Source organism: Desmodus rotundus, chromosome Y (assembly GCF_022682495.2).
Source record: "Desmodus rotundus isolate HL8 chromosome Y, HLdesRot8A.1, whole genome shotgun sequence".
Lineage (NCBI taxonomy): Eukaryota > Metazoa > Chordata > Mammalia > Chiroptera > Phyllostomidae > Desmodus > Desmodus rotundus.
This window is the reverse complement of record NC_092332.1, coordinates 5,350,384-5,484,399: the sequence shown is the minus strand read 5'-3', so window position 1 is coordinate 5,484,399 and position 134,016 is coordinate 5,350,384. Positions and strand designations below refer to the sequence as shown.

Sequence of the window (134,016 nt, the reverse complement as noted above, 5' to 3'; positions counted from 1 at the left end):
CCCTGTGGTTGGGCTCTTCGATCCGCATGCAATGTGCAAATCACCCACAAATGCACTCTGTGCGGTGTTCGGATTCATTTGAGACGAGGAGCAAAGAAGCACATGGACTGCACATCTTAGAGCGTAGATTGCGCGCACAGCTTTCCGGGAATTCGAGACTCGGGCAATGTTTGAGTGATTCGGGGACGAGCCCGGCCATCAACATCCCCGCTGGGGATCTCTCCCCTACGTGGGAGTGAGGGTTAGTTACTCCGTCCACCCTGGGTGACACAGGGAAGCCCGAGGGTTTGGCGAGCTGGGCCAGGCAGGACGGGCCCCTCCCAGTCAGCGGCCGATGGCCCTGCGGGCTTTTGCTCCTGCACGCAGAAGGAATGCAATCCTGCCTACGATACGGGTTCTCTGGAGGGTGGTCCAGATGTTGCCCAGTCTGCAAGCCCCACGGCTGACCCCCACCCCTTACTTGCAGCCCAGCCGACCCCCCGGCACAGGTGCAACCCTCATAATGGCCATGTGATGACAGGTCCACCCATACCACCACCCTCACGGAAGGCCATCTCATTTTCCCACTGGCAGAATCAAGCCGAACATCCTGGGGTGGAGTGCACACAGCAGGCTACCCAGTGACACCGCAAGGTGTTTCAGCCTCTGTGCACTCTCCTTGCTTGAACGGCTGCACCTTCACTTGACAGGAACGTCAACTTTGGTTTCCGGGGTGTGCCCCACCGTTGCACATTCTGCTTCAGTGTGCAAGACCTCCGTGCGCTGACACGGATTTCCACGTCTCCCTTTGGTGTGACTGAGTGCTGCGTGGCGCTGCCCCGGGCACCTGCTTGCACACAGCAGGGCCTGAGCAGCCTCCCGGGCCGGCCACCACACACCTCACACTCCTACTCCTGCACCCTTCCCTGGAAACCTACCCCACAGCCTGGCGTTGGCTCTGCCCGTGAACTCCCTTGGTTCCCGTTACTCGCCCTGCCGCTCCCGGTAGCGGTGGAGCCCACCGGCCCCGGGCACCAGTCCCCTGCGACGAACGGGTTAGATGTCCGTGAGCAAGGGCAGATTTTCGAGAGCAGGGGCGCGTGAGAAATGCAGGGTAGCTGAAGAGAGGGGGACATACCGGTCACGAACCCCTTGCCTTCACTCCTGCTCTCAGAGGGCCAGCAGGCCTTAGTTTCTTTCAGCAACGCAGCCTGAAATGGGGACACCTGGGGCCCATCTTTCCCTTAGCGAAGCAGGGTAGAAAGAGTTGGCGACGCAGAGTTCCCAACGGCATTCCCACACCTGAACGGGTCACTGGGGCAGAGGGCCAGATGGGTGCTGTGTGAAACGCAGCAACCCCGTAAGAAGGAGCTGCCTTGCCTACTTAAGGCAGCGTGTTGCTGTAGCTCACTGGAATCCCCAGGTGGGGAGGGGACAGAGAGCCGGGCGCAAGGACAGACAGGGAGCGGGACTGAAAGAGGGAACAGGGAGAAGGTGACACATGGACAGAAAGACTGAATGCACCCTTTGCTTGGCTCTTTGCCCTCTTGAAGGGAGGCCAGAGTCTTCTTCTGGCACGGGCTTTCCCTCTGGCTGGCCCCGGCCCCTTGCAGGGGCTGTCCTCCCAGGAATAGCCTCTGCTCCCAGGACGCGCGTCCCTGTGCCTCTCTCCCTTGGTTTACCCAGGGACCCTGGGAAGGTGCCATGGAGAGGTGAAGAGGTAGTGAGCAGCTCTAGTTAGCACCTGCAGGAAACACACAGCAGACGGCCACGGCCAGGGAAGGGCCGCAAAAGGTCAGAGAGTGAACTTCGTGGGCACCGCCTTGATGCGAGAGAGGGTTAGCTGCGCAAGGGAGGGGGCTGACAGGCGGGACTAGGAGTGTGCCGCTCAGGGGAGCCTCGGTTGGAGGACCCCAGAGGAGGCGAGCAGGCTGGGCGTGGCTGACAGCCCGCTCCTTGATCCCTGGTCTTCCTCTCCACTAGGGGGCGACTGAAAGGTACAGGCGCGCGCGCGGGATCCCGCCAGAACCTGGGGTCGCCAGGGCCCCAGGAATGCTGACAGAGCAGGGATAAGGGCGGTGCCCCTTGGCAGCTGCCCGGCCGCCGAGCCCGCAGACATGGCGAGTCCTGCTGGGCACGCAATCGGCGGTGCATCGTGCGCTATGGGGGTGACCACAGCCCCTGCCAGGGCCCTCCAGGTGACAGGGCTGCCGGGGTGCCGAGGCAGTGCAGCACGAGGGGACCGTGGCGGCCGCCGGGGGTGGCGTTGGGGGCCAGGTGGCGGAGGGCTGGCCAAGGATCGCTACAAGGGAAGGGCGAATGCTATGCAGAAGCCCAGGCCCTCAGAGCCTGCTGGAGGGGGCGAGCCTGGCTGGGTGGAGGGTGGCGCTGCGGGCGGGGTTGGTGCTGGACATGCGGGGTCTCGTGCAGGTGCTGGAAGTGGGGGCAGGAGGCCAGAAGTCGGCTGCAGAAGAGGCCCCATTAAGGGCCGAGGAGAAGCCAGGTGGGAGCAGCGCGCGGCCGCCACTGGAGGTGCTGGAGGCCCTGCAGTGGCAGCTGAGCGCCGAGAGTGCCCGAGGCCGCAGGGACTACCTTGCTGTGAAGCTGGCCACGGCCCAGCGGCGGAAGCCCATTCTGGAGCGTAGGCGGAGCGTCATCCAGCGCATCCCCGGTTTCTGGGCCAAAGCCATATCCTTCCCCGTGCTGTGTGTGGTGGTGGTTGGCATGGTGGAGGAGGACGGCTGTGGTGAGAGGGCGAGGAGGAGGGTCCGGGCTTGTGAGGGGGTTGTGCGCGGAGGACAGAGCCTGGCACCTGCAGAGGCATAGGAAGACAGGGGAGAGGGGCCGTGGCGGGTGATGGGAGGCATGGAGAGGGAGGGCCGGGCAGGGAGGGAAGGGCTGTCTCTGGCCGTCAGAGCAGAAGGTGTGGGCACCAGCCACCATTCCCGCGCTGCAGATATCCGGGGCGCATTGCTACAACCCAAGAGCCCAGAGGAGAGCTTTGCCCAGGGGGCTCGGGGAAGGAGACACGTGGCCCGCGCCCACCTCCCTGATGCCTTCCTTCCCGTGTTCTTGTCAGACGGCAGGTCCCAAGAAGGTTTGGGGGCAGGCCACAGAGCCTGTTCCCACCCTCCTTCCCTAGGCACACCCAGGCGAGCCTCTCCGGGCACGTGCACACACACAGACGCGCAGACACACGCTTTTGGTGGCAAGCCGCCTGTTTGGGGGAGTTCCAAAGGGGAACGCTGCCTTCCTGCAGCGCAGGGGTGTCTGGAAACGACTGCGTGGTGACACGGTCTCTGCGGAACAGGCGCACTGCTTTCTCTGGGACCCCAAGGGACAGGGAAAGGGCACGGGCAGAGGACCTCAGCGCTGAGTCCTCTGCGCCAGCACAGCCTCCCGAAGGGCTGGTGTCTGGGAAGGAGTGGAGGGGGCGCCTGCCGTCGCAGTGCAGGCAGCCTCAGGAGAACATGAGCCCAGAGGTAGCAGACTGGGGAGCCAGTGTGAGTAAAGGCAGTCGGGGAGGGCACAGCAAGAGGGCACACGTGCGGAGTCCAGGTGGGAGGGCCTCGGCAGTCTCTGTTTCGGGTTCAGTCGAAATCCGTGGCTCTCAGCTGTGCGTGGCCTTGGCTCTGAAGGCTTCTTGACCAAAGAGCAGATTCAGAACCACCCCCAGATATCAGCCATCATCAGTGACCAAGACGAAGACATGCTTGAGTACTTGCTCACTGTGGAGGTCAGACTGGGGTGGCAGAGGGGCAGTCAGGTGTGGGGGGCCTGGGCTCCAGGCGGGAGTGGTCCGAGCACAGGGAGGAAGGGAGGGGGAGGCGGGTGCTTCCCGCCAGCAGGCAAAGTCAGGCAGCTGGGTCAGATGACACCTGCGCCCACCACGTCTCCACAGGTGCAGGAACTGGTTGGTCCGAAGCACCGCTGCAGGCTGAAGTTCTTCTTTCGGAGCAACCCCTACTTCCTGAATGAAGTGATCATCAAGGAGTACCATGTGAGCCTTGCAGGTGAGGTGGGGTTGCTGGACTCGGGTGTGGGAGGGCAAGGAGAAGGGGTGGGGTGGGAGACCGGTGTGGACACCGGGCAGTAGGAAAGCACACAGGCAGGTCCTTCGCTTCAGGCTATCGGGCCACTCGTTCCACTGCCGTCGACTGGTTCTGGGACTATGAACGCGGAGTTCCCAGCCGCAGGCAGGACACAAGCAGCGTCAACCTCTTCAACTGGCTGTCAGAGCACAGTCTTCCTGGCTCGGGCAAGATTGCTGAGGTGAGGCTGCACTGGCCATGGTCAGAAAGGGCGATGCTGGAGGCCCCGGGGTGTTTGGAGCTGTCAGGGACAGTGCTTGCAGGGGCTGTTTCATTTCAGCTCATAAGTGAGGACCTGTGGCCCAGTCCCCTGAGGCACTACCTCAGGGGTACAAAGGCCCCACTGGAGGGAGCTGCAAGAGGACCCGTTGCCGAGGAGCCCAGGGGCTAGGCGTTCCCAGGTCAGTCAGTGGTTGCACCCAGGAGACTCCTCTGAGAAACAGCAGGGAAAAGTCAAGCTCAGGACATCTGGACGTTCCCCAGGGCCCCACGTGGTCCGCGGGGATATTTCAAAGGGCAGGGGCCGGCCCCTGTGCCAAGGGAGTGCTTACCCAAAGCGGGATACTTTAACACGTTTCTGCGATTCCCTGTCTCTGGCAATTTGGGCGCCCCCCTACCGGGGCCCGGAAGCACTCAGTGGGCCGCCGTACCGCGCGCCCCCTCCCCAGCTCTCCACACAAACTTGTACGCAGCCATGCTGCACCTGCTCTGCAGCCTGTGGCCCGGGGTCCCTGTCTAAGCCCAGGGCTCCTTCAGCCGATCCCACCTACCTTCTGGTGGCCTCAGGCTCCAGGCAGCACGCTTTTCACGTCCTGGGGCCTCTCAGGGCACGGTGCAATGACTGGGGACACCATGGGTCACAGAGTGGCCCGAGACACCACCATTGGGTGGTGTGCCCCTGCCGCTGAGTGCGCGACTGGGCATTCTTGTTGGGGTGAGAGTCTCGGGGGGGCAGTCCAGAGCATGCGGTGAAGAGGGCAGACCATGCAACCGGCCAGGGAGGACACGGCCTGGGCGCGGTCTTCCCGCGCCAGTGATGGCCGAAGGATTCTGTGTGGTTTTCCCGCACAGGAACAAAGGCTGCCCCGGGGATCGCCTGTGGATGTGGACGCACAGACAGATGGCACCGTGTGCCTGAGTGACGGGGAAAGACACATAAAGGTCTCAGCAGTGCTTCCGCCTCTGTGTCTTTTGTAGCCGGGTCACGCGCCACTCTTAAGCACAAGGGCCGCGCCCCCATTCACACATCCAGTGCACGTGGAATCCTGCCCACGGTCCCATCTCTGACTGGAGGAGATGTGTGATGAGCAGGCCGGGCAGGGCCTGCAGACTCCCTTGCCCCATCACGGCCCCGTCCATGCCACCTTACGACTTCAGCAACCTGTTTCCTCACCCAAGCAGCTCCAGCTCAGGGTCATGAGCCAGAATCCAGATAGGGTCCTGTCAGTGTACTTTGGGCTTGTCCATCTGTATAGTTGCCGTGCTCCCAACACCTGCTGCTACGTAGTTCCTCGACTGAGGACGAAGTTTATGCAGCGGGTAGGCTGCATGTGTGCACTCAGGGACTCCCCAGGCGCCTTCCTTTGCCTCTGCTTGTAAATGGGCACTTGATGTGACAGAGAGTGTCGGGCTCCGGGCTCCGAGGTGCAGTCGCAGATAAGAGGATCTGCTTCAGTTCTGCCCGGAGGGGACGCTTTCGTGTTCCTGTAGGATGAGTGTCAGGAATCCATGCCCCAGGGCTGAGGGCGGAGGCAGCGCTGAAATGTTTGATCTGGAGGACCTCATGCAGCTGACTGAGGTGAGGTGAGGGAATGAAGTGTTGGTGGAAGGGGACATGGTGGCCTTGGAGTAGGGCTGTGGTTGTTCCCCGTAATGAAGGGGAGGGCGATGCCTGGAAGTGTAGCAGTGTGCAGATAGGGAGTTCCGGTGGGAGTAGGAGTAAGTCTACGGGGTAGGGGGTGGGAGGCGGGTAAGTGGTGCAGAAGGAGGATTCCGAGGACGAGCAGGGAGGCAAAGATGGAAGAGCGGGGTGAGGCCGTTGGGCAGAAGCCGAAGGCATGGAGGAGGAAGCGCTTGCGGAGGAGGCTTGTGGAGAAGGGCCTGTGAGAAGGAGGGAAGTGCACCTTGGGGGACTTGGTGCAGGAGGGGCTGGTAGTTGGGGAAGAGGTTGTGCCCGAGGTGACGGTGGTAAGGAAGGAGTTAGCACTGGATGTGTGGTTGGTTCATGTGGGGGAGGGTCTTTGGAAATGTGTCAGCAGAGGAACAGCTGGGGGGTGGGAGAGGAGATCTGGAGGTAGGGAGCGAGCAGGCAGGTGCTGGTAAAATAGCAATCAGTGTGGGAGGAGGAACAGAACGCCCAGGAGGGGAAACGAGAGAGAGAGGAGCTGTGGAAGCTTAGGGGTTGGGGGAAGAAGCGGGAATGCGGGTCCGGGTGTTACAGGAGCTGGTGTTGCGCGCGCAGAAGGAGGTGGTGGCGGAAGACCACCTGAAGACGATGAGGAGCCTGAGGTCCAAACACGGACCTTAGAGGGCTGAGCAGTGCGAGCAAGAGCAGCGACCAGAGCGTGGACAGGTGGAAGTGGCAACGTTGGTGCCGAAGTGGATGACTTCATGCGAGTGGGACAGTTTTGGCCTAGGGCGAAGTGCTGGTGGCAAGGAAGGATGTCTGGTGGAATCTGCAAGTGTGGAGGGAGGAGGTGGTGACTGAAGAGCAGTTGCTGGAGGAGGCGCAGCTTGTGCTGCAGTAGGGAGCCAAGAAGGAGTAGCAGTGAGAGAAGCGTAGGGCCTGCAAGTGGAAGCGGTGGTAGGGGGAGAGAGTTTTCAAGAGCTAGAAGTGAGAAGAAGGCAGGACGAGTAGAGGCTCACACTCTGTTTGTGGAAGGAGTGGGGTAACACGAAGTTCTGCTGAGGGAGAGCAGGGACGGGCAGAATCACCCTGAGGAGAGGCTGCAGGGGCAATTGGTTGCTGGGGGACAGCTGGTGCGGGAGAGCGGCGGGACCCACCGGGAGACCGGCGGGTGGAGGGTCCCGAGGGCGGGGCCCAGGCCAAAGCACATTGGCTAGGCCAGCACTCACCGAAACAGGAGCAGGCTGGGCCTTGACCCATGGGGCCCTGCACCTGGACGCCACTGGAGCCTCCAGGGGCGCTGCAGGCGGAGATGGAGCCCTTGAATGAGCGAGCCAGCAGGGCCTTCTCTGGGTTCGAGTGTGGGGCTTCTTAGAGGAGAAAGTCCCACCTGGAACTCAGAAGCAACGTCCATCAGCGCACGTGTGCATTCTGGGCCGAAGCGCAGTCCTCGGGGCCGCACCGCAGGGACTACAAGGTGCCAGAGCAGGGCCCGGAGTAAGGCATCAGCGGGCTTACTTTGCAAAGGATACGGGCATTTTCCAGAAGGGCTCCGGAGCTCCCACATGGTGCAGAAGAGCTCAGGGTGGGCACCACAGGCAGATGCAGAGCTTTGAGGGCATGCCTCATCTCCATGGAAACAGTGCAGTCCAGACCAGGACACACACCGAGGCTCGTACTGCACAGGTTCTTGTGTGAGTAAGGCTGCAGGAGGGCGCCTTGAGGTTCCACATGCTCAGTCAGAGGCAGGAGTGTGTGGCGTGATGAAGAGGAGGCTCGGCTGCCCATGGGGGCTCTGAGGGCCAGGAACCCCCCTCTCGGGAGCAACAGGAATGGAGCAAAGGAGAGCCACCGTAGGCTCCGTTGCCCTGTGAGGACAAGGCATGGGCCTAGGGGGAAAACGGAGGTGATGCGATGGCACTCTGTTCTCCAGAAACACTGCATTTCCTAGCCGCTCCCTGCTCAGGACCCTGCCTGCAGGCTCCTTGACCTAGAGCAGTTTGTCAAGCACTTAGAGCTGTCCGCCATGATCAGGGAGCGAGAAAAAGAACACGGGGAAACCTCATGATCGATCTGAAGGTGAGGCTGGGTAGAGCAAGGCGGGGCAGGGAGGGAGCTGGGGAGGATCAGCCGCCGTGCCCGGGAACAGGACATGGCACGCACCTGGAGTGAGATTCCTCCCTGGGCGCCCACTCTTCCCAGCAGGTGGATAAAGGCGGTGAGCGAGGCCAGACCCTGCTCTTGTTTGGCACTTGGTCCCACTTCCTCTGTGATGTGATTGTGAAGCCGTATGTCAGTAGGCTCCCTGACATCCTGATATTTGCAGGATCCCCGCATGGCTGGCAGAAGCCGGCGGGTTGAACTTGTTGCAGGCGGCCCTCTTTCCAGCTGCCTTTCTTCCTGACGGTCTAGGCTGTCCGTTTGCCGGGCCACTCGGTGGCGTGAGCATGACCAATGAGAGGCCTCCAGCCTCTCCGCTGGAGGCAGCGCTAGGACCCGCGCCAGCACCCAGCGGTGCTGGACCCACCGCTAGGGCAGCCCTAAGGACGTGCGGCCGTAGTCCTCACTGCTGTCGTTCCCCATCCCAGAGCTTGGCCGGGGGGAGGCGGCGGGGGGCGGGGGGCGGGGGTGGGGTGCTGGCGGGATTGCGGAGGTCAGGCCTCCCTGGCAATGCCGGGAAAATCCTTGGTGTGTGAGCCAGCAGTCTAGGATTTGGGTGAGAGCTCGGCCCCGGCCCCTCACCTTTTCTGTTTCTTCTGCAAGTGGGTCTGCCGTGGACTGTGGCCCAATCCTCTGCAGTCCTGTGTGAGGAAGCTGGCGGCAGGAGAAGCGCAGGAGAAAGGGCAGCTTGGCGAGGAGACCACCCTTGGCAGGGCACTCTGCGGAGGAGTGACCCACAGATGGGCCATTTCATTCTTCCCTGGACCCGTCGAGACAGGGAGGACTAAAGCCCAGGACCCCAGGTCTCCAGGCCATCAGGGTAAGACGGGAAGCCCGGAGCGGGCCTCCGTTCCATTGCAAACGGCAGCCTGCACCACTTCGTTGGTGCAGTAGAAAGCGGGTTCTGTCTGGCGAAGCCCGCCTTGGACGAAGGACCGTGCGTGCCCAGAGTATCTCCGCACTCATACTGCTGCGGTGACTCCGCTACCCTGACCTCCCATTCCAGGCCAACCACCCCACCCTGCGGCCCACCTTCCACCCCTTGATCGGTGGCCTGCACAATGCTCTTGCCACCTCCACTCCCACACATGTGTAGGAAGCATGAGAGGTTCCTCGAGTCCCTCCTGTGCCCCCTTCAGATCCTCACAGCCATCGCGGGCATGCTTCTGGGCCTCCTGCGCCCTCCACCACCACGGAACCCTGGTCATTGTGGAGGAAAGTGTTGAACACAAGGGTGCAGGGCATCGAAGAGGTCTGCGCTGCAGGTGCCATGCTCTCTCATTCCTAGAGGCTTGCACCTTTGTGAAAGACATTTCGCCCTCGGGGCTCCTGTTAGTTACACAGGGCACAGGCCAGGGTGAGGGACCCTGTGGTTGGGCTCTTCGATCCGCATGCAATGTGCAAATCACCCACAAATGCACTCTGTGCGGTGTTCGGATTCATTTGAGACGAGGAGCAAAGAAGCACATGGACTGCACATCTTAGAGCGTAGATTGCGCGCACAGCTTTCCGGGAATTCGAGACTCGGGCAATGTTTGAGTGATTCGGGGACGAGCCCGGCCATCAACATCCCCGCTGGGGATCTCTCCCCTACGTGGGAGTGAGGGTTAGTTACTCCGTCCACCCTGGGTGACACAGGGAAGCCCGAGGGTTTGGCGAGCTGGGCCAGGCAGGACGGGCCCCTCCCAGTCAGCGGCCGATGGCCCTGCGGGCTTTTGCTCCTGCACGCAGAAGGAATGCAATCCTGCCTACGATACGGGTTCTCTGGAGGGTGGTCCAGATGTTGCCCAGTCTGCAAGCCCCACGGCTGACCCCCACCCCTTACTTGCAGCCCAGCCGACCCCCCGGCACAGGTGCAACCCTCATAATGGCCATGTGATGACAGGTCCACCCATACCACCACCCTCACGGAAGGCCATCTCATTTTCCCACTGGCAGAATCAAGCCGAACATCCTGGGGTGGAGTGCACACAGCAGGCTACCCAGTGACACCGCAAGGTGTTTCAGCCTCTGTGCACTCTCCTTGCTTGAACGGCTGCACCTTCACTTGACAGGAACGTCAACTTTGGTTTCCGGGGTGTGCCCCACCGTTGCACATTCTGCTTCAGTGTGCAAGACCTCCGTGCGCTGACACGGATTTCCACGTCTCCCTTTGGTGTGACTGAGTGCTGCGTGGCGCTGCCCCGGGCACCTGCTTGCACACAGCAGGGCCTGAGCAGCCTCCCGGGCCGGCCACCACACACCTCACACTCCTACTCCTGCACCCTTCCCTGGAAACCTACCCCACAGCCTGGCGTTGGCTCTGCCCGTGAACTCCCTTGGTTCCCGTTACTCGCCCTGCCGCTCCCGGTAGCGGTGGAGCCCACCGGCCCCGGGCACCAGTCCCCTGCGACGAACGGGTTAGATGTCCGTGAGCAAGGGCAGATTTTCGAGAGCAGGGGCGCGTGAGAAATGCAGGGTAGCTGAAGAGAGGGGGACATACCGGTCACGAACCCCTTGCCTTCACTCCTGCTCTCAGAGGGCCAGCAGGCCTTAGTTTCTTTCAGCAACGCAGCCTGAAATGGGGACACCTGGGGCCCATCTTTCCCTTAGCGAAGCAGGGTAGAAAGAGTTGGCGACGCAGAGTTCCCAACGGCATTCCCACACCTGAACGGGTCACTGGGGCAGAGGGCCAGATGGGTGCTGTGTGAAACGCAGCAACCCCGTAAGAAGGAGCTGCCTTGCCTACTTAAGGCAGCGTGTTGCTGTAGCTCACTGGAATCCCCAGGTGGGGAGGGGACAGAGAGCCGGGCGCAAGGACAGACAGGGAGCGGGACTGAAAGAGGGAACAGGGAGAAGGTGACACATGGACAGAAAGACTGAATGCACCCTTTGCTTGGCTCTTTGCCCTCTTGAAGGGAGGCCAGAGTCTTCTTCTGGCACGGGCTTTCCCTCTGGCTGGCCCCGGCCCCTTGCAGGGGCTGTCCTCCCAGGAATAGCCTCTGCTCCCAGGACGCGCGTCCCTGTGCCTCTCTCCCTTGGTTTACCCAGGGACCCTGGGAAGGTGCCATGGAGAGGTGAAGAGGTAGTGAGCAGCTCTAGTTAGCACCTGCAGGAAACACACAGCAGACGGCCACGGCCAGGGAAGGGCCGCAAAAGGTCAGAGAGTGAACTTCGTGGGCACCGCCTTGATGCGAGAGAGGGTTAGCTGCGCAAGGGAGGGGGCTGACAGGCGGGACTAGGAGTGTGCCGCTCAGGGGAGCCTCGGTTGGAGGACCCCAGAGGAGGCGAGCAGGCTGGGCGTGGCTGACAGCCCGCTCCTTGATCCCTGGTCTTCCTCTCCACTAGGGGGCGACTGAAAGGTACAGGCGCGCGCGCGGGATCCCGCCAGAACCTGGGGTCGCCAGGGCCCCAGGAATGCTGACAGAGCAGGGATAAGGGCGGTGCCCCTTGGCAGCTGCCCGGCCGCCGAGCCCGCAGACATGGCGAGTCCTGCTGGGCACGCAATCGGCGGTGCATCGTGCGCTATGGGGGTGACCACAGCCCCTGCCAGGGCCCTCCAGGTGACAGGGCTGCCGGGGTGCCGAGGCAGTGCAGCACGAGGGGACCGTGGCGGCCGCCGGGGGTGGCGTTGGGGGCCAGGTGGCGGAGGGCTGGCCAAGGATCGCTACAAGGGAAGGGCGAATGCTATGCAGAAGCCCAGGCCCTCAGAGCCTGCTGGAGGGGGCGAGCCTGGCTGGGTGGAGGGTGGCGCTGCGGGCGGGGTTGGTGCTGGACATGCGGGGTCTCGTGCAGGTGCTGGAAGTGGGGGCAGGAGGCCAGAAGTCGGCTGCAGAAGAGGCCCCATTAAGGGCCGAGGAGAAGCCAGGTGGGAGCAGCGCGCGGCCGCCACTGGAGGTGCTGGAGGCCCTGCAGTGGCAGCTGAGCGCCGAGAGTGCCCGAGGCCGCAGGGACTACCTTGCTGTGAAGCTGGCCACGGCCCAGCGGCGGAAGCCCATTCTGGAGCGTAGGCGGAGCGTCATCCAGCGCATCCCCGGTTTCTGGGCCAAAGCCATATCCTTCCCCGTGCTGTGTGTGGTGGTGGTTGGCATGGTGGAGGAGGACGGCTGTGGTGAGAGGGCGAGGAGGAGGGTCCGGGCTTGTGAGGGGGTTGTGCGCGGAGGACAGAGCCTGGCACCTGCAGAGGCATAGGAAGACAGGGGAGAGGGGCCGTGGCGGGTGATGGGAGGCATGGAGAGGGAGGGCCGGGCAGGGAGGGAAGGGCTGTCTCTGGCCGTCAGAGCAGAAGGTGTGGGCACCAGCCACCATTCCCGCGCTGCAGATATCCGGGGCGCATTGCTACAACCCAAGAGCCCAGAGGAGAGCTTTGCCCAGGGGGCTCGGGGAAGGAGACACGTGGCCCGCGCCCACCTCCCTGATGCCTTCCTTCCCGTGTTCTTGTCAGACGGCAGGTCCCAAGAAGGTTTGGGGGCAGGCCACAGAGCCTGTTCCCACCCTCCTTCCCTAGGCACACCCAGGCGAGCCTCTCCGGGCACGTGCACACACACAGACGCGCAGACACACGCTTTTGGTGGCAAGCCGCCTGTTTGGGGGAGTTCCAAAGGGGAACGCTGCCTTCCTGCAGCGCAGGGGTGTCTGGAAACGACTGCGTGGTGACACGGTCTCTGCGGAACAGGCGCACTGCTTTCTCTGGGACCCCAAGGGACAGGGAAAGGGCACGGGCAGAGGACCTCAGCGCTGAGTCCTCTGCGCCAGCACAGCCTCCCGAAGGGCTGGTGTCTGGGAAGGAGTGGAGGGGGCGCCTGCCGTCGCAGTGCAGGCAGCCTCAGGAGAACATGAGCCCAGAGGTAGCAGACTGGGGAGCCAGTGTGAGTAAAGGCAGTCGGGGAGGGCACAGCAAGAGGGCACACGTGCGGAGTCCAGGTGGGAGGGCCTCGGCAGTCTCTGTTTCGGGTTCAGTCGAAATCCGTGGCTCTCAGCTGTGCGTGGCCTTGGCTCTGAAGGCTTCTTGACCAAAGAGCAGATTCAGAACCACCCCCAGATATCAGCCATCATCAGTGACCAAGACGAAGACATGCTTGAGTACTTGCTCACTGTGGAGGTCAGACTGGGGTGGCAGAGGGGCAGTCAGGTGTGGGGGGCCTGGGCTCCAGGCGGGAGTGGTCCGAGCACAGGGAGGAAGGGAGGGGGAGGCGGGTGCTTCCCGCCAGCAGGCAAAGTCAGGCAGCTGGGTCAGATGACACCTGCGCCCACCACGTCTCCACAGGTGCAGGAACTGGTTGGTCCGAAGCACCGCTGCAGGCTGAAGTTCTTCTTTCGGAGCAACCCCTACTTCCTGAATGAAGTGATCATCAAGGAGTACCATGTGAGCCTTGCAGGTGAGGTGGGGTTGCTGGACTCGGGTGTGGGAGGGCAAGGAGAAGGGGTGGGGTGGGAGACCGGTGTGGACACCGGGCAGTAGGAAAGCACACAGGCAGGTCCTTCGCTTCAGGCTATCGGGCCACTCGTTCCACTGCCGTCGACTGGTTCTGGGACTATGAACGCGGAGTTCCCAGCCGCAGGCAGGACACAAGCAGCGTCAACCTCTTCAACTGGCTGTCAGAGCACAGTCTTCCTGGCTCGGGCAAGATTGCTGAGGTGAGGCTGCACTGGCCATGGTCAGAAAGGGCGATGCTGGAGGCCCCGGGGTGTTTGGAGCTGTCAGGGACAGTGCTTGCAGGGGCTGTTTCATTTCAGCTCATAAGTGAGGACCTGTGGCCCAGTCCCCTGAGGCACTACCTCAGGGGTACAAAGGCCCCACTGGAGGGAGCTGCAAGAGGACCCGTTGCCGAGGAGCCCAGGGGCTAGGCGTTCCCAGGTCAGTCAGTGGTTGCACCCAGGAGACTCCTCTGAGAAACAGCAGGGAAAAGTCAAGCTCAGGACATCTGGACGTTCCCCAGGGCCCCACGTGGTCCGCGGGGATATTTCAAAGGGCAGGGGCCGGCCCCTGTGCCAAGGGAGTGCTTACCCAAAGCGGGATACTTTAACACGTTTCTGCGATTCCCTGTCTCTGGCAATTTGGGCGCCCCCCTACCGGGGCCCGGAAGCACTCAGTGGGCCGCCGTACCGCGCGCCCCCTCCCCAGCTCTCCACACAAACTTGTACGCAGCCATGCTGCACCTGCTCTGCAGCCTGTGGCCCGGGGTCCCTGTCTAAGCCCAGGGCTCCTTCAGCCGATCCCACCTACCTTCTGGTGGCCTCAGGCTCCAGGCAGCACGCTTTTCACGTCCTGGGGCCTCTCAGGGCACGGTGCAATGACTGGGGACACCATGGGTCACAGAGTGGCCCGAGACACCACCATTGGGTGGTGTGCCCCTGCCGCTGAGTGCGCGACTGGGCATTCTTGTTGGGGTGAGAGTCTCGGGGGGGCAGTCCAGAGCATGCGGTGAAGAGGGCAGACCATGCAACCGGCCAGGGAGGACACGGCCTGGGCGCGGTCTTCCCGCGCCAGTGATGGCCGAAGGATTCTGTGTGGTTTTCCCGCACAGGAACAAAGGCTGCCCCGGGGATCGCCTGTGGATGTGGACGCACAGACAGATGGCACCGTGTGCCTGAGTGACGGGGAAAGACACATAAAGGTCTCAGCAGTGCTTCCGCCTCTGTGTCTTTTGTAGCCGGGTCACGCGCCACTCTTAAGCACAAGGGCCGCGCCCCCATTCACACATCCAGTGCACGTGGAATCCTGCCCACGGTCCCATCTCTGACTGGAGGAGATGTGTGATGAGCAGGCCGGGCAGGGCCTGCAGACTCCCTTGCCCCATCACGGCCCCGTCCATGCCACCTTACGACTTCAGCAACCTGTTTCCTCACCCAAGCAGCTCCAGCTCAGGGTCATGAGCCAGAATCCAGATAGGGTCCTGTCAGTGTACTTTGGGCTTGTCCATCTGTATAGTTGCCGTGCTCCCAACACCTGCTGCTACGTAGTTCCTCGACTGAGGACGAAGTTTATGCAGCGGGTAGGCTGCATGTGTGCACTCAGGGACTCCCCAGGCGCCTTCCTTTGCCTCTGCTTGTAAATGGGCACTTGATGTGACAGAGAGTGTCGGGCTCCGGGCTCCGAGGTGCAGTCGCAGATAAGAGGATCTGCTTCAGTTCTGCCCGGAGGGGACGCTTTCGTGTTCCTGTAGGATGAGTGTCAGGAATCCATGCCCCAGGGCTGAGGGCGGAGGCAGCGCTGAAATGTTTGATCTGGAGGACCTCATGCAGCTGACTGAGGTGAGGTGAGGGAATGAAGTGTTGGTGGAAGGGGACATGGTGGCCTTGGAGTAGGGCTGTGGTTGTTCCCCGTAATGAAGGGGAGGGCGATGCCTGGAAGTGTAGCAGTGTGCAGATAGGGAGTTCCGGTGGGAGTAGGAGTAAGTCTACGGGGTAGGGGGTGGGAGGCGGGTAAGTGGTGCAGAAGGAGGATTCCGAGGACGAGCAGGGAGGCAAAGATGGAAGAGCGGGGTGAGGCCGTTGGGCAGAAGCCGAAGGCATGGAGGAGGAAGCGCTTGCGGAGGAGGCTTGTGGAGAAGGGCCTGTGAGAAGGAGGGAAGTGCACCTTGGGGGACTTGGTGCAGGAGGGGCTGGTAGTTGGGGAAGAGGTTGTGCCCGAGGTGACGGTGGTAAGGAAGGAGTTAGCACTGGATGTGTGGTTGGTTCATGTGGGGGAGGGTCTTTGGAAATGTGTCAGCAGAGGAACAGCTGGGGGGTGGGAGAGGAGATCTGGAGGTAGGGAGCGAGCAGGCAGGTGCTGGTAAAATAGCAATCAGTGTGGGAGGAGGAACAGAACGCCCAGGAGGGGAAACGAGAGAGAGAGGAGCTGTGGAAGCTTAGGGGTTGGGGGAAGAAGCGGGAATGCGGGTCCGGGTGTTACAGGAGCTGGTGTTGCGCGCGCAGAAGGAGGTGGTGGCGGAAGACCACCTGAAGACGATGAGGAGCCTGAGGTCCAAACACGGACCTTAGAGGGCTGAGCAGTGCGAGCAAGAGCAGCGACCAGAGCGTGGACAGGTGGAAGTGGCAACGTTGGTGCCGAAGTGGATGACTTCATGCGAGTGGGACAGTTTTGGCCTAGGGCGAAGTGCTGGTGGCAAGGAAGGATGTCTGGTGGAATCTGCAAGTGTGGAGGGAGGAGGTGGTGACTGAAGAGCAGTTGCTGGAGGAGGCGCAGCTTGTGCTGCAGTAGGGAGCCAAGAAGGAGTAGCAGTGAGAGAAGCGTAGGGCCTGCAAGTGGAAGCGGTGGTAGGGGGAGAGAGTTTTCAAGAGCTAGAAGTGAGAAGAAGGCAGGACGAGTAGAGGCTCACACTCTGTTTGTGGAAGGAGTGGGGTAACACGAAGTTCTGCTGAGGGAGAGCAGGGACGGGCAGAATCACCCTGAGGAGAGGCTGCAGGGGCAATTGGTTGCTGGGGGACAGCTGGTGCGGGAGAGCGGCGGGACCCACCGGGAGACCGGCGGGTGGAGGGTCCCGAGGGCGGGGCCCAGGCCAAAGCACATTGGCTAGGCCAGCACTCACCGAAACAGGAGCAGGCTGGGCCTTGACCCATGGGGCCCTGCACCTGGACGCCACTGGAGCCTCCAGGGGCGCTGCAGGCGGAGATGGAGCCCTTGAATGAGCGAGCCAGCAGGGCCTTCTCTGGGTTCGAGTGTGGGGCTTCTTAGAGGAGAAAGTCCCACCTGGAACTCAGAAGCAACGTCCATCAGCGCACGTGTGCATTCTGGGCCGAAGCGCAGTCCTCGGGGCCGCACCGCAGGGACTACAAGGTGCCAGAGCAGGGCCCGGAGTAAGGCATCAGCGGGCTTACTTTGCAAAGGATACGGGCATTTTCCAGAAGGGCTCCGGAGCTCCCACATGGTGCAGAAGAGCTCAGGGTGGGCACCACAGGCAGATGCAGAGCTTTGAGGGCATGCCTCATCTCCATGGAAACAGTGCAGTCCAGACCAGGACACACACCGAGGCTCGTACTGCACAGGTTCTTGTGTGAGTAAGGCTGCAGGAGGGCGCCTTGAGGTTCCACATGCTCAGTCAGAGGCAGGAGTGTGTGGCGTGATGAAGAGGAGGCTCGGCTGCCCATGGGGGCTCTGAGGGCCAGGAACCCCCCTCTCGGGAGCAACAGGAATGGAGCAAAGGAGAGCCACCGTAGGCTCCGTTGCCCTGTGAGGACAAGGCATGGGCCTAGGGGGAAAACGGAGGTGATGCGATGGCACTCTGTTCTCCAGAAACACTGCATTTCCTAGCCGCTCCCTGCTCAGGACCCTGCCTGCAGGCTCCTTGACCTAGAGCAGTTTGTCAAGCACTTAGAGCTGTCCGCCATGATCAGGGAGCGAGAAAAAGAACACGGGGAAACCTCATGATCGATCTGAAGGTGAGGCTGGGTAGAGCAAGGCGGGGCAGGGAGGGAGCTGGGGAGGATCAGCCGCCGTGCCCGGGAACAGGACATGGCACGCACCTGGAGTGAGATTCCTCCCTGGGCGCCCACTCTTCCCAGCAGGTGGATAAAGGCGGTGAGCGAGGCCAGACCCTGCTCTTGTTTGGCACTTGGTCCCACTTCCTCTGTGATGTGATTGTGAAGCCGTATGTCAGTAGGCTCCCTGACATCCTGATATTTGCAGGATCCCCGCATGGCTGGCAGAAGCCGGCGGGTTGAACTTGTTGCAGGCGGCCCTCTTTCCAGCTGCCTTTCTTCCTGACGGTCTAGGCTGTCCGTTTGCCGGGCCACTCGGTGGCGTGAGCATGACCAATGAGAGGCCTCCAGCCTCTCCGCTGGAGGCAGCGCTAGGACCCGCGCCAGCACCCAGCGGTGCTGGACCCACCGCTAGGGCAGCCCTAAGGACGTGCGGCCGTAGTCCTCACTGCTGTCGTTCCCCATCCCAGAGCTTGGCCGGGGGGAGGCGGCGGGGGGCGGGGGGGGGGGGTGGGGTGCTGGCGGGATTGCGGAGGTCAGGCCTCCCTGGCAATGCCGGGAAAATCCTTGGTGTGTGAGCCAGCAGTCTAGGATTTGGGTGAGAGCTCGGCCCCGGCCCCTCACCTTTTCTGTTTCTTCTGCAAGTGGGTCTGCCGTGGACTGTGGCCCAATCCTCTGCAGTCCTGTGTGAGGAAGCTGGCGGCAGGAGAAGCGCAGGAGAAAGGGCAGCTTGGCGAGGAGACCACCCTTGGCAGGGCACTCTGCGGAGGAGTGACCCACAGATGGGCCATTTCATTCTTCCCTGGACCCGTCGAGACAGGGAGGACTAAAGCCCAGGACCCCAGGTCTCCAGGCCATCAGGGTAAGACGGGAAGCCCGGAGCGGGCCTCCGTTCCATTGCAAACGGCAGCCTGCACCACTTCGTTGGTGCAGTAGAAAGCGGGTTCTGTCTGGCGAAGCCCGCCTTGGACGAAGGACCGTGCGTGCCCAGAGTATCTCCGCACTCATACTGCTGCGGTGACTCCGCTACCCTGACCTCCCATTCCAGGCCAACCACCCCACCCTGCGGCCCACCTTCCACCCCTTGATCGGTGGCCTGCACAATGCTCTTGCCACCTCCACTCCCACACATGTGTAGGAAGCATGAGAGGTTCCTCGAGTCCCTCCTGTGCCCCCTTCAGATCCTCACAGCCATCGCGGGCATGCTTCTGGGCCTCCTGCGCCCTCCACCACCACGGAACCCTGGTCATTGTGGAGGAAAGTGTTGAACACAAGGGTGCAGGGCATCGAAGAGGTCTGCGCTGCAGGTGCCATGCTCTCTCATTCCTAGAGGCTTGCACCTTTGTGAAAGACATTTCGCCCTCGGGGCTCCTGTTAGTTACACAGGGCACAGGCCAGGGTGAGGGACCCTGTGGTTGGGCTCTTCGATCCGCATGCAATGTGCAAATCACCCACAAATGCACTCTGTGCGGTGTTCGGATTCATTTGAGACGAGGAGCAAAGAAGCACATGGACTGCACATCTTAGAGCGTAGATTGCGCGCACAGCTTTCCGGGAATTCGAGACTCGGGCAATGTTTGAGTGATTCGGGGACGAGCCCGGCCATCAACATCCCCGCTGGGGATCTCTCCCCTACGTGGGAGTGAGGGTTAGTTACTCCGTCCACCCTGGGTGACACAGGGAAGCCCGAGGGTTTGGCGAGCTGGGCCAGGCAGGACGGGCCCCTCCCAGTCAGCGGCCGATGGCCCTGCGGGCTTTTGCTCCTGCACGCAGAAGGAATGCAATCCTGCCTACGATACGGGTTCTCTGGAGGGTGGTCCAGATGTTGCCCAGTCTGCAAGCCCCACGGCTGACCCCCACCCCTTACTTGCAGCCCAGCCGACCCCCCGGCACAGGTGCAACCCTCATAATGGCCATGTGATGACAGGTCCACCCATACCACCACCCTCACGGAAGGCCATCTCATTTTCCCACTGGCAGAATCAAGCCGAACATCCTGGGGTGGAGTGCACACAGCAGGCTACCCAGTGACACCGCAAGGTGTTTCAGCCTCTGTGCACTCTCCTTGCTTGAACGGCTGCACCTTCACTTGACAGGAACGTCAACTTTGGTTTCCGGGGTGTGCCCCACCGTTGCACATTCTGCTTCAGTGTGCAAGACCTCCGTGCGCTGACACGGATTTCCACGTCTCCCTTTGGTGTGACTGAGTGCTGCGTGGCGCTGCCCCGGGCACCTGCTTGCACACAGCAGGGCCTGAGCAGCCTCCCGGGCCGGCCACCACACACCTCACACTCCTACTCCTGCACCCTTCCCTGGAAACCTACCCCACAGCCTGGCGTTGGCTCTGCCCGTGAACTCCCTTGGTTCCCGTTACTCGCCCTGCCGCTCCCGGTAGCGGTGGAGCCCACCGGCCCCGGGCACCAGTCCCCTGCGACGAACGGGTTAGATGTCCGTGAGCAAGGGCAGATTTTCGAGAGCAGGGGCGCGTGAGAAATGCAGGGTAGCTGAAGAGAGGGGGACATACCGGTCACGAACCCCTTGCCTTCACTCCTGCTCTCAGAGGGCCAGCAGGCCTTAGTTTCTTTCAGCAACGCAGCCTGAAATGGGGACACCTGGGGCCCATCTTTCCCTTAGCGAAGCAGGGTAGAAAGAGTTGGCGACGCAGAGTTCCCAACGGCATTCCCACACCTGAACGGGTCACTGGGGCAGAGGGCCAGATGGGTGCTGTGTGAAACGCAGCAACCCCGTAAGAAGGAGCTGCCTTGCCTACTTAAGGCAGCGTGTTGCTGTAGCTCACTGGAATCCCCAGGTGGGGAGGGGACAGAGAGCCGGGCGCAAGGACAGACAGGGAGCGGGACTGAAAGAGGGAACAGGGAGAAGGTGACACATGGACAGAAAGACTGAATGCACCCTTTGCTTGGCTCTTTGCCCTCTTGAAGGGAGGCCAGAGTCTTCTTCTGGCACGGGCTTTCCCTCTGGCTGGCCCCGGCCCCTTGCAGGGGCTGTCCTCCCAGGAATAGCCTCTGCTCCCAGGACGCGCGTCCCTGTGCCTCTCTCCCTTGGTTTACCCAGGGACCCTGGGAAGGTGCCATGGAGAGGTGAAGAGGTAGTGAGCAGCTCTAGTTAGCACCTGCAGGAAACACACAGCAGACGGCCACGGCCAGGGAAGGGCCGCAAAAGGTCAGAGAGTGAACTTCGTGGGCACCGCCTTGATGCGAGAGAGGGTTAGCTGCGCAAGGGAGGGGGCTGACAGGCGGGACTAGGAGTGTGCCGCTCAGGGGAGCCTCGGTTGGAGGACCCCAGAGGAGGCGAGCAGGCTGGGCGTGGCTGACAGCCCGCTCCTTGATCCCTGGTCTTCCTCTCCACTAGGGGGCGACTGAAAGGTACAGGCGCGCGCGCGGGATCCCGCCAGAACCTGGGGTCGCCAGGGCCCCAGGAATGCTGACAGAGCAGGGATAAGGGCGGTGCCCCTTGGCAGCTGCCCGGCCGCCGAGCCCGCAGACATGGCGAGTCCTGCTGGGCACGCAATCGGCGGTGCATCGTGCGCTATGGGGGTGACCACAGCCCCTGCCAGGGCCCTCCAGGTGACAGGGCTGCCGGGGTGCCGAGGCAGTGCAGCACGAGGGGACCGTGGCGGCCGCCGGGGGTGGCGTTGGGGGCCAGGTGGCGGAGGGCTGGCCAAGGATCGCTACAAGGGAAGGGCGAATGCTATGCAGAAGCCCAGGCCCTCAGAGCCTGCTGGAGGGGGCGAGCCTGGCTGGGTGGAGGGTGGCGCTGCGGGCGGGGTTGGTGCTGGACATGCGGGGTCTCGTGCAGGTGCTGGAAGTGGGGGCAGGAGGCCAGAAGTCGGCTGCAGAAGAGGCCCCATTAAGGGCCGAGGAGAAGCCAGGTGGGAGCAGCGCGCGGCCGCCACTGGAGGTGCTGGAGGCCCTGCAGTGGCAGCTGAGCGCCGAGAGTGCCCGAGGCCGCAGGGACTACCTTGCTGTGAAGCTGGCCACGGCCCAGCGGCGGAAGCCCATTCTGGAGCGTAGGCGGAGCGTCATCCAGCGCATCCCCGGTTTCTGGGCCAAAGCCATATCCTTCCCCGTGCTGTGTGTGGTGGTGGTTGGCATGGTGGAGGAGGACGGCTGTGGTGAGAGGGCGAGGAGGAGGGTCCGGGCTTGTGAGGGGGTTGTGCGCGGAGGACAGAGCCTGGCACCTGCAGAGGCATAGGAAGACAGGGGAGAGGGGCCGTGGCGGGTGATGGGAGGCATGGAGAGGGAGGGCCGGGCAGGGAGGGAAGGGCTGTCTCTGGCCGTCAGAGCAGAAGGTGTGGGCACCAGCCACCATTCCCGCGCTGCAGATATCCGGGGCGCATTGCTACAACCCAAGAGCCCAGAGGAGAGCTTTGCCCAGGGGGCTCGGGGAAGGAGACACGTGGCCCGCGCCCACCTCCCTGATGCCTTCCTTCCCGTGTTCTTGTCAGACGGCAGGTCCCAAGAAGGTTTGGGGGCAGGCCACAGAGCCTGTTCCCACCCTCCTTCCCTAGGCACACCCAGGCGAGCCTCTCCGGGCACGTGCACACACACAGACGCGCAGACACACCCTTTTGGTGGCAAGCCGCCTGTTTGGGGGAGTTCCAAAGGGGAACGCTGCCTTCCTGCAGCGCAGGGGTGTCTGGAAACGACTGCGTGGTGACACGGTCTCTGCGGAACAGGCGCACTGCTTTCTCTGGGACCCCAAGGGACAGGGAAAGGGCACGGGCAGAGGACCTCAGCGCTGAGTCCTCTGCGCCAGCACAGCCTCCCGAAGGGCTGGTGTCTGGGAAGGAGTGGAGGGGGCGCCTGCCGTCGCAGTGCAGGCAGCCTCAGGAGAACATGAGCCCAGAGGTAGCAGACTGGGGAGCCAGTGTGAGTAAAGGCAGTCGGGGAGGGCACAGCAAGAGGGCACACGTGCGGAGTCCAGGTGGGAGGGCCTCGGCAGTCTCTGTTTCGGGTTCAGTCGAAATCCGTGGCTCTCAGCTGTGCGTGGCCTTGGCTCTGAAGGCTTCTTGACCAAAGAGCAGATTCAGAACCACCCCCAGATATCAGCCATCATCAGTGACCAAGACGAAGACATGCTTGAGTACTTGCTCACTGTGGAGGTCAGACTGGGGTGGCAGAGGGGCAGTCAGGTGTGGGGGGCCTGGGCTCCAGGCGGGAGTGGTCCGAGCACAGGGAGGAAGGGAGGGGGAGGCGGGTGCTTCCCGCCAGCAGGCAAAGTCAGGCAGCTGGGTCAGATGACACCTGCGCCCACCACGTCTCCACAGGTGCAGGAACTGGTTGGTCCGAAGCACCGCTGCAGGCTGAAGTTCTTCTTTCGGAGCAACCCCTACTTCCTGAATGAAGTGATCATCAAGGAGTACCATGTGAGCCTTGCAGGTGAGGTGGGGTTGCTGGACTCGGGTGTGGGAGGGCAAGGAGAAGGGGTGGGGTGGGAGACCGGTGTGGACACCGGGCAGTAGGAAAGCACACAGGCAGGTCCTTCGCTTCAGGCTATCGGGCCACTCGTTCCACTGCCGTCGACTGGTTCTGGGACTATGAACGCGGAGTTCCCAGCCGCAGGCAGGACACAAGCAGCGTCAACCTCTTCAACTGGCTGTCAGAGCACAGTCTTCCTGGCTCGGGCAAGATTGCTGAGGTGAGGCTGCACTGGCCATGGTCAGAAAGGGCGATGCTGGAGGCCCCGGGGTGTTTGGAGCTGTCAGGGACAGTGCTTGCAGGGGCTGTTTCATTTCAGCTCATAAGTGAGGACCTGTGGCCCAGTCCCCTGAGGCACTACCTCAGGGGTACAAAGGCCCCACTGGAGGGAGCTGCAAGAGGACCCGTTGCCGAGGAGCCCAGGGGCTAGGCGTTCCCAGGTCAGTCAGTGGTTGCACCCAGGAGACTCCTCTGAGAAACAGCAGGGAAAAGTCAAGCTCAGGACATCTGGACGTTCCCCAGGGCCCCACGTGGTCCGCGGGGATATTTCAAAGGGCAGGGGCCGGCCCCTGTGCCAAGGGAGTGCTTACCCAAAGCGGGATACTTTAACACGTTTCTGCGATTCCCTGTCTCTGGCAATTTGGGCGCCCCCCTACCGGGGCCCGGAAGCACTCAGTGGGCCGCCGTACCGCGCGCCCCCTCCCCAGCTCTCCACACAAACTTGTACGCAGCCATGCTGCACCTGCTCTGCAGCCTGTGGCCCGGGGTCCCTGTCTAAGCCCAGGGCTCCTTCAGCCGATCCCACCTACCTTCTGGTGGCCTCAGGCTCCAGGCAGCACGCTTTTCACGTCCTGGGGCCTCTCAGGGCACGGTGCAATGACTGGGGACACCATGGGTCACAGAGTGGCCCGAGACACCACCATTGGGTGGTGTGCCCCTGCCGCTGAGTGCGCGACTGGGCATTCTTGTTGGGGTGAGAGTCTCGGGGGGGCAGTCCAGAGCATGCGGTGAAGAGGGCAGACCATGCAACCGGCCAGGGAGGACACGGCCTGGGCGCGGTCTTCCCGCGCCAGTGATGGCCGAAGGATTCTGTGTGGTTTTCCCGCACAGGAACAAAGGCTGCCCCGGGGATCGCCTGTGGATGTGGACGCACAGACAGATGGCACCGTGTGCCTGAGTGACGGGGAAAGACACATAAAGGTCTCAGCAGTGCTTCCGCCTCTGTGTCTTTTGTAGCCGGGTCACGCGCCACTCTTAAGCACAAGGGCCGCGCCCCCATTCACACATCCAGTGCACGTGGAATCCTGCCCACGGTCCCATCTCTGACTGGAGGAGATGTGTGATGAGCAGGCCGGGCAGGGCCTGCAGACTCCCTTGCCCCATCACGGCCCCGTCCATGCCACCTTACGACTTCAGCAACCTGTTTCCTCACCCAAGCAGCTCCAGCTCAGGGTCATGAGCCAGAATCCAGATAGGGTCCTGTCAGTGTACTTTGGGCTTGTCCATCTGTATAGTTGCCGTGCTCCCAACACCTGCTGCTACGTAGTTCCTCGACTGAGGACGAAGTTTATGCAGCGGGTAGGCTGCATGTGTGCACTCAGGGACTCCCCAGGCGCCTTCCTTTGCCTCTGCTTGTAAATGGGCACTTGATGTGACAGAGAGTGTCGGGCTCCGGGCTCCGAGGTGCAGTCGCAGATAAGAGGATCTGCTTCAGTTCTGCCCGGAGGGGACGCTTTCGTGTTCCTGTAGGATGAGTGTCAGGAATCCATGCCCCAGGGCTGAGGGCGGAGGCAGCGCTGAAATGTTTGATCTGGAGGACCTCATGCAGCTGACTGAGGTGAGGTGAGGGAATGAAGTGTTGGTGGAAGGGGACATGGTGGCCTTGGAGTAGGGCTGTGGTTGTTCCCCGTAATGAAGGGGAGGGCGATGCCTGGAAGTGTAGCAGTGTGCAGATAGGGAGTTCCGGTGGGAGTAGGAGTAAGTCTACGGGGTAGGGGGTGGGAGGCGGGTAAGTGGTGCAGAAGGAGGATTCCGAGGACGAGCAGGGAGGCAAAGATGGAAGAGCGGGGTGAGGCCGTTGGGCAGAAGCCGAAGGCATGGAGGAGGAAGCGCTTGCGGAGGAGGCTTGTGGAGAAGGGCCTGTGAGAAGGAGGGAAGTGCACCTTGGGGGACTTGGTGCAGGAGGGGCTGGTAGTTGGGGAAGAGGTTGTGCCCGAGGTGACGGTGGTAAGGAAGGAGTTAGCACTGGATGTGTGGTTGGTTCATGTGGGGGAGGGTCTTTGGAAATGTGTCAGCAGAGGAACAGCTGGGGGGTGGGAGAGGAGATCTGGAGGTAGGGAGCGAGCAGGCAGGTGCTGGTAAAATAGCAATCAGTGTGGGAGGAGGAACAGAACGCCCAGGAGGGGAAACGAGAGAGAGAGGAGCTGTGGAAGCTTAGGGGTTGGGGGAAGAAGCGGGAATGCGGGTCCGGGTGTTACAGGAGCTGGTGTTGCGCGCGCAGAAGGAGGTGGTGGCGGAAGACCACCTGAAGACGATGAGGAGCCTGAGGTCCAAACACGGACCTTAGAGGGCTGAGCAGTGCGAGCAAGAGCAGCGACCAGAGCGTGGACAGGTGGAAGTGGCAACGTTGGTGCCGAAGTGGATGACTTCATGCGAGTGGGACAGTTTTGGCCTAGGGCGAAGTGCTGGTGGCAAGGAAGGATGTCTGGTGGAATCTGCAAGTGTGGAGGGAGGAGGTGGTGACTGAAGAGCAGTTGCTGGAGGAGGCGCAGCTTGTGCTGCAGTAGGGAGCCAAGAAGGAGTAGCAGTGAGAGAAGCGTAGGGCCTGCAAGTGGAAGCGGTGGTAGGGGGAGAGAGTTTTCAAGAGCTAGAAGTGAGAAGAAGGCAGGACGAGTAGAGGCTCACACTCTGTTTGTGGAAGGAGTGGGGTAACACGAAGTTCTGCTGAGGGAGAGCAGGGACGGGCAGAATCACCCTGAGGAGAGGCTGCAGGGGCAATTGGTTGCTGGGGGACAGCTGGTGCGGGAGAGCGGCGGGACCCACCGGGAGACCGGCGGGTGGAGGGTCCCGAGGGCGGGGCCCAGGCCAAAGCACATTGGCTAGGCCAGCACTCACCGAAACAGGAGCAGGCTGGGCCTTGACCCATGGGGCCCTGCACCTGGACGCCACTGGAGCCTCCAGGGGCGCTGCAGGCGGAGATGGAGCCCTTGAATGAGCGAGCCAGCAGGGCCTTCTCTGGGTTCGAGTGTGGGGCTTCTTAGAGGAGAAAGTCCCACCTGGAACTCAGAAGCAACGTCCATCAGCGCACGTGTGCATTCTGGGCCGAAGCGCAGTCCTCGGGGCCGCACCGCAGGGACTACAAGGTGCCAGAGCAGGGCCCGGAGTAAGGCATCAGCGGGCTTACTTTGCAAAGGATACGGGCATTTTCCAGAAGGGCTCCGGAGCTCCCACATGGTGCAGAAGAGCTCAGGGTGGGCACCACAGGCAGATGCAGAGCTTTGAGGGCATGCCTCATCTCCATGGAAACAGTGCAGTCCAGACCAGGACACACACCGAGGCTCGTACTGCACAGGTTCTTGTGTGAGTAAGGCTGCAGGAGGGCGCCTTGAGGTTCCACATGCTCAGTCAGAGGCAGGAGTGTGTGGCGTGATGAAGAGGAGGCTCGGCTGCCCATGGGGGCTCTGAGGGCCAGGAACCCCCCTCTCGGGAGCAACAGGAATGGAGCAAAGGAGAGCCACCGTAGGCTCCGTTGCCCTGTGAGGACAAGGCATGGGCCTAGGGGGAAAACGGAGGTGATGCGATGGCACTCTGTTCTCCAGAAACACTGCATTTCCTAGCCGCTCCCTGCTCAGGACCCTGCCTGCAGGCTCCTTGACCTAGAGCAGTTTGTCAAGCACTTAGAGCTGTCCGCCATGATCAGGGAGCGAGAAAAAGAACACGGGGAAACCTCATGATCGATCTGAAGGTGAGGCTGGGTAGAGCAAGGCGGGGCAGGGAGGGAGCTGGGGAGGATCAGCCGCCGTGCCCGGGAACAGGACATGGCACGCACCTGGAGTGAGATTCCTCCCTGGGCGCCCACTCTTCCCAGCAGGTGGATAAAGGCGGTGAGCGAGGCCAGACCCTGCTCTTGTTTGGCACTTGGTCCCACTTCCTCTGTGATGTGATTGTGAAGCCGTATGTCAGTAGGCTCCCTGACATCCTGATATTTGCAGGATCCCCGCATGGCTGGCAGAAGCCGGCGGGTTGAACTTGTTGCAGGCGGCCCTCTTTCCAGCTGCCTTTCTTCCTGACGGTCTAGGCTGTCCGTTTGCCGGGCCACTCGGTGGCGTGAGCATGACCAATGAGAGGCCTCCAGCCTCTCCGCTGGAGGCAGCGCTAGGACCCGCGCCAGCACCCAGCGGTGCTGGACCCACCGCTAGGGCAGCCCTAAGGACGTGCGGCCGTAGTCCTCACTGCTGTCGTTCCCCATCCCAGAGCTTGGCCGGGGGGAGGCGGCGGGGGGCGGGGGGGGGGGGGGTGGGGTGCTGGCGGGATTGCGGAGGTCAGGCCTCCCTGGCAATGCCGGGAAAATCCTTGGTGTGTGAGCCAGCAGTCTAGGATTTGGGTGAGAGCTCGGCCCCGGCCCCTCACCTTTTCTGTTTCTTCTGCAAGTGGGTCTGCCGTGGACTGTGGCCCAATCCTCTGCAGTCCTGTGTGAGGAAGCTGGCGGCAGGAGAAGCGCAGGAGAAAGGGCAGCTTGGCGAGGAGACCACCCTTGGCAGGGCACTCTGCGGAGGAGTGACCCACAGATGGGCCATTTCATTCTTCCCTGGACCCGTCGAGACAGGGAGGACTAAAGCCCAGGACCCCAGGTCTCCAGGCCATCAGGGTAAGACGGGAAGCCCGGAGCGGGCCTCCGTTCCATTGCAAACGGCAGCCTGCACCACTTCGTTGGTGCAGTAGAAAGCGGGTTCTGTCTGGCGAAGCCCGCCTTGGACGAAGGACCGTGCGTGCCCAGAGTATCTCCGCACTCATACTGCTGCGGTGACTCCGCTACCCTGACCTCCCATTCCAGGCCAACCACCCCACCCTGCGGCCCACCTTCCACCCCTTGATCGGTGGCCTGCACAATGCTCTTGCCACCTCCACTCCCACACATGTGTAGGAAGCATGAGAGGTTCCTCGAGTCCCTCCTGTGCCCCCTTCAGATCCTCACAGCCATCGCGGGCATGCTTCTGGGCCTCCTGCGCCCTCCACCACCACGGAACCCTGGTCATTGTGGAGGAAAGTGTTGAACACAAGGGTGCAGGGCATCGAAGAGGTCTGCGCTGCAGGTGCCATGCTCTCTCATTCCTAGAGGCTTGCACCTTTGTGAAAGACATTTCGCCCTCGGGGCTCCTGTTAGTTACACAGGGCACAGGCCAGGGTGAGGGACCCTGTGGTTGGGCTCTTCGATCCGCATGCAATGTGCAAATCACCCACAAATGCACTCTGTGCGGTGTTCGGATTCATTTGAGACGAGGAGCAAAGAAGCACATGGACTGCACATCTTAGAGCGTAGATTGCGCGCACAGCTTTCCGGGAATTCGAGACTCGGGCAATGTTTGAGTGATTCGGGGACGAGCCCGGCCATCAACATCCCCGCTGGGGATCTCTCCCCTACGTGGGAGTGAGGGTTAGTTACTCCGTCCACCCTGGGTGACACAGGGAAGCCCGAGGGTTTGGCGAGCTGGGCCAGGCAGGACGGGCCCCTCCCAGTCAGCGGCCGATGGCCCTGCGGGCTTTTGCTCCTGCACGCAGAAGGAATGCAATCCTGCCTACGATACGGGTTCTCTGGAGGGTGGTCCAGATGTTGCCCAGTCTGCAAGCCCCACGGCTGACCCCCACCCCTTACTTGCAGCCCAGCCGACCCCCCGGCACAGGTGCAACCCTCATAATGGCCATGTGATGACAGGTCCACCCATACCACCACCCTCACGGAAGGCCATCTCATTTTCCCACTGGCAGAATCAAGCCGAACATCCTGGGGTGGAGTGCACACAGCAGGCTACCCAGTGACACCGCAAGGTGTTTCAGCCTCTGTGCACTCTCCTTGCTTGAACGGCTGCACCTTCACTTGACAGGAACGTCAACTTTGGTTTCCGGGGTGTGCCCCACCGTTGCACATTCTGCTTCAGTGTGCAAGACCTCCGTGCGCTGACACGGATTTCCACGTCTCCCTTTGGTGTGACTGAGTGCTGCGTGGCGCTGCCCCGGGCACCTGCTTGCACACAGCAGGGCCTGAGCAGCCTCCCGGGCCGGCCACCACACACCTCACACTCCTACTCCTGCACCCTTCCCTGGAAACCTACCCCACAGCCTGGCGTTGGCTCTGCCCGTGAACTCCCTTGGTTCCCGTTACTCGCCCTGCCGCTCCCGGTAGCGGTGGAGCCCACCGGCCCCGGGCACCAGTCCCCTGCGACGAACGGGTTAGATGTCCGTGAGCAAGGGCAGATTTTCGAGAGCAGGGGCGCGTGAGAAATGCAGGGTAGCTGAAGAGAGGGGGACATACCGGTCACGAACCCCTTGCCTTCACTCCTGCTCTCAGAGGGCCAGCAGGCCTTAGTTTCTTTCAGCAACGCAGCCTGAAATGGGGACACCTGGGGCCCATCTTTCCCTTAGCGAAGCAGGGTAGAAAGAGTTGGCGACGCAGAGTTCCCAACGGCATTCCCACACCTGAACGGGTCACTGGGGCAGAGGGCCAGATGGGTGCTGTGTGAAACGCAGCAACCCCGTAAGAAGGAGCTGCCTTGCCTACTTAAGGCAGCGTGTTGCTGTAGCTCACTGGAATCCCCAGGTGGGGAGGGGACAGAGAGCCGGGCGCAAGGACAGACAGGGAGCGGGACTGAAAGAGGGAACAGGGAGAAGGTGACACATGGACAGAAAGACTGAATGCACCCTTTGCTTGGCTCTTTGCCCTCTTGAAGGGAGGCCAGAGTCTTCTTCTGGCACGGGCTTTCCCTCTGGCTGGCCCCGGCCCCTTGCAGGGGCTGTCCTCCCAGGAATAGCCTCTGCTCCCAGGACGCGCGTCCCTGTGCCTCTCTCCCTTGGTTTACCCAGGGACCCTGGGAAGGTGCCATGGAGAGGTGAAGAGGTAGTGAGCAGCTCTAGTTAGCACCTGCAGGAAACACACAGCAGACGGCCACGGCCAGGGAAGGGCCGCAAAAGGTCAGAGAGTGAACTTCGTGGGCACCGCCTTGATGCGAGAGAGGGTTAGCTGCGCAAGGGAGGGGGCTGACAGGCGGGACTAGGAGTGTGCCGCTCAGGGGAGCCTCGGTTGGAGGACCCCAGAGGAGGCGAGCAGGCTGGGCGTGGCTGACAGCCCGCTCCTTGATCCCTGGTCTTCCTCTCCACTAGGGGGCGACTGAAAGGTACAGGCGCGCGCGCGGGATCCCGCCAGAACCTGGGGTCGCCAGGGCCCCAGGAATGCTGACAGAGCAGGGATAAGGGCGGTGCCCCTTGGCAGCTGCCCGGCCGCCGAGCCCGCAGACATGGCGAGTCCTGCTGGGCACGCAATCGGCGGTGCATCGTGCGCTATGGGGGTGACCACAGCCCCTGCCAGGGCCCTCCAGGTGACAGGGCTGCCGGGGTGCCGAGGCAGTGCAGCACGAGGGGACCGTGGCGGCCGCCGGGGGTGGCGTTGGGGGCCAGGTGGCGGAGGGCTGGCCAAGGATCGCTACAAGGGAAGGGCGAATGCTATGCAGAAGCCCAGGCCCTCAGAGCCTGCTGGAGGGGGCGAGCCTGGCTGGGTGGAGGGTGGCGCTGCGGGCGGGGTTGGTGCTGGACATGCGGGGTCTCGTGCAGGTGCTGGAAGTGGGGGCAGGAGGCCAGAAGTCGGCTGCAGAAGAGGCCCCATTAAGGGCCGAGGAGAAGCCAGGTGGGAGCAGCGCGCGGCCGCCACTGGAGGTGCTGGAGGCCCTGCAGTGGCAGCTGAGCGCCGAGAGTGCCCGAGGCCGCAGGGACTACCTTGCTGTGAAGCTGGCCACGGCCCAGCGGCGGAAGCCCATTCTGGAGCGTAGGCGGAGCGTCATCCAGCGCATCCCCGGTTTCTGGGCCAAAGCCATATCCAAGAATAAACAAATGGGACCTCATTAAAATAAAAAGCTTCTGCATGGCTAAAGAAAACAGCACCAAATTACAAAGAGAACCAACAGTATGGGAAAACATATTGGCCAATGATACCTCAGACAAGGGCCTGATCTCCAAAATAGATAAAGAACTCAGACAACTCCACTCCAGGAAGACAAACAACCCAATTAAAAAATGGGCCAAGGACTTGAACAGACACTCTCCGAGGAAGACATACGGAGGGCCCAGAGACATATGAAAAGATGCTCAGCATCACTAGCCATCAGAGAGATGACAATCAAAACCACAATGAAGTACCATCTCACACCAGTCAGAGTGGTCAACATAAGCAAATCCACAAACAAATGTTGGAGAGGATGTGAAGGAAAGTGAACCCTAGTGCACTATGGGTGGGAATGCAGACTGGTGAGGCCACTGTGGAAAACAGTATGGAATTTCCTCAGAAAACTAAAAATGGAACTGCCCTTTGACCCAGCAATTCCACTGCTGGGATTATACCCTAAGAACCCTGAAACACCAATCCAAAAAACCTGTGCACCCCAATGGTCATAGCAGCACAATTTACAATAGCCAAGTGCTGGAAGCAACCTAAGTACCCATCAGCAAACGAGTGGATCAAAAACTATGCTAATTTTACACAATGGAATTCTACGCAGCAGAGAGAAAGATGGAGCTTATACCCTTTGCAACAGCATGGATGGAACTGGAGAGCATTATGTTAAGTGAAAGGAGCCAGCTGGTGAGGGACAAATACCATATGATCTCACCTTTACCTGGAACATAATAAATAGAAAAAAAAAGGAAACAGAGACATTGAAGATAAGAACAATCTAACAATGGACAGGGGGGCATGGGAAGGGGACAATGAGGAGAGGGGATTATAGGAACTACTATAAAGGACACATGGACAAAATCAAGGGGGAGGGTGGAAGTGGGGGAGGGACGGGCGATGGGCTGGGGTGGGGTGGAGGGATGGGGAGAAAAGGCACATAACTGTAATTGAATAACAATAAAAAATTAAAATTAAAAAAATCTTTAATTTTTTATATCCCTGTTTTGTGTTAAGAGGTTGAATAAAACATACTTATTCAGAGAACCAAGATGGTGGTGTAGGTAGACACACTGCGCCTCCTCACACAACCAGAACTGACAGAAAATCGAAGGAGAAGGAAGTCCAACACCAAGGAAATAAAAAATAAACATTCATCCAGACTGGTAGAAGGGGCGGAGAGAGGCAGCCGGGACAGAGATGACTCGCATTGCCATGGCAGGACGAAACTGGCAGAGTGTGGGACAAACAGGGCAGGCAGTCTGACCACTAGCAGACCCTGTGGCCCCACATTGCGCACAGATAAACTGAGAGGGCGGGACTCAGAGTGGGGGAGTACCGAGAGCAGAGCAGCAGGTAGCACCCCGCGGCCCCACATTCGCGCACATATAAACCAGACAAACAGTGGGGAGTGAAGCAGAACTCACACCCAGAGTTCCAGCTCAGGGAAATAAAGCCTCAGACCTCTGATTGAAAATACCTGTGGGGGTTGGGGCGGCAGCAGGAGAAACTCCCAGCCTCACAGAAGAGGTTGTTGGAGAGACCCACAGGGGCCTAAGGCATGCACAAGCCCACCCGCTCGGGAACCAGCACCAGAAGGGCTCCGTTTGATTGTGGGTAGCAGAGTGAAAGATTGAGGTGCAGTGGACAGTGGAGCAGGTGCCATTGCTCCCTCTTGGCCCCTCCCCCAAGTACAGCATCACAGCGCAGCCTCCAGAGTTATCCGCCCCGCCCTGGGAACACCTAAAGCTCCGCCCCTTTAAGTAACAGACACGCCAAGACAAAAAAGAAAAATGGCCCAAATGACAGAACACTTCAAAGCTCCAGAAAAAATACAACTAAGCGAGGAAGAGATAGCCAACCTATCAGATGCACAGTTCAATACACTGGTTATCAAGATGCTCACAGAATTGGTTGAATTTGTTCGAAAACCAGATGAAGAAATGAAGCCTATGCTAAGAGAAACAAAGGAAAATATACAGGGAACCAATAGTGATGCGAAGGAAGCTGGGATTCAAATCAATGGTGTGGACCAGAAGGAAGAAAGAATCATCCAACCAGAAAAGAATGAAGAAACAAGAATTCGGAAAAATGAGGACAGACTTAGGAACCTCCAGGACATCTTGAAACGTCCCAACATCCGAATTATAGGGGTGCCAGAAGGAGAAGAGGAAGAACAAAAAATTGAAAACTTATTTGAACAAATAATGAAGGAGAACTTCCCCAGTCTGGCAAAGGAAATAGACTTCCAGGAAGTCCAGGAAGCTCAGAGATTCCCAAAGAAGCTGGACCCAAGGAGGAACACGCCAAGGCACATCATCATTACATTACCCAAGATTAAAGAGAAGGAGAGAATCTGAGAAGCAGCAAGAGAAAAGGAGACAGTTACCTACAAAGAACTTCCCATAACACTGTCAGCTGATTTCTCCAAAGAGACCTTACAGGCAAGAAGGGGCTGGCAAGAAGTATTCCAAGTCATGAAAGGCAAGGGTCTACATCCAAGATTACTGTATCCAGCAAAGCTATCATTTAGAATGGATGGGAAGATAAGGTGCTTCTCAGATAAGGTCAAGTTAAAGAAGTTCATCATCACCAAGCCCTTATTATATGAAATGTTAAAGGGACTTACCTAAGAAAAAGAAGATCAAATAGGAATAGTAAAAATGACAGCAAACTCACAGTTATTAACGACCACACCTAAAACAAAAACAAGAGCAAACTAGGCAAACTAGAACAGGAACAGAACCATAGAGATGGAGATCACATGGAGGGTTGTCAATAGGGGATTGGCAGGGAGAGTGGGGGGGGAGGTACACAGAATAAATAGCATAAATGATAGGTAGAAAATAGGGGGAGGGTAAGAATAGTGTAGGAAATGTAGAAGCCAAAGAACTTGTAAGTATGATCCATGGACATGAACTATAGGGGGGGAATGTGGAAGGGAGGGGGTGGGCAGGATGGAGTGGAGTGGGGGGGGGGGGAATGGGACAACTGTAATAGCATAATCAATAAATATATTTAAAAAAACATACTTATTCAGTAAAAAAAAAAAGAAGAAGAACTCACAGGACTCCACTCCAAGAAGACAAAGAACCCAATTAAAAAATTAACAAAATACCTGAAGAGATACTTCTCCAAGGAGGACACAGGGGGTGGCCAGAGACATAGGAAAAGATGGTCAGCATCACTAGCCATCAGAGAGATGCAAAGTAAAACCACAATGGAATACTACTTCACATGGATGAGAATGGCCATCATAATCATAAACAAAGCAACAAACAACAAGTTGTAGAGAGGATGTGGAGAACAGTTACCCTACAGCACTGTTGGTGGGAATGCAGACTGGTACAGCCACTGTGGAAATGACTATGGAATTTCCTCTGAAAACTAAAAATGGAACAGCCTTATGACCCAGCAGTTCTACTGCTGGCATTATACCCTAGAAACCCTGAAACACCAATCCAAAAGAACTTATGCACCCCAATGTTCACAGCAGTACAATTTACAATAGCCAACTGCTGGAAGTAACCTAAGTGCCCATCAGTAAATGGATGGATCAAAAAGCAATGGTACATTTAACAATGAAATACTACACAGCAGAGTGAAGGAATGAGCTCCTACCCTTTGTGAGAGCATGGATGGAAATGGAAAGCACTATGCTCAGTGAAATAAACCAGGCGGTGAAAGAAATACCATATGATTGCACCTTTAATTGTACCCTAATCAACAAAACAAACAAGCAAGCAAAATATAACCAGAGACATTGAAATTAAGAACAATCTGACAATAACTAATTGCAAGGTGGGAGGGGATAATGAGGAGGGGCAGTATGAGGGAAGAGTTTTGCAGAAACAACTCTAAAGCACACATGGACAAAACAAAGGTGGGTGGAATTGGGGAGGGTGGTGGGAAAGGTTGGGGTGAGAAGGAGTGGTGAGGGGGAAATACAGACAACTATACTTGAACAACAGTAAAATTTAAAAAAAGAAATAAAAACAAAGTAATAGAAAGACTTATATGTAGCATTCAAATTCAAGTAAAAAAAACCTAAGAACATCAGGTATAAAACCTCAATAAGTAATATTATTGAATTAGTTTTTTCTCACAAAAAAAATCCCAGTAATCTAATGAAACTGTATAAAATTGAGAAGTTTCTGCACAGCAAAGAATCCTATCAACAAAATAGCAATACAAAGACCATCCACTAAATAGAAAAACATACTCACCACTGATATATCTGATAAAAATAAATATTCAATATATATAAAATACTCAGGCAGTCAACACCAAGAGTAAAAACAAACAATGTCAAATTCGTAGAGGACATGAGTAAACAATTTTTCAGAGTATACACAAAACTACAGAATACTGAAGAAAGAAATTAAGGAAGTTACAAAGAAATGGGAGCAGGTACCACATTCATGGTTTGTAATAATTAATATCATTAAAATGTCTGTACTATCAAAAGCAATGTATAGATTCAATGCAATCCTTATTAAGATATCAATGACATATTTCATAGGTAAAGAACAAATATTTCCAAAATCTATATGGAACAAAAAGAACTTCAAATAGCCTCAGCAGTTTTGAGAAAGAAGAACAAAGTAGAAGGATCACTGTATCTATATTACAAGGCCATGGCAATCAAAACAGCCTGGTACTGGAATAAGAACAGACACATAAATCAATGGAACAGAATAAACAGCCCAGAAATGAACCCATCTCTGTATGGTCAATTAATATTTGGAAATGGGGGCAGAAGCATAAAATGGAATAAAAATAACCTCTTCAACAAATATTGTTGGGCAATCTGGATAAGTACATGAAAAAAAAAGAAACTAGACCACCAACATACACCATTCACTAAAATAAAGTCGAGATGGAAAACAAGAATTAATATTAGTCAAGACAGAAAAATGCTAGAGGGGAACATAGGCAGGAAGATTTCAGATATCCAACAGTGCAATATTTTCACTAATATGTCCCCTGGGACAAGGGATATAAAAGAAAGAATAAACAAATGGGACTACATCAAATTAAAAAGGTTCTGCATGGCTAAAGAAAACATAAACAAAATGAAAATAAAACCAACCATATAAGAAATATATTTGCTAATGATATCTTGAACAAAATTTATTGAGAATGCATAAAGAACTCACACAACTCCACACTAGGAAGTCAAACAGGTCAATTAAAAATTGGGAAAAGGTCTGAACAGACACTTCTCCAAGAAAGACAAATAGAGAGCCAACAAGGAAATGAAAAAAGTGTTCGACATCACTGGCCATCAGACAGGTCCAGATTAAAACCACAGTGAGATACCAGTTCACATAGCCTCAAATGGACATCATTAGAAAATCAACAGAGAAGTGCTACTGAGGTTGTGGAGAAAATGGAACCCCAGTAGGCTGTTGGTGGAATGTAGACTGGTACAGTCACTGCGAAAGACAGTATAGCATTTTCTCTAAACTTAAAAAGGGAACTCCCACCCTGGCTGGGCTAGCTCAGTGGACTGAGCATGGGCTGTGAACCAAAGGATCACCAGTTCAATTCCAAGCCAGGGCACATGCCTGGGTTATGGGTGAGGTCCCCAGTGGGGCATTGTGAGAGGCAATCACATGCTAATGTTTCTCTTACTCTTTCTCCTCCCCTCCCCTCTACATAGAATAAAATAGACAAAACTGAGAAGATGGTAGCAAGATAGGTGGGAGCAGAGTCCACTTCCACTCGGCACCACTGAAGCGCCTACCTGATCTGAGGAACAGAGCGAACAGCGAATGAAGAAAAAGAAACAATCCCCAAATGAAGGGAAAGGAGGAAGCCTCAGAAAGAATGCTAACTGAAAAAGAGGCAACTCAACTACCAGATACTGAGTTCAAAGCACTGGTTATCAGGAAGCCCACTGAGCTCACAGAAAACTGCAGTGAGTTCAGAGGGAACTCCAGTGAACTCACTGCAAACTATATCAATATGAAAAAGGAAGTAGAAACTATCAACAAGGGCCAAGAGGAAATGAAGAATACAATTTCTGAACTGAAGAATACAGTACAAGGAATCAAAAGCAGACTTGATGAAGCAGAAGACCAGATCAGCGAGCTAAATGACAAAGTAGAAAAAAACACCCAGAAAGAGCAAGAAAAGGAAAAGAGGCTCAGAAAGAATGAAGAGGTAATAAGGGAAATGCAGGACAACATGAAATGTAACAATATCCGTATAATAGGAATACCAGAAGGAGAAGAAGAAGAGCAAGGGATAGAAAACCTGTTTGAAAAAGTAATGATGGAAAATTTCCCTAATCCAATGGGAGAAAAATCACACAATCCAGGAAAACAGAGACCCAAGCAAGAGGAACCCAAAGAGGCCCACTGCAAGACACATCATAATTAAAATGGCAAAATTCCACAACAAAGGAAGAATCTTAAAGGCAGCAAAGGAGAAACAGGAAACTCTCCAAGACAGAAGATATTGCCAAAAATATTCCAAGTAATGAGAATGAGAGGACTGCAACCAAGGGTACCTTACCCAGCAAGGCTCTCAAACAAGATAGAAGGCCAAATAAAGAGCTTCCTACACAAAAGAAGTCTAAAAGAATACACCTCAAACAAACCAGCTCTGCAACAGATGCTAAAGAGACTGCTTTAAGGAAAGAAAGGAAAAGAGAAAGAGAGGAGCACAGGTAGGAAAAACTGGCAAACAATAACTACCTATTGATAATAACCTTAAATGTAAATGGTTTAATGCTCCAATCAAAAGACATAGAACAGCTGAATGGATAAGAAAACATGACCCACACATATACTGCCATAAAAAACCCATCTCAGGACAAAAGACCTACAAAGACTTACACTGAAAATGAAGGGCTGGAAACAAATTTTCCAAGCATAATGGACAGGGAAAAAAAGCAGGGGTAGCAATACTCATATCAAACAAAATAGACTTAAAAACAAGGGCCATAAAGAGAGACCCACAAGGTCACTTCATAATACACAAAGGAAAAATTCACCAAGAAGACATAAATATTGTAAATATATACTCACCCAACATAGGAGCACCCAAATACATAAAGAAAATCTTGGAGGACTTCAAGAAAGATATTGACAGCAACACAATTATACTAGGGGATTTTAACACCCCGCTGTCAAGAATGGACAGATCTTCCAAACAAAATATCAACAAGAATATTGTGTCACTTAACAATACCCTAGAGGAAATGGACTTAACTGATATATATAGAGAGAGCTTTTATCCCAAAGAAGAGAAATACAAATTCTTTTCAAGTGTGCATGGAACATTTTCAAAGATAGACTACATGTTAGGACACAAAAGAAACCTCAACAAACCAGGAAAATAGAAATCATATCAAGCATTTTCTCTAACCACAGGGAATGAAACTAGAAACCAACCACAAAGGAAAAAACACAAAAGACACAAAATCATAGAGACTGAATAGCTATTAAACAATGAATTGGTAAACAACGATATACGGAAGATATAAAAAACTTTCGGGAAACAAATGAAAATGAACTCACAACAACCCCAAACCTACGGGACACAGCAAGGCAGTCCTGAGAGAGAGAAGTTCATAGCAATACAGGCCTACCTTAAAAAGATAGAAACATTTCAAACGAACAACCTACCCCTACGAGTACAAGAACTCAAGGAACAACAACAAAGGCAACCCAGAGCAGGTAGAATGAAGGCAATACCCAAGATCGAAGCAGAATTAAATGACATAAGAGACTAAAAGCACAATTCTAAGGATCAACAAATCCAGGAGCTGGTTCTTTGAAAAGATAAATGAAATCCACAAGCGTTTAGGTAGGCTCACTAAGAGGAGGATTCCGCTCATTAAGACACAGGCTCCAAAAAAACACAAAAAGAAATGAAAGACAAGAGATTACAACTGATATCACAAAATTACAAAGGTTGGTAAGAATTTACTATGAAGAACTGAATGCCAAAAAATTTGAAAACCTAGGTGAAATTGACACATTTCTAGAAAAATATAATCTCCCAAAACTGAATGAAGAAGAAACAGAAAACCTGAACACCAATACAACACATGAAATTGAAGCAGTCATCAGAAAACTCCGAACCACAAAAGCCCTGGACCAGATGGTTTCATAGGAAAATTCCACCAAGCATTTAAGGAAGAGTTAACCGCTATCCTTCACAGACTATTTGAAAAACTCCAAACTGATGGAAGACTCCCAAACTCTTTTTATGGAGCCAGCATCATCCTAATCCCAAAACCAGACAAAGACACAACAAAGAAAGAAAAGTTCAGGCCAATATCACTGATAAACACAGATACTAAAATTCTCAACAAATATTGGGAAACCGCATCCAGCAATACATTAAAAAGATCATACACCATGACCAAGTGGGATTCATCCCAGGGATGCAAGGATGGTACAATATTCACAAATCAAGAAACATAATACATCACATCAATAACAGCAAGACAAAACTCACATGATCATATCAATAGATGCGGAAAAAGCATTTGATAAGATACAGCACCCATTTCTGATGAAAACACTCAGCAAAGTGGGAATAGGGGGAGCATTCCTCAACATAATAAAGGCCATATATGAGAGACCTACAGCCAACATCATATTCAATGGACAAAAACTTAGAGCTTTCCCACTAAGATCAGGAACAACACAAGGATGCCCTCCCTCACCACTCCTATTCAACATAGTATTGGAAGTCCTAGCCACAGCAATCAGACAAGAAAAAGAAATAAAAGGCCTCCAAATTGGAAAGGAGGAAATGAAACTGTCACTGTTTGCAGGTGTCATGATAGTGTACATGGAAAATCCTATAGACTCCACCAAAAAACTACTCGACCTAATAAATGAATTTGACAAAACAGCTGGATACAAAGTCAATACTCAGAAATCAAAGGCATTCCTGTACGCCAACAACGAAACTGCAGATATAGTTATCAGGCAAAAAATCCCATTGATATAACAACAAGAAATATAAAGTACCTAGGAATAAACCTAGCCAAGGAGCTAAAAGACCTGTACTCAGAAAACTACACAACACTGAAGAAAGAAATTAAGGAAGACACAAACAAATGGAAGCATGTACCATGCTCATGGATTGGAAGAATTAACATCGTCAAAATGGCCATACTACCCAAAGTGATTTATAGATTCAGTGCAATCCCTATTAGAGTACCCATGACATATTTCAAAGATATAGAACAAACATTTCAGAAATTCATATGGAACGATAAATGACCCCAAATAGCTTCAGCAGTTTTGAGAAAGAAGAACAAAGCAGGAGGGATCACAATACCTGATATCAAACTGTATTTCAGTGCCACTGTAATCAAAACACACTCGTACTGCCATAAAAACAGGCATATAGACCAATGGAACAGAACAGAGCGCCCAGAAATAAACCCAACTCTTTACAGTCAATTAATATTTGACAAAGGAAGTAGGAGCATAAAATAGAGCAAAAAGAGTCTCTTCAACGAATAGCACTCAGAGATCTGGACAGCTACATGCAAAAAAATGAAACACAATCACCAACTTACACCATACACAAAAATAAACTCATGGTGGATAAAAGACTTAAATATAAGTTGTAACGCCATAAAGTCCTAGAGGAAAGCACTGTAAGAAAAATCTCAGACATTCCACACAGCTACATCCTCACAGACATGTCCCCTAAAGCAAGGGACATAATGGAGAGAATAAACAAATGGCACCTCATCAAAATAAAAAGCTTCTGCATGGCTAAAGAAAACAGCACCAAATTACAAAGAGAACCAACAGTATGGGAAAACATATTTGCTAATGATACCTCAGACAAGGGCCTGATCTCCAAAATAGATAAAGAACTTACACAACTCCACTCCAGGAAGACAAACAACCCAATTAAAACATGGGCAAAGGACTTGAACAGACACTTCTCCAAGGACGACACACATAGGGCCCAGAGACATATGAAAAGATGCTCAGCATCACTAGCCATCAGAGAGATGACAATTAAAAGCACAATGAGGTATCATCTCACACCAGTCAGAGTGGCCAACATAAACAAATCCACAAACAAATGTTGGAGAGGATGTGAAGGAAAGGGAACCCTAGTGCACTGTTGGTGGGAATGCAGACTGGTGAGGCCACTGTGGAAAACAGTATGGAATTTCCTCAGAAAACTAAAAGTGGAACTGCCCTTTGAACCAGCAATTCCGCTGCTGGGATTATACCCTAAGAACCCTGAAACACCCATCCAAAAGAACCTATGTACCCCAATGTTCACAGCAGCACAATTTACAATAGCCAAGTACTGGAAACCATCCAAGTGCCCATCAGCAAATGAGTGGATCAAAAAAGCATGGTACATTTACACAATAGAATTCTAGGCAGCAGAGAAAGAAGGAGCTTATACCCTTTGCAACAGCATGGTTGGAACTAGAGAGCATTGTGCTAAGTGAAATAAGCCAGATGGTGAGGACAAATACCATATGATCTCACCTTTAATTGGAACACAATCTACAGAAGAAAAAAGCAAACAAAATATATCCAGAGACATTGAAGTTAAGTACAATGTAACAATAGCTAGAGGGAAGTGGGGAGGGGACAGTGGTGGAGATGATTACAGGAACTACTATAAAGGCTACATGGATAAAACCAAGGGGGAGAGTGTAGGCAGGGGAGGGGGGTGGATTCACCTGGGGTGGGGTGATGGGATGGGTAGAGAAGGCAGAAAACTGTAATTGGATAACAATAAAAAATAAAGAATTAAAATAAAATAAATACATAGATAAAACATTTTTTGTTTTTTGAAAAATGGACTGCCTTTTAGTCCAATAGGCCTACTGCTGGATTATACGCTAAGAATCCTGAACCACCAATTCAAAAGAAGTTATAATAGGGGAGGGGATAATGGCGGGAAAAATTGAAGGATTTACAGGAAAAACTATAAAGGACACATGGAGAATAACAATGAGGGATGGAAACAGGGGAAGAGGTGGGGAAGTCTGTAGTGGTGGGGAGGGTGGGACAAGGGAGAAAACTGTACTTGAACAACAATAATAAAATAAATTTTGGGAAACACTATATGGCAAAAAAAAAAAAGACCTTACACACACCTATTTCACAGCAGTGTTATTTACAATGTCCAAGTGGTGAAAGAAGCCTAGATGCCCATCAGTAAATAAGTGGATGAACAAACTGGTACATTTGCACAATGGAATATTCCACAGCAGAAAGAAAGAAGGAGCTCCTACCCTTCAAAATATGATGAATAGAACTGGAGAGCATTATGCTAAGTGAAGTAAACCAGGCTATAAATGACAAATACTGCATGACCTCATTACAAGTGGAACCTAATCAACAAAACAAACAAGTGAGCAATATATATTCAGAGACATGGATATAAAGAACAAACTAACACTAACCAGATGGGAGGTGGAAGGGGGTAATGGAGGAAAGAAGGTGAAGGAGCAAACAATGGAACAGGAATGGAGGACTCGTGGACAGGTCAATAAGTTTGGGGATTGACAGTAGGTGTAGGGGAGAAGTGGAAGGGTGAGGCTTGGGTGAGCACTGGGAAAAAGGTGGGACAAAATGGGACAAATGTAATTGAACACAATAAAAAATAAAAAGTTCCTGTAATCCCCTCTCCTCACTGTCCCCTCCCCAATCCCCCCTTACAGGAACTACTATAAAGGACACATGGACAAAATCAAGGGAGAGGGTGGAGGTGGGGAAGGGAGGGGGGTCAGCCAGGGTGGGGTGGAGGGATGGGGAGAAAGGGCACACAACTGTAATTGAATAACAATAAAAAATTAAAATTAAATAAATAAATAAATAAAAGAAAAAAATTAATGGCACTTACTATCAGGGAAGTATAAATGAAAACTATAGGGAACTGGTCCACACGTGGAAAATGTGGCCCAGCTCCCACTCAGAAAAGCCAGAGGGGAGCAAGGTCTGCAGGGCAGGACCCACACCCATGGATACATTCTCCCAAGGGGAATCAGGCCTGCATTGTACCCAGGCTGCTATGAGACTTGCACTTGCTAAAACTCCCTAACTCTGAACTGAGGAAGCAATTGTTTACTGAGTATCTTTAATTTCCTAAAATCTGAGCTAAACCTCCTAGAGTATGGAGTGTAACAGGTTTGACCACTTTTCCCTTTACATTTGCAAATATCCTTCTTCTTTGATGTGGTTAGCAACATACTCTCCTTTGTTTTCTGTAAAAGGTAACCACCCAAAACAAGCCTGTGCATAGTAACTGAGGACCATCCTTGAGGTAATGTTCCTAGAAAACCAATAAAAGCCTGTCCAGGCGTGGGTCTCCGGGCCCTCTCTCTTATTTAGAGTGTCCATGCTGTCCCCTTTTCCCCACCGGATTTCCATAGTCTGTGTGTATTTATCTATTGCTGCCACAGCACACAGATCCCATAGGCCGGGACCCACATCACCTGGCACCCAGCAACAGGGACCCAGTGCTATGAGCCACAGTAGTGGTCAACACACCAACTTGGTTGCAGTGCACGTATCAGCCCAGGTAAGGGCCAACGACACCAAGTGCTGTTCAGGAAGGTCGTAGGGTGTGTTGGATTTCAGAGAAAAGGGGATTTCTTCCAAGGTCGCCCTCTCTTGCAACCCCTTTACATCTGTATCCTCTTTAGTAAGCAGGAGCTTGCTCTATCTCCCAAGGATCTGCCACAATCTCACAGGAACGAGTCCAGCAGTAAAAGCCACAAGATCACTGGCCACTAGAAGACACCCGTGAAGGGTTAGCTGGACAAAAGTCACACAATGAGAAGCACACTGTAAAAACACCCACAAGCCGAACCCCACTGCAAAACCCCCAACTAGGTCTGGGCTTGGGAGAAAGAGCAAAGACTTTCCCTTTAATCGGCTTTAAAAACAGCAACTAGTTACAGAAATATATTAAAATCATCTCAGTAAATTCTTTCTTCCAAGCCACCTCTTGCAGTCATTTAGATTTTGCCTTTTTGTTATGACTGCCTGCACGAGGAAATGAGAACAGTGAATGAGTGTTTCTGTTTTCACTGGACTAAGAAGATCACTTTCCAGAAAAATTTAGTGTTAGTCACAGGTTTTGTATGACAACTTTTCTTTTTTTTTTTAATTGTTATTGTTATTTAATTACAGTTGTGTCCCTTTTCTCCCCATCCCTCCACCCCACCCCAGCTGAACCCACCACCGGCCCCCACCTCAACCCACCCCCTTGCTTTTGTCCATGCGTCCTTTATAGTACTTCCTGTAATCCCCTCTGCTCACGGTCCCCTCCCCACGCGCCCCTGACCATTGTTAGATTGTTCTTAACTTCATTGTCTCTGGATATATTTTGTTTACTTTTTTCTTTTGTTGCTTCTGTTCCAGTTAAGGTGAGATCATATGGTATTTCTCCCTCATCGTCGGGCTTATTTCACTTACCATAATGCTCTCCAGTTCCATCCATGCTGTTGCAAAGGGTATAAGCTCCTTCTTTCTCTCTGCTATGTAGAATACTATTGTGTAAATATACCAGAGTTTTTGGATCCATTCATTTGCTGATGGGCACTTAGGTTGCTTCCAGTACTTGGCTATTGTAAATTGTGCTGCTGTGAACATTGGGGTGCACAAGTTCTTTTGGATTCATATTTCAGGGTTCTCCGGGTATAATCCCAGCAGCAGAATTGCTGGGTCAAAGGGCAGTTCCATTTTTAGTTTTCTGAGGAAATTCCATACTGTTTTCCACAGTGGCCTCACCAGTCTGCATTCCCACCAACAGTGCACTAGGGTTCCCTTTCCTTCACATCCTCTCCAACATTTGTTTGTGGATTTGTTTATGTTGGCCACTCTGACTGGTGTGAGATGGTACCTCATTGTGGTTTTAATTTGCATCTCTCTGATGGCTAGTGATGCTGAGCATCTTTTCATATGTCTCTGGGCCCTATGTGTGTCGTCCTTGGAGAAGTGTCTGTTCAAGTCCTTTGCCCATGTTTTAATTGGGTTGTTTGTCTTCCTGGAGTGGAGTTGTGTAAGTTCTTTATCTATTTTGGAGATCAGGCCCTTGTCTGAGGTATCATTAGCAAATATGTTTTCCCATACTGTTGGTTCTCTTTGTAATTTGGTGCTGTTTTCTTTAGCCATGCAGAAGCTTTTTATTTTGATGAGGTGCCATTTGTTTATTCTCTCCATTATGTCCCTTGCTTTAGGGGACATGTCTGTGAGGATGTAGCTGTGTGGAATGTCTGAGATTTTTCTTACAGTGCTTTCCTCTAGGACTTTATGGCGTTACAACTTATATTTAAGTCTTTTATCCACCATGAGTTTATTTTTGTGTATGGTGTAAGTTGGTGATTGTGTTTCATTTTTTTGCATGTAGCTGTCCAGATCTCTGAGCGCTATTCGTTGAAGAGACTCTTTTTGCTCTATTTTATGCTCCTACTTCCTTTGTCAAATACTAATTGACTGTAAAGGCTTGTGTTTATTTCTGGGCTCCCAGAGTTTATTTGAGTTTATTACAGTGGCCTTGTAATACAGTTTGATATCAGGTATTGTGATCCCTCCTTCTTTGTTTTTCTTTCTCAAAATTGCTGCAGCTATTCGGGGTCGTTTATGGTTCCATATAAATTTCTGAAATGTTTGTTCTATATGTGTGAAATATGTCATAGTTACTTTAATAGGGATTTCATTGAATCTATAAATTGCTTTGGGTAGTATGGCCATTTTGACGATGTTAATTCTTCCAATCCATGAGCGTGGTACATTTGTTTGTGTCTTCTTTAATTTCTTTCTTCAGTGTTGTGTAGTTTTCTGAGTACAGGTCTTTTACCTCCTTGGTTAGGTTTATTCCTAGGTACTTTATTTTTCTTGTTGCTATATCAAATGGGATTTTTTTTCCTGATTTCTGTTTCACCAGTTTCATTGTTGCTGTACAGGAATGCCTTTGATTTCTCAGTATTGACTTTGTATCCATCATTTTGCCAAATTCATTTATTAGGTCAAGTAGTTTTTGGTGGAGTCTACAGGATTTTCCACGTACACTATCATCTCATCTACAAACAGTGACAGTTTCATTTCCTCCTTTCCAATTTGGAGGCCTTTTATTTCTTTTTCTTGTCTGATTGCTATGGATAGGACTTCCAATACCATGTTGAATGGGAATGGTGAGAGAGAACATCCTTGTGTTGTTCCTGATCTTAGTGGGAAAGCTCTAAGTTTTTGTCCATTGAGTATGATGTTGGCTGCAGGTCTCTCATATATGGCCTTTATTATGTTGAGGAATGCTCACTCTATTCCCACTTTGCTGAGTGTTTTTATCATAAATGGGTGCTATATCTTATCAAATGCTTTTTCTGCATCTATTGATATGATCATGTGATTTATGTCTTTGCTGTTGTTTAAGTGATGTATTGTGTTTATTGATTTGCAAATATTGTACCATCCTTGCATCCCTGGGATGGATCCCACTTGGTCTTGGTGTATGATCTTTTTAACGTATTCCTGTATTCGGTTTGCCAATATTTTGTGCAGAATTTTAGCGTTTATGTTCTTCAGCGATTTTGGCCTGAAGTTTTCTTTCTTTGTTGTGTCTTTATCTGGTTTTGGGATTAGGAAGATGCTGGCTTCATAAAACGAGTTTAGGAGTCTTCCATCAGTTTGGATTTTTCCAAATAGTCTGTGGAGGATAGGGGTTAGATCTTCCTTAAAGGCTTTGTAGAATTCTCCTGTGAAACCATCTGGTCCAGGGCTTTCGTGTGTTTGGAGTTTTTTGATGACTGCTTCAATTTTGTCTGCTGTTATTGGTCTGTTCACGTTTTCTGCTTCTTCTTCATTCAGTTTTGGAAAAATGTATTTTTCTAGAAATGTGTCCATTTCACCTAGGTTTTCAAATTTCTTGGCATACAGTTCTTCGTAGTAATTTCTTACTATCCTTTGTATTTCTGTGGTATCAGTTGTGATCTCTCCTTTTTCATTTCTAATTGTTTATTTGGATCCTCTCTCTTTTTTCTTGATGAGCCTACTTAAAGGCTTGTCAATTTTGTTTATCTTTTCAAAGAACCAGCTCCTGAATTCATTGATCCTTAGAATTGTGCTTTTAGTCTCTGTGTCATTTAACTCTGCTCTGATCTTGGTTATTTCCTTCCTTCTACTTGCTCTGGGGTGTCTTTGTTGTTGTTCCTAGAGGACTTGTAGTCGTAGGTTAGTTTGTTTGTTTGAAATGTTTCTATCTTCTTAAGGTAGGCCTGTATTGCTATGAACTTCCCTCTCAGGAATGCCTTTGCTGTGTCCCATAGGTTTTGGGTTCTTGTGAGTTCATTTTTATTTGCTTACAGAAAGTTTTTGATTTATTTCCTAATCTTGTTCTTCACCCATTCAGTGTTTAATAGCACGTTATTCAATCTCCATGATTTTGAGTGTTTTGGGTTTTTTCCTTTGTGGTGGGTCTCTACTTTTAGTCCCTTGTGTTTAGAGAAAATGCTTGGTATGATTTCAGTTTTCTTGAATTTGTTGAGGCTTGCTTTGTGTCCTATCATGTGGTCTATCTTTGAAAATGTTCCATGTACACTTGACAAGAATGTGTATTTTCCTTCTTTGGGATGAAAAGCTCTATCTATATCACTTAAGTCCATTTCCTCTAGGGTACTGTTAAGTGACACAATATCCTTGTTGGTATTTTGTTTGGAAGACCTGTCCATTTTTGATAGTAGAGTGTTAAAGTCCCCTACTATAACTGTGTTTCTGTCAATATCTTTCTTGAAGTCCTCCAAGGTTTTCTTTATGTATTTCGGTGCTCCTATGTTGAGAGCATATATATTTACAATGTTTATGTCTTCTTGGTGGATTCTTCCTTTGAGTATTATGAAGTGACCTTCTGGGTCTCTCTTTATGGCCTTTCTTTTGAAGTCTATTTTCTCTGAAATGAGTATTGCTACCCCTCATTTTTCTCCCTGTCTGTATGCTTGGAAAATTTGTTCCCAGCCCTTCACTTTCAATCTGTGTAGGTCTTTTGTCCTGAGATGGGTCTCTTGTAGGCAGCATATGTGTGGGTCACGTTTTCTTATCCATTCAGCTATTGTATGTTTTTGATTGGAGCATTTAATCCATTGACATTTAAGGTTATTATCGATAGGTAGTTATTCATTGCCATTTTTTTGTACCTGTGTTCCTTTCTCTTTCTCTTTCCCTTCCTTTTTTAAGGCAGTACCCTAGCATCTCTTACCAAGCTGGTTTGGTGGAGCTGTATTCTTTTAGACTTCTTTTGTCTGGGAAACTGTTTATTTGGCCTTCTATCTTGTTTGAGAGCCTTGCTGGGTAAAGTAGTCTTGGTTGCAGTCCTCTGGTTCTCATTACTTGGAATAGTTTTTGCCATTCTCTTCTGGCTTGGAGCTTTTCCATTGTGAAGTCAGTTGCTAACCTTATTGGGGCTCCCTTGTATGTTCCTTCCTGTTTCTCCCTTGCTGCCTCTAAGATCCTCTCTTTGTCTTGGAATTTGGCCATTTTAATTATGATGTGTCTTGCAGTGGGCCTCTTTGGGTTCCTCTTGCATGGGACTCTCTGTGTTTCCTGGATTTGGGTGGCTTTTTCTCTCCTCAGATTAGGGAAATTTTCCATCATTACTTTTTCAAACAGGTTTTCTATCCCTTGCTCTTCTTCTCTCTCTGCTACTCGTATTATACGGACATTGTTACGTTTCACGTTGTCCTGCATTTCTCTTAATCCCGCTTCATTCTTTCTGAGCCTCTTTTACTTTTCTTGCTCTTTCTGGGAGTTTTTTTCTACTTTGTCATTCAGCTCGCTGATCTGATCCTCTGCTTCATCAAGCCTGCTTGTGATTCCTTGTACTGTGTTCTTCAATTCATAAATTGTATTCATCATTTCCTTTGGCCTTTGATAGTTTGTTTCCTTCTTCATGTTGATACAGTTTTCAATGAGTTTATTGTACTTTCCCTGTAGTTTTTCATAATTCTGTGTGAGTTCATTAAACATCCTTATAACCAATTCTTTGAACTCAACATCTGATAGTTGACCTGCCTCTTCTTCATTTAGGATTGTTTCTGAGACTGTTTTCTTTTCACTGGGGCTTGTTTCTTTGTTTCTTGTTTGTCTTACATTGTGTGTAAGACTCTTCCTTTTGGCCTCTGCTTCTTAAGTTGCTCTGTTCTGTCCCTCTGGGTTTAAGGTGTGACTTCTGTGGTAGAATACCTGTGAGACTCAGTGGTACTGTTTCCCTGAACTCCAATCTTATTGATCTTGGGCTGTGGTTTACATTGGCTCTGTGTATGTCTTTGGTTTGTTGTTGATGTTGGGTCTTCCTTTGGTGGGTCTTTCCCTCCAGCTGGTTATCTGAGGGTTTGTCTGTCCCCTACCTGTTGTTTTCTGTTGTGCAGGTGTGGGCAGGCTATGTTGGTATTTGTTCTGTATGTACATGGTTTTGAGGCTTTCCTCTTGCTCTTGTTTGTTCTTAGTAATTTCTTCACTATTTAGTTGTATTTAGATAGGTCCTGGGTTGAATTAGTGTCACTTCCACTCCCTCCTTCACCTTCTCCTGTTCTTAGCTATTGGTGTTTCCTCTGTTGGTATATGCCCCCTTCCAGGAGGTATCCTGGTGTTCACGGCTTCTACCTACTCCTCCTCTGGGCTGTGACTGTGAACACCCGAGGCCTCCCTTGGTTCACACTCTCCCCAGTGCCTTTGGTCCTTAGTCTCTTTGAGTTGCACTCTCCCTAGTCGGTACCTGTGGTCTCCGTGTGGTGTGCACTCTCCCCCCTGGTGCTTAGGGTTTGGGGGAGATATCCCCCACAGCCCTGCGGTGCAGAGGAGACTGGAGCTGCTGCTGCAAGAGAGTTCCCCACAGTGCCCCCGAGGGTCTTTTTCTTTTTGAGGAAACCCTTCTGCTCAACCCCATCACTCCATACAAGGAATGGCCTGTCCTCTCACATAGCCCACCGCTCCAGATAGACTGGGGATTCTCTGCATCAGGGACCAACATGGTCCAACTCTCAACTCTCTCTAGCCAGTGCTCATGGTTAGTGTGTTTACCACACTTCCTCCTTATTCCCCTCCCTGTGTCCTCAAGCAACCAGGTCTCTCTTGGTGTTACTCAAGCCTTGTCAGGCAAGGAAGGGAGCCATTAACTTGACTCTCCCCGAGGAGTCCTATGGCAGGCCCAGTGGGTGCCAGCCTGAGGCTGCAGTCGCCCTGGTTTCCGCACTGGTCGCAGGGACCCTTTTGTCCTGAAGCACTCCCCTTACCGTCTGTTTTCTCAGTGTCCTCTATACTTTTTTGTCTCCTATCTTCATAAATGCTGAGGTGTTGTTGGTTGTTCACTTTGTTCCTCAGTAGATGGGGTAGGTGTTTCACTCATGTGCAGGGGGAAGTGGACTCTGCTCCCACCTATCTCGCTACCAGCTTTCGTCTCTCCATCATTACTTTTTCAAACAGGTTTTCTATTTCTTGCTCTCGTTTCTCCTTCTGATATCCCTATGATATGGATATTCTTCCTTTCTTTTTGTCCTGCAGTTCCCTTAACACTTTTTTGTTCTTTCTCTGCCTTTTTTCCTCTTCTTGCTCTTTCTGGGAGTTTTGGAGGGGGGGCGGTTACCTTGTCCGCTCACTGATTTGATCCTCTGCTTCATCTAGTCTGCTTTTGATTCCTTCTATTGTGTTCTTCAATTCAGAAATTGTATTCTTTATTTCCTCTTAGCCCTTGTTGGTGGTTTTTATTTTCTTTTTCATGATGATATAGTTCGCAGTGATTTCATCATAGTTTCCCTGTAATTTCTGGTAATTCTCTGTGAGCTCATTGAACTTCCTTATAACCTTTGCTCTGAACTCAGTATCTGATATTTGACTTGTCTCTATTTCATTTAGCATTCTTTCTGAGGTTTCCTCCTTTCCTTTTTTTTTGGGGGGGGGGTCTTTCTTTTTCTTCGCATTGTTTGCGAGACTCATCTTGTTAGCTCTACTTCTTAAATTTATCTGTTTTGAACCCCTAGGTTTCTGGTTTTCACTTCTATGGTGGGAGATCTGTGAGATTCAGTTATGCAGCTCCTTGATATACTGAACTCACCACTCTTAGGATGTCATTTATGTTGGCTTTCTGGATGTATTTTTGATTGTTATTGGGTCTTTCTTTGGTGTGTTCTTCCTTCCAGCTGCTTGAGTTCACTCTGCTCACGTTATTGTGTAGGTGCAGATAAGTTGTGTGGAAGCTGGATCTTTTATCTGTCCAACCTTATGAGTCTTCTCTCTTGCTATTCTGTTTATTCTGTATAATTTCTCAACCATTTAGTTGTAATTCTACTTGGTCCTTGGTGCAGATTAGTGTGGCTAGCGCTCATTCGTCCACCATCTTCCCTTATTACCTCTTGGTGGTTCTTTCTTAACTGGTTCTCTCTTCTAACAGGTATGTTGTTGTTCATAGCTCCTGCCTACTCTTTTATGTAATCAGTTGGAGAGGAAGGCAAAATGAATTAAGACAGCAGGAGTGCATTATCCTGGGGTTTAAAGTACCAACCTATTGAGAAGAGACAGGAGATCCTTTCAATAAGTGTAGTGTTAACAGTGGTATTTCACCCAATTAGCCACTTTTTGGAAAGGCTGGAAAAGAGATGACTCTTTTTAGAGGGGGGAAGGATTGTGAATTTTATCCTGAAAACAGAGAGCTTGTGGGAGGTCAGATTATGAGATATGGTGAGAGTAAAGAATAGAAAACAGGCATAGTGTGTGACCACAAGAGCAATAAAGTTGCAGAAGACAGTGTAATCGGCTAAGATTCACGTGTGCCACTGTGTAGTACTTACAATTGGTGGAACAACAATTATTTACAATAATACTGGAAGAACAATTGTATGACAGAAACTATATGATCTGAGTAACAAGAATAGGAAGTACATAACCTACAGTAGTGTGCTGTTGGAACATAAGTGAAGTGAAAGAAGGAAAATAAAAATATAGTACTAAAGGGAGAACATGAAAGACCAAACTATGCAATTGAAAAATGAATGAAGAAAAGTAAACAGAAAGAAGAAAAATAAAGAAATACTAATAAGAAGATGGTGGCAAGATAGGTGGGAGTGGAGTCCACTTCCCCTCAACACCAGTAAAACACCTAGCTGATCTGAGGAACAGAGAGAACAGCCAACGGTATTCCAGCATATATGAAGATAGGAGACCAAAGATAAGAGGACCCTGAAAGATCTGACAGTAAGAAGAGTGCTTAAGGACAATAAGGTCCCTGGGACCTGCACAGGGACCAGGGCGGCTGAAGCCCCGGCCAGGCGCAGGGTCTGCTGCAGGATTCTTCGGAGAGAGCCAACCTGAGCTGTGTGAGCAGCCAGGTGCTTATTTGGACCGGGGGGGGGGGGGGGCTTGAATAGAAAGAATTTCTCAAAAAGAGAGAGAGAAAATAGAGGCACTCAGCAGCTAGTTAGAGAACTCTCCCCAGCAGCCACAGCCTCTGGCGCCCCTCCGCCCTCAGCCCCTGGACTGTGAACCCGGGATAAGCAGTCCCAGCGCTCACCTGAAGCCTGGTTTCCCACACCCAGATTAGCAGACTTGGGGCCCACCACTGAAAGCCTGGCTGGCCGCCTACACCTGAGACCCCGGCGGGGCACTCAACCTGAACCTCAGGTGCGTGTGCACCAGGAGCAGAGACTAGCTGCCCCACGCACAGGGCCAAGGCAGCAGACTGGCCGGCTGAACGCGAACCAGGCCCAAAGCAGCAGAAAGACCAGCCACACACAACTCAGTCCTAAAGCTGCAGGCCGGCCTGCCCCGCCCGACTCAGTCCCAAAGCAGCTGGTCCCTCCAGCAGAGCTCACGACTTAGGCCCAAAGCAGCAGAAAGACCAGCCATGAGTGACCCAGGCCCAAAGCAGCAGATCGGCTGATCAAACGCCTGACTGCCTGCGAGGGACCACACATAAAACTACTGGTTCTGAAAAACTCCTACACAGCCCATCCTCACAGAGCCCTGCAGGGCCTACTGGCTCTCTAGGACTAAGGCAGAACACACAGCAATGGGGAGCTGCAGGGCTGGGGGAGACTGCATTCCCAGGAAAGACTCGACCCAGTAAGGGGCTGAACTACCCCGTAGGAGCACCGAGAGCCCCTAGCATTTAAAACAGAAAAGAGAAAGAAGGGGGAGTGTGAGTTGTCCCTAATTGGTGCAACTCAAGGACAGCACAACCGGTGAATAAAGGCCTAGTGCGGAGCAGAAGGACCCTCAGGAACTGGAATGGAGGATGAAACAGAAGAGTGTGCCTCAGGAAGGGAGAAAAGTGAAACCAATCCCGCCAACCACCCGCTCCTGTTCCACAGACAGGAAGACCAGCAGAACCAACCTGACTGCTTTAAAGCCAGCAGAAGACTTTTTTTTTTTCTTTCCTCCTTTCCCCCTGAATTCTTTCTTCCTTTCTGTCCTTCTTTCTTTTTTTATTCCTTCTTCCTTCCATCCTTTACATTTTTTATTCCTTCTTCCTGCCTTCTTTTATTTATTCCTTTGTTTTAATTTTGGTTAAAATTCCTTCTTCTTATCTTTCCTCTGATCTTTCTTTATTGCTTCTCCCTTCCTTCCTTTCCTTTTCTATTCCCTTTTACCCTCCTGCCCTTCTTTGTTTCCCCCTCCTTTTTCTTTTTCCCACAGGTGAGACACTAAAACCTGGAGTGCTGAAGAGACCAGAGCTAGACTGTGTTACAACCCATAAACATCAGCTCAAGACCACTGAGCACAGGAGATTAAGGAGACAGCACCACTGAATCCCGTTGGCATTCTACCATAGAAGTTCATACCATAAACCCACGGAGTCAGAACAGATCAATTGAAGAAGCAGAGGCTAACAAAAAGAGTCTCACAAACAATGGGAAGACAAAGAAACAATCCCCAAATGAAAGAAAAGGAGGAAGCCTCAGAAAGAATGCTAACTGAAAAAGAGGCAACTCAACTACCAGATACTGAGTTCAAAGCACTGGTTATCAGGAAGCTCACCGAGCTCACTGAGCTCACAGAGAACTACCAGAAACTACAATGAACTCACTGCAAACTATATCAACATGAAAAAGGAAATAGAAACTATCAACAAGGGCCAAGAGGAAATGAAGAATACGATTTCTGAACTGAAGAATACAGTACAAGGAATCAAAAGCAGACTTGATGAAGCAGAGGATCAGATCAGTGAGCTGGAGGACAAAGTAGAAAAAAAACACCCAGAGAGAGCAAGAAAAGGAAAAGAGGCTCAGAAAGAATGAAGAGACAATAAGGGAAATACAGGACAACATGAAACGTAACAGTATCCGTATAACAGGAATACCAGAAGGAGAAGAAGAAGAGCAAGGGATAGAAAACCTGTTTGAAAAAGTAACGATGGAAAATTTCCCTAATCTGAGGAGAGAAAAAGTCACCCAAATCCAGGGAACACAGAGAGTCCCAAACAAGAGAACCCAAAGAGGCCCACTGCAAGACACATCATAATTAAAATGGCCAAATTCCAAGACAAAGAGAGGATCTTAAAGGCAGCAAGGGAGAAACAGGAAGGAACATACAAGGGAGCCCCAATAAGGTTAGCAACTGACTTCTCAATGGACACACGCCAAGCCAGAAAAGAATGGCAAAAACTATTCCAAGTAATGAGAACCAGAGGCCTGCAACCAAGACTACTTTACCCAGCAAGGCTCTCAATCAAGATAGAAGGCCAAATGAAGAGTTTCCGAGACAAAAGAAGTCTGAAAGAATACACTTCCACCAAACCAGCTCAGCAAGAGATGCTAAAGGGACTGCTTTAAGGAAAGGAAGGAAAAGAGAAAGAGAAAGGAACACAGGTACAAAAAAATGGCAATGAATAACTACCTATCGATAATAACCTTAAATGTCAATGGATTAAATGCTCCAATCAAAAACATACAATAGCTGAATGAATAAGAAAACGTGACCCACAATATGCTGCCTACAAGAGACCCATCTCAGGACAAAAGACCTACACAGACTGAGAGTGAAGGGCTGGGAACAAATTTTCCAAGCATACAGACAGGGAGAAAAAAGAGGGGTAGCAATAGTCATTTCAGAGAAAATAGACTTCCAAAGAAGGGCCATAAAGAGAGACCCAGAAGGTCACTTCATAATACTCAAAGGAAAAATCCACCAAGAAGACATAAACATTGTAAATATATATGCTCTCAACATAGGAGCACCCAAATACATAAAGAAAATCTTGGAGGACTTCAAGAAATATATTGACAGAAACACAATTATAGCAGGGGACTTTAACACCCCATTATCAAAAATGGACAGGTCTTCCAAACAAAATACCAACAAGGACATTGTGTCACTTAACAGTACCCTAGAGGAAATGGACTTAAGTGATATAGATAGAGCTTTTCATCCCAAAGAAGGAAAATACACATTCTTGTCAAGTGTACATGGAACATTTTCAAAGATAGACCACATGATAGGACACAAAGCAAGCCTCAACAAATTCAAGAAAACTGAAATCATACCAAGCATTTTCTCTGACCACAACGGACTGAAACTAGAAACCAACCCCAAAGGAAAAAAAGCCAAAACACTCAAAATGATGGAGACTGAATAGCATGCTATTAAACAATGAATGGGTCAAGAACGAGATTAGGGAAGAAATCAAAAACTTTCTGCAAACAAATGAAAATGAATTCACAACAACCCAAAACCTATGGGACACAGCAAAGGCATTCCTGAGAGGGAAGTTCATAGCAATACAGGCCTACCTTAAGAAGATAGAAACATTTCAAACAAACAAACTAACCTACGACTACAAGTCCTCTAGGAACAACAACAAAGACACCCCAGAGCAAGTAGAAGGAAGGAAATAACCAAGATCAGAGCAGAGTTAAATGACACAGAGACTAAAAGCACAATTCTAAGGATCAATGAATTCAGGAGCTGGTTCTTTGAAAAGATAAACAAAATTGACAAGCCTTTAAGTAGGCTCATCAAGAAAAAAGAGAGAGGATCCAAATAAACACAATTAGAAATGAAAGAGGAGAGATCACAACTGATACCACAGAAATACAAAGGATAGTAAGAAATTACTACGAAGAACTGTATGCCAAGAAATTTGAAAACCTAGGTGAAATGGACACATTTCTAGAAAAATACATTTTTCCAAAACTGAATGAAGAAGCAGCAGAAAACGTGAACAGACCAATAACAGCAGACAAAATTGAAGCAGTCATCAAAAAACTCCAAACACAGAAGAGCCCTGGACCAGATGGTTGGTTTCACAGGAGACTACTACCAAGCATTTAAGAAGAAAGAGATAACCCCTATCCTTCACAGACTATTCAAAGAAATCCAAACTGATGGAAGACTCCTAAACTCGTTTTATGAGGCCACCATCATCCTAATCCCAAAACCAGATACAGACACAACAAAGAAACAAAACTATAAAGCAGTATCACTGATGAACATAGATGCTAAAATATTCCACAAATATTGGCAAATCACATCCAGCAAACACATTAAAAAGACCATACATGATGAGCAAGTGGGATTCATCCCAAAGATGCAAGGATAGTACAATACCCACACATCAATTAACATAATATATCACATAAACAAAAGGAAAGACAAAAACCACATGATCTTATCAACAGATATGTAAAAGGCATTTGATAAGTTACAACACTCATTTCTGATAAAAACACTCAGCAAAGTGGGAATACAGGAAGCACACCTCAACATAATAATGGCCAGATATGAGAAAGCTACAGCAAACACCATACGCAATGGGCAAAAACTAACAGCTGTCCAACTAAGATCAAAAACAAAAAACAAGGATGTCAATTTTTAGCACTTTTATACAACACAGTATTCAAAGTCCTATCCACAGCAATCAGCCAATAAACAGAAATAAAAGACATCCAAATTGGAAAGGAGGAAATAAAACTGTCACTGTTTGTAGATAACAAGATAGTGTACATAGAAAACTCTACAGACTCCACCAAAAACTGCTGGACTTAGTGAATTTGTCAGAACAGCATGACAGAGTCAATATTCAGAAATCGAAGTCATTCTTTATCAACAAAGAAATATCAGAATCAGAAATTAAGGGAAATATCCCATTCCCTATAGCAAGAAGAAAAATGAGGTACCTAGAAATAAACCTTACCAAAGAGGTAAAAAACCTGTACTAAGAAAGCTACACAATAATGAAGAAAGGAATTAAGGAAGACACAGACAAATTTAAGAATAGAGCATGTTCATGGATTGAAAGAATTAACATTATAAAATGTCCATACTACCGAAAGGAATTTATAGACTCTACACAATCCTGATTAAAATGCCCATGTCATAAAGATCTAGAACAAGGATTTCAGAAATTTGTATGGAAGCATAAAAGACCCCAAATAACAAGAACAAAGTATGAGGATCACAGTAACCGACATCAAACTATATAAGGGCACTATGTTCAAAACGGTCAGGCACTATCATAAAACAGACTTACAGATCAGTAGAACAGAATAGGGAGCCCAGAAATAAACCCATGTCTCTATGGTCAATTAATATTGGACAAAAGGGCCAAAAGCATAAAAATGGAGTAAAAATAGCCTCTTCAACAAAGGGTGTTGGATCTGGACAGCTACATGCAAAACAATGACTCGACCATCAACTTACACTATTCACAAAAATAAACTCAAGATGTAGAAAACAGTAAAATATAAGTCATGACACTGTAAAAATCCTAGAAGAGAACATAGGCAGGAAAATATCAGATATTTCACACAGCAATATTTTCCTCCATATATTCTATAGAGCAAGGAACATAAAGGAAAGAATAAACAAATGAGACTTCATCAAATTAAAAAGCTTATGCATGGCTAAAGAAAACATCAGTAAAATGAAAAGGTAACCCACCACAGGGGGGAAAAAATATTGCCAGTGAAATCTCACACAAGTATTTGATCTCCAAAATATATAAAGAACTAACATGACTCCACTCCAGGAAATGAGATATCTGATTAAGAAGTGGACAAACACCTGAACTGCCACTTCTCCTAGGACAACATAGAGGACCCAGAGATATATGAAAGAATGCTCAGTATGACTATCAATCAGAGAGATGCCAAATACAAACACAATGACATACCACTTCATATCAGTAGGAATGCCCATCATAAACAAATCAACAAACAAGTGCTAGCAAGGATATGGAGGAAAGGGAACCCTAGTATACTGTGGTACGAATGCAAGCCTCTATAGAAAAATACTGTAGTATTTCCTTAAAACATTAAAAATGGGACTGCCTGTTGACCTGGAAATTCCACTGCTGGAACTACACCCTTAGGATCCTGAACCACCAATCCAAAAGAACGGATGCACTGCAATGTGCATAGCAACACAATTTACAATAGCCAAGTTTCAGAAGTACCCTAAGCACCCATCTGTAAATGAATGGATCAAGCAACTGTGGTACATTTACTTCTTGAATACTACGCAGCTGAGAGAAAGAAGGAATTCCTACCCTTCGTGACAGCAAAGATGAAACTGTAGAGCATTATGCTAAGTAAAATAATCCAGGTGATGAAAGACAAATAACATACGATCTCACCTGTAAGTGGGACCTAAGCAACAAAACCAACCAAAAAGCAAAACAGAACCAGAGTCACTAAAATAAAGAACTGACAGTAACTAGAGGGGCTGCAGGGCAGGGATAAGGAGGGGAATGAAAGGCATTTTTGTCAAGAAACTTGTATAAGGGACACACGGACAAAGCAAAAGGAGTGTACGACTGAGGTCTGGAGGTGGGGATGACTAAAGTGTGGAAGAGTTGGAGAAAATGGCAACAACAGTACTTGAAAAAGAATAAAAAAATTAAATAAAGTAGTGTATCAAGGAATAAAATTATTATCTGGTAACAAATACACTGAACATTGATTTACATAAAAATATTCTAATTTTTATTTTTGCATGTTAATCTCAAGTACACATTTACAAGTGTCATACTTTTCTGTATGAATTTAAGAATTTTACAATGTGTACAGAGGAAGACATATAATATTTAATAGGCTATTTCTATGTAACAATAAGTTATATCCTGTATAAATCTGGATCTCTTTAAGACATTAAACAGAAACATCCACTTTCTTAGCTTTGCTAATTGAATTGTTTCAAGAAATAAAATAGCCTAGAACATACTAGTATCAGTACATAACAGTAAGAACTGCAATTTTTTTGTTAAATATTTTATATTCACTAGACCAAATACTTAATTACCTTTTAAAGGTTTCAATACTGTGCTAAAAACAAAACAAAAAGCATTGTATATGAATTCAGATTGTGAGAAAATAAAGTATACAACGTGTTTTGTTAAGTTTATTTTAAAAATATAAATAGCCATCTGTTTTAATGTAAACTTCCATTTAAACATTTCCTTCTATATTACTTCAGGGAAAACAAATTCTTCAGATTTTTAAAAATTATAACACACAAAAATAAGAGTTTTCAAGAACAGGACCATGGATGAACACTAAAAAAGGGATATATATGAGAGCCAAAAGGTCTTAAGAGGTACTAAAATCCTTTCTGGGGCTTTGGTTGGCTTTAGGTTTAAATTACTATGTGTCTGAAACATCTGACTTGGAACCTAATTAATCTAGCCTTCGCAAGTTCTCAAAATCCCCAAATAATTAATTTCTTACCCTACAAATATAACTTCTAAATACGAATTATTAGTGGCACAAAGAAATGCAAAAGGTAAAAACATTACAGCAGGAGTAGATGGCAGCACCTTAATAGAGTTGCACTGTAGCAATCAGAGGAAATAAAAATTTCAAATCTCCCTAAAGTGCCCTAGCCAATTTAAGTAACCTAAAAAAGTTGAATGAACAAAACCAAATAATGTTTGAATTAATTTTACATCTATGTTTATGACTCACTGTTCAAGATATGTTAACTTTCAAATAAAAGGAAAAAACTGTGAAAGACTTGGTGATTCCAAATAAAGCCTCACGTTTTTCAGTATGTACATTATACCTTTATCTTCTAAAAAAAATAAGTTCTGTGTTAAATCTTTTCAACTCCACTAACTGCTGAAAAAAGCAGGGTCAATCTGTCAAGTATAATTTGCATCAATTCTCTGGTACATTAAGTCACTGCTTCCTGAGTACACCCTACTTTGTAAAAAGACATCTCTTTTCCAAAATTCTCATTGAGAAAAAAAGAGATTAATGTCTGGATAGTCATTAGCTTTTCAAAACCAATAATGAAGTTATGACACTAAAATTGTTAAGAACACATTCTATGTAGAAATAACTTCTTTTTCCAATTACCAAAGATATTCAAAATGAAAGATCACCTCTAGTCTTGAGTATCTTTCCTTCTGATGCTACACTTGAGTTTTAATCTCTCTGAACAAGAAGTCTGCAAAGTGGTTTTCATATATCCCAGGATCTTCCCATTTATTGAACATTTAATATTGTTCAGTTCTGCCAAAATTGGCACTGTGTATGTATATGTAAAATAAGCAACACAGAAGCACGTATTAAATTTACGGTACATTTTCACATCCAGCTGCAAAAAATCCTATGACCACAATTTACCTCAAAAAATTTCAAACCTCAGTTCACAGTAAGTGTCATTTGCAGAACACAAGTATTCCAAAACAAGAAAGCAGTACAGACGGAAGAAAACAGGAATAACCAAATCCTTTCAGTAAGAATTTTAAGTGTGTTACAGGACAATATGTGAACACTTACAAAGTCAGAGGAAGTATATTTTGTCTGCTAAACCAAATAAAAATTAAAATACAAGTCTACCAAAGTTCTCTTAAGTAGCATCATTGTCATGTGATCTGAAAATACTATAAGAAGGAAATGACTTTCATATTATACCTGAGAGTAGTATCTCCCACTCAGCAGATATTTCTATCTAATATGAAAAATCCATAGGGAAATAAAACAAAACAATCATATTTAGAGTCACCAATTTTTTCATTTCTCGTCTTTAAGTAGTCTGAAAAAGAGTACCATCAAAGTGAACAAAGTAAATAGTTAAATAAATAGTAGAAGTTCTAAGACTTAAAAATTCAACATAAGATCAGGTATTATTTAAATAAAAGGACTTGATGGTTGCAACTTTTCCCTCATAAAAAAAAAAACAAACACAGAATTCCCTATGGAATAATATGTTTAAAGAAAGTCAACTAGAAGCAGTATTTTATTTGTACACAGTATAAATGAATGTAATGTATGTGAAAAAGACTAATGGGCTTTAAAATCAGTTTTCTACTTCAAGGGCAGGCTCTCTCCAAACGTTTGTGTAAGTGTCAGGGTGGGCCCACTTCTGTATGATGCCGTATTATGTGCTGGTTCTTTTCTGATGGTCTTCGGAACCCTTTCTTGCAGTACTCACAACGGTGAGGGTAGTCTTTCGTATGAATGGAAATAACATGCCGTTTAAAGCCCGAGGCATCTGTTGTGCTATACTCACAGTACTCACACTGATACACTTTCCTGCCACTGTGTGTCTTCATATGCTTTTTTAGCTCATTCTGCTGCCTGAATCCCTTCCTACACCTCTTACACCTAAAGGGAAGATCTTTCGTGTGAACTGAGAGAATATGGCGACTTAGAACAAATGGATCTGCAATCTTAAAGTCACAATGTCTACAATGGTGCATTTTTTTACCCTTGTGGGCAGCCACGTGTTTCTTGAGTTCTGAAGGCCTGTGAAAGCCTTTATCACACATGTCACACTTATGGGGGTAGTCTTTCGTGTGAACTGAAATTATGTGTCGTTTTAAATCACTTGAGTTCGAACTCTTGTGGTCACAATGCACACACTGGTGTGATTTGCTTTCTTGGTGAATAAGCGCATGTTGCTGCACCTCTTTGGTATCTAGGAAAGTCAGAAGACAAATGTCACACTTAAATGGTATCTCTTTGCTATGCTTAGTTTTTGTGTGTGTTTTTAAGTTAGAAGAGTCTGCAGACCGATATTCACAGTACTGGCATTTGTATGGCTTCTCCCCTGTATGGATTCTCATGTGTTTTTTGAGCTCTGAGGGGTGACGAAAACCTTTACCACATTCCACACAAATATGAGGAAAATTCTTGCTATGGACTGCCAAGAGGTGGCGATTCAATAACCCTTGTTCAGCTGTTTCATATTCACAGAATTTACACTTGTGCACTTTGTTGGCTCCTTTTTCCTTATGCACCATTCTGTGAGTAAACAAAGCCCCAGTGTGAGAGAAATGCTTCCCACATTCATCACAGTTGATGGCTTTCTCTACCTTGCCAGTCAGCTTATGGCTCTCCAGGTGGTTGTGCAAACTTATCTTCTTGTTGGTAGTGTAATCACAGTCAGTACAGTGGTACTTCTTCTTGGTAAGGTGTTCAGGATGATTTTTCATATGCCTTTTCAAAAAACCTCTGGATTTAAACTTTTTCCCACAAATCATGCAAGGATAGACAGTCAAGGGATGTCCATCAGGGCCTATTATTATTGCTAAAAAAAGAAAAAAGTGTGAGAGAACAAGTTATGTTTTGATTTCTTCAAGAATATAAAGTGTATATTCTAAACATTACTGGACAAGCACTCCTAAATTACATTAACATACTTTTTATTGTATTTCAACAAACAACATGTAACAATCTAGTAATAAAGAAAATGTGGTCCAGCCCTGGCTGGTGTGGCTCAGTGGATTAAAGTGTGGGCCTGCAAAACCAAAGGGTCACTGGTTCAATTCCCACTCAGGGTACATGCCTAGGTTGCAATCCAGATCCCTGGTAGGGGGAAACGCAACAGGCAACCACACACTGATGTTTCTCTTCCTCTCCCTCCTTTGCCCTCTCTAAAATAAATAAAATCTGTAAAAAAAAAAAAAAAAAGAGAGAGAGAGTCTGGTCCAGAAACTTCATTCAGTATGACTATATCAATCTTACCTCCAGGTAAAAATAAAAGTACTAATTTAAAGCTAAACCTAGGTATCTAATGTAAATCACTCAAAAAAGAAAGTTCAATGTTGAAAACTTATTCTACAACAAATTTAACTTAAATTTCAACCATAACTATAAAAAAATTTTGATATCTGAAATCAGTATACATGATGTTACAGAGGAGTATGTCTAATAAATAACCAAGGTATTTATTTGTCTTACTTCTCTGTAAATGATGCCTGCTTTATGCTGACAGTAACAGATTCTTTATGTTTCACTTAAAGTTAACAAACATATTTCAGGAATTCATTTTCATTTTCACTAAAATAACATGAGGTTTTAACTCTTCTTCCTGAATGTCTGAATGAAAAACAATTCATTCTTATCCAAGGTTATTATTCATGGATATCACTGAATTCTTAAAATACGTTTGTCAATTCAATACACAAAATACATGTAGTCTTGCAGCTAAAATGCCATACCACCACTTCTGTGGATTACATACTAATTTCACTGAGCATCCACAAAGCACACTACAGTGTCAAACTCATCTGCCCTCACCTGTTTGGTACTGCCTGGAATCAGGTCTTCTCCTTTTCTTTGGTTTTTGTTTAGCCAGTCTGCCAAGCCCAACAGACTCATCTATGTGCAAGAGGGCACTTGCAGTGCCATTCTGGTTTTCAATTCCATCAGAATTATTATTACCTAACAATGTTCATTAAAAAACAAAATTATACATTATTCATTAACTTATCAACTACAAGAATGAAAAGGCCATGATACTTAAGAATGACAAATATTCTCCATCTAGATAATGGATTTTATGGCCATATTTATAGAGAAGACTGCAGGAAATTATTAACTTCAAATCCAACATCATTTTGCCCCATGAACATACCTTAATGTGATTCAAATTGTAAACTCATGGGCGTTATAATCAAGATAAAGAATTTCAGGTTGAAAGCCTATGTACATTTTATATAAAACAGACATAAAGAAGTTCTTGTTAAAATTAAATGCAAAAAAAAAACTAGCTTCCTCTACTTTTTCTTAACTCACTGTACTAGCACTTATTTCTTAAATTTAAAGACTGTAGGAACTATTTTCAATGATAAATTTATATTCAAGAACCATGATATTTGAGCTTCTGTGTCACATACCATAAGCTGCTGCCCAAGCTATTGGCATGAAGGTTTTCATTTCACTGTCATCAATTTGCTGTTCATGCACAGCCGCAGCAGCTGCTGCTGCAACAGCAGCATCCTCCTCTCCTACAATCACCTCCATATATACTTCATCGGCAATTTCTGCAACATCTAATTACAAAATTAATAAGATACTTTTGGGACCAAGTTTGTTTGTAAGACATCAAACATGACCTCTTATTTCAATTTTGTTAATAGACAAACAGAAAAAGGTTCAAGTATTACATACCTAAAGCATTATTTTCATTGAGCAAATAGTCTATAGATTTGTTGAATAATTGTTTTGCTTCCACCATAATTTCTTTTGAAGTGACATCATACACACACATTAAGTGACTGATGTTCTTTAAAATATCACATAAAGAATATAAAGTATGCCTACAATAGTTCTGCTTAGTTTCTTCAAATATGCTTGCATTTTAAATTAAAAAGATGCAGAAATATAAAAGTCTCCCATAAAAAGGCCACCTACTTACTTAAATCTTCTTCATCTTGTTGAGAGTCACTGACAGTCATATAAACCATCTTTTCTCTTGGCACTCGAATACTGCTATTCTGGTCTAGTACTTCAACTCTATGATCATTCTCAGTTTCACTCTCCACAATGTCTACAGTGCCACCTAGCACAAAAAATGATAGCTCCAAGAATTTATATGGAAAGTTAATTTTCACCTGTTTCATTAACAAATAATGATCTCTTCCAACAATTTATGTTAGTACATTGGAAATCTATTTTAAAAGTTATCTTTAGGTTGAGGTGTTTTATTAGGATATGTAATATATTGAGGGTTTCCTCGTACCTAAGTCATCCTCTCCAGGATCAGCTTTAAAAATGTACACCTTAATGACTTCAGGGCAAGTGCCATCCACTTTACAAGAACTGATTTCCGACTCTGTATCTATGGTCATTCCAGAGGAACCATTCTGCTCTATTTTGCCAGCATCATCCACTAAAAAGAGAAGAAACACACCATAAATTACCCGCAGATACTTAAAAAAAAATTACCGTTTTCAAAACTCCTTTTTACAAATACAATCTCTAACTTAACTCATATAAAATTGGGTGATTTAGAAAGTAGTGGTTGTATTTTGAAAAGTCTTCTAAAAGTAGTATGAGATATTAAAAAGATATTTTGTTTAAAGAAAACACATGGTAGTCTTGAAAACTAAAAAAAATAATGAAATGATTATTATTATTATTTTATCCCAAGATACAATCATATTCATTAGATTTAAGCATTATTATGATCTCAAAAATCTTGGGAAAAATATCCTGATAATAAAATCAAGAAACATTGTTCTTAACATAAGTATTTTATCAGCACTATCTAATGTTCACTTCTCCTTAGTATTTTATTGGTTTATATTACCATTTTATTTTATTTAAATATCAAAGTATTATTTTCAAAAAGTACACTGTGATATTTAGTGTACACATCAAAGGTACACATCAAACTGTTTAAACATAAAGCTACAAACACATACATAATATATACATACATGTAACACACCATTTCATAAGAATAATAAGACAGTCACTGCAGACAAATGCAGCCCACATATATTTAGAGACATTCTTGCATACCTTAATATTGGTTGCCTATTTTATGATTTTCAGAAAAAAAAAAAAAGAAACCTACCATTATTTACCAATAGAGACAAACAATCCAAAAAGGAGACATTCAGAGACTATAAAACATTTTATATTTCACATTTTATAAAAGTAGCCAAGGAAATAGCATAGTATTTGCTTAGGGTTAACTAAATTGAAAAAAAAAAAGTCAAAAAAAAAGACTGGATTGGAATAAACACCAAAAATACAATTTTCACATAATGGAACTTTTTCATTCACTTATGGTCATCCACTAGCACAAAATAAAGTTTAATTAAGACTAATGAAAACTTAGTCAATACAATTTATCTTACCACAAGTTAGATTTACTGATGAGTGCAACAGACAACCATTGAAGAAATGCTCTCTCTATTCTAGATACAACTGGCCTGACATAGGACAACATCAAAAACACGTAGAGGAGAAAACCGAATACCAGAAAAGAAGACTAATGATTTTACTTGTCTTCAATACCCTCATCAAGCCTTTTCATCTCCCTTTTTCATGTTCCTCTGGATAGATGTATTTTATTATCCTTTTGGTTGTACATTTTTTTCAATTTAACAAAAAATCCTAACTGTAAGTGAGACTCTGAGCTAGGTAGTGGGATAACAAATATGAGAAAGTCTTGGACTCAAGAAGTTTGTAATTCACTGGAAAAGCAGATAATTAACAGATAATTATTTTAAAATGTGATAATACTAATAATACAGCTAATATTTATTGATTACTACTTGCTCGTTATATTAGTCTCAGTATGAGAAAAGTGTCAAAATATATGCCAACAATGTACACAACAGAGGAAACTAATGTTTAGAAAAGCTGAATGACTATCTTATCTGACGTAACTGGCAAAGTAGCTGGCAAAGCCAGAATTCAAAACTTAATCCATGTGATTCACAACTAACTAACAATCAACTCCTGGTATTTTAAAAATGTATATACCCTACAAGATTTAAGTCGTTGGAGGCTATAACTGGTATAAACTAACTTGAGGGGGTTTCTATTAGTAGAGATCAAGTAAGTTATGCTCATGATTTAAGCACAACCCAGCTAACACTCTGGTAATGGTTTTGACTACTATTTATTTTGGCTTAAACTCTTGCTTATAAACATAAAACTTGGTATCTTTAAAACACATCTGCAAACTCCTCATCATGTCAAAATATCCAAAAATTACTTTTGTCTAAATCGACATTCTTATATAGATGTACATAGAACATTCTTATGTATAACCTTAAAATGAATTGTTTCAAAAACCAACATTAAAAAGTGAAAACACAGTGACCCTGTATCTAATTTAGTTTCTTACCAAGAATCAAGACCAAACCTATGCCAAATAAACTAACGAAATAAAATATTTCTAAGTATCATCCTGAAATCTTAGGGACATGAACAACTCATTATGCAACTCACATACAAAGCCAAGAAGGAACACCTGCACTGGCCTGCAGTTACACAGACATCACTGATATTCTTGGTCAAAGTGTTTTGGCGTTTTGGAGAAGGCTATATGGGGGTGTCACACTAAAATATGTTGAGAATTCTATGTAAGGCATAAATTCTTTCAAGGTTTTTTTTGTTAATAAGGAAAGGAAAGGAACAGTAATCAGAATGGATTGCTGGTTCAGAGAGATTATTGTTCAATTATAAAAATGTACATGTTCATAGTCTACATGAATAATAGAGAGGACATTGTGAACTGCTGGATCAAGACAATGACAGAAAAAGAAGATAATGAAACCAGGAGCAAAGATGAAATTAAAGGAAAATTAATATTGCTTTGAAATCAGAAAATAGAAATTAAATGTCAACTTGGAACATAGGTATGTTGTTTAGGGGCAGACAGCTGGACAGGAGTTTCGAATGCAAAAAATAGTAAGAAATACTGACTGGCAGAAGGCAAAGACTTTGGTAAACAGAGAACGGCAGACTGAGTTAGGAAGTTGAGAAGTGAGGAGATCAAATACAGGGAAAGCTTGATGGTATCAAAGTTCAAAAAGCTTAACAACTCATCAAGAATTTATTATAAACAGTTACAACTCATTTATGACAACTCGTAAGGAGTTACAAACTTTAAATTATAAATAATACATGAATACCCCACACCTTTCCTAAATCTTGACCTTAACTATCTAAATTCAAATATTTTGACTATGCTTTATATATATATTTTGTTGGCAGAAAGGTATCATGTCCTTTATTCTACTCTGATATGTATGTAGCTATTTTTTTCAAAGCTAAATATTTTTAAAACATATAGAGCTGACTGAAATGTATTTATTTTCCTTAAGGTGGCTTTGGAATGTCAAACTGAGAAGTTAACAGGATGAAGATCTTAGTAACAAACCAGACATGAGAATCCAAAACAAATCCATAAACTCTTCAGAGAACTAATTTATGAGGAATTTAAGATTCTATGATGATAAGGTTGGCCTACTGACAAGTTTATAAAAAGTGATTCTAAACAAGTACTGAAAAACGTGAAGTGCTATGTCAGCTACACATTGGATATTTTTAGAAAATGTTCCTATAAATGTAGGTAACTATAAAATTTCTGAGGACTGGAAAAATCTAGTAATTTGCATCTTGCTAAATGTAACATTATTTACCTATAGCCTGTAAAGGATCTTCCCAGTCAGTTACTTTCGTTTTTAAAATTGTGTAACTGTAAATTTAAATTTTAAAAACTCCTCAAATATAATGTTTATCCAAGAAAAGCACAGCTATTTTATTACAAGAGAAAAGTACAACTCACCTGGAAAATTTCACTTCAAAAAGGTTATCAGTAATTCAACCAGTACAATTATTTAAAGAACAAATATTACCAAAATGACTTCCTAAAAAATTTTTAAAACTTTACGTGTCACTATTCACATTCTCAATGATTTTAAAACTGCCATTAAAATTTAAAAACAGATCAAAGAAAAAAGGGAGGACCAAACTTAGTCACAAGATATGATTTCTGCACAACTGCCTTAAAGAAATGTAGTAATAACAAACAAGAGTTTCAGAGTAAGTCCTCTCCCAAAAAGAGAAATGCAATTTCTGCAAATTAAGACCTCTTCTAATATCTACCTTTTTTACACCCTAGCACTTTTAATATTTTACATGTTACACTTCTAAATATTTTGCCTCACATTTCCCAGAAAAAGAAATAAAAGCTTTTGGGTGGTATATGATCTGCCTCAAATAAGAAAGTTCCAAAATAAGAGTTTAAGGAAGGGAATGAGAAAGATGCCTGTTTTAATACTCAGACTTTCATTTTCATGTGGTTATGCAATCTCATTTCTCTAAGATTTATAACAAATTATAACAAATTCATTGTAATTTTGGAAAAAAGAAAACAAACGATACTGGATTTACACAGGAACTGTTTTGTCTATTTCACCTCACAAACATAAAATTCTTAAAGATTCTCAGTGTTCCTACTTAATTAAGTAAGTATATGGGTTACTTCTCCGTTCACTTAGCCTAATCTCTGAGATCAGACTATTTTTAGTTTATCCACCACTGCCATCCAACCCAGAAACACAAAAAAAGGTACACTTGATTTCCTTCTCCCCAGGTTTCCCACCAAACACTCCCAGTCAGATTTACTAAGACACAGTCAGACACCATACTCACACATTGTTCTTTTCCTACCAAGTAAAACAGAAATCATTCTAGCAACTGCCCAAACTACCTTCTGCTTTCACCCGTCAAAATACCCGCAATATGCCCTATGTTTAGTCAAGTCTTAATTCTTTTATGCTTCAACTTTACTTTAAAAGACAAGTTTTTGTGGAGATGATTCACCTTATTTATTGTACTCAAATCCTATCACTCAGACTGTCAATTAAATTTAAAATATTAATCAACTATTTCTTTATGCATATAAACAAGTAAAAGAAATGAAGAAAAACAAATATAACTTTGTAAATACAAATTATGGTGTATTTTTTAAAAATTAAACCAAATCCAACAAAATCTATTAAATTGCAAAGTTGATCATTATAACTATTCTCTTGCATATTCTTCCAATTCCTATGCTTGTCTCTCACTTCATTACACTTCACCTGAAGAACCACAAGCATACTTAATGTAAGTTTTTACACCTGTACTTAGGCAACTAAATCCTAATGGAAAAAAAACCCTCCATTATTAATATTAATACTTATAGTATTAAGTATTATTAAGTATTAATACTTAAACTTATGGTACTTATAAGTATCAATATTAATACTTATGGTCCCATTTTTAAATACTAGAAAAAACTCTTTCACATTTTCTTCTTAATACTCCAATACCAACTACGCAACTAACTTCCTAGTTCCCTGAGAACTAAATCACCATAAAAGGTAATTCACTACATTTCACCCTGTCCTCCTGGCAACAACTAAATCCAGAAATGTTGTCTTCACTCTGTGTTTCCACAATCTAACTGTACTCCTCCTACTTAAAATCAATCCCTCTACTTAAGCACTGAATTATACATTCTTTTTCAGCAATTATCTTTGATGTCATCTGTCTAGTCTCTACAAGACTGTATCAACAAATAAGCTCTCTACCCTCCTAACACAATAAAACCATGTTTTTTTGATATGCATCTCCTGCTTTATTTCTCCAATTTGTCTCATTCCGCATTCTCTAAACTCTCATGTGGCTTTTGCCCATGACTTCACAAAATAATGTTCACCAACATTATTCATGACCAATTCTCAGGAAACATTTCACTTGACCTAGCAGCATTTGACAGATGTTCACTGTCCTCTGTAGCTCAATTTCCTCACTTGGATTATGTGACCAAACCTCTTGGTTCCCTCCTACCTTAGTGGCCATGCCTACTCCGTTTTTTGCCAGTCCCTCTTTTCTCCTACCACTTAATGTAGCAAAACTCAGGATTTAATCCTTGGCCTTCTTTCCTTTGTCTACAATCAACTATACTTCTACATGAAGTCAGTCTCTATGAAGGGAAAGAACTTGCATCCATTTTGTTCATGGATCCCAAGAGTCTACAGCAATAACAAGCATAAAAAACTATTCAATGTCCAAGTGCTGGTGTTGAAGTCAACATCTGTAAATCCAAGAAAAATAGATTTTAAAAAGCATGACCATCTAAGCAATATTTTGAAAATAATTAATTTGGAATCATATTTTAAAGACAGTATCTACCATGTTTTCTAATGAAAGAAAAGGAATCACATAAATTATGCTATCTGAAATATTTTGCAGTTAGAGACAATTTCTGTCACCTAATCTTAATGTGCTGTTTGGTCTAATTTGAAATTAATTAAAAAAATTACTGCCAGTCATTTTACCAATGTCTTCATTTTTGCATCCTTTCTATTGATTCTGTTTGCTCTAGAAATTCCTCAAGAGTCTCTAAATTCCTGGATACCTGAGAATTATCTATAATTTAGTATCAAAGAATAAGGTGGCTGATTATAAAACTGTTTGGATGTAGTTTCACCGAAATTTTTACACACTGCTGCACTATCTTATGTCACTGTGTATTTTGATATGGGTGCCCACATAATTGATTATCCTTAAAGTTAACTGTGATTATGACTTGGTTGCTTTATCAATTCCTTATAACAATGAATTGCCTCAGATAATCCATCATCCTTTTTCAATATGAAGATAAAATTCACATACCAGAACATTTACCCCTTTACAGTATGTAAAGTAAAATTCAGAAGTTTTTTGGAAACTTAGAGCTGTGCTCTATTTCCAGAAAATTTCCATCGTCCTAGAACAGTATCAGTCTTCTTTAGCTAACCCCTTTCCCCAACCTATTCCACAATTAGATTAGGCAACCCCCAGTTTTTCTTTCCAGATAATACCTATTCTAGACTTCCATATATTTCTCATTTTTTCTTTAATATATATATATATTTTTTAGAAGGGAAGGTGGGCAGAAAGAAAAGGAAACATCAATGTATGGCTGCCTCTCAAGTTCCCCCTACTGGGGACCTGGCCTGCAACCCAGGGATGTGCCCTGAGAATCAAACTGGCAACCTTTTGGTTCTCAGGCTGGAGCTCAATCAGCTGAGCCACAGCAGCTAGGGCTTTCTTACACTTTTAAAGTTCATTCATGGTGTATCCTGTTACCAGTTGTTCATTTCTTTTGATGGCCAAATATTCCATAGTAAGGCAACACCAGATTTTTAAAACTAATTCATGACCTGATGAGCATTAGGGTTGTTTCTACTTTGTAGCTATTAGGATTAATAATGCTGCTATAAGCATTTGTGAAAAAACTTGTGTGCATGCTTGCTTTCAGTTCTCCTGGGCAAATAGTTGAGCATCGTGGCACGCATATTCCATGTTTAATGTTTTCAGAAATTGCCAAGTTTTTCTAAGTGGCTACACAATTTATTCCCACTAGCAGTTTATGAATGTTCCCCAAGTCTCATCATACTTGCGAATAGTTACTTTCCATTTTTAAAATTCCCATTTCTCATTATATTTTTGATTTACATTTCCATATTAACTTGTGATGTGCATCTTTCACAGGCTTACTTTCTTTTTTGGAAAAATGTCTATACTTATGATCTCTGACCTACTTTTAAGAGTGCTGTTTGCCTCTTTATTGCTCATTTGTAGAAGTTCTTCATAAATTGTATCTCAGACCCTTCACAAATATTTCCTCCAATTGTTTTTTTATTCTTGAGAATGCATTTGAAACAAAAATATTTACAAGTCTGTTGAAGTTCTCTGCCACAATACTTAAAACTATGTTTTCTTCTGAATTTTAGAATTTTAGCTCCTCTATGTCTTTATTATGTTTTGAGCTTTATTTTGTTTTAAGGTAGTGAACTAACTTCACTCTTTACATGTACAGATCCAGTTATTCCAGCATTACTTAAGACTATTCTTTTCCTCACTGACCTGTCTTGACACCCTTGTGAAGAATCAACCAACCATAGATGAATGGACTTATTTCTAGACTCTGAATTCTATGTCTATCCCTATGCTGATATTGCAGTATGGATCACTGCAGTTTTGTTTTTTTTTTTTTAACCTGGAAACGTTTTCACTTCTTTATTTCTTAGCTCTACCTGGGTATAGAATTCTTGGTGACAGGCTTTTTCCCCCTTCAACATGTTGAATATATCATTACATTGTCTTTTCACCTACCATCACCCAGTTAGAAAACAACATTACTGTTTGAGGATAACTTTTATGTGATGAGTCACTTCTATGTGACTTGGTTGAAGGTTTTTCTCTTTATCTTTTAATAGCTGAACAAACAAGTTCTCTGAACTTATAAATATGTGTAGATTTCTTATCAAATTTGCAATTTTCAGTTATTGATTCTTAAAATATTCTTTTATTTTCCTGGAAATAGTCTTTTGACGTCTTTCCTTCTTCCTCTCCTTCAGGGATATGTATGCTGGCATGCTTAATAGTGTTCTATAGTTCAGTGTATCAACATTCATTTTTATTCATACCTTTTTCCTTCTCAGACTGCATAGTATTGTTTGATGTACCTTTAAGTCTGCTGATTCTTTCTTTGGTCTGATCAAACATACTTTTGTGCTCCTGTGATGAAATGTCGATTTCACTTAAATTATTTTCACTCCCAGTTAGTTCTTTTTAAATTTCTTATTGATATTCTTTAAATTTTGAGACAGCATTCTCATACTTTCCTTTAACTGTTTACAGTTATGGTTTCCTTTAATCATTTCAAAAATTCAAAACAGCTGCTTGAAAAATCCTTATTCGCAAGTTCACTGTCTGGGAGTCTCAGGATGCATTTCTATTTACTATACTGTTTCTGTGTGAGCCATATCATGTGTCTCAGTATATCTCATAATTTATGTTGAAAACAAAAGATTTTTAAATATAATGCTTGAAATCAGATCCTCCCATTTGCTCGTTTGGCATTCCTGCTGGTGTGGTAACTTGTGTTAACTAATTCCATAAAGTTTGTATGCCCACAATGAGTAATATGAGACATGGTCAACTACTGACTGAGATTTCCACACAATCAGTAATTCTTCCATTTTGCCAAGAAGCACATTTAGCCTGGCAATTTATACTCCACACTGACTTTCACTTGCTGCTTGGGCAGAACTTCAAGATTAGTCACAGGTTTGAGGTTAGGTTCTTGCCAAGTTTCTCCCTACCACAGGCATATCTCTTTCATTTTCATATTCAAGAATCATAGGACCATATCCCATTTTTTCAAAGCTCCCTATCGACATCTCATTCCACAGATCTTCCTAACGTTTACCCTTATAACACTTACTGTTTTCCCTAATTGTTATCTATGGCCTTAATTAGCAATGATGTTCAATAATTATCTCTGATGTTTTCTGACAACTCCAGAGAAAAGGCCTGTTCACTAGCAAGCTCAAAATCTCCATAAAAATGGAGACAGCCTTACAAATGAGGTCTTCCAAAGAACTATGAGGTCAAATAATGACAATTTTCTTGAAATGGGACTTGAAGGAGTTTTGACACCATCCTGCCCTCTCTGGTATCTGTAAGTCTATTAATGTTTATCATGGTAAAAAAGAATATTGGTTTGAGGGTGCACTCACACACCTTTGGGAGGAGTGGATGTAAACAGTTAAAAGGCCACAAAGCTCCATGCTGTTACAATGATTTAGCATTTTTTGTGGAATAAACAATTCCCTGTAATGCTGAAGTTAGTTTCCACAGTTCTGAAAGTTTATTTTGGCCATTTCTGTTTAAGTGTTCTGATTTTGTCTACAGATAAGGGGATTTTTAATAACTGTCAGATAAAATTTTCTCCTATAACTTTGCCGTGTTCATTTTCTTCTTTTCTGCATGGGGGTGTTATCTCCTATTTTTATCTACCAATTTCTCCATACTCATGTTTACATCTTTCTTTAACCATTTCATTGTGCAACTTTTAAAACCTGGTCACAAAAGCCCCGACTATAGTCAGCGACATTATTGTTGCTGCTACACTGGTTTTTACTTAAAACAGTGTTTTTCTTCTTCTTCAGTTTCTACCTTGTACTTTAACAATTTAATTTCCATCTCCTTTTACTGCCATGTAATGTCTCCTCTGAAAATGTCCTTCTGCTGCAATATGGTCTAAATAATCTCTAGCAACAGAAAAAAAATACAGTCTGATGAACAAGTATATGTTTTTAAATTTTAGCAGGACAAATTTTAAAAATTGATTAAGATATCTTTGCTAAAATATTCCTATTTACTCTCCAGAATAATACCTTGTTAATTATTAAAACTCCAAAATTTTACTGTTTTACCAGTTAACCCTCCCCTCATAAAATCTGGAGTGACCTTAAATGATAAGTTACAAAATTATCCAATAATCACCTATAGAAAAGAAATTAATAAATATATGTTAAAAATACAGAATATGTGAAATAAGTTATCTTGCCATCTCCTCTATTCTAATAACTACCAAATGCAACAAACAAACTATATATTGTATTGATCCTGAGTTTATTTGTCAGATATGATGGTTTGGGCTTCATTAATTTATTCACTCACTGAATCTCTTTTCACTGAATATTCATTATAACCAAAGTCATAATTAGTATGTCAACTGGTCATGGCACTGCAGGAGGCATGGTATCCATGGAATTTGTTTTAAATATAGTACACTTGTTAATTTAACAAGCAATTCTTACAAATATGCGAATTTTGATGCAAAATATACCTAAGTGGAAAAGATGTAACTGATTTTGTCCTCAAGAAAGACATAAACAACTGGAAAGCAATAGTAGTATATAGACTCTAAGACTACACACAATTATGCTACAACAAATGAGCACTTGTGTCCAGATACACTGCAACACTGCAGAAAATAAAATCTTTTTGTTATCATTTGAAGTAAGATCTTTAAAGGGAAGAAATTCACCAAGATGGATTCTAAACATTTTATAAAACTATTAGGTATATACAGAATTAATGAAGTACGAAAAGTTCTAAAGAGAATTGATACGATTCTTTATTCTGTATGTTGAATAAAGATCTCAGAAACTGACATACTTCCATCTCTTACACTACAAAGAATAAGAAGGGGCATTAAGGTATACGTAAAAAGGACCCATGGGCAGACAATGAGGCAGGTAGTGGGGAAAGATTGATGTGGGAGGTGGGGGTAGGTAGGTTAGGAGAGAATAATGGGAGGAAATGGAGACAACTGTAATTGAGCAACAATAATAAAATACAAATAAATGAAATTGTGGGTATAAATATAAAAAACCAAAACAAAAAATTGACTCAATAGCTTCTCTATTATGTATAAATCAGATCAGGCCATAATTTCTCTACCTAGATTCTACCTGTCAATTGGAAAGGAATGATGGAGGGGATCCTTCCCAAATGGCTTTTAAATTACACTGCACCATTAACAAAATGTTCTCCAAGAACAAGAGGATACCTAGAAAACTGATATTTCAAGATAAATTCATCTTATAAAAATGTGTGCTTTAATTTATATTAAAATATTTAACTTGATTCCAAAGAACTAGTAGCCTCTTAAGTTGTTAATTTAGGATAACCAAGTTATTTAAACCAGGCGTTACATGATAGGACCAACTAACAAACTGAAACCCTATTATTGTAGAGAACATTTTAAAAAATGGTTGTTAAGAAAGCTCAGAAACACCTATGGGATTTACTAATTTAACTATTATGACATCTGTTATTTAAACAAAAGTCTCATTATGTCCTAACTGATGCAGAATTAAACACAATCAAGAAAGCCAGTATTCTGTAAGGAACAGTGAATACCATATAAAACCTCGGATTTTACATTTCTAATCAATCTGAAATCTATATAGTTGTTTATTTCAAGGCATTAAACTAATGTAATTCCAAAGCCAAGAGCTAATTGATTTATTAAAAATATAATCATTATTTTGAAGGAAAAACAGACATCACTGTGGAAGAAAAACAATAAACAGAAAAACATAATTCCCTGTATAATAAAAATGAAGAAGTTTTTTTTAAGCTCAACCCCTTGCAAGTTTCAGGGGTAGTTCTCATAAGGTAGATAACAGCTTAATCACATCTTCATAATTTCTTTATCTTTCTAATCAGTACTCCATTCTTATATAGGAATAACTCTTTACTCTGTACCATTTCATTTTTCTTATTTATACCTCATCTTACAGGATCCAACTAAAACAACAATGCTCATAGTCTTACAAGATTTATCTTAATTTAAAAAGGCAAACAAAATATAACCAGAGACATTGAAGTTAAGAACAGTCTAACAATAGCCAGAGGGGAATGGGGAGGGGACAATGGGTTTACAGGAACTACTATAAAGGACACATGGAGAAAATCAAGGGGGAAGGTGGAAGTGGGGGAAGGAGGTGGATTCAGCTGGGGTGGGGTGGAAGGATTGGGAGAAAATGCAGACAACTGTAACTGAATAACAATAAGAATTTAAAATAAAAGATTTATCTTAATTTTATATTATGTCATGAAAGTATCACTGATGTGATAAGAAAAAACAGCCTTCAAGAATACTTCTGACAATCACTGTACCCCAAGACTTACAGGAAATCATAAGGTAGTCCTCACAGTTGCTTTTATCATCATCATGGTGGTCCACAGGGATCCCGCTGGCATCTATGACTGCTTCAGAGGCACAATCTGCTACCAATACTTCTTCTGAAACTACATCAGTTGTCAGAGGATCAGTCATGATTTCTGCTTCTACTACACTATCATGAACAGCGTGTTCAATATGTCCAATGTCAGACACATGTATAGATTCACTTGTCAAGACGTGTTCTGGCATAGACATTGAGGCTGACGTAATGTTGGAAGCTAAAACATCATCTGGGACTGTGCAATGTGCTAAAGAAACTTCTTCGGTTACATCTGAATAAAGCACTTGCTCGGGAATGACGACATTTTCAGATATATCTGCTTCTTCTAAGATATCTGAGCACTGAACATCCTCAGTAACAACATCCTCAATAACATCTTGAATTACAACTGAGTCTGGATCATCAGGAACAAAGTTATGTACAGTTATATCTGAATCCACAACATTTGAAACAAAAACAGTTTCTTGAACTTCCACAACAATTTGATCACCATCCATGTGTGTAGCATCAGTTCCTTAAAAAAACAAAAATTAAAATGACACATTTCAGGTAGGCATGCGTGACTATCTAAGATGATATAAATGTTGTTTAGTTCATACCAGGAAAATAGGCTACATCCTCAGTTTTCTCAAGCATTAAAACAGATTGAATGAAAAGGGTCTATTTTGGATTCATAAAAGAAAATAGAAATTTTAAACACAACAACTATATTTTACACAACCCTAATCAATTATGAGGTAAAGAAATACCAGAAAAGCAGTAAGTATGAGACAGTTAAAGACAGTTAATTATGAAAAAAATTTATTAGAACATCAATATAAAAACTTACCAGACAACTACATAAAGTCTTAAAAGATGATAAAAAGTAATCAAGTAATACAAATTCAAACTATTAAACCATTTTCTTTCATATGTGATTTCCTTCTTACCCCAACTCCTTCAACATATCCGTTTTCTTCTTTTTATCACTATTGGATTTCTTTTTTTCTTTTTTCTTTCAGCCTTTATGTATAATCTTACCACTCTATCTGTATTATATCCTTCAGCAATGACTGAATACTTAGAAATTACCCCCTGACTTTAGGATATAAAATAATTGAGTCATAAATATGACTGAAAATTTAAAAGTTCTTAGCAGAATCTTATAAAAATCTGTATTAGGATATAAAGGGTTGGGGCATAAATTAAAGAGACAGAAAGCCACAATTAGGAGGAAAGAGAAAAGGCAAATGGTTAGGACCTCTATGGATAAATAATAAAAGTGCAGCTCCTGAAAAGTGGTGAAAGATGAGGTCTGCTAGAGCAGAGACTGCCCCAACCTCACCAAGACAGAATACTATGCTCTCTCTTCAGCCTCTTCCCATCCCCTAAACCCCAGGCAGTTCCCCAGAATATGAAAATCCTTAACTCTAGTCCACTCAGTTAGGAATGAAGGTACAGGGGGAATAAATAGGAGTCCACTGAGATTAAATGAGTTCACCAAGATCACACAGTTCTTTTGCACAGCATATGGCACTTAAATACTACTCTTAAATAATGCCGTGAGTAGAAACAAAAATAAGATATCCTTACAAAAAACAAGGTAAAACAAATCAGGTATCTTGGTTACAGCTGATTAGCGCTCCTGGTTGAGACTCAGAGTGGCAGAGTTTAAGCAGGTACCTAACTCAGTAACGGTGTCAGTGGCCAGCCAATCAGAGAAACACACAATTCTTCAACAGACAAAAGTTACCAATAAGGGCCAAAAAAATAGTAAAAGATGTTTATTATTTTTAAAGTTAGTTAGTACCCACTTAAATTACACATAGAATAATGAGAATGATTTCTTTCATTTCCAGAGAACTACAAAATGCTTTAAAATCACTTGTCTTCAATAATTCACATCAAGAAATAGACCTTTTGGCCCTGGCCAGGTAGCTCAGTTGGTATGCCATGACTGCAGGGTTGCAGGAACAATTCAAGGTCAGGGAACATACAAAAGTCAAAGAATGCATAAATAAGTGGAACAACAATGTTTCTCTCTTTTCCCCTGTCTCTCTATAAAAAAATTAATATATAATTTTTTTAAAAGAAATAAATCATTTAAATCTCTATTTTAATCACATAAATGTGGAAGCCAGTAATGGCAAGAGCATGGGTTAAAAAATCTAAATCAAACAAGGGTTTAGACGGTTATTCATTTTGTGACCTTGGGCAAGTCATTTAACCTCTTGAGTTTGTTTTCTGGTCAGTAAAGTGAGGACAGTAATATCTGCTGTGCATACCTCACAGGACTGTTGTGATGATCAAAAGGAAAAGTGTGGGAAATGTTCTGAAAAACTGTAATGAGAGGTTTCAGTATTAGGACATTTGAAAACGGAGGCATTGGCAGATTAAGTGACTTGCTCAAAGATGAAGAAACACCAAAAGTGTTAACAATCAGGGCTGAAATGCAAGAGCTTAGCCCACTTAGCCTGTGACTAAGATTGCTTGTGGCAAGACTAAGCTAGTAAGTACTTTGAATTTCTTTCCAAGTACTTACAGTCTCTCTTTAAAACACATTAGTTATACTTCACTATGCTCAAGTGAAGACAGATTTACAACTTTTGCATTTACCTTAGTGAACATGAGCCAATACCTCCCACATACACACCAACACACACACTCACGCAGGATTTAGGAAGCATACTGCTAAACCCTTATCTTTCTTGGTAAAAGTGAGTAATTTAATATATTCCAATATGATCACATAAAACTCAATGAATAAAACCAATAAAAATTTTAACTTGTAAGAGTATCTATGTAATCTATAAAGAGTATCTATTCTAGAGTATTTATAAACCAATTCTATACAAAATCTAGTACAATCATTTTATAATATTACATAGAATCACAAAATTAGAACACTTTCCCACTGTTAGTTTGTAAATACAATTTTCCTTAAGAAGTTGGGGAGAGCATGCCCTAATCACTGGAACTATGAATATCTCACATTATGGTTTACTCCATGGTGATTCTGTAGATATAGTTACGTTGTATAAACCTTAAGATAGGTTTATCTTAAAGCAAAGAACATACTTTTAGGTTTGAGAGAGACTTAATTCACTACTGCTTAAAGGGGCATTACGAATAACCTGAGAAGGAATACAAGCAGCTGCAATGAACAATGACCAGAAATGCAGCTGACAACCAGAAAAAAACAGGGAGCTTGGCATTAACTGAATTCAGCAACTATCTGAATTAGATGGAGTCAAATTAATGCCTCAAGTCCCAGAAGAAACAACATCCTGCTGACACCTTGAATTTAGCCATTTAAATTCAAAGGAAATAGCCCAGTTTTACCATGATAGTTTTTTCATCTAAAAAAGCTGACACAAAGTTCTGGGGAAGATGGAGGCGTAGGGAGAAACCCTTTACTTCCTTGCACAACCAAAAGGATAACCAATCTACAAACAATAAACTGCCAGAAGTGCCCGAAAATCAAACTACATGGGATTCTGGCAACCAAGGAGTTAAAGAAACATTTATCATACCAGTAGGAGGGACAAGAGGGGTAGCTGGGTGGGCAGGAGGACAGCACATGTGCTTGGCAAAGGTGGAGGAGCGCACCTGGCAAGGCAGGGCATGGCTGAAAGGGAAACTAACCTCTCAAGCTAGCTGTAAACTACAGAAGGGAATTGCCATGACAGGAGAACTCCCAGTCTCACAAAACAAAATTTGTTGGAAAGTGGGACTAGGGCCCAGCAAGCAAGCTGCCATTGTTTCCCTCTCAGAACCCTTGCTCAAAGTGCCACAACACAGCAAAGAGAGTTGCCTCAAAGGGGTGAACACTTAAGACTCTGCCCCCCTACAACATAACAGGTGCACCAAGACAAAGTAATATGGCCCAAATGAAAGAACAGATCAAAACTCCGGCTATACAAAGGGAAATAAAGCAAAATATACAGGGAACCAAGAGTGAAGGGAAGGAAACTGGGACTCCAATCAATGATCTGGAACGAAAGGAAGAAATAAACACTCAACCTGAAAAGAATGAAGAAACAGGAATTCAAAAAAATGAGGACAAGCTTAGGAACCTCTGGGACAACTCTAAATGTTCCAGTATCTGAATCATAGGGGTGCCAGAGAAGAACAAGAGCAAGAAATTGAAAACTTATTTGAGCAAATAATAAAGGAAAATTTCCCCAACCTGGTGAAGGAAATAGACTTTCAAAAAGTCCAGGAAGCTCAGAAAGTCACAAAGAAACTGGATCCAAACAGGAAAACACCAAGGTGCATCATCATTAAGTTACCCAAGATTAAATATAAAAAGGGAATCTTAAAAGCAGCAAAAGGAAAGGAGAGAATTACCTGCAAAGGAGTTCCCATAAGGCTATCAGCTGATTTCTTAAAAGAAACCTTACAGCCAAGAAGGGACTAGAAAGATGTATTCAAAGTCATGAAAAGCAAGGACCTATATCCAAGATGACTCTATCCAGCAAAGCTATCATTTAGAATGGAAGGGCAGATAAAGTGCTTCCCAGATAAGATCAAGTTACAGGAGTTCAACACCACCAAGGCCTTATTATATAAAGGGACTTATCTAAAAAATAGGAAAAGATCAAAAGCTATGAACAGTAAAAAATGACAAAAAACTCACAACTATCTACAACTGAACCTAAAAAAGAAACAAAAACTAGCAAACAACTAGAACAGGAACAGAATCAGAGAAATGGAGATCACATGGAGGGTTATCAGTGGGGAGGGGAATAATGAGGGGGAAGGTATAGGAAATAAGAAGTATAATTGATAGGCATAAAATAGGTAACGAGAGGTTAAGAATAGTATGGAAAACAGAGAAGTCAAGGAACTTATATGTACAACCCATGGACATGAACTAAGGTGGGTAAGCCTGGAGGGTTAGTGGGTGCAGTGCAAAGGGGGAATAAAGGGAAAAAACTGTAAGAGTATAATCAATAAAATATACTTTAAAAAATAGACACAATGAATTCTGCTGTTTTAAACTGCTAAGCTTGTTAAATATTTGGTGCAGTGATAGAAATGAACACAGATTCCATACCAGAGAGTAGGCTGCTGACAGACATAAACTTTAATATGTCAATTTGCTTTGCAGTCAGACATTCCTTGAATAGATCAGTAAGAGAAATACCATATGGATGTTAACAACTCATGCCAGTGAGAATTCAGAGAAAATGACCAAGGTGGAGAAATTATACAAGGACTTAATACAATACCTGTCATGTAAAGACTATTAAAAGAGATGTCTTTAAGAACACTGCTAGTCAGGGCAAAAGCAAGTTAGAAACATGTTACTATAAACTAAAAAATATAATATCCTTGTTAGGTTGCAGCAGATGTCATAGCAAAACTGTATCTTGCAGTTATGTGGAAGACATAAATTACAACAATGAACTAGGATATTTGGCTGAGAAGATTTTAGTAGAATGTTGAAAATGTTGCTGATTTCTTCTTGCTGCTTAAGTAAAACTGAAGAAAAGTTTTTACGTAGGAACAACTGATTAAAAAACATAGCAGGACGTAACGGGGAAGTTCTCTGCCATCATAGATAGCAACAAGAGAAAAACAGTTAAAACTAGGATGATTTGTTGTCAGGAAAGCAAGTTCTAGGGAAAAGCAGGATGTGACTTTGTAATTCTTGCCTGATATCCAAATAATCAAAATATAATGTCCTTTGCGGCCACTCAAGTATGTGCCTCAGAAAATCAAATTTGGGTGTTTCAAAGGAACTTAATAAGGGTATTGTCTCTCAGCCATCTAGGTAGAAGTCAGAAAGAAATGTGATTATCTGAGAGAGGTATGTAAATGAGTCTCTGTCTAACAGAGTAAATTCCTATGACATACACAGAAAATACACAAAATTCTCTAAAAACTTAAATCATCAGAATCAATGTTAACTTGGAAGAAAAGGGGCAAAGATAAAGGAGACTGCTGGACTCCTAAATTATACGTGCAGGAAGCAGGCTAATGAAAACTACACAGCTATAAACATTCACCATGTTAAATGAAAAAACCAAGATTAAGAACGCCATGGACCATAAAAGATTATTCTCAATACTGAAACAAAATGGAATGGCTTTACCTCGAATACTGACTACACTTAACCTTCCTTTCACCTTGTTTGAACCAGAATATTCGAAACTCCCCTACAATTTCTGTTGGGTGCAATTATACTTAATGAACTGGTAATACTCTGATAATAATGTAAATACCAGAGTATTTACAGCACACATTTTAGATAATATTTGGAATTTCTCAACTGCTTAATTTCAGATAACAATTTTAGATGTTGAATCTGAAAATAGATTTTACTTTTGGGACGAACATATATGTTTGGCGCACCAGGTGCAGACAATGGTAGACACGATGGTCCTTCAAGGATAACCAAATCCTAATTCCTAGACCTTTTAAATATGTTATATAACATGATAAAAGAAACCCTGTAGATCTAAATAAGGTATGGATGAAAGATAACTAAATTATCTTGACTGGCTTTCTGGTGGCAGTCAAGAAAATGTGATGGATTGGAAGGCCCAAAATATATGAAGGGTGAGAGGGACTCAACCCATTTTTGTCACAGAAGAAATAAAGGCAGTCTCTAGAAGCAAAAAATGGCATTTGCTAATAGTCAGTATGGAAACAAGAATCTCTACCTTAAAACCACAAGGAATTAAATTTGGCCAAAAATCTGAATGTCCTAAAATAGGATTCTCCCTCAGAGACACCAGAAAGAAGTGCAGCTATCAGCATCTTGATTCTGACTTGGTGAAACTACAAACAGAGAATACAGGTGAACCACACTACATCTGGACTTCTGACCTACAAAACTGTAACAAACTGGTGGTGTTTTAGGTTACTAAAATTGTGGCAATTTATTATGGCAACAATAGTAAACTTATGCAAGCAGAACTGAACAAGAAACACTTTCAAAGTGTCCTATCAATGTTCTCTGGACTTAGTGGTGTAACTGCAAAATATGAGAAGTACTGGAGATAATTGTTAAGATTTTGATGTTAACGGTGTTACTTATTATTCTAGCAGTGAGATTTTAACAAAGTAACAAGACACTTATGAATCAATATAATATCTAGCAATTCATGATCCTAACAAGCAACTCCGTATTGGGCAGATGGAAAGTAGAACCCCTCAAGAAACAGATATACCTATTCCTTCAAAAAATGTGTTTGGTTCTTGCGGGTACAATTCAAGTTCATCTTCATCCATGGTCTCTGATTCTCATTAGTCACAGCGCCTAAACTAGGGAATAAAGTATACCAAACATTAACTTTTTTATGTCACATATTTAAAATGTGATGATGATATTTACATTTCTAAAATTCTCAAATTTCTTGATTCATCAGACACCTATCAATGAGAACATACTGGCTTTCAGTGACATACAGACAGCTATCTCCTAAGAGCAGTTAAATCAAGAAGGTTGACAATAGTATTATTTTAATCAGTATCACAATATTATATAAAATCCTCAAATCTCAATTATGTACTTTAATAATTTACATACATAAATTTGCATTACCATCATTCAGATTAAGATAGAGAACATTTATTGCACCCCAAAAGACTCCCACACTCTCTCTTGTCTTCTCTCCATCAGAGGTCCAATTACTCTTTTAAGTTCAACTTCAACACCTTTTGTAGGTTACTGGAAAAATTTCACCAAGATTCTATTACATCTTTAAATTTAATGTAGTTTGCAATCTTCCTACCAAAATATTACAAAACAGTAAAAATTTAAAACTCTTAACAATGGTAATAAACACTTTTGAGATTTCTGCATAGCTTACAATAACCTCTCTTAACTGACCTTTGGATTGTAGAAATAATTTTCAAAGTACATTTATATTCTCCAGCCACAGCTAAATTGGTACCAGCTATAAACAGGTAAAAAAGACACTCATCTTTGAACACAAAAAATCAAAATCTAGCTATAAGATATCTGAAACCATAAACAAGCCTAGCAAATGTGCATGTGCCCTCTCCCCCCCAGTGAATAAAAATGTAACAGATGAACATGAAAGTTGAAGGTTATTTACCAAATTTGGCTAAGGTTAGCTGGAGGAATTCAGTTAAAAAAAAAAGTTTAAATCCAAAAAACACAATAGCTGTATTAGATGCCTAAAAAGCAAGTCAGTAGATACAGAAATCAGAAAGGGGCCTTTTCTATAGCCAGTTTATCTCTTTTTACTTCACCTTTAATAGCTATTAGATAACAGCTTTTTAAATGTTTATCATTTTTGTCCACAATATTCAAAATGTATTTATTAAATTTTCAATAAATATAGCATATGAAATACATTTTCTTACATTCTGCATTGTACATAGTCTTGATTTGGGGCCTTAATCCTGAAGACACAGTCCCTCCTAGAGCCATCGAAATTCTATAGATAGCATGTCTTCTCAGTGAGGACATCCTGATATAAACCAACCAGAGCACCCACCAACAATGAACTTATGTACCAAAATAATATTCCCCCACTCTAAAATACCCCAGGCCCAGGTACTAAATAACTAGGTACAGCTCTTACAGCTACATTCCAATTCTAAAATTAGCATACTTGCCCTAACTTGCCCACTCCCTCCTGCTGGACTCTGAACCATGCTGTCATTTCTCCTCTGCCTTCTTACCAACCATGGCCCTTCCCCTAGGTGACCCTTAATGGATGGCATTCCTCTCTCTTTCCTTTTATACTGTTTTATCTTCTTTCACTGACACTTTTCCATTTATACCTTTTTTCTTCTCTCACTTCCTTCATTTTTATATCCAATGTTTTACCATACCTAAAATTAAAACAAATCTCGAGTACATATTAACACATGTAAAGATCAGTAAATTTTCTAAAACATGAGTTAAATGTCAGACCTCTGTTGAAAAATATCTTAATGCCTTTCTGTTGACTCCAAATAAAATTCAAGCTTGGACAACCGAGTAAGATCTGGCCCTAACTACCTTCTCCCTATTCTCATAATTTCCCTTTACTCATCTTCCCTTCCTCACCACTGCCCACCCCCACCACAACCTCAATCTCTGTTTCTCTCCTAGTATGAACAAAAACAGAAAAATTTTGCGTGGGTTTCTTCTACTTGGCTTCCTTCTTCTCTACCATCTGATTTATCCTCTTCATTTCCTTCCCCACCACATAAACACAACAAAATGCTATAAATAAATGCCTCCCATCTCTGAATTTACACAGCACTTTTTCTTTGTTTGCTGTTTTTTTTTTAAATTGTTGTTCAATTACAGTTGTCTGCATTGTCTCCCCACCCCTATACCCTACCCCAGCCAAACACACCTCCCTCCCCCACTTCCACCCTCCCCCTTGGTTTTGTCCATGTGTCCTTTATAGTAGTTTCTGAAAACACTTCTCAGCATGTGTCATGGTATTCATGACTTAACATTCAGATTTTAAACTATGTAATTCTTGTGGAAATATGCAAATAAAAAAATTGTAGTTTATATTTTAAGAGTGAATTTATGGCATGTCACTTCTGAAATATGTAAATCCAATACATTTTTTAAAATACTATATTTTGCCGTGGTTGGTATGGCTCAGTGGATTGAGTGCCAGCCTGCGAACCAAAGGGTCACCAATTGAACTACCAGTCTAGAACACATGCCAGGGTTGCAGGCCAGGTCCCCAGTGGGGGGCATGCAAGAGGCAACCACACACTGATGTTTCTCTCCCTCTTTCTTCCTTCTTTTCTCTTTCTCTAAAAATAAATAAATAAATAAAATCATTTTAAAAATAGTATGTATTTTGTGACACTCAAAATACACCAAATAAAGAGTATTTATTTGATGACCACTACTATAATGGTGATATTAATATTTTTCAACCATAAGAAAATGGAAAATGTACTTGCTCTAAATAAGTAGTCACCACTTCCTCACCCCCAAACTGGCTTTGTACTTCTATTACCTCTTTAAAGTGTAATGGAAGGATAAATGCAAAAATATCTTGTAAGCATAATTAAATAAAACTAAAATAAACAACCCAATTAAGAATAAAATTATTTTTATTTAAGGTTTCTCCAAATTTCTCTACAAAAACCAACCTCCTTAGCTCTAACAAAAGTCCAATCTAAATCCTCACAGAGGAATGTTTTCTCCTGTCCTTATTGTTCTTGGCCCAAAGAACACTGACTGAGACAATCACCCATGGACTTCCACCATGTATGGAAGTCCCAGAGTCCATTGGAAAACTTCCAGCACTCTATTAAGCAGAAAAAAAAAAAGACTTTGGACACTCGGAGTAGATAGAGGAACAGTACCACCTGTCCCCAAGGCAGCACAACTCACAATCAAGAAAACACTACTTGTCCCAGCAAAGTGAGAGACTGTTAAAGTCCCCAGCTTCCCCATTTGTGCAGGATACTATCTAAGAGGCCCTCTTCTTTCTTACCACATCCAGAACACTATGGCACAATCTGGGGCAAGTTAACAGTAGTCCATGTTCTTGGATGCAATCCTATTAACTGATTCATGACGCATCAGAAAATCCATACCTTGCCTACCATCACCCCAACTGGCCAATGGCTACACCCACTGCTTATTGTGGGTTACTCATGCACACCTCCCATGGTTAGTACCTTGTGTGCACTGCCAACTGCAGCAATACCAGGCCTGACTCTGGGATTAGGTGAAACCACACAAACTTGAGCATTCAGCACAGCCCTGGGTAAGCAAAACATGAGTGTCTCTGTACCTAGCTTGTCTTTGCAGGGCTGAGAGAAGGCGTCCCATCTTAAGAATTCCCGCAAAGAGGGGGACAAAGCATGTAGAACAGGCATCTCTACAGACAGGTCACAGAGCCTCAGAATCCCTACCAAGTCTGACAGGAAGTACTTCCAACTATAAGGCCAAAAGTAAAGACTAGAGAAGATGACTGATTTCAAAACACTGTAACACCTCAAGGAATATAAAAAATTAAGGACAAATGACATAAAAAAACCCAGTAATTTGCTAGCACCTAACCCCAAAGAAATGGAGATTCTGTGATTTGTCATTAAGAATTTTAAGTAATTGTTTTTAAAGGAAGATTAGAGAATTACAAGACAACAGAAAAAGACAATTCAATGAAATCAGGAAAATAATACATAACAAAAAGTTTAAAAGAAAAATAAAGATCATAAAAAAGAATAAATTCTGGAGTTGAAAAATACAAGCAATGAAATTTTAAAAATGAAATAGAAAGCTTTAGTAACAAACTGGACCAAACAGAAGCAATTATGAGGTAGAAACAGGGCTTCGGATATAACTTAATCAGAGATAAACAAAGAAAAAAGAAATGAAAAAGAGTAAAGATAGCCTACATGAACTATACCACTAAGGGCAACAACCTAATTATTACTGAAAGCTCAAAATGAGAGATAGAAAAGGCAAAAAGCTTGTTTAAAGAAATGACGACTAAGAACTTCCCAAACTATTAAAATTTTGAGTTTGAGTTATGAATCTCTATACAAATTCAACCCAAAACAATCTTTTCCAGGACACATTATAATAAAACTCTAAAATTAAAGAAAAACTTAACAGCATCAAGAAAAAAAAATTCTCACAGGGCACCACCATCGTCGGACTAGCAACAGATTTCCCTGTTCAAATATGCAAAGTAGCAGAGAATAGTGCTACACATACACAGTGCTGAAAGGGAAACTAGTGCCAACCCAGAATACCTAACTGGTAAAGCTGTCTTTCAGAAATAAAGGAAAGATGGCTCTGGCCCCATAGCTCAGTGGCTTAGACTGTCACCCCACTATGCCAAGATTCCAAGTTCCGTATCCTATCAGGGCACATACAAGAAGCAACCAATGAATGCTAAAACATGTGGAACAACAAGTTGATGTTTTTTCTTTTTTCTTCCTATCTCTCTATATATCAATAAATAAAAATTAAAAAAACTAAAAAGATTTTCCAAACAAAAGCTAAGGGAGTTAATCACCACTAGACCTGCTTTACAATAAATGCTAAATTAAAAATAGCTGATTATTAACATGAAAATATTAAGTATACTGGTAAAAGTAACTAAGTGTATGGTCTGCCAGCATAATCCAATACTATAATGTTGATCATGGTATAAGTTAAAGAACAAAAGTATTTAAAATGATTAGAGTTACAATTTCTTAGTGAGTATACAAAATTAAAAAAGTAAATTCTGACTAAAGCATAAATGTGAGGAGAGAAAAAGATATCAGCAAAGGAGGTGTGAGCTGAAACCACTTGCTTATCACCCAACTGGGACACTTAAATGATCTTCCAAAAAACAAAGTGAACAGCCAATACAATCTTAGCTGATTTGAAGTTTGGAAGCCAAAGCATGCAGAGGACACTTCAAATTGAGCATTAAGGTGGCCTTATAGATGGAAGGGGAAAGTCCCCCAGTATGATGCCAAAAATGGCAGTGGGATAAGTTGGTGATCAAGTTGGTGATCTCTACTTTGGTAATATTAGAGAACAGTTGAGCTGGGTCACCCTCCCCTCTCAGGCAGGCAAATCAGAGACCAATGCCAGGAGCGGCTTGAATGCACAAAGTCATTGGGAAAAAAACAGCACAAATGCCCAGGATGGGTCAACAGTCACCGCCAGGTATAGTACCAGAGAGCAAGAGGGTTCACGGCAGCAGCTGGAGCTAGGAGAAGAGATAGGCAGCAACTGGCTATGACTGAGATGGACTTTTAGTTTGCCAGATAGTTGGCACGTGTGGAAAACCAGGCAGTGGCCAGAGCAGCAGTGGCTCCCACAGACACTTTTTTCAAAAGGGCACTGAGGCACACTGGGCAGGGACCTCATGCCCACAGCTGTCCAGCCAACAGGAGGAAGGATTGTGAATGAGATTTGCTCCTACTCAGTGAACCTCCCAGGTTGACCAAAGGGGTGCAAAGCAATGTGGTTTTATCATCACCAGCCCAGTGCAACTGCACAGAGTAGAGAGTGTGGATAACACATTGCTCTGAGGGAAGTGGGCTGTAAACTGGGTACCTATAATCATTGCAGCTTAGACTTAATCAGCTTAATCATTGAACAACCTTCCTTGGTGAACCACCAGGAAAGGAAAACTGAGCCCCACCACCCCATAACCTGCAGGAGCTGGGAAGATCTGAAAAACCAGATGCACAGGATTAATGTTCAACAGGTGGCTTTTCTTTTCTTTTTTTAACTATATTGATTACGCTATTATACTTGTCCCAATTTTTCTTGCCTTTCTCCCCCTCCTCCCTGCTCCACCTCCCAACAGCATTCCCCTCCAATAGTTCATGTCCATGGTTTGTACATATACGTTCTTTAGCTTCTCCATTTCCTACCCTTTTCTTAACTCCCCCTTATCTATTTTGTTACCTACCAATTAGGCTTCTTAGGCCCAGTACCTTTCCTCCCACTGATAACACTCCATGTGATTTCCATTTTCTGATTCTGTTCCTGTTCTATACTTTTCCTTGGTTTGTTCTTTATTTTTAGGTTCAGTTATTCATAGCTATAAATTTGTTGTCATTTTACAGTTTATAGTTTTGATTTTCTTTTTCTTAGGCAAGTCCCTCTAACATTTCACTAAATAAATGCTTGGTGATGATGAACTCCTTTAACTTTCCCTTATCTGGGAAACACTTTATCTGCCTTTCCATTCTAAATGATAGTTTTGCTGGACAGAGTAATCTTGGATGTAGGTCCTTGCCTTTCATGTTTTGGAATACCTCTTTCCAGATCCTTCTTCCCTGCAAGACTTCTTTTGAGAAATCAGCTAATGGTCTAAAGGGAATGCCTTTGTAGGTAACTCTTCTTCTCGTGCTGCCTTTAAGATTCTCTCCTTGTGTTTAAACTTGGGCAATGTAATTATGATGTGCCTTCGTGTGTTCCTCCTTGGGTCCAACTTCTTTGGGACCCTCTGAGCTTCCTGGAATTCTATTTCTCTTGCCAAATTGGGGAAGTTCTCCTTCATTATTTGTTCAAGTAAGTAACTTTTCCATTTCTCGCTCTTCCTCATATGCTCCTGGCAGCCCTATGATTCAGCTGTTGGGGTGTTTAAATTGTCCTAGAGATTCCTAAGCCTCTCCTCATTTTTCTGAATTCTTCTTTCTTCATTCTGTTTCAGGTGAATGATTATTCTTCCTTCTGTACCAAATCATTGATTTGAGGCCTGGTATATTTTGCTTTATTTCACTTTGTATAGCCTTCAACTTCTTCATTTTGCATCCATACTCAATCATTTCTGTGAACATACTGATTACCAGTGTTTTGAACTCTGCATCCGATAAATTGATTATCTCATCATCACTTAATTGTTTCTGGAGTTTTGATTGTTCTTTAATTTGGGCCCCATGTCTTTGTCTCCACGCACCTCTTAGGTTGTATGGGGCAGGGCCTTAGGTATTGGCCAAGGCAGAGCAACCCACTTCACTGCATTGTGGCACTTTATGTGGAGGAGGGATGAGAGAGAGAACAATGTAACTTTCTCGACTCTCAGCCAGCTTTCAGTTACTTATGTCACTACCACCCACATGCAAATTAGGCCCCTACAATTTGATTTTCTGGCAGTTCTAGTTGTTTCTTTTTATTTTGTTCATGGGAGAATTAACATCATCAAAATGGCCATACTTCCCAAAGCAATTTAGAGGTTCAATTCAATCCCTAGTAAAGTACCAATGACACATTTCACAGATATAGAACAAACATTTCAAAAATTTATATGGAACCACCATAAAGAACCTCGAATAGCCATAGCAATTTTGAGAAAGAATAAAATGGGAGGGACCACAATACCTGATATAAAACTGTATTACAAGGTCACTGTAATAAAAACAGCCTGGTACTGGCATAGAAATAGGTACATAGATCAATGGAAGAGAACAGAGAGCCCAGAAATAAACCCAAGTCTCTATGGTCAATTAATATTCAACAAAGGGGGCAGCAGCATAAAATGCAGTAAAAATAGCTTCTTCAACAAATGGTATTGGGAGATCTGGACAGCTACATGCAAAAAAATGAAACTTGATCACCAACTTATACCATTCACAAAAATAAATTCAAGGTGTACAAAAGACTTATATATAAGTTGTGACACCATAAAGGTCCTTTAGGCAGTAAAATGTCAGATATTTCATGCATCAGCATTTTCACTATGTTCCCCAGTGCAAAGGACATGAAGGAAAGAATAAACAAATGGTATCTCATCAAAATAAACAGCTTCTGCAATGCTAAAGGAAATGGCCTTAAAATGAAAAGACAACCAACAGTATGGGAAAACATATTTGCCAGTGATACCTCAGACAAGGGTTTGATCTCCAAAATACATAAATAACTCACACAACTCCACTCTAAGAAGACAAACAATCCAATTAAAAAATGGGCAACGGACCTGAACAGACACTTCTCCAAGGAGGACATACAAAGGGCTCATAGACATATGAAAAAATGCTCAGTATCACTAGCCATCAAAGAAATGAAAATTAAAACCACAAAGAGATACCACCACACAGCAGTCAGAATGGCCATCAGAAACAAAGCCACAAACAAGTGCTGGAGAGAATGTGGAGAAAAGGGAACCCTAGTACACTGTTGGGAGAATGCAGCTGGTGTATGTACTACGGAAAACAGCATGGAATTTCCACAGAAAACTAAAAATGGACTGCCTTTTGACCCAGCAATTCTGCTGCCGGGATTATACCCTAACAACCCTGAATCACCGATCCAAAAGAACCTATGCACCCAAATGTTCACAGCAGCACAATTTACAATAGCCAAGTACTGGAAGCAACCTAAGTGCCCATCAGCAAATGAGTGGTTCAAAAAACTATCATATATTTACACAATGTAATTCTACGCAGCAGAGAGAAAAAAGGAGCTTATACCCTTTGCCACAGCATGGATGGAACTGGAGAGCATTATGCTAAGTGAAAGAAGCCAGGCAGTGAAAGACAAATACCATGTAATTTCACCTTTAAGTGCAACCTAATAACAAAACAAGCAAGCAAAATATAACTAGAGACACTGAAATTAAGAAGAAACGGACAAAAACCTGAGGGGAAATGGGAGGGGATAAGGGCGGGGGGTGAACCGTTTTCAGGAACAACTATACAGGACACAGGGATAAATCCAAGGAGAAATCCAAGGAGGAATCAGGAGAGGGACTACAGTTGATGGTAGTTGTGCAGGTAAAATACAGACAACTGTATTTTAACAACAATAAAAAAATAAATAAAGGCTGGTTTCCTTCTTTTGTTGTATGCAGAAGCAATGCCTATTTACCCATATGCCCATCTTAGCCAGAAGTCTTTTTTTCCCCCAAGAGTAAGACAGCAAGACTAACACCTAACGAACACATTTTGAACTTCCCAGGAAGACAAAGTACCGTGGGTCACAGGGCCCCATTTCACTGAGGCCATCAAAACAGGAAGTTAAAGAGTACAAGCGGGATTCACTTTCAGACTTGGCTGGCACACAGAGCTGGGGACTACACCAATCAAGAAAGTGCTGACGCTCTTACACAGACTGTCCTGTGCTACCCATGAAACAGAGAGGAATTTGAGCAGAAACTATACATTATTGGAAATACAATGGGACAGACTGAGATGGGAGGTACAGAGGCAGGCAAAACACACACACAAGTTTCCCGGAAAACTGCACAGTGCCTCCCAGTCAAGACACAGAAATGTCAACCTCTCAATCACAACAGAAGCTCCCTCTAGAGGCACGATAAAGAAATACAGGTGATGTGGCCAAAAGTTGGATGACCCACCCCCAACCTTGAGCTGAGAGACAAAGGGATTCAGAAAGAAGTCAGAAGGAAACCATCAAAGCTGACACAAATTTCACCTTATTCTTCATTAGAACTTGTGTTTTTTTAATTTCTCTTCCTTCTCTTTCTTTTTTTGGTTTTTCTTTGGGTTTTGTTAGTTATTCTTGTTTTTTCTCCCTGTCGTAATAAATTTTAATTTTTCATCTTTCACTTCACTTGTATTCCAAATGACACACTAATCTTGGTCTTCTACTTTTTATTCTTGTTATTCAGGTTATACGTTTTTATCATATTATTGTTATTCCAAATCCCACACAGCACTTTTCCCTAGTCTTAATCCACTTTGCCATCTTCCTGAGCTGTATTACTATTGTAAACTTTTCCTCTCACATCACACCATGTTCCTATCCCTTAGTACTGTCACTATTTCTCCTCCACTGAACTTCGCATAACTGCTTTTCTTTTGTAAGTCATCTCACATTCTTTTCCTCATCGTATGTCTTACTCTTTTCTATCTCTTATAAACAGTAGGTAGTAGTTGGGCTAAATACAATTGTTATTGCTGTACTTCTCCAACAGAACAATTCTTTGTTCACTGTTTGTACTTCAAATCCCATTGAATACTTTCTCCTTGTAACACTTCATTTCACCTTTTCACTGACCCTGATTCCTTGAGCATGGAATTTTATTTCCTTTTTTCCCCACTCTCCCAACATAAACTTTACTCCTTATTCTTACTACTTGCTTCCACCATCCTCTCAAAATCATTTTACTACAGACATCTCATATTCACTTTTTGTTTATGTACAATATTCTTATTCAGGTTCCATCTTTACCAAACTTCATTCAGCCCTCACTGTTATCTATCCTGCTGTGGGGTTTTTTTCCTGCAATTTTGTTCCTACTGGTCCAATACCTTTTCAATTTTACTTCAAATCTCAGAGCCTGCTTCCTTTTTCTTATCCCATCATTCCCATCGCCCTTCCATGTTTTACTTTTATTCTCTCCCTTTCTTCACCTCACTTCCATCCCAACTCATCAATTCTCCTCCCTTTTCCCACTAACATTTTCCTCTTTTAATCATCTCATATACCCTTTGTCATGTCTTATAATATTATAATCTCTCTTCACATTTATTAATCTTTCCTAAACTGTGTATAAGATTGCTGATGCGGTAGGGGCTTCTTTTTGCTGGAATAGATTTGGTTGTCTGGTAATACTTCCTTATTAACCAACATTTGTATAACAACATACAAGACAAAGCTGTGACTCCCATCCCAGTAAGCCAGCTGGAGAGGAGAATCCACCAACAAAAGAGCCAGCGACAGGAATACCCCAAGTACAACAAGAAAGACCTAACAAATGAAAAAAAGGGCCACCCTAGAGGATGCAGACAAGGAGACCAGAGATTGCACCACTGAGTTCCAAATAACGCCTACCACAGAAGTCCACCACATGCAGGCAGGCAAGCTCAAGTAAGAGCACTGTGAGACACAGAAGCAAGCAAAAAAAGATCACTTAAAATGGGGAGACAAAGAACCCCCAATTGAAAGGAATGGAATAATCCCCAGTAATGAACTAAATGAAATTAAGGAAAGCAATCTATCAGACGCAAAACTCAAAAAGTGATTATAAAGATGATCAAGTATCTCAATGACACTAGCAGGACCTTAAGTGGTAACTAAAACAGCATAAAAAAGTAAGGAGAAACTATAAGAAAGAACCAGAAAGAAATAAAGAATAAAACATATTAAGTAAAAATATACACTAGGAAAAATTACAAGTATGAAGCAGAGATCCAAATCACTGAGCTGAAGTCAAAGTAAAAAGAAATTTCAAAGTAGAGCAAAAATTTTAAAAAAGCCTTCAAAAGTTTGAGGATAGATTAAGGAAACTGCAGGACAACAAAAAAACGTGACAACATTCCCATCATACGCACATGAGAAAGATTAAGGAACAAGGGAAAGAAAATCTGCTTGAAAAAGTAATTACAGAAAAGTTCCCTAACCTGGAGAGGGGAAAAGCCATGTTCAGGAAGCACAGAGGGCCACAATCAAGATGAACCCAAAGAGGCCTAATCCAAGACACATCATAATTAAAACAGCAAATTTTAAAGACCGTAAGAGTATCATAAAAGAAGCAAGGGATAAACAGATAGAAATACACAAGGGAGCTCCAATAAGGCTAGCAGCTGATTTCTCAACAGTAACACTATATAAACCAGAATGTCATGCAAGAAATATTCCAAGGGCTGAAAAGCAAAGGCTTGTAACCAAGACTAGTGTCCACTTTCACCATTTCTATTCACATATTATTAGAAGTTCTAGCCACAGTGATCAGACAAGAAAAATAAATGAAAGGCACCCAAATTGGAAAGGAGGAAGTAAAGCTGTCACTGTTTGCAGATAACATGATAGAGTACACAAAATATCCTATAGACTCCACCAAAAAATTACTCAACCTAATAAATGAATTTGCCAAAACAGCAGGACAAAAGTTGACATTCAAAAATCAAAGGCATTTTTGTACTCCAACAATGAAATATCAGAAACAAAAACTAGGTGAGAAATCCCATTTTGTATAGCAATAAGGCAAACAAAATACTTAGGAATAAACTAAACCAAGGAGATAAAAGACCTGTACAAAGAACACTAAACAACACTGAAGAAAAAATTAAGGAAGACACAAACAAATGAATGCATATATCTTATTCATGGACTAGAAGAATTAACATAATTAAAAAGTCCATACTACTACCCAAAGTGATTTATAGATTCAATGTGATCCCTATCAAAATGCTAATGACATATTTCACAGATACAGAACAATTATTTCAAAACTATATATGTAAACATAAACAACTTCTCATAGCTTCAGCAATTTTGAGGAATAAAAACAAAGTACCTTACATCAAACTCTCGACTATACTCAAAATGGTCTGGTACTAGCGTAAGGCCAGACAGACCAATGGAACAGAATGGGGGGAACAGAAAGGAAAGACCAGAAATAAACACAGAACAATACAGTCAATTAATATTTGACAAAGTTTCAGGAACATAAAATGGAGTAAAAATAGCCTTTTCAATAAATGGGGCTGGGAGATCTGGACAGCTGCATGCAAAAATATGAAACTAGACCACTAACTTATACTATACACGAAAATAAACTCAAGAAGGATAAAAGACTTGTAAGTTGTGACACCATAAAAGTCCTAGAGGCAAGAATATTTCAGATATCCCATGCAGCAGTATTTTCACTGTTAAATCCCCAATGGGAAGGGAATAAAGGAAAGAATAAACAAATGGGACTACATCAAATTATAAAGCTTCTGCACGGCTAAAGAAAACATCAACAAATGGAAAGGGACCCTCCCATATGGAAAACAATTTTTGCCAATGGTATCATAGAAAAGGGTTTGATCTCCAAATAAATACAGAAATCAGATGACTGCACACCAGGAAGACAAACAATCCCATTAAAAAATGAGCAAAGGGCTTACTTCCAGCCAATATGGTGGCATAACCAAAGGAAAGACAGAAACAAATTACAAAACACAAAACCACCAGAAATGACAGAAAATCAAACTGTATGGAAGACCAACCACCAAGGAGTTAAAGAAGAAACATTCATCCAGACAGGTAGCAGGGACAAAGATGGGCAGCCAGAGAGAGGACTCACGGCAAAGCAGCAGCTGGAGGACCAGGGTGGGCAAGGCAGTGGCTGGCAGACTCGGTGGTCCCACATTCACGTGCAGATAAACTGGGAGGAACAACTGGGGAGTGAGACTGACCACGCAACCCAGGGACCCGGACAGGGAAATAAGGCCTCAAACCCTCTAACTAAAAACACCTGCATGGGTTGAGGCAGCAGTGGAAGAAACTCCCAGCCTCACAGGAGAGTTCCTTGGAGAGACCCACAGGGTATACAAACACACCCATTCGGGGAATCAGCACCAGAAGGGCCCAATTTGATTGTGGGTGCCAGGGGAAGTGACTGAAAACTGGCAGAGTGTGGAGCAAGCCAGCACTGTTCCCTCTTGGACCCCTCACCAACACACAGCATCAAAACACAGCAACATGAGTTGGCCAACACTGGTGAACACCTAAGGCTCCACCCCTTACAGTTGCGCGGAGACAAAAAAAAAATGGCCCAAATGAAAGAACAGATTGAAGCTCCAGAAAAAATACAACTAAGCAATGAAGAGATAGCCAACCTATCAGATGCAGAGTTCAAAACTCTGGAAATCAGGAGGCTCACAGAATTGGTTGAATATGGTCACAAATTAAGAGGAAAAAATGAAGGCTATGTTTAGTGAAATAAAGGAAAATATACATGGAATTAACAGCGATGGGAAGGAAACCAGGACTCAAATCAACAGTGTGAACCAAAAGGAAGAAATAGTCAACCAGAACAGAGTGAAGAAACAAGAATTCAAAAAAACAAGGAGGCTTAGGACCCTCCAGGATATCTTTAAACGTTCCAACATGGGAATCATAGGGGTGCCAGAAGGAGAAGAGGAGGAGCAATAATGGAAAACTTATTTGTAAGAATAATGAAGAAGAACTTGCCCTATCTGGCAAAGCAAGTAGACTTTCAGGAAGTCCAGGAAGCTCAGAGTATCCCAGGGAAGTTGGGCCCAAGGAAGCACATACCAAGGCACATCATCATTACATTACCCAAAATTAAAGATAAAAAAGAATCAAAGATAATTAAAGACAGGAAAGAATCTTAAAGGCAGCTACAGAAAAAAAGGAGACAGTTACTTACAAAGGAATGCCCATAAGACTGTCAGCTGATTTCTCAAAAGAAACCTTGCATGCAAGGAGCTAGAAAGAAGTATTCAAAGTCATGAAAGGCAAGGACCTACATCCAAGATGACTCTATCCAGCAAAGCTATCATTTAGAATGGGAGAGCAGATCAAATACTTCCCAGATAAGTTCAAGTCAAAGGAGTTCATCATTACCAAGCCCTTATTACATGAATTGTTAAAGGGACTTATCTAAGAAAAAAAAGATCAAAAATACGAACAGTAAAATGACAACAAACTCAGTTATTAACAGCCTCACCTAAAACAAAAACAAAGTAAGCAAACAACTAGAATAGGAACAGAATCACAGAAATGTAGATCACATGTAGGGTTATCAGCAAGTGAGTGTGGGGTAGAGAGAGGGGGAAAAGGTAGCATAAGAATAAGGAGCACAAATGGTGGGTAGACAAGGAGAGGTTAAGAATAGTATAGGAAATGAAGAAGCCAAAAAACTTATATGTAAGATGCAAGGACAAGAATTAAAGGGGGGGAATGCAGGTGGGAGGGGGTGTGCAGCGAGTAGGGGAATAAAGGGGTGGGGGGAATAGGACAAGTGTAATAGTATAATCAATAAAATACATTTAAATTTTTTTTAAAAAAATAAGCAAAGGACCTGAAGAGACACTTCTCTTAGAAGGACACACAGAGGGCCAGTAGACACATTTAAAATGCTCAACATCACGGAACCAAGATGGCGGCGTAGGTAGACACACTGCGCCTCCTCACACAACCAGAACTGACAGAGAATCAAACAGCAAGGGGGACCGACACCAAGGAAATAGAAAATAAACATTCATCCAGACTGGTAGGAGGGGTGGAGACGGGCACCGGGGTGGAGAGGACTCGCGTGGCTGTGGTGGGACAGAGACTGGCGGAGTGTGGGACAAATGGCGCAGGCAGTCCGAGCACTAGCAGACCCTGCGGCCCCATATTTGCACAGATAAACCCAGAGGGCCGGACTCATGAGTGGCGGAGAGTGGGGCAGGCGGAGTGGCGGGTGGCACCCTGTGGCACCACATTCGCCCACAGATAAACCTGACGAACGGTGGGCAGCGAGGCAGACCATGCAACCCAGGGCTCCAGCTCCAGGAAATAAAGCCTCAAAACTCTGATTGAAAATGCCCGTGGGGGTTGGGGCGGCAGCAGGAGAGACTCCCAGCCTCACAGGAGAGGTTGTTGGAGAGACCCACAGGGGCCTAGAGTGTGCACAGGCCCACTTACTCGGGAACCAGCACAAGAGCGGCCCAGTTTGATTGTGGGTAGCGGAGTGAAAGATTGAAATCCGGAGGACAGTGAGGCGGGCGCCATTGCTCCCACTCGGCCCCTCCCCCAGGTACAGTGTCACAGCGCAGCCACCAGCATTACCCCGCCCTGGTGAACACCTAAGGCTCCGCCCCTTAAAGTAACAGACGTGCCAAGACAAACAAACAAACAAACAAAATGGCCCAAATGACAGAACACTTCAAAGCTCCAGAAAAAATACAACTAAGCGAGGAAGAGATAGCCAACCTATCGGATGCACAGTTCAAAGCACTGGTTATCAATATGCTCACAGACTTGGTTGAATCTATTCGAAAACCAGGTGAATAAATGAAGCCTATGCTAAGAGAAACAAAGGAAAATGTACAGGGAACCAATAGTGATGAGAAGGAAACTGGGACTCAAATCAATGGTGTGGACCAGAAGGAAGAAAGAAACATCCAACCAGAAAAGAATGAAGAAACAAGAATTCACAAAAATGAGGAGAGGCTTAGGAACCTCCCGGACGCCTTGAAACGTTTCAACATCCGAATTATAGGGGTACCAGAAGGAGAAGAGGAAGAACAAAAAATTGAAAACTTACTTGAACAAATAATGAAGGAGAACTTCCCCAGTCTGGCAAAGGAAACAGACTTGCAGGAAGTCCAGGAAGCTCAGAGTCCCAAAGAAGCCGGACCCAAGGAGGAACACACCAAGGCACATCATAATTACATTACCCAAGATTAAACGCAAGGACCTCCATCCAAGATTACTGTATCCAGCAAAGCTATCATTTAGAATGGAAGGGAAGATAAAGTGCTTCTCAGATAAGGTCAAGTTAAAGAAGCTCATCATCACCAAACCCTTATTACATGAAATGTTAAAGGGAGTTACCTAAGAAAAAGAAGATCAAAAATAGGAACAGTAAAAATGACAGCAAACTCACAGTTATTAATGACCACACCTAAAACAAAAACAAGAGCAAACTAGGCAAACAACTAGAACAGGAACAGAACCACAGAAATGGAGATCACATGGAGGGTTGTCAATAGGGGATTGAGAGGGGGAGAAAGGTGGGAAAGGTACAGAGAATAAGTAGCATAGATGATAGGTGGAAAATAGACAGGGAGAGGGTAAAAATAGTGTAGGAAATGTAGAAGCCAAAGAACTTATAAGTATGACCCATGGACATGAACCATGGGGGGGGAATGTGGGAGGGAGGGGGGTGGGCAGGATGGAGTGGAATGGGGGGGGGGGAAATGGGACAAGTGTAATAGCATAATCAATAAATATATTAAAAAAATAAATAAATAAAATGCTCAACATCACTAGCCAATAAAGAGATAAAAATTAAAATCACAATGAGATACCACTTCACACCCACAGAATGACCATCACAACAAAATCAGCAAACAACAAATGCTGGATAGGTTTTAAATAAAAGGGAACCCTAGTATATTGTTGCTGGGAATGCAGACTGGTGGAACCACTGTGGAAACCAGTAGGGAATTTCCTCAGAAAACTAAAGATGGAACTGCCTTCTGACTCAGTGATACCACTGCTGGGAATCTACCCTAAGAATCCCAAAACACCAGTTCAAAAGAACTTACACACCACTATGTTCATAGCAGGGCTATAATAGTCAAGTGCTGGAAACAGTTTATGTGCCAATCAGTACATGAGTGGATTAAAAAACTGTGGTACATTTACACATCAGACTACATAGCAGAAAGAAAGAACACCCTTCACAACAGCATGGATGGAACCGGATGCTAAGTGAAAAAAGCCAGGAGGTCAAAGACAAATACCGTATGACTTCACCTTTAAGTGGAACCTAATCAACAAAACAAGCAAGCAAGCAAGCAAAATATAACCAGAGGCATTGAAATTAAGAACAAATGGACAGTGATCAGAAGGGGGCATGGGAATGGGGCAATAGAGAAAAAAGGGGAAGGGGCAAGCAAAGCAACACGAATACAGGACTCATGGGCATGAACAATGGCAGAGCAATTGACTGTGGGAGTGGTAAGATACAGTAGGGAAGAGTAATGAGGGAAATGGCAGAACTATAACTGAACAACAATAAAAATAGAAAAAAAAACAATGTGAGGCTGACAGTAAAAAGAAGTATATGCAAAGTTAATCTATCAACGTAATATAGATTACATGCATAAAATGACATGAAGTCTCATGGTATCCACAAAAACCTACAGTATATACATACAAAAAAGTAAAGGGAATCAAAGCATAAATAACAATAATAATTAGTACCCACCACAAGCCAATGAGAGCAGAAAACAGGAATTATAAAATATCCAGTGAAGATGGATATTTGGTAAGTCTGCATGTATCAATAATCACTCTGAATGTAAATGGATTGGATTTTTCCATCAAAAGACATTAGACTGGAAGGATGGGTAATAAAAAAAAAACAAAAACCCAACTACATGCTTAAGGAGATTCAATTCAGCTGTAAGGATGAATATATACAAACTCAAAATAAAAGAACAGAAAAAGATATTTCTTTAAAGTGGAAACCAGAAAGAGAGCAGGTGTAAGAAACAACACAGTACTAAGGGGGTTCAATACCCTACTTTCAACTATTGCTAGATCACTTATATCCACATTATGCACAAAGCAACACTGAACTTAAAATATTGGGCAGGACAAATCAAGTTTTTTTCCATAAAGTAAAAGATACACTTTTACCAATAACACTACTGATTTGGATATTTTGAGTATGTCAGCTATCTCCCATGTAGCATAATTGTTCTCAATCATTGATTGTTCTCAATGTTTTGATTTGACCGTGATCAACTTCCACTGGTGTATACAACAGTGGAGCATTGTTTAGCAAGCATTCTTGAGCACAATACTTTGCAAACAAATTTTGGCATATTCAATCAGACAGAGCATCTTCTCCAAAAACTGCACATATCTTTTTGGCGTTTCAGTTGGGTTTTTACCTTTCTTGAAATAATAAAGCATAATGTGTAAAAAAAAAAACATTGCCTATTTTCTTCCATCTTTGCTATTAAAATAGCTACACAAATATACCAATTTAGTGTAAGTTTCTTTTTATTTTTTCAATGCAGCTGATATGACAGTGGTCTCAATACAATCTAACAGAATTGTTTTGAATGAAGTTGAAGACAACTAAGTGCTACTAAAGGCATGTTACAGAAAAAAACTACACTGAGCCCCAGCTGGTGTGGCTCAGTGGACTGAGCACCGGCCTGCGAACCAAAGAGGCAGTTCGATTCCCAGTCAGGGAACATGCCTAGGTTGCAGGCCAGATCCCCATTAGGGGGCAGGGGAGAGGTAACCAAACACTGATGTTTCTCTTCCTCCCTTCCCCTCTCTCTAAAAATAAATAAATAAAATCTTTTAAAAAATTGAACATAAATTTTAGAAAAATAAAATTAAATTTAAGTAATTTAAGGACAGTTATGTTTATTCATTTTAAATCACTTTTAATAACCACAGTATTAAACTATTTTCAAAATTAATTTTTGTAAATCTCCTTAATGTCTAGGTTAAAAGACAGGTGAGTGTACTCATTCAATGTTGCTTCCAATTTTGTTAAACACCCTGTCACACTACCTTTTGGAAAATTCAATGAGGTACACTATACTTACGGAAGAATGAAAGCCTAAAGATAAGTAACTTCTTAGTATTGTTATGAAAACAGTTTTCCCTCACAGATACCCTAAAGCATCAAGATAACCCCAGGATTCCTGAACCACATTTTAAGAACCATTAATCTAGATCCACACGTAAGATGGATGTATCTCAAAATCCCATTATTAAGTGTAAAATATATAAAATGATACATTTAATGTGGTAACATATTTGTAAATTTTAGGGGGTACACAAACCTGACACTAGTTATTTGGGGGAAATAACTAGTGTTAGAATTGGATGGAGTGAGGGAGACCTTTAATTGCATCTGCAGGACTTCATTTCTTTAAATAAAAATACATGAAGCAAAAGTGAAATAAAATGTTATAATCTGTCATCTCTAAAAGACATATTTGTGTAACTATGAAAAATTTCATAATTTAAGTGTCACTATATTAATGTTAATTATTTTACTCTATTTTTTAAAAGCCTTCAGGGCTTCTTTCTTTGGTATGTAGCTCTTAAAATTTCTCCTTCACTGAAGCAGGTTATAACATAACTCTTTATGCTATGCTGTAGTGTAATAAGAGACCTAAATTTCATAAAATGTTTTTAAATATAGCTTGGTAATAATTATGGTCTGCCATCATTTGTTATTAGTGGCGGTTAATGGGAGGTAGTTGTTCCTGAGCTTCTGTTTTTATCTGGTTCCTTCATAACACAATGTATGTTGTGTGCTTTAACATTTATATACTCTATCAAAAACACAGCATCCTTTAGGTGCTTAATTTCACTGGAAAGCTATTGAATTCCCTATAAATCTCTACTCAATTATTTTTAAAGATATTGAAACAATGTCCATGTGCCAAATCATTTTGCTAAGGGTGCTGATAACATAGAATGAGAAACTGCCTACAATTAAAACCGTCAAAGTTTAGTGAAGACTAACAGATTTAATGTTAAAGATATATACATTGCTTTTTAGTGACAGAAAAGCCACAAACAGAAAGAAATCAAGAAGTGGGAGTTGTTTTAGGAACTTTAGTAAAGAAAATATTTTCAATAAATATTATGAGCACCTACTATATGTCTGATAAATTTATTTCAGCAATATCGAGTTTGAGGAATCGAGAAGAATCTAGGTACTGTTCAGTAGGTACCTAGAAATGCTAGAAAAGATCACAGGTAGACACAGTAACAGACTGATGTCAGGGAAGAGTATTGGAGGAAGAAGGACAGAGAACTCAAAGGGGTACTCATTTTGAGGTCATGAGAAAAGAACCATATTAGACAAGAAGGCTCAGAGTTTCTGGAACACACAACACTTTCATGGCAGATATCTATTAACTGTGGAATAGTTTTACAATCCAGGAAATAATAAATTTAGAAACAATTCAGTTAAAGAAACATAATACAGATGAAAAGAAAGACAAGACAGGTGAAATTATTATATTAACAATGAATACTTAGAAGGAGAACTGAGTCACTGAGTGTCAGAGAACAGCATAAGGCTTAGAAGGAGGGCATTCTTACAGCAAAAAAAAAAAAAAAAAAAAAAGACAGAAAAGTCTAGGCAGAAATAAGAGAAAAGGCATCAAGTTAAAGACATCAAGTATTCATATCACATGGCCATGTATCTTTCTCAGTTAAGTAAAATAGTAACTATGAGGTTGAAAAATTTCAAAGAATGGGGTTGTATTTAAGAGAAATACCACCATTTGAATTAATTGCTACTGTGCAACAGTAACAAAAATGACTGGTGACAATTCAAATGCTAATAGGGTCAGAGAATAGGTATTACAAAAAGCATGGTAAGCTTTAAGAAAAAGAAAGAAAGCTGCACCTATTTAAAAAACACACATAAGTTATAAATACCTCATTTAGCCAAGAGAGCTGGCTACTAAAATAGTCTACCTATCAGTTTTCCAGATCACCCAAGTCTACCCCCTTAAGCACAGAAAGTAAAAATTTGTATTTAACCACTTTTATGTAAATTCTTTAAATGATACACTTACCTGTCTTAGTTATAAACTTGAGTCTAATTTACTCTTAATATTGAATATCCACTGTTGCTGTACTGGAACACCTGCTGCTGGTATACTGTACAGCACACAACTCTATCTTCTTTAGAGCTCTTCTATGTCCTTTCCAGCTGTCAAGATAGAAAGCAACTACTTCTACAACTTAACGTTTAGCCTTACTATATCAGCTGGACCATTTTAGCAACTTACTTCTAGTTTGCTTTCTGCAATCCAGCTTCTTAAACTTTTCTAATCATGGCCCTTTGTGATAAACATGAGAATCTCTCGTGGTGCGTCACTGATTGACCTGTTACAGTGTAGGAACATATAACCTATAAAAGTTTAGCTTAGTTAAGAGTAATAAAAAAAAATTATTCTTACCCCCTAGGTGGGTAGCTCAGTTTATTAGAGCATAATCCCAATCCATTAACGATGTGGCTTTGATCCCTAGTCTCAACACATACAAGAATCAACCAATGAATGTGACAGTAAGTGGAACAAATCAGTATCTGTCTCTTCTGCCTTCATCTCTCAAAAATCAGTAATTTAAAAAATTATTTTCACGAGGGAGATATTTTCACTACGGGAAAGGTGGTTTACACAAGGCTGACTGAAAGCCACTGTGTTTTTAGGAATTACTAGTTACTTAGTTTTCAAACTTGCTTTCTAAATTATCCTTGTAATTTTCAACCATAGTAAATAAAATTCTGTTCACTATGAGAAACAACACTTCTGAGCAAATTTATTTGGTGTTTGAATTTAGTACAGAAAAAAGGAACAGGTGAAAAGAAAGGAATGATTTAAGAAACAACATTCTTCACATATCTGTAGTAACGAAAAACTAATGAAATTATTTGTCAATTTTGAAACTTTTCCAAGGACCAAAACTAAGAAGTGAATTTGAAGTTCAATTCAGGTGTTCCATCACTCTGCTCCTTTCCCTATCTGCCTTTTCTGGACAAATGTCTTCTACTTCCCTGTCTATACTCCAGCCAAAGTTAAGTATTTGTGTTTTGAAGAATATGCACCCTTACAATGCCCCTTCTTTTCTCCCTCCTCCATGAAACAAAGTCTTAGCCTTCTTTCAATTTACCTTCCCCAACTATGACACACTTGAAGAATATTTAATCCTTTGCTGATGCTCCAAAATTTCAGCCACTTGATTTATTCAGGTCATTTTAAGAACAGTACATTTTAAGAACCTCTTCCATTTTTTAGAGCGGTGCATCGACCTCGAGAAATTACCAACAAGTTGAACAGCACGAAATCTAAACTACTGTAACGAACAGGGCTGTGCCTTACACTTTTCAAAGATGATTGAAAATCTCGCACCAGGGTTCATTAAGAGGTAAATAATGTACATTCTGTTGTACTCGAATAGAAAATTTTTTTCCGTATCTCAAAAATGATCATTAAAGTACACAAGTATAGGTTGTCAATGCAAGTTTTCAATAAAAACCCCCTGGTCTTCACATAGTCCTCCGCTTCCAACCTTGCAAAATGGGATTTTACCCCCTTATTAAACCACAGTGGTGATAACTTTTCTCCATAAAATTCCATTTTTTTAATCAGATACTTGGGGAATCAACTTTTGTAAAACCACCGCGCGAGAGACACCCACCACGAATCAGATTGCTTAAGATAAGATAAAAGTCCATAGCCTTCCATTTGCCTTTGGGAGTCGAACTTCCCGCGCTGCCAGAGCCCAAAGCTTTGCTAACAGGAAAGACGCGAGGACCTGAGAGGTCCCGCAGCTCTATCAAAATGCAGCGGAAGCAACAGGTTGTCACTGGACTGCGCTGCCAGGACAGGAAGGTGGCGCTGCTTACTAACGCCAGCAGCTCACCACCGCCGCCTGGACAATGGCGTAGGGGGAAGCAAGCACGTCTCCTGCGCGCCCACACAGAGTTTGCTGTGCTGGGCCGTTGGGGCCTGCCGGAAGCGCCACTGCCCAAGCCTGCTGTCCAACTCCCCCTTACTGGCCGTAGCGGAATTTACTCCTCAGACACTGTATTCAAGATGGCGGCTTCCGCGCGCGGACTACCCCTTAAATCTTTCACAGAAGCCGGTGCCGAACCACCGCCATCTTGTCCCCTGTCCCTCCCCCACCCCTCGCCAATATTTACATAGCGAAAATCCGGCCAGCCCGCCTGCGGCCTTCAGCTCACGCCTACAGCGTTAGCCAAACTGCCAGGCCTCACCCCTTCGCCGTGTCGCGGGCCGACCGCGGCTGCGAGCCGAAGCCCCTCTCAGACTCCCGAGCCACTAAGCACCCTTCTCCCCTGTTCGAAGCGCGACACCACCACCGTTCTGGGAAGCCGAGCTCCTCCCCAGGCCTAACTGCGGCCTCCTCGGGCCCGCTCGGCGCCACGCGCTCAGCCGTCTTGCTTATCGGGCAATGGCGCCTAGTAGGCCGCCGAGTAGGCCGGAATTAGGCCCCTGCACGCGCGCTAGGCCCCGCAGCCACGGCGGCGCCCGCAACTCACCAAACCTGGTACCGGCAGTTGGTGTCGGTGTTGGGTGCTGCAGGCCGCCTTTTCTCTAGAGTCCTGAAGCCGAATTTCGGCTGGTGGGGCGGGAGGAGGGAGGAAGGAAGGAAAGAAGGAAAGAGGAGGGGCTGAGCTCAGAGCTGACAGAAAACGGTACAACTCCCCGGTCCCGGCCTTCCGTCAGCACGTCACGTCACTGCCCGGCAGAGAGACCCAGGAAAATGCGGAAGGCTAGAAGTACCCCTTCCGCTCAGTGGGTTCTAGGGTCTCGCGACTCCAAAGCGGGTAGCCTCGCTGCGACTGGGTTTCAGCGGCTGGCATCTGTTTAAACGATTTTTTGTCCTCCGCTATTTCCCCCGCTGCCGGACACGCGTTGCATTCACCGCCTAAGACTACAGCCAGTGCTGGGCCTGGGCCGTCCTAGTCTCTTCGTACCATTTCTCGTGGGCCGCGGTGGCCGCCCCGAGTATTTCGGGAGATCTGACTTCCTTTTCCTGGCCGAGGTGCCTGTTCAAATTATTTACAAGTCCATGGATGCCCCCTTATAATAAATGTGTTTTCTTCTTCCCGTGGCTGGCAAAGATAAATTTAGCAACCCGGCCAGTCCCGTGCTGTCTTGTGTATGTGTATTTATTTCAAATATGTACATTTTTGAAATAAAATGAGAATATGCTTGTCAGTCTAAGTGGATATGTATCAAAGGGGAGGGAATCTAGAGCAACTGCGAAGCCGTTCGATTTTAAAACTGTCAGAGAACCTGATTTGTATGTAGAAAAGACCGCACTTTCAGGGTGATTTCACACATTTCAACGTAAAAAAGTTTTTAATGTACAGTTACATGTACCTTGTGTTTTAAGAGGGGGGACCCTATAAAGTATGTCTTATGTAATTTTTTCAGAAATGGTAATTTTTTTTATTTCCATTAATATAAACGGTATTAGGTATGGGGTGTGTGTGTGTGTGTGCGCGTTTAACAAGTGCTTTGAAATTTAAATACACTTTAGAGAGAAACGGGAAAATGTATTTGATTCAAGAGACAACATTTATCACCTCCAAAATCTTGATTTGCGTATTCATTACTTTACATTCCCATGCTATCTTTTTATACTGAATATGGGACTCAAAATACATGATCTTCCTCTACATCACAATGTGCTATGCTATACTTGTTCAGCAAGAACATAAACAATAGATGAAGACATTTTTAAACAATAGAATACAAAAATTATAGACTCAATAATACATCAGTGGGAAAAGTTTTTTTATATGTATTAAGCAGGACAGCGTCTCAAGGTTTAAATCTCAATACTCATATAATTCTTGCTAAAGACTTGAAAGACTCAAAGTATGGAACAGCAGTTAGCTGAGCAATCAACCAGTCCTCACAGTGTCCTGCTGATAACACACTCTTCTATAAAAGCCATCGATATCAAGGCTTGTATCCACCACCCATCAATAAATTAGTGTCTCCTGACAAGGACTCAGATCTTGCTATTACTGTTGTTACTGCAAGGGAAAGCTGGACCTGCTCTGCTGAAGGAGATTTAAAATTTCTCTATCAGGAAAATGGTTCCCAAAGCTAAGTAACAGTTTATTTTACTTTTTTTTTCTTTTCGTTCTTTTTTTTCTATATTTCCAGACAGTATCTTCCTCAGCAAATTTATTGTCCCATGGTGGGTTGCTCCCAAAGGCCTGTTCTCAGGTCATGTGGATCCTTTAGTCTCTCTAGTTTCTGACTCCTTACTAAACACTTGATTGTCTACACAATAGGTCTCAGTTTGGAAGTCCATCTGCAATGCTGCCTCTTGAAACATGAAGTGGTCTACAAGCTTTCCTTGTTTAGCAGTGCCATCCTTGAGACACTGCAGATGCCATTTTGTGATGACAGCAATCATTCATCCCTGGCTTAAAGGTTTCCTTCCATTGCTGACCCTTCCCTTCCCTTGTTAGATAGTAGGAATCTCTGCAACTGGGGATAGGTAAGACTGTGTTCTTTGACAGCAGGAAGTAACCACAGAACGATGAGGCCTTCATCCATGTATCCTTCTAAGATTACAAGAGTCCAGAGTTTTGAAGCTGGATTGATTACTGTAAAATAGAGTGCCAGTGGAAACTCTACCCATTGGCCAAGATGGTGACACGGGGACGTTCTTAAACGGAGCATGTCAAAAGCTAGAAAGATAAATGGATTGGATCTCAGCAAATGCCAAAAGTTGAAAAGATAAAGGGATAAGGCCTAAACATGCACTAAGCTAGAAAGATGAATGGACAGGACCAAGTGAGCTAAAAACAGTTATAGAAAGATGAATGAACAGGGCTCCAAGCACACTGAAAACTAGAAAGGCAATTGGGTTAGAAAAAAAAAAATCCTTCCCTCCCTACTTTTATAGGAATTGTGTGCTTGAGCAAGAAGATTGAGATGGCCTTTCACATAAGAGTCTACCATTTCCCCACATTAATCGGCATTTTGCAGCACCCGAATAAAACTCTTTTCCTTTTGCAACAGCATGTGCCTCATGAGTTTGGCTTTTTGTGCCAATAGGTAGATAAATCCTTGTTTTTGTTTGATAACAATTTCCCAACCAGGCTTCTTTAGAGAAATATTGATTCCTGCATCGGATATCTTCACATATCAGAAAGTTTTTTTAAGTGTTAAAGATTACTAGTGTATATGAAAAGCTGTCAGAACCCAATTTGCAGGGGCTTCCACTTGCTAGAGATAAGAAAATTTAAGAATCAAAACATTAATTATATTGGAGCTAAACATATCAAATCTATCCTGATTTATAAGTTTATGGATTTATTTCTAAAAGTAATCACATTTTGAAAATGCTAGAGACCCAACACATTATTTTGAGAAATTAATGATTAGCAACTCTTTCTAACCAAAGAAGTTATAAATTTTCTCTTCAAAGAAGTAACTAACATATTAAAAAGGGTCATAGAAATATAATATTGCCTAATCTGAACAATAATCATAAATGACTACTAAAAACAGAGAGAGAATTAGATATTTGCATTATAATGACAGTATATAATACCACCTATGAAGTAATAAGTCCCTCATTACCTCTCCCCAGAATTAAATCTCAATGTGATCAACACTCAGATTTTATAAACAACTTACAGGGAATGCAGGAGTTCAGAGAAACAAAAAGCACAGAGTGGAGTAACTTAAAAGGATAAATTTACAAAGCCCAGAAGATAGGAATCTCTACAAAACAAAAATATTGCTTTTTTTATAAAAAATCTTTTTAACATATTTCAAAGAAACCTTGCATAGAGGAAAGTAATATGGATTCTTGTGGCTTCTTTACTCATTTTTTTTCTGTCAAGCTAATAATAACTCATTTTCAAAACATCTAATATAACTAAACAACCTATAAACAACAGAGGTTACTTACAATTAAGAGAACAGCAATCACTCTCAAATTATCAATGGAACCACACTGATGAAGATTCAGATTTCCTGGGCCTGAATACCTAAGCAAAAATCAAAAGTTTAACAAGCCCAAGTAATATAGACAAATTGTTACCAAACAAAATAAAGGTTCAGCTGCCAGCTGCAACAAAAATCAAATTACTGGGGCAAAAGAGAAGATGTTTTATTCAGGTGCTACACAACTTGGGAGAATGATAGATTCCTGTCTCAAACACCATCTCATCTTCCTGCTCAAGCTCACAGTTTTCATAATGGTAGAGTGGTGAGGGCTTTTTTTTTCCATACCCAATAATCTTGCTAGGTTTGGTGCATTCAGGGGCCCAATTCATACTCTTTTTAGCTTTTGGCATGCTCTCATCTTGCTATTCATCTTTCTAGCTTTCCTTGTGATCTTCAGCCATGTCCATTAATATTTATAGCTTTCCAGCATACTGAGGCCCTGTCCATTCATCTTTCTAGCTTTTGGCATGTTCAGAGCAAGAAAATCCTCTTGCTGCCATCTTGGCCAATAGGGGAAACTCTGCAGCATTCTATCTACAGTTAGAAAGTGACCACATACCAAAGATGATGAAAAATAGTACATCTTTTTGTGTCTGTAATGACTTTTGCTTAAGTATAAAGGTATAATTGTTGAATTTAGCACATATGACCATACAGTGTACTAATATGACCACAGTAATGTTCATTCCCACCAGTAAGGGTTAGCTTCACAATATTTTTTAAATATTGTGTTTATCTGTTTATTTTTAGAGTGAGTAAGCAAAGGAGAGAGGGAGAGAAACATCACTGTGACAGAACAGTGACCATCTCTGGAACACACCTTGTCTCTGGAACACACCCTGAGCAGGACTGAACCTTCAGCCCAAGGGTGTACCCTGACCAGTAATCACTGGCAACTTTTCACTTTGTAGGATGACACATAAACCATCCAAGGAACAAAGGTCAGGGTTAGGTTTACATTTTTATTGGGACCTCTAAAGGAGAACCCCTCCCTGTCAAACTGAGGTGCTCACTTTGTTCAGCCATTCCAAGACTGGGTTCTGGGTATATTGGGGGTGGCTGGGCTCCTCAGTCATGTTCTCATTGTCATGGTGGGACACTGCATAGTTGGGTGTAGGGGCTAAAAGAATGGCAGCATAATTAAAGTCATGGCCATCTTAGTCTTTGCAATAGCTTCTTGGCCAATTCTTGATGTGCTCCCATTTTTAAAAAGTTTAAATATCCACTTAATAAGGGTGAAACCATAACATTGTTTTAATTTTGTGATTTTTGTATTATCATTAGCTATGTAATCTGCCTATTTTATAAATTGCCTTGTACTAATCTTATCCTTTTATCTCTTCAGTTTTTCTTGTTATATTAGACATATTTTATACATTGTGAATGTCAATCCCTTCTGCCTATGTATGTTACAAATATCCTCTTCCTTTTATGGAAACTAAGTCTTCCCATTTTCTCAGGACTTATAGAAGTAGGACTTTTACCTCTAAAAGTCCTGAGCCTAAGAACTTCTTAAGTCCCAAAGCAAAATACAACAACTGGTCCCAGTGACAGTTGGGTCACTTGTTTTTTACTTTGTCTCTTATACAGTTATTTTAGTCATAATGAGAATCACCTGTAGCCCTTTGTAAAAATCATTGTCCATATCCAAGTTCCAGAAATTCTAATTTTATTGTGGTGTAACCTCAGTCTAACTATATTTTTAAAAAGCTCCTCACCAGGTGGTATTACTGTATAGTAAAGCTAAGAACCACAAATCTAGCCTTTTGCAATTGGAAGTGCTTAAATGTAAAACAAAACCAACATATACTTCAATTAGTAAGGATATAGCTTTACTTTGTTTTTCTTAATTTCTTTTTAAAGAAATCTAAATCAGTTAAAATACACTTAATATTTTTCCTACCCAGTGTACAGGTCAAATTTCGAAAGCTATTGGCCTAACATGGCTTGTGCAATCTTTCAATTTCATATAATCATATCACTTTTATGTATTTATTTCTTGGTCTCTTTTAAGAAATCCAAAGTTATCCCAGGACACTGAATATCAATGCCTTCATCTTCCAGTAAAATTAGCACTTCTGTTACATAATTCTTTACTCTATGTTGAGGTTTTTTTGAGGTTTTGTTTTTGTTTCTTGGGGGTGGGTATGTGTAATGGAAGCACTAAATTTTATGTGAGAAAATTTAGGCTTCCCATGTGAGAAGCCTATTCTTGCTTTAACATTATTTGTTGAATACCACAACCTTTGTCTACAGGGGTGGACACAAGTAGGTTTACAGTTGTTTATATGGAGAAACACGTGCAAGTTATGATTATTACAACAGCTTTATTAACTCTGGTTTGCATACTTACAACTGTAAACTTACTTTTGCCAAACCCTTTATTTGTGTGATCAACTCTATTATATATTATGATTAAATGTTTGCACAAAAATGTTTTAGTGCTTCTGCTCTGGTGCACTAATGTATTAATTTATATCAACACAAGAGTCATTCTTTAAAAATTTCCATAGCTTTATTCTACATTTTAATTTTGTTAGATTTATTGCTTCCCCACCTAAATTTTAATACCTATTTTAAAATTGTTCTAGGTTTAGAAAAGTGAAATTAAATCTATAATAAAAATTTTTAAATCACAAGGTATTTTAGAGATTTAATTACAATAAATTTATAGATTTATGTAGTGGTAACTAAGGTTTTAATGATCCTTTCCATACATGAATTTAGTATATAATTTCAAATTATTTTCCTTACATCTATGTCAACAAACTTTCTAATTTGTTATTAAAAATTACCAATATCTTTATTTAGGTTTATTCACAGTTATATTGTGTTGCTGTTATGAATAAGGTGATTTTTAATCTATATTTTTTAAAAAATGAATTCTCACACATGGATATGTTTGTTTTTAGACTGGGGAGAGAGAGAAAGAGAGAAAGAGAGAGAGGGAAACATTGATAAAAGAGGGAAACATCAATCAGTTGCTTCCTGTATGCACCCTGACTGGGATTCAAACATACAACTTAGGCATGTGCCCTGAGGAGGAATCAAATCCACAACCTTTTGGTGTACAGGATGACACTCCAATCAACTGAGCCATCTGGCCAAGGCTAAGCTATATTTTTAGAAATTATTTCATGTAAAGTAAATGAAACTAGAATTGCATAGTTTTAAAATAGATTTTTTTCATAACTAAATAATAGGACAAGGAAATTAGTTTTTCCATTCCTGGTTTGCTAGCAATCACTTATATTAGGAACAAATATTGAAATGAGATAATCATACATTTTCTTCTTTAATCTGCACATATAGATCTTTTACTAAAGGTGAACCAACTATTTATTTCACTGATATATTCTACTTAGTCATAATTATTTTGTAGAAACTCCAAAAACCCATCCAAGAATGAATGAATAATTCTCATTCTTTTTGAAAAGTAATAATTGCTTATAATTTTCTTTTCATGTGAGATCTAGGTTTTTGTCTTTTGAAAATTTTATTTATTTCTAGAGAGAGGGGGAAGAGGGGAAGAAAGAGAGAGAGAGAAATTGATGTGTGAGAGAAACATCCATCAGTTGCTTCTTACATGAGTCCTGATAGAGGACTGGATCCACAACCTAGGCATGTGACCTGACCAGTAACCACTTTCTTTACAGGATGATGCCTAACCAACTGATCTACACTTGAGATCTAGCTTTGGTATCAAAGTTAAATTAGCTCCTTACCTAATGAGTTGGGTAGTATTTTCTTTTAAAATTAAGGTTATTGTTTTCTGAATATTTAGGATAAAAATTATTGCCTTCTCCTACATTGGGTAAATCTCTGGTATAAAGCCTGGTTTGTGTGCAATATTGGGGGAGAGAAGAAAAGAGATTAGGTCTTTTTACTGTTACAGTAAAGATCCCATAATGACAAGGATATTTTTTTGATAAACATGTTGTTAGGATATTTCATTGTTGTACAAACATCATAAAGTAGACTTACACAAACCTAGATGGTACAACCTACTGCTTACCTAGGATATATGGCAGAAATTCTCAACCAGTGTGCTGTGAGAATTTTTAAAGCATGCAATACCTGACTATTTAATCAGTGGCACTGACATCTTTTGTGGCAGTGGCATCTTTTCTCTTATATTATTAAAAAAGATAATAACTAACACAATAACGGTCATGTGTGAATGAATTAAAATTACACATACTTCTTTGTTGGGTCAGCTAAAAATATATTTTTCCATTTGCCACCGATTTTTAGTAATCAGTTTATATATCATGAGATGAAAAATGCTGAATATAGCTGCTGTATGGCATAAGCTATTACTCCTAGGCCACAAACCTGAACATCATGTTTTTATACTGAACACTGTAGGCAATTGTAACACAATGGTAAATATGAGTGTATATAAACATACATAACTCTTAAAGGAAACCATAAAAATATAGTATAAAAGCAAAAACAGTACACATACCTGTGGTAATTGATGTAAGTGGAGTTTGCATGACTGGAAGTTGTGAATCAGTGAGTGGTGAGTGACTGTGAAAACAAGGACATTACTGTTAACTACTGTAGACTGGAAACACTTTATGCTCAGCCTACACTAAAATTATGTTTCCCATCTTGCCATTTTGCTGAGGGTTTTAATTATAGAGAAACAGTATTTTGACAAATGTTTTTCTACATCCATTGATATGAACATGTGATCTTTTTCATTCATTTTGCTTATGTAGTACATCATTTTAATCAATTTGCAGATATTGAACAAACCTTGCACCCTGGAGATAAATTCCAGATGACCAGGTGTTTCTGAATTTTCTAATGTTTGATGAATTTGGTTTCCTAGGTATTTTATTGAGGATTTTTAAATCATCAGAGAAATTAGCCTATAATTTTCAGTTTTTATAAATGTCATTGTCTGGTTGTGGAATCAGGGTAATACTGACTTCCTAAAAAGTGCTTGAGGAACTTCCCTTCTCTTAAATTCTTTAGAATAGCTTGAGAAGGATAGTGTGAATTCTTTGTTGGATAAAATTCATCTGTGAATCCAGCTGGACTAGGCATTTAGTTCCTTAGGAGTTTTTTATATATGTATTTATTATTGTTTTTTTGTTTTTTCTTTTTAAGCCTTTTGTTCAACATAAAACCTTGTTATTTTATTCATAAATCCAGGATTTCTGCACAAAAATAAAAATCACTTTCACTTGTTCTTTGATTAACACTTTTTCAAATTTTCTTTTTAATTTTTATTATTATTCAATTACAGTTGTCTGCATTTTCTCCCCGTCCCTCCACCCCACTCCAGCCAATTCCACTTCCTTCCCGCACTTTTATCCTCCCCCTTGATTATGTCCATGTGTCCTTTATAGTAGTTCCTGTAAACCACTCTTCCCACTATCCCCTCTCTACTCCTTCTGGCTATTGTTACATTGTTCTTAACTTAAATGTCTCTGGTTATATTTTGTTTGCTTTTTAGTTCTGTTGATTATGTTCTAGATAAGGGTGAGATCATATGTTATTTGTCCCTCACCGCCTGGCTTATTTCACTTAGAATAATGCTCTCCAGTTCCATCCATGCTGTTGCAAAGGGTATAAGCTCCTTCTTTCTCTCTGCTGCATAGAATTCCATTGTGTAAATATACCATAGTTTTTGGATCCACTCATTTGCTGATGGGCACTTAGGTTGCTTCCAGCACTTGGCTATTGTAAATTGTGCTGCTATGAACATTGGTGCACAGGTTCTTCTGGATTGGTGTTTCAGGGTTCTTAGGGTATAATCCCAGCAGCAGAATTGCAGGGTCAAAGGGCAATTCCATTTTTAGTTTTCTGAGGAAATTCCATACTGTTTTCCACAGTGGACTTACCAGTCTGCATTCCCACCAACAGTGCACTAGGGTTCCCTTTCCTTCGCATCCTCTCCAACACTTGTTTCTAGATTTGTTTAAGTTGGCCACTCTGACTGGTGTGAGATGGTACCTCATTGTGCTTTTAATTGTCATCTCTCTGATGGCTAGTGATGCTGAGCATCTTTTCATATGTCTCTGGGCCCTCTGTATGTCTTCCTTGGAGAAGTGTCTGTTCAAGTCCTTGACCATGTTTTAATTGGGTTGTTTGTCTTCCTGGAGTGGAGTTGTGTGAGTTCTTTATATATTTTACAGAGCAGGCCCTTGTCTGAGGAATCATTGGCAAATATGTTTTCCCATACTGTTGGTTCTCTTTGTATTTTAATGCTGTTTTCTTTAGCCATGCATAGCTTTTTATTTTGATGAGATCCCATTTGTTTTTTCTTTCCTTTATGTCCCTTGCTTTAGGGGATGTGTCTGTGAGATGTTGCTGCATGGAATGTCTGAGATTTTCCTGCCAATGTTTTCCTCTAGGACTTTCATGGTGTTACAACTCATATTTCAGTCTTTTAACCACCTTGAGTTTATCTTTCTGTATGGAGTAAGTTGCTGCTCAATTTTCTTTTTTTTTGGAACCCAGCTATCCACATCTCCCAGCACCATTTGTTTAAGAGGCTATTCTTGCTCCATTTCATGCTGCTGCCTCCCTTGTGAAACATTAATTGACTGTAAAGACTTGGGTTTATTTCTGGGCTCTCTGTTCAGCTCCATTGTTCTATGTGCCCGTTTTTCTGCTACTCCCAGGCTGTTTTGATTACAGTGGCCTTGTAATCCAGTTGGATATCAGGAATTGTGATCTCTCCCACTCTGTTCTTCTATCTAAAAATTGCTGCATCTGTTCGGGGTGGTTTATGGTTCCATATGAATTTCTGAAATGTTTGTACTATATCTGTGAAATATGTCATAGGTACTTTAATAGGGATTGCATTGAATCTATTTATCGCTTTTGGTAGTGTTGGGAACCATCCAGCCTGTTTTCAGAAGCTGTAAGCCCCATGGTTAAGGCTGAGTCAGAGTTGGGACCATAAGCTATTAAGGAGACGAAACTTATCTCCCTGGCAGGGGCACCATCTCTGCTCACTTCGCCCTGCTTGACCCTGAGCTTGACCAGTTAGCCAAAGACGGGTAAGATTCCTCAAGGGAGGAACAACCTAAGACAGGCATGGTCACCAGGAAAAGCCCACAGGGAAGGATTCGGGGGCTATAGAAAAAGGGGGTGATGGACCCTCGCCCCTCAGCTTTGAAATAGCCTGAGTCTTCATTCAGTCTGCAAGAAGTCTCCTAATCTCTTGGCTGCCTTACTTCCCTTGCCTGACTTAAGCTTGAAGCAATAACAGAGGGCAGTGCAGTCCTGTGCTGGGAGGGGCGAATTCCCTGGGGAATCAGGCCTAAGAAAAAATGCATACAAACCTGTGACACCTGCTTAAATTATACCCTCAGCTTGAAAGATAAGGGTCCAGACTTGAAATGAGTCTGGTGCCCAAAGTTTTATAGCCCTTTAACTAATTGACCGTAACTCAGAATAAGCCCTCAAAGTTCTCTATAAGTTATGTATTATTTAACCCTTACTGCCTGACAATGATTGATGAGCTTTATCTGCATTGCTATTCAAATGAACCTAGTAAAAGCCCATGGAGGAAAAGACTCTTAGCCCTTCTCCTCTGAGAGATCAGCCACCTCTCCTCCCCAAGCATATCATGTCTTGGTAGACTTATTCTTCATCCATGGTGGACACAGGGCTCAGAGATAAACCTCTTTGACAGGGTAGTATGGATATTTTGATGATGTTAATTCTTCCATTCCATGAGTATGGTAAATGCTTCCATTTGCTTCCTTAATTTCTTTCTTCAATGTTGTGTAGTTTCTGAGTAGAGGTCTTTTACCTCCTTGGTTAGGTTTATTCCTAGGTACTTTATTTTTCTTGTTGCTATATCAAATGGGATTTTTTTCCCTGATTTCTGTTTCTGTTGTTTCATTGTTGGTATACAAGAGTGCCTTTGATTTCTGAGTATTGACTTTGTTCCAGCTGTTTTGCGAAATTCATTTATTAGGTCAAGTAGTTTTCTGGTAGTCTATAGGATTTTCCATGTACACTATCATGTCATCTGCAAACAGTGACAATTTCATTTCCTCCTTTCCAATTTGGATGTCTTTTATTTCTTTTTCTTGTCTGATTGCTGTGGCTAGGACTTCCAATACTATGTAGAATAGGAGTGGTCAGAGAGGGCATCCTTATTTTGTTCCTGATCTTAGTGGGAAAGCTCTAAGTTTTTGTCCATTGAGTATGATGTTGGCTGTAGGTCTCTCGTATATGGCCTTTATTATGTTGAGGAATGCTTCCTCTATTCCCACTTTGCTGAGTGTTTTTATCAGAAATGGGTGCTGTACCTTATGAAATGCTTTTTCCCCATCTGTTGATATAATCATGTGATTTTTGTCTTTGCTGTTGTTGATGTGATGTATTATGTATATTGACTTGCAAATATTGTACCATCCTTGTATCCCTGGGATGAATCCCACTTGGTCATGGTGTATGATCTTTTTAATGTATTGCTGGATGCAGTTTGCCAATATTTTGTTGAGGAGTTTAGCATCTATGTTCATCAGAGATATTAGCCTCATGTTTTCTTTCTTCATTGTGTCTTTGTCTGGTTTTGGGATTAGGAAGATGCTGGCTTCATAAAAAGAGTTTGGGAGTCTTCCATCATTTTGGATTTTTTCAAATAGTCTGTGAAGGATAAGGGTTAGCTCTTCCTTAAATGCTTTGTAGAATTCTCCTATGAAACCATCTGGTCCAGGGCTTTTGTGTGTTGGGAGTTTTTTGATAACTGCTTCAATTTCATCTGCTATTATTGGTCTATTCAGGCATTCTGCTTCTTCTTCATTCAGTTTTGGAACATTATATTTTTCTAGAAATGTGTCTATTTTGCCTAGGTTTTCAAATTTCTTGGCATACCGTTGTTCATAGTAATTTCTTACAATCCTTTGTATTTCTGTGGTATTCTGGGGAACCGTTCCAAGCGTGGGAAATGTGGCTCAGCCTCCACTCTAAAAATCCAGTGGGGAGTGAGGTTGGCAGGCAGGACCCACATCCATGGATAAGTTCTCCAGTGGGAAATCAGGCCTGCATTGTTCTTAGACTGCTATGAGTCTTGCTGTTGATAAAAAAAACTCCCTCACCCTGAATTGAGGAAGCAAATGTTTATTGAGTATTTTTATCTTCCCAGAATCTGGGCTAGACCCTCTAGGTATGGGACATAGCCCTTTCGACCATTTTTCCTTTTACATTGCAAATTTCCTCCTTTGATGTATTCAGTGACACCCTCTCATGTGTCTGCAAAGATAACCACCTAAAACAAACCTTTGTATAGTAAAAGACGACTTTCTTTGATATTAAGGTCCTGAAAAACCTATAAAGGCTGGTCAAGGCAAGGCTCTTGGTGCTCCCCCCTCGAGGTAGTGGCAATCAGAGGCACTCTCCTCTTGAGAGAGTGGCTGCGCCGTCCCTTTTCCCCCACAGGACCTCTGTAGTCCGAGTGTATGTGTATTGGAATACTGAAACCTCAACAGCAGATCTTGCGGCAGAGATCTGCATCACGGTATCAGTTGCAATCTCTCCTCTTTCATTTCTAACTGTGTTTATTTGGGTCCTCTCTCTTTTTTTCTTGATGAGCCTAATTAAAGGCTTGTCGATTTTGTTTATCTTTTCAAAGAACCAGCTCCTGAATTCATTGATCCTTAGAATTGTGCTTTTAGTCTCTATGTTATTTAACTCTGCTCTGATCTTGGTTATTTCCCTCCTTCTACTTGCTCTAGGCTATCCTTGTTGTTGTTCTTCAAGTACTTGTAGGTGTAGGGTTAGGTTGTTTGTTTGAAATGTTTCTATCTTTTAAAGGTAGGCCTATATTGCTATGAACTTCCCTCTCAGGACTGCCTTTGCTGTGTCTCATAGGTTTTGGGTTCTTGTGAGTTCATTTTCATTTGTTTCCAGAAAGTTTTTGATTTCTCCCCTAATCTTGTCCTTGACCCATTCATTGTTTAATAGCATGCTATTCAGTCTCCATGATTTTGAGTGTTTTGAGTTTTTTCCTTTGGGGTTGGTTTCTTGTTTTGGTCCCTTGTGGTCAGAGAAAATGCTTGATATGATTTCAATTTTCTTGAATTTGTTGAGGCTTGCGTTGTGTCCTATCATGTGGTCTATCTTTGAAAAAGGTCCATGGACACTTGAAAACAATGTGTATTTTGCTTATTTGGGATGAAAGGCTCTATATTTATCAGTTAAGTCCATTTCCTCTAGGGTATTGTTAAGTGCCACAATATCCTTGTTGATATTTTGTCTGGAAGACCTGTCCATTTTTGATAGTGGGGTGTTAAAATCCCCTACTATAATTGCGTTGCTGTCAATATCTTTCTTGAAGTCCTCCAAGATTTTCTTTATGTATTTGGGTGCTCCTATGTCGGGTGCATATATATTTACAATGTTTATGTCTTCTTGGTGGATTCTTCCTTTGAGTATTATGAAGTGACCTTCTGAGTCTCTCTTTATGGCCCTTCTTTGGAAGTGTATTTTGTCTGATATGGGTATTGCTACCCCTGCTTTTTTTTCCTGTCCATTTGTCAGAAAATTTGTTTCCAGACCTTCACTTTCAGTCTGTGTAGGTCTTACAAGTACTTGAGGAACAACAACAATGGCAGCCTAGAGCAAGTAGAAGGAAGGTAATAACCAAGATCAGAGCGGACTTAAATGACATAGAGACTAAAAGCACAATTCTAAGATACAATTTGTCCTGAGGTGGGTCTCTTGTTGGCAGCATTTGTGTGGGTTGTGTTTTCTTATTCATTCAGCTATTCTATGTCTTTTGATTGGGGCATTTAATCCATTTACATTTAAGGTTATTATGATAGGTAATTATTCATTGCCATTCTTTCATACCTGTGTTCCTCTCTCTTTCTCTTTTCCTTCCTTTCCTTAAAGCAGTCCTAGTATTTTTCTAGACTTCTTTTGTCTGGGAAGCTCTTTATTTGTCCTTCTATCTTGATTGAGAACCTTGGTGGGTATACTTGCTAAAGTATACCCAGCTAAATACTTGCTATTTTAGGTACAGAAGGTTACACTGTTTATGTGACAGTTTCCTTGTTTCTTGAGGAAGATCTTTACTGTATAATTTTCCTTTTACAACTGCTTTCACTGTGTCCAATAGATATTGTGTTTTTATTATCATTTGTCTCAAGGTATGTTTTGATCAAGAATCCTTGATCTCATTGTTAACCTATTTTTTTTACTAACATGTTATTTAGTTTCCATGTATTTGTGTTTTATCAGATTTTTTTTGCAGTTGGTTTCTAGTTTCATATCATTATCATCAGAGAAGATGCTAAATATGATTTCAATCTTCTTATATATATTTTGACTCCTAATATGTTGTTTATCCTAAAAAAAATGTTCCACATGCACTTGAAAAACTGTATATTCTGCTTTTAGGTAAAATGCTTTGAAAAGATGATTTAAATCAACCTGGCATAATGTGTTATTTAAGGTTATTGTCTCCTTGTTTTCTGGAAGGTCTACCCATTGATGTCACTGGAGTGTTTAAAATCCCCTGCTATGACTTTCTCTCTTTATTTCCATCAGTATATGATTTTTATATTTAGGTGTTCATATATTAAACTGATACCTTTATTATGTAAAGTCCTTCTTTGTCCCTTACAAAACCTCTATTGTATGCAGACAACTGTAATTGAACAATAAAATAATTGAAAATAAATAAAATCTTAAAAAAAACTCTACTGTAAAGTCTCTTTTGTCTAAAATAATTACTGCTACCCAAGCTATTTTTTCATTTCTATTTTCATGAAATATATGTTTCCATTCTTTTAATTTTAGTCTGTGTCTGTATTTTTTGTTCTGAGTTGAGTGTCTTATGGACAGCATATATGTGGGTCTTGTTAGTTTATCCATTCAGCTACCCTATATGATTGCAGCATTAATTTAACCCACTTATAATTGAAGTTATTATCTATAGGTACATTTCACTGAGATTTTATTATTTGTTTTAAAGACTTTATTTATTTATTTTTACAGAGGGGAAGGGAGAAAGAGAGGGAGAGAAAAATCAATGTGTGGTTGCCTCTTGGGTACTCCCTACTGTGGACCTGGCCCGAAACCAAGGCATGTACCCTGACTAGGAATTGAAGCAGTGACCCTTTGGTTTGCAGTCTGGTGTTCAATCCATTGAGCCACACAAGCTAGAGCATATTTTATTCTTTATATGTACACTCCTCCACCACTTCCTCCTCTTCCTTCTTCTTCAAGAATTCAACTTAACATTTCTTTTTTAAAAATATATTTATTGATTATGCTATTACAGTTGTCCTATTTCCCCCTGTTCACTCCACTCCATCCTGCCCATCCCCTCCCTCCCACATTCCCCCCTATAGTTCATGTCCATGGGTCATACTTATAAGTTCTTTGGCTTCTACATTTCCTATATTATTCTTACCCTCCCCCTGTCTATTTTCTACGTACCTTTCATGTTACTTATTCTCTGTATTTTCCCCCTCTCTCTCCCCCTCCCACTCCCCTGTGGCTAACCCTCCATGTGATCTCCATTTCTGTGGTTCTGTTCCGGTTCTAGTTGTTTGCTTAGTTTTGTTTTGGTTTTAGGTATGGTTGTTAATAAGTGTAACTTTGTTGTCATTTTTACTGTACATATTTTTTATCTTCTTTTTCTTAGATAAATCCCTTTACATTTCATATAATAAGGGCTTGGTGATGATGAACTCCTTTAACTTTACCTTATCTGAGAAGCACTTTATCTTCCCTTCCATTCTAAATGATAGCTTTGCTGGATAGAGCAATCTTGGATGTAGGTCCTTGCCTTTCATGACTTTGAATACTTCTTTCCAGCCCCTTCTTGCCTGTAAGGTCTCTTTTGAGAAATCAGCTGACAGTCTCATGGGAACTCCTTTGTAGGTAATGGTGTCCTTTTCTCTTGATGCTTCTAAAATTCTCTCCTGTTTAATCTTGGGTAATGTAATGATGATGTGCCTTGGTGTGTTCCTCCTTGGGTCCAGCTTCTTTGGGACTCTCAGAGCTTCCTGTACTTCCTGGAAGTCTATTTCCTTTGCCAGAGTAGGGAAGTTCTTGATTATTTGTTCAAATAAGTTTTCAATCCTTTGTTCTTCCTCTTCTCCTTCTGGCACCCCTAAAATTCGGACATTGGAACATTTAAGGATATCCTGGAAGTTCCTAAGCCTCTCCTCATTTTTTTGAATTCTTGTTTCTTCATTCTATTCTGGTTGGATGATTCTTTCTTCCTTCTGGTCCACACCATTGATTCAAGTCCCAGTTTCCTTCCCATCACTATTGGTTCCCTGTACATTTTCCTTTGTTTCGCTTAGCATAGCCTTCATTTTTCATCTAATTTGTGACCATATTCAACCAATTCTGTGAGCATCCTGATTACCAGAGTTTTGAATTGTCCATCTGATAGGTTGGCTATCTCTTCGTTGCTTAGTTGTATTATTTCTGGAGCTTTGATCTGTTCTTTCATTTGGGCCATTTTTTTTGTCTTGGTGTGCCTGTCATGTAAAGGGGCAGAGTCTTAAGTGTTCACTGGGGCATGGTAATGCTGGTCCCTGCCCTGCAATGCTGTATGTGGGGGAGGAGCCAAGAGGGAGCAATGGTGCTTGCTCCACTCTCTGCCGGATTTTAATGACTCCCTCCACTACCCACAAATCAAACTGGGCTCTTCTGGTGTTGATTCCCAAGTGGGTGGATGGGCTTGTGCATGCTTTAGACCCATGTGGGTCTCTTCAGTGAACTCTTCTGTCAGGCTGAGAGTCTCTCCTGCTGCCACTTCAGCCCCAACGGGTGTTTTCAATCAGCGCTTTATTTCCCCTCGCTGGAGCCCTGGGTTGTGGGGTGTGTTTCCCTCCCACGCCACTCCTCCTGGTTTATCTATGCGTGAATGTGGAGCCACAGGGTCGCACTGCCTGCCCTGTCCCACAATCTGCCACTTCACTGGGTCCACCAGCCACCATCTTGCTGGGAGTCCTTTCACCCTGGTTGCCCGTCTCTGCCCCTCCCTCTGGTATGGATGAATGTTTCTTCTTTATCTCCTTGGTTTGGACTTCCATGCAGTTCAATTTTCGGTCAGTTCTGGTTGTTTTTTGTTTTTAAATTGTTGTTGTCTTTCTTTTGGTTTGTGAGGAGGCACAGTGTGTTTACCTACACCTCCATCTTGGTCGGAAGCTCCCTAACATTTCTTATAATACTGGTTTGTTGTAATCAACTCCTTTAGCTTTCTGTTGTCTGGGAAGCTCTTTATTTCATCTTCAATTTTAAGTGATAGCTTTGCTGGGTACAGTAAGTTAGTTGTAGGTTCTTGTTTTAATCATTTTGAATATTTTGTGCCAGTCTCTTCTTGACAAATATTCTTGTTGAGAGATCAGCCCTTGTAGTTAAATGACAGTCCTTTGTCTGCTGCTTTTAAGATCCTCTCTTCTTTTACCTTAGCTGCTGTGGCTCAGTGGAATGAGTAGTAGCCTGCGAACAAAAGGGTCACTGGTTTGATTGCCGGTTAGGGCACCTGGCCCAGTTGCAGACCAGGTCCCCAGTGGGGGGGTGGGGCATGCAAAAAGCAACCATACATTGATGTTCTCTCCCTCTCTCTCTCCCTTCCCCTCTGTCTATAAATAAATAAATAAATAATTTTAAAAAAGATTATTTTCTTTAACCTTTGACATTTTTAATTAAGACAGGTCTTGTCATGCACCTCTTAGAATTCTGTGTTTCAGCTGGCTAGGAAATTTTTGGTCATTGTTTTTTCAAGTAGATTCTCAATCCATTGTTCTCTGTTCTCTCCTTCTGAATCCCGTGTGATGAGGAATGATGTTGTTGAACAGCCAGAAGTTATGGGAGTACTTTTCCACACACTGGAACCCTGGGCTGGGTTTGACATTGTCCCAGAGGTCCCTTACACTATCCTCACTTAATTATTTTTCTGCTGGGTAATTTCTGCTTCCTTGTCATTCAAAACACTGATTTAATCTTCTGCTTCATCTACTCTACTGTTAATTTCTTCTTGTTCATTCTTCATTTCTGACTGGCTCATTTTATGTTCCCTATGTCTGTTTGTATGTTTCCTATGTCTTTGTTGAAGTTCTCACTCTACTCTTCCCCTAAGTTCATTAACATCATTATCACCAGTGTTTTAAACTGTAATAGCTGGTGGATTGCTTGTCTCCATTAGCTTTTTTTCCTCAAGATTTTAAATATTTTTTCATCTGGGAACTGTTTCTTTGTTTTCTCATTTTGGCTGCTTCCCTGTGTTTGTCTCTATGTTTTAGGGAGAGCTGCTCTGTCTTCTAGTCTTTGTAGAGAAGCCTTATGTTGTACCTGACCTGTTGGGCCCAGTGATGCAGCCTCCAGTCACCCAGGTGCTACAGGTGCACCTCCCGTATGTGTGCTGTGTGATCCTCCTGTTGTAATTGAGCCTCTATTGCTCTTTGCACATCTGCTGTGAACCCTGGCTGAAAACACCATGGAGGATGTGCTGTAGGGGCCAACCCCACAAGGCACAATTCACGTCAGCAGGTCTGTGGAGCCTACGCTTTCAGAGTAATGCTTGTGGAGAGGGTTGGGTAATGCTTTGGTGTCATTTGAAGGTGTCCACCAGTTGCACTGGTTGTGAGGCCTCCCATATGGTGCAAGCCAAGGTCAGCCATGGCATGTACCCTGCCCAGAGACTTCCAGAATGCGCTACAAAGTGATCTGCAGATGGCTGCTACTTGTGCTGGACTTGGAGGTGCCTGAGTAAGGCCAAGGTGCAAACCAAGGCTAACTGCCTAGTTGCCAGGTCTAGGCACACTTGGTGAGATATACGAGGCAAGTTGAGGCTAGATGCTGCTCGCTTCAAGTTTTTGAAACTTTGAGAAAATTTAGGGAAGTCCATAGTGTTAGTCTGTATGGACATGCCACTAGAAATGGTTTCAGTGGGCTTGCAAGTTGGGTGGGGTGGGAATTCATGGAATCACCAAGAGGGTCAAACACAGTGAGCCAGGTGGATGGAGAGTCAGATATGGTATCTATTGGCATGCTGAGATCTGGGGGAGGTGGGAGGGGACTCAGCAAAACTATGGCCTCTAAAAGCACTTTTGTCTGAGAGGAAAGTGCTCACCCCCAGCTCTTACCCTGGGACCATACAGTTAGTTCAATTGCTTCCTGAAAGTCCCTGGAGCTTTCAGAGATCCTGCCCCCATGCTAGAGCTCAGGGCAACTGGGTCCAAGCAAGTCCATGCACTGGCCCTTTAAGAGGTACTGCCTGGACACTTATTTCCCTACTACTTTTTTTCTTCACACTACTATTTGTTTACTCATTTCTGAATTGCTTAATCAAGTGCCTGCTCTAATAAAAACAATAATTATATTTGACATCTTACTTTACAGAGATCTTCATGACACAGCTATGCCTCTGTAAATCTTTACAAAAGCCTTGGGTATTGCCTTTTTAAAGTGCCTTTCCTTTCCTCAGCTGTTCAGTCCCAGGGATCATAAAGTGCAGGGTATGATACAGATATGACCCCTATGTTTAGGGAGCTGGCAATTTTCAAAGCAAGGTCTCTCCCCATTGTTAGGTCAGAGTGGCTCAAGAAACCAGACAGGGGAGCTAAGGAGCAGAATTTATTAGCTGGGAATTAGAGGGGAAAATGGAGCTAACCAAGGGAGACTGGAAAGTGGAGAAAGTGCAAGATCTCCCCAACCTAGGGAGGTCGGGGAACCAACCAAGGAAGGTTGAGACTTGCTCAGTTGCTCTTAGATCAGGGTTTTTAACTGCAAAGCCATGGGAAGGGTAACTAACTGGTTGGGGTGTCAGTGTCTGATTGGCTAGAGCTGGCTGCTGGGTGCCATTTCTGCTGACCATTGTTCTTGATACATCTTGTCAGGCTCAAGTTAAAGCTGCATCCTGTTACGCTGGACAGGCCGACCCCAGGCCCCAATCTTAGCTGGGCATCTGTTTGTCCTGAGTAGGGTCGGCAGGCAGTTTCCCAGGCAGGCATTTTCCCAGGCTGTGCTTTTCCCACCTGGTGATTTTCCATTCCTCCTAGGCCTACCTGGGTCTGTCAAGTTTAAGTAAACAGGGTCCTACTGAGAGAAGGTGTAATAAAATGAGGAAATGGGTAACTAGGGGCAATAGCAGTGCCTTGAGTGACGGGGAGAGATACATAGCAGAGTTGAGAGCCAGCTTCCGCTAGTGTACAAGTGAGTGGAGAACTAGACCTAACAGTTCTGGCCCAGGACCTACCCCCTAGCTTGGTGAGTTGGGAAAATGGGAGGTCTCAGTACCCCTTGTGGTATTGTTCGTTGGCAGAGGACACATTGCTGTTATTTTCCTAGAGTAGAGAGTAGGGAATGGTGTAGGAGGGTCTGAGAGAGAAGAGAGGCAAGGGGTCTTGCACTGATGTGAAATTGGTTGTGCAGGTCAGTAAGGATTTGGGTGGCATGTTTTTCTGGTAAAATAATTTTATTGTTAAGAGTACACTACCTGTTGGAGGAAAAGGTCGCTCCCAGTTTGGGGAGATTTAGATGTTCCTCTTTGGTGCATGGTGGTGCTTTAGAGGGCATTACTAACAGTTGGTAAGTGATTGAGTGGGCTAGCATTTTGGTCTCAGTGTCTGATTTATGTTTCCTACAGAGTTGTGATCTCTCTTATATTGATGTCCCTTGTAGGGAATTATAGCAACACATTTGGGTAATGAGGCTTCCTGGAAGAGCTTGAGGATGAGGTTTCTGTTAACGATGGGGTAATGTTTGGAGGTGAGGTATCCTCTCTCCCTCCATATGGGGATGTGTGAATGTATGATATGGAAAGCATACTTGGAGGCCGTGTGTGTGCTCACCATCTGTCCCTTGGTGAGAGTTAGCACCCTGGTTAGAGCTATTAGGTCTGCCTGTTGGCAGGTTGTTCCTGGAGGGAGAGATTTAGTCTCCAGGATATTGTCCAGGGTGATGATAGCTGTAGCCTGCTCCCTGCCTGAGGGCCTTAAAGGAACTGCCACCCAAGAGCCAATTGGGTGTAGGTGACAGGAGAGGGCCGTCCTGGAGATTAGGGTAGGGATGTAAAAAGTGGTGAATGACCTCACTACAATGGTGAGTCTGTAGACAAGTCAGAGAGAGACAGCAAGGAAGCTGGGTTAAGCCTTTGAGGGGAGGGATGGATTTGGACTTGAGGGTTTTGTAGGATTTTAGCATGGAGAAATTGTAGCTGGGAGGGAGAAGCAGTAGATATAGCCGAGTGTGTGATGAGATGGTTTATGGAGAGGGAGGAATATACCACCATCAGGTTGGCGTATGGAACTAGCTTAAAAGCCTCCTGAATGTGGACGGCTAATGCTGCCAGATCCCGCAGGTAAGCTGGCCAGCCTAGGAATGGAGAAATAAGTGGCTTAGAGAAATAAGCTACGGACCTTAGGCTGGGCCCATAGAGTTGAGCTAAGAGGCTCAAGGCATAGCCATCCTGGGTGTCCGTATATAGGATAGATGGCCATTGGGTGTCTAGGAGAGCTAAAGTGGGGCCTGCCCAATGGTGTCCTGAAGTTTCTGGGAAGCTTTAAAAATAGACTTTGCATTTTGTATGGACTCCTGCAAGTCACCAGTGGTCCCCTGGTATAAAGGTTTAGCTATTGGGCCCAAGTTGGGAATCCAGGTCCTAAAGAGGTGGGCTAGCCCCAGGAAGGAAAGTAACTCCTGCTTGGTCTGAGGTAGAGGGGTGTTAGTAATGAGACTTCAGCCCTGCCGTGGGTAGGAGTTACTAAAAGCCCTAGGTAGGTGACCTGAGTCTGTGAAAACTGCACCTTTGCCTTGGAGACCCAATGACCCTTTTTTAATAGGAAGTTAAGAAGGGTGATGTTTCAGTCCTGCAAGATTTCTTCAGATGGACGGCAGAGTAAAAGGTCATCTATATATTGGAGCACAGTGCTAGGGTCTCGGTCTTATCTCTCGTAGGTCAGAGGTAGGGCCTGACTGAAGAGATGGGGGCTATCCCTGAAACCCTGAGGGAGGGTGGTGCATGTCAGTTGTTTGGTTAAGTTTGTAGCTGGGTCTGTCCACGTGAAGGCAAAGAGGTCCTGTGAATGGGAGGCAAGGGGAATGGTAAAACGTGACAGAAGGGTGTTCTGTGTCCCAAATGCAAGGGTCAACAGAGGAAAGGAAGGTGGGGTCTGATGAGTTAGGAGCTGGGGAATCACGGTGGTTTCCTAAGGTTAGCAGCAGGACTGTTTGTGGATTTAGAGCATAAGTTACGCTCTGCAATGAGGGCATTAGAAGGGAGGCATGTGGCTTGACATTTTAATGTCCCTCCCTATTAGTGGGACAGGCCACGTAGGTGTAACTAAGAAAGAGTGAGCAAAGGTGTGTTTCCCTATGTGGCAGAAGAGCTGAGGAGTGGCCCATGGTTTTGTTAGTTTTCTCTGTATTCCTACAACAGAAGCTGAGGAGGGGGTCAAAGGCCCCGAATATTCTAGCAGGACTGAGAACGTGGCTCCAGGATAAAGGGGATGGGCTCACCTGCCACTGGTAGGGTTACCCTGGGTTCAGCGGTGGTGATGGCAATGGCGGGGGCTCATCACTCTGCAGCTAGACCGAATAGCTCAGGGACTGTGCACTCAGGGGCCACTTCTCCCACAGAGGAAGGAAGTCCGGTCCCTTGGCTTTTGGTCGACAGACGGTCATCCTTCCAATGCCCTGTCTTTTTGCAGAGCTGCAGAGCTGCCGAGCAGACAGGGTCTGGGAGGTGGCCGTGGGTTCAGGCACAGCCTCACCCAACATCCCTTCTTTCTGCACCTGAAAAAAGGACCCTGGGGAGCCTCTGTCTGAGTGGATTTCTTTCCTTTCCCGTGACCCCTGGGGGTTTGTCCCTGGAAGGCAGTGGCAAGCATTAGGTCTCTCGCATTCTCTCTTTCCTGCCTTGCCTTTTCCCTGCTGTTTCCTCTCTCTCCTCTCTCTTCATCTCTCCTTTTTTGTTCTAGTTTTTTCTCCTCCTCTCTGTTGTTGAATACCCAGAAAGCCGTCTTAATGAGGTCCTCTAGTTGTTGGAGCTTTTCCTGAATATCAGGTAAGCTTCCTTCTGCAGAGCCTGTGTCCAGATTGCTGTATTTGAGAACTGCCTCACTGAGGTGGTTTATGAAGGCCACAGGATTTTCATTTGGGCCCTGGGTGATCTCTAGAAATTTTGTCATACTCCCTAACACAGTTTGTGGGGTTCCCAGAAAAAAGGTGGAACCTGTGCTCTATCTGTGCTAAGTCTCAGAGTGAAAAAGGAACATGAGGCCACATCACTCCCTCTGGTCCTGCTGCTTTCCCTGGAGGAAACAACCCCAAGGAGGCCTTGGTGGAGGGCAGACATTGAGGGATGTTAGACAGGCCTGCGAGAATGAGTGTGAGACCGTGAGGCAACAGGCAGTATAAGGGCTTTGTTCCCAGGGTAGGAGAGTTGGGGCTGAGGCTGTGAAAATTCTGAGTACCCTGAAGAAAGTGACCTAAGAGTGGGGGAGGGACCTCCATAGGGAGGAGGGTGATCTTCGCAGTCAAATGAAGTGGCTGAGGAGGAGTCGGGAAGGAAGAGGGAGCGGAAAGGATAGGGAGCTCAGACCACTTGCCAATGCACCACAGGGAATTGCCAAGATCTGAGAATTTTGAAATCAAAAAGTGTGATTTTCGGCCATCGTCCTTAAGGCTGTGAACCAGGCAGCTAAGAGGAGTGTCCTGGGCGGGAAGACACCAAGATGTCCCTACAATTATGCTGAGAATGAGAGTGGTAATGAGGGACATTACTAGGGAGGTGAGTCTGAGTGCAATGATTTGAGTGCTGACTCCTGGAGTCAGAAATGGGGCCAGTCCGAGTACAGAGGCAGGGTCCCTGCATCCGTGACACGGATCTGCGAGTAGGTGGGCCTCACCGGGGGAATCCCGGAGGTCAGACAGGACCACCAATTCTGTGGAGGAGGTTTCCAACTGAGCACTCAGATTTGGAGGGCTAACTCCTAGAGTCAGAAGTGAGGCCAGTGGGGAGGGACAGAACCCCCAGAGTGCTTAGAGTCAAAGGTCAAGGACTCACCCTAGAGAGTAGTGACCGGTATTAACTGGAAAGGTCCGGTGCAGTGGCAAGGGTCCTTGAAGGGAGGGTCCTCTAGAGTGAGGAGTGAAATGGGATGGAAGAGCCAAAGAGGAAGCTCGATCCACTATAGCCCAGGGTTTCTGAATGACTCTGAGGTCTGGGAATAGGGGCAACTGGAGGCCAGTCCCTAACCTCCCTTGATTGTCCCCACTTTCTCCACTTTTCCCCAGGAGTCCCAACCGCCCTTGGTTGGCTCTACTTTCCTTCTTATTCCCTGCTAATAAACTCTGTTCCTTAGGTTGCTGCATCCGTGTGGTTTCTTGAGCCACTCCAACCTAACATTCCCCATCTTCATTTATTCTTTCTATATACTTCTTGACCTCCACCCACACTCTCCCTCTTAAGTTTTAACTCTCACACAGCTGTTTCCACCAGTCTTATAGCCTTAGTTACAAAGTTCTGTTCAACTAGATTTCAGGTAGTTCAATAGAAAGATCCACAATAATCACTGGTAACTTCAATACCCTACAGAAAGTCACTTTATATAAAGGACGTCAACAAAAACATAAACTACCTACACTGAAGATCTGTAACACTCCAATCCAAACAATGTGATAGCCTTTCTTCTCAATACCACATAAACATCCTTTAGGATGGATGATATTCTAGACAAGGGGTCGCCAACCTTTTTGACACCACGGATCTGTTTCATGGAAGACAATTTTTCCAGGGGTGGAGGGAAGTGGGGGATGGTTTTTGGATGATTCAAGTGCATTACATTTATTGTACACATTACTTCTATTACTACTACATTGTAAGGTATCATGAAATAATTATACAACTCACGATAATGCAGAATCAGTGGGAACCCTGAGCTTGTTTCCTGCAACTAGATGGTCCCCTCTGGGGGTGATGGGAGACAGTGACACCCAAAGTGTATTGTTTATGTCCAGTCTACTCCATTATCTTGTTTTGGTTGCTGTCACTGCAGAAAACCCTATTTCACAAAGGTGTGATATTGGAAATGGAAGCAGGCTCTTCAGTGCTTCTTTACAATCTCAGCTTTGACTTTCCACTTTGACTTTAGTCCAGAACATATGGAGATTTGAAGTTGTCTGAAACATACTTTTAAGGCCACTATAATTTGCAACTTCAAGCAGTTGACCCTCTCCTAACATGGACAAGGTCAATTCACCTGGCTTATTCACAAATGGGTGGAGAATCCATTCCGTCCCAGTACGGGGTCTGTTGTGGTGGGGAAGTAATGCTCAAAGTCTTTTGAAAGCTGAGATAGG

General features: G+C 44.0%; 4 protein-coding genes across 6 annotated transcripts; 3 read left to right on the top strand and 1 right to left on the bottom strand.

Annotated features, from left to right (window-relative positions):
* Window positions 1-2,391: 2,391 nt before the first annotated feature.
* Window positions 2,392-4,464, top strand: LOC112303991 (testis-specific Y-encoded protein 1). The gene is made up of 5 exons (XM_024559577.3): window positions 2,392-2,725; window positions 3,618-3,715; window positions 3,881-3,992; window positions 4,106-4,251; window positions 4,351-4,464. Exons 1-5 carry the CDS (start codon window positions 2,392-2,394, stop codon window positions 4,459-4,461), a joined length of 801 nt encoding a protein of 266 aa, XP_024415345.3. The 3' UTR covers window positions 4,462-4,464.
* A 7,368-nt stretch (window positions 4,465-11,832) lies between these two features.
* On the top strand, window positions 11,833-13,905 carry LOC139440605 (testis-specific Y-encoded protein 1-like). Its single transcript, XM_071220436.1, has 5 exons — window positions 11,833-12,166; window positions 13,035-13,156; window positions 13,322-13,433; window positions 13,547-13,692; window positions 13,792-13,905. Exons 1-5 carry the CDS (start codon window positions 11,833-11,835, stop codon window positions 13,900-13,902), a joined length of 825 nt encoding a protein of 274 aa, XP_071076537.1. The 3' UTR covers window positions 13,903-13,905.
* Window positions 13,906-21,717: 7,812 nt separating this feature from the next.
* LOC139440604 (testis-specific Y-encoded protein 1-like) lies at window positions 21,718-23,346 on the top strand. The gene is made up of 5 exons (XM_071220435.1): window positions 21,718-21,958; window positions 22,476-22,597; window positions 22,763-22,874; window positions 22,988-23,133; window positions 23,233-23,346. Exons 1-5 carry the CDS (start codon window positions 21,718-21,720, stop codon window positions 23,341-23,343), a joined length of 732 nt encoding a protein of 243 aa, XP_071076536.1. The 3' UTR covers window positions 23,344-23,346.
* A 35,698-nt stretch (window positions 23,347-59,044) lies between these two features.
* Window positions 59,045-108,426, bottom strand: LOC139440596 (zinc finger X-chromosomal protein-like). Of its 3 annotated transcripts, none has more exons than XM_071220427.1 (8): window positions 108,264-108,426; window positions 84,507-84,600; window positions 77,291-77,860; window positions 64,980-65,129; window positions 64,656-64,799; window positions 64,135-64,290; window positions 63,536-63,679; window positions 59,045-62,543 (listed from the first exon to the last, which is right to left on the bottom strand). In XM_071220427.1, the coding sequence occupies exons 2-8, from the start codon at window positions 84,565-84,567 to the stop codon at window positions 61,360-61,362; spliced, it is 2,409 nt and encodes an 802-aa protein (XP_071076528.1). In that variant the 5' UTR covers window positions 84,568-84,600; window positions 108,264-108,426; the 3' UTR covers window positions 59,045-61,359. The 3 variants fall into 3 exon arrangements, with proteins under 3 accessions (XP_071076528.1, XP_071076529.1, XP_071076530.1); XM_071220428.1 differs by lacking the exon at window positions 108,264-108,426 and adding an exon at window positions 105,772-105,898; XM_071220429.1 differs by lacking the exon at window positions 64,656-64,799.
* Between the last annotated feature and the right edge of the window lie 25,590 nt (window positions 108,427-134,016).

Excerpts from the sequence above, each read along its gene's own strand:
- LOC112303991 (XM_024559577.3), top strand. The coding sequence starts at position 2,392 with ATGCGGGGTCTCGTGCAGGTGCTGGAAGTGGGGGCAGGAGGCCAGAAG. Across the intron at positions 3,716-3,880 it reads AGTACTTGCTCACTGTGGAG|GTGCAGGAACTGGTTGGTCC; the intron begins GTCAGACTGGGG and ends ACGTCTCCACAG. Across the intron at positions 4,252-4,350 it reads GCTCGGGCAAGATTGCTGAG|CTCATAAGTGAGGACCTGTG; the intron begins GTGAGGCTGCAC and ends GTTTCATTTCAG.
- LOC139440596 (XM_071220427.1), bottom strand. The coding sequence starts at position 84,567 with ATGGATGAAGATGAACTTGAATTGTACCCGCAAGAACCAAACACATTT. Across the intron at positions 65,130-77,290 it reads GGACTACCTTATGATTTCCT|TGGATGATGCTGGCAAAATA; the intron begins GTAAGTCTTGGG and ends TTCTCTTTTTAG. Across the intron at positions 63,680-64,134 it reads AGCTTGGGCAGCAGCTTATG|GTAATAATAATTCTGATGGA; the intron begins GTATGTGACACA and ends GAACATTGTTAG.
- LOC139440605 (XM_071220436.1), top strand. The coding sequence starts at position 11,833 with ATGCGGGGTCTCGTGCAGGTGCTGGAAGTGGGGGCAGGAGGCCAGAAG. Across the intron at positions 12,167-13,034 it reads GGTGGAGGAGGACGGCTGTG|CTGTGCGTGGCCTTGGCTCT; the intron begins GTGAGAGGGCGA and ends CGTGGCTCTCAG. Across the intron at positions 13,693-13,791 it reads GCTCGGGCAAGATTGCTGAG|CTCATAAGTGAGGACCTGTG; the intron begins GTGAGGCTGCAC and ends GTTTCATTTCAG.
- LOC139440604 (XM_071220435.1), top strand. The coding sequence starts at position 21,718 with ATGGGAGGCATGGAGAGGGAGGGCCGGGCAGGGAGGGAAGGGCTGTCT. Across the intron at positions 22,598-22,762 it reads AGTACTTGCTCACTGTGGAG|GTGCAGGAACTGGTTGGTCC; the intron begins GTCAGACTGGGG and ends ACGTCTCCACAG. Across the intron at positions 23,134-23,232 it reads GCTCGGGCAAGATTGCTGAG|CTCATAAGTGAGGACCTGTG; the intron begins GTGAGGCTGCAC and ends GTTTCATTTCAG.